Below are 144179 nucleotides of genomic sequence, written 5' to 3' on the forward strand. Positions count from 1 at the left end.
GTGACGAAACACGTGTCGGCTGATTTAATTTCTTGTTGCACTGATCGAGTTGAATTATAGTACTTTTTATATGAAACAATGGATGTCGACCTCCATCATTTCTGAGAATATGAACAGTGAATAATACGTTTGGTTCATCTATTGACCCTCATTACACTATATACGTGTACACAGGACTTTAAACAATTTCGGTTGTATGGGTTCGACCCACACTTTGGCAGGGGTTGTTTTTACCTTTGGGTTTGTTTCCCCTGACCGGTCTGCACCGTAGCCTCAATACACTGTTTTTGACTCATGTATGCACATGCTAGAGCGCCAATTCTTCCTGCACCTAATTCAAACCCATTACATTGACCTAAACTGTTTACAGTCACGCTCAGTAATTATCAGAAGTCAGGGAGGTAGTGTTCCCTATGAAAGGCAAGCATGTGTCACATCAGATCCTCTCCTCCCTGGCTCAATATCAGTTTTCAGTAGAAAGTGCAATACAGCAGCATCTCTGGCAATTAAGATAGTTTCTGGCAGTATCTTGTGTGATAATCTGGGACAAAGGACCGCTCCTGACAAATGCAGCCTTCTTATACTATATCTTATCAAAGATGTCAGCTATAACCAATGGGCATCAAGATGCTAGTCTTAGACGCATTCTCCGACACTTTCACATGTTCTTGGAAAGATAAATACAGACGATTACTGTGTCAAAGGCAGACGTGTTGATGATTCTGGAAAAATACACAAAAATGGAGTCTCGGACAGCTTAAGATGGAGTCAGGCCATATGGTCTTTACATCAATGAGGTATAGTGACTGATCCTATGAGTGCTAATACACATGGGCTTATCCTCCACTGCTAAAATGTTTTCCGCACGGTGGGTGAGGATGAAGATTGAGCATAGAAAAGAAAAAGTAGATAAACATGCAAAAAAAAAGGAAAAGAACATATGCAGCAATCCAAGGTTTCGGAGGGGGGGGGGGGGCTCTGCAAATGTGCATCTACAGTGCTAATTGCCATGAACAGATGCTTACCATGTTCAGTTTACGGAATGTATAGCTGTGTATATACATACTCTTCGTAGATTATAAAACAGTACTCCCTTTAGTGATGGCTAACCAGATGTTGCTGCAGAGGACAGAGTTTGTTGCACAGTTTGGCCAACCTCTGCTTGTTGCTGTACTAAAACGTCCACACAGTGGTATTTGGTGACGTGTGGAGTGGACCATGCAGCTGCCTTACAGGTCAGCTATGGGAATGTTGCCAAGGAAGGCTAGAGAGGTCTCTGGTCTGGGCGGGGCTAGCAGCTGCCTTTTAGACTTGGTGTAGCAAGTTTGGATACACTTGGCAAACCATCTGACTATATCCTCTTTGGACAGGGCATGTCCTGTGTGTGGTTTGCGGAAAGAGACAGAGTTGCAGTGTTTTACAAAAGGGCTTTGTTCTGTCAATGTAGCACATGAGAGCACATTTAACATCCAGAGTATGAGGGCCCTCTCTGCCACTGAGTTTGGCCGTAGGAACAAAATCAGTAACTCGTTGGTTTGATTAAGATGGAAAGGGGATATCACCTTTGGCAAAAACGTCATTAAGAACAAGGGCTCCTCCAAGGTAAGAGCTTGGAGCAAAAAGGAATGCAGCCTTCCAAGACAGGAACTGCAGAGGGCATGAGTGGGGGGTTCAATAATAAGGCTCATGAGTGGAGTAAGTACTATATTCAGGTTCTACAAGGGGGCTGGAGGTACACAGGGCGAGATATCTCTCGAGCCCTTCCATAAACATTTTCAAGACTGAGACTCTGAAGAAGGATGAGTGCTCTCCATTTTGTTAGTAAGCTGCAACTACAGCCAGTTAAAAGTGTAGGCAAGGCCCAATGTTTGAAGATGAAAAGTAGTAGATAAAGTTTTGCACCACTTGTTTGCACAGATTTATGTGCTTGGAAGGCAATAGTGGACAACCGTTTTCCCACTTGGCTGGATAGCAGCCTGTTTGGTGACTCTACAGACCTCTTTAAGGACAGACATCCATTCTGCAGGCAGATTAAGGTAACCAAACTCTTGGACCTCAGGAGCCAGATCACAAGTTGGAGCTGCCTAGAGTGTGGATGCCTGGTGGTGCTTTGCTTCTGCATGAGAAGATCAGGCAGGCTGGGCAGTATCCCATGGGGAACCACTGACAATTCTAGAAGGGTATGGAACCAGGATTAACAGGCCCACGAGGGAGCCACAGGGTGAAGGACGTTTGCGAAAAAAAGAACCATATGCAGGAGAGGGAGAGGCGGAAAAGCATAGACAAATATCCCTGAACAGTTTATCCATAGTGCATGGACCTGAGGGTGTGGAAACATGGAGGTAAAGCGTTGGCATTTTGGACAGTTGTGAAGAGATCTAGGTTTGATACCCCGGACGGAAGAAAAACTTGAAGGTGTAGTTCTGCAAAGTCATTGTTCACTCCTGGTAGGTACGCCACAGGCAGATGTATCCTGTAGTGAAGTACCCAACACTAAATGTTCTGCGCCAGCCCTGACAACTGCAGAGCGTGTGCCTCCGTTGCTGAAGGTAATACGTGCCTGTCTTGAAGTCTGTCTTGACGAGGACCACCTTGTGTTGAACCAGAGTTCTAACTAGTTGGCCAGCAGCTCCAAATAACTATTGTTGGGGCCCGGTTGGTGGAGCACCCAAACGCCCTGGGGTGGCATGGTGAGCTAAAGAATGATGGATTTAACCCAGGTCTCTCTTGACTGGGGAGAATGTTTTGATTTGTTCTGCCTTCCGTCCATCAATTGTGTCTTTTGCTTTCTCCCCCTAAGTGCGCCGGGTATGCCCAGGCGTGGGTCCCAGGCTAACTATGCCATTGGATTCAAGCTATCTTGGAGGATATGGGGTGAAACCCAAAAACCGGTCCTAGGATGCTTGTTTCCGGTCCAGGGAGGTCGGACTTGGCAGTTTGGGCTGGACTGTTCCCATGAGGCACAGGGTCAAGACTGATTTGCATATTGCCAGGTCTAAACTGGGGTGGCATGGTGAGCAGAAGGATGATGGATTTAGCCCAGATCTCTCGACTGGGGGTGAATGTTTTGATTTGTTCTGCATTCCGTCTATCAATTGTGTGTCTTTTGCTGAAGTAATATGATGCACATGTCCACTCGCACCCCCAACCCATAGGGGAAATGTCCATAGTTGTGTACCTGGGTTTAAAAAGGCCTGGCCCCGCAACAGGTTGATCCTATCCACCATTACAGAGTGAGGGGGGGCAAGCCTGAATCAACACTAGATCCTCCCATTGACCCTCCATCCGTGATCAATGTTCTGCAAGTCACTCTTGCACAGTGTGTAGTGCTGCATGGAGGGGGCAGGTGGGTGAGAAAGTATGACAATACAAGAGGCCACGGCAGCCCATTACTGTTCTGACCGGTAAGTGGCGATCAGACTGAAAGAGGCTGTAACAGTTGGAAAGCTTGGGCCCACACTTGTCTCGGGTAAGCTTTCCCGGTGACTCATATAGAATTGTTTCCAAGAAGGGCTGGACCTGGAGGAGTTGAAGGTAGGTAACCGACTGTACTAACAAGGAAGCCTGGAATGTGTAGAAGGTCTGTGGTGGTTGGAGGGTGGGAGAGACACTTGCCTGTTTGAGCTCTTGATCTGCCAGGTGTCCAAATAAGGGAATACGTGAATGCCTCTTTTCTCAGATGAGCAACTACTACTGCAAGGCATTTCGTAAGTACCCTGGTGGCTGTAGTGACCCTGAAGGTCAGCATATTGAACTGAGAATGCTGTCACTTACTATGAACCACAGGTAGCGGCAGTGAACAGGGTGAATGAATATGTGGAAGTATGTGTGCTTCATAGCGAGAGCGGTCATGAAGTCATCTTGCAGCGGTTGGATGACATCTTGTAGATCAACCACATGGAAGTGTGCTGACAAGATGTACTCATTGACAGGTCTGAGGTTGCATTTAGACATGAGGGTCCCATCTTATTTGGGTAGGAGGAGGTTTAGGGAGTCCTGTGCAGTGCTAGTTTAGCAGCACAGGTTCTATTGCTCCTTTGAGAAGGAGCAGCTGAACCTCACAGAAGCGGCCGCTCCTCACGCTGCTCCCCTGCTCTACCTGGTATCGTAGCGCTACCGCCAAACTGCTGCCTGCCACCTCGCCTTACTACCACTACTGATACTGCCAGATCGTGTACAACATTATAACGTAGCGCTAGATTGCCTGACTGTTTAATTAATTGCCAAGCATATTTATTACGTAGTGCGAGACTGCCAAAGTGCACTGTAACTTTGTTTTCAATTGTGCTGTGCTGCCTGAAGTAATCTTTTTTGCCTGATTGTGCCGGTGCCACTGCCATTAGCATCGCGCTTTTAGTGATTGTGCCCCAATCCTGTATCGATTTTGGCTTGCTGCCATTTTGTTTTTGTTGTTGTTGTTGTGCCTCCCTGCCCGGATCTCCACCCCGCTCCTGCCTCCCAGCTGATCCTCCCTCCCACTGATACTATCAGCCCCGCTCTCCCGCTTGTTGCGCTGTGACCGCCCTGCTCACACCAGAAGCCGCCGCTCCTCGCGCTGCTCCCCTGCTCTACCTGGTATCGTAGCGCTACCGCCAAACTGCTGCCTGCCACCTCGCCTTACTACCACTACTGATACTGCCAGATCGTGTACAACATTATAACGTAGCGCTAGATTGCCTGACTGTTTAATTAATTGCCAAGCATATTTATTACGTAGTGCGAGACTGCCAAAGTGCGCTTTAACTTTGTTTTCAATTGTGCTGTGCTGCCTGAAGTAATCTTTTTTGCCTGATTGTGCCGGTGCCACTGCCATTAGCATCGCGCTTTTAGTGATTGTGCCCCAATCCTGTATCGATTTTGGCTTGCTGCCATTTTGTTTTTGTTGTTGTTGTTGTGCCTCCCTGCCCGGATCTCCACCCCGCTCCCGCCTCCCAGCTGATCCTCCCTCCCACTGATACTATCAGCCCCGCTCTCCCGCTTGTTGCGCTGTGACCGCCCTGCTCACACCAGAAGCCGCCGCTCCTCGCGCTGCTCCCCTGCTCTACCTGGTATCGTAGCGCTACCGCCAAACTGCTGCCTGCCACCTCGCCTTACTACCACTACTGATACTGCCAGATCGTGTACAACATTATAACGTAGCGCTAGATTGCCTGACTGTTTAATTAATTGCCAAGCATATTTATTACGTAGCGCGAGACTGCCAAAGTGCGCTTTAACTTTGTTTTCAATTGTGCTGTGCTGCCTGAAGTAATCTTTTTTGCCTGATTGTGCCGGTGCCACTGCCATTAGCATCGCGCTTTTAGTGATTGTGCCCCAATCCTGTATCGATTTTGGCTTGCTGCCATTTTGTTTTTGTTGTTGTTGTTGTGCCTCCCTGCCCGGATCTCCACCCCTCTCCCGCCTCCCAGCTGATCCTCCCTCGACCCCGCCCCCTCCACTATCCACTTATGACAGATGCTTTTGCGCGCAGCGGACGCGCCCCATGCGCGCCGAAGGTGCGCCAAAGGTAAGCCCGTCTACGCCCGTCCGCGCCCAGCACCAGACCCCCTGGCCCCCGCAATACCCAATTCGCCCGCATAACGTACGACGATCCACAGACACGCCATCCACCTTTGGAATCTACTAGACACCATCTCCCCGGACGTCGCCTTCCTAACAGAAACATGGATGAACCCCTCATCAGCCCCAGACATCACCATTGCCATCCCGGAAGGCTACAAGATCATCCGTAAGGGCCGCATCAAACAAACAGGAGGAGGAATCGCGATCGTCCATAAAACCTCCATCCGCATCTCAACCAGCTCAGACGCCAACCTTACCAGCGCCGAACACCTTCACTTCCAGATCCACACCGACCCCAAGACCACACTCGGAGGCACCCTCCTCTACCGGCCTCCAGGACCCCGTGCACAATTCAGTGACGACATCACTGACTTATCACCCCACACGCCCTCCCCTCCGAGGAATTCATTCTATTGGGAGACCTCAATTTTCACCTGGACAAGAGCAATGACAGCAACACCACCACCCTTCTGGACAATCTCGCTAACCTCGGACTCAAACAACTTGTCAACACCCCCACCCACAATGCAGGTCACACACTTGACCCTATCTTCTCCTCCAGCAAACATATTTCCTTCAGTCACACCACAGCTCTCCATTGGACGGACCACAGCTGCGTTCACTTTACCTACAAAAAAACCACAACCCACAACCATCCTCAACCTACTCTGCGAAGAAATTGGAACAAAATCACCATCGACCAGATCTCCTCATCGCTTCTTCAAAACTTCCCTACCCACTCCTCAAACCCCAACCAAGCAGCCATTAACCTCACCCAATGGCTAACCCACAGCGCCGACAACCTAGCACCGTTGAAAAAACGTCAAATCAGACTAGGCAGCAAAAACGCCTCCTGGTTTAACGATGATCTTAAGAAATCCAAGAAACTCTGTCGCTCCCTCGAAAAGGCATGGAAAAAAGACCCAACCACCAGCACCAGGGACGCCTTCAAAGACGCCACCCGCATACACCACCAACTAATCCGATCTGCCAAGAAAGCCGCATTCAAAGACCGACTAGATAACAACGCACACAACAGCAAGGAATTATTCAACATCGTCAAAGAATTCACCAACCCCTCAGCCAATTCCAACGACATCACCCCCTCTCAAGCCCTTTGCGACTCCCTAGCTTCATTCTTCCACAACAAAATCGCAGACATCCACAACAGCTTCGACAACTAACCCGGAGACCAACCCATCCAACCTTCTGCATTACCTTCACCCCCCCCTGAACATCCTTAATAACTGGAACCCAATCTCCACTGAGGACACCATCCACCTGATGAACTCCATCCACTCAGGATCCCCTACAGACCCATGCCCTCACCACATCTTCAACAAAGCAGACTCCATCATAGCACCACACCTCAGAGAAGTCATCAACTGCTCCCTCAACTCCGCCATCTTCCCGGAAAGCTGGAAACACGCAGAACTCAGCGCCCTTCTGAAAAAACCCACAGCTGACCCCACCGAACTCAAAAACTACCGCCCCATCTCGCTCCTTCCATTCCCGGCCAAAGTCATCGAGAAAGCTGTCAATAATCAGCTCGCCGCCTTCCTTGAAACCAACAAATCCCTCGACTCCTCACAGTCCGGCTTCCGAGCCAAACACAGCACTGAGACCGCCCTCATCGCAGCAACAGACGACATTCGAACTCTACTGGACAATGGAGACACAGTCGCCCTCATCCTCCTCGACCTCTCCGCAGCCTTCGACACAGTCTGTCATAGCACACTACTACAACGCCTCAGAAACATCGGAGTGCAAGGAAAAGCATTGGAATGGATCACCTCGTTCCTCACCGATAGCACTCAAAGAGTCCGCCTCCCTCCATTCAAATCAGAGGCCTCTGGAGTCATTTGCGGCGTACCACAAGGATCTTCATTAATCCCCACCCTCTTCAACGTATACATGAGCCCCCTCGCGGCCATCGCACGCCAACACAACCTCAACATCATCTCCTACGCGGATGACACTCAACTGATCCTTTCACTCACCAATGACCCGAACACAGCCAAAACCAACCTACATGAAGGAATGAAAAAAGTAGCCGAGTGGATGAACCACAGCCGTCTGAAACTGAACTCAGACAAAACAGAAGTCCTTATCTTAGGTACCTCCCCATCCGCCTGGGATGACTCTTGGTGGCCAGAAGCCCTTGGAAAAGCATCCATCCCGACGGACCACGCACGAAACCTGGGCGTCATCCTGGACTCCTCGCTCTCTATGAACAGACAGGTCAGCGCCGTTTCGTCATCTTGCTTCAACATTCTTTGCATGCTCAAAAAAACATTTCGCTGGTTCCCCACCGAAACTAGAAAAACGGTCACCCACGCACTGGTCACGAGCCGCCTGGACTACGGAAACACCCTTTACGCCGGTACCACCGCAAAACTCCAAAAGAAACTCCAACGCATCCAGAACGCATCAGCCAGACTCATACTTGACATCCCGCGTAAAGACCACATCTCTGGTCACCTGAAAAACCTCCACTGGCTCCCCGTCAATAAGAGGATTACATTTCCCCTCCTAACCCACGCACACAAAGCACTTTACGAACTTGGACCCGAATGCCTCAATTCACGACTTTCCTTCTACACCCCTTCCCGCCAGCTACGATCCTCCAACCAAGCCCTTGCTACTGTACCTCGCATCAACAAAACCACCATGGGAGGAAGATCCTTCTCCTACCTGGCAGCTAAAACCTGGAACTCACTCCCCACTCACCTTCGTCTCACTCAGAACCACCTGGCATTCAGAAAGCAACTTAAAACTTGGATATTCGACAAGTAATTCCTCACCCTTCCTCTAGCGCCTGGAGACCCTCTCGGTATGTAGCGCGCTATATAAATCATTTGACTTTGACCAAGCCGCCCCAGGACACACCCATGGATCCTTCACCTGCCACACCTGCAAGTTCGACTGCATCAGGACCCGCACCAAATACACTAATTCCAAGCAGAGCTCCGACAACAACCACCTAAAGTGCATCCTGCTCAACACCCGCTCGGTCCACAGACACTCCATTGAACTTTGGAACCTACGCGACACCACATCGCTGAACATCGCCTTCCTTACAGAAACCTGGATGAACGCCTCATCAGCGCCCGACATCACCATAGCCATCCCGGACGGCTACAAAATCATTCGAAAGGACCGCAACAACCAAACGGGAGGAGGCATAGCCATCGTCCATAAGAACACCATCCGCATCACGACCAGTCCGACGATCACCTCGCTACCGCCGAACACCTTCACTTTCAGATCCACACCGACCCCAAGACCACACTCAGAGGCACCCTCATCTACAGACCTCCAGGACCCCGCACACAATTCAGCGAAGACATCACTGACTTTATCAGCCCACACGCCCTTCACTCCGAAAACTACATCCTACTGGGAGACCTCAACTTCCACCTGGAAAAGAATAACGACAGCAACACCACCACCCTTCTGGACAACCTGGCCAATCTCGGACTCAAACAACTTGTTGACACCCCCACCCACCTTGCCGGACACACGCTCGACCCACTCTTCACCTCCAGCAAACACATCTCCTTCGATCACACCACAGCTCTCCATTGGACGGACCACAGCTGCATTCACTTCAACTACAAAAAGACCACGGCCCACAACCCCCCACAACCTATCCCCCGAAGAAATTGGAACAAAATCACCACCGCCCAGCTCTCCTCTTCCCTTCACCTAAACCCTCCTGCCAAATCATCAGACCCAAACCAAGCAGCCACCAACCTCACACAATGGATTACCCTCAGCGCCGACGGACTAGCACCCTTGAAAAACCATCAAATCAAGCAAGGTAGCAAAAAAGCCCCTTGGTTCAACGATGACCGTAAGAAATCCAAGAAGCTCTGCCGCACCCTCGAGAAAACCTGGAGAAAAAACCCAATCACTGACAACCTGGCCACCTTCAAGAATGCCACCCGCAAACACCACCAACTGATCCGTTCCACCAAGAAATCAGCACTCAAAGATCGTCTTGACAACGCCCAAAACAGCAAGGAACTATTCAACATCGTAAAAGATTTCACCAACCCCACCGCCGGCACCAACGACATCACTCCCTCCCAAGACCTCTGCGACTCTTTATCCTCATTCTTCCACAACAAAATCGTCGACATACATAACAGCTTTGAAAACCAGTCCGAAGACCAGTCAACTCCACCCACCTCCGAACCAAAACAGCACTCCAACAACCTTTGCGCCTGGAACCCAATCACTACTTAAGACACCATCCGCCTGATGAACTCCATCCACTCAGGATCGCCAACCGACCCATGCCCCCACCACATTTTCAACAAAGCAGACTCCATCATCGCACCCCATCTCCGCGATATCATCAACTGTTCCTTCAACTCCGCTACCTTCCCGGAAATCTGGAAACATGCCAAACTCAGCGCCCTTCTGAAGAAACCCACAGCAGACCCCACCGAACTTAAGAACTACCACCCCATCTCCCTCCTCCCATTCCCTGCCAAAGTCATCGAGAAAGCCGTCAACAATCAGCTCGCCGCCTTCCTTGAATGCAACAATTCCCTCGACCCCTCACAGTCCGGCTTCCGAGCCAAACATAGCACCGAAACCGCCCTAATCGCAGCTACAGACGACATCCGAACGCTACTGGACAACAGAGAAACAGCTGCCCTTATCCTACTTGACCTCTCCACCGCCTTCAACACTGTCTGTCATAACACCCTTATACAACGCCTCAGCAAGGTCGGAATACAAGGAAAAGCTTTGGACTGGATCATCTCATTCCTCGCCGGAAGAACCCAGAAGTCCGCCTCCCCCCATTTAAATCAGAGGCCACCAAAGTCATCTGCGGCGTACCACAAGGATCATCACTCAGTCCCACCCTCTTCAACGTCTACATGAGTCCCCTCGCATCCATCGCGCGACAACACAACCTCAACATCATCTCCTACGCAGACGACACCCAGCTGATCCTCTCCCTCACCAAAGACCCAAACACAGCCAAAACCAATCTACACGAAGGAATGAAAGAAGTAGCCGAATGGATGAAGAACAGCCGTTTAAAACTTAACTCGGACAAAACGGAAGTCCTCATCTTAGGATCATCCCCCTCTGCCTGGGACGACTCATGGTGGCCACCGTCCCTGGGTACAGCACCCATACCTAGAGATCACGCACGTAACCTGGGCTTCATCCTGGACATCTTCCGTTGGATCCCCACCGAAACTAGAAAGACGGTCACCCACGCACTGGTCACAAGCCGACTGGATTACAGAAATACCCTTTACGCCGGAACCACAGCCAAACTACAGAAAAAACTCCAACGCATCCAAAACGTCTCAGCCAGACTCATACTGGACGTCCCCCGTCAAGCTCACATTTCCGGTCACCTGAAAGACCTCCACTGGCTCCCCGTCAACAAGAGAATAACGTTCCGTCTCCTCACCCACGCACACAAGGCCCTCTACGACCTAGGACCCGAATGCCTCAACACACGACTGTCCTTCTGTAGTCATCCCACAGGTCGTCCCTTCTCTCGGGGTCATAGGGTGCCTCGTAGTTTACATGGTGCGAGGAGCTGTGCCCTCCATAAGAGGAATGTGATGAACCATCTGCAGAAGGTGGCATATATGGTAGTGGCACCGGAAAGGAAGGGGGGGGGTGTAGGAGGCTCTGTAAGGAACGAGCTGGGAGTGGGCTAGTGCCCCGTGCTGACGCTTTCTATTCTTGAGAGGTGTAAGATCCAAGGTAAGCTGCTCTTGGAAAGTCAGTTTCATCTTTTTTGGGAACATTGTCTTGCCCCTTTGGTGGCAGCTTTACAGAGATCTTCTCAGTCAGTGGATGGATGAAGGGTCTCTTGACTTGTATCAAGCTCTTCCTGGAGATGCTGGAGTATTGGCTGCTCCAAATGCGTGGAGCTTGCCAACGATGGAGGTGTCAGCACATAATGACTATGTCAAAGGGCACTTTTTACTTCTCAGCACAGAGATGGATTTCAGTCCCGGTTGGTTTTCTGAGCCAGCTTTGATGGAGCGGTCATTGTTGAGGATGGCCCAGGCTTATAAGACTGCTTTGACACTGGTGGAGGAAGCAGTATTGGCTCTGAGGCCTTTTGTTGGTGCCAACCAAGGACCACAGGTAATGGTGGATTGGGAACCTGTTGCTGGGTTTCTGGGCTCGATGCCTGACCCCCAGTGGGGCAGTGCTCAGCCTTTGCATGGTGACTGTGTGCGACCAGAGGGTGGGGGGGTTGTACACCGGATGGCTTCAAGACTTGCTTCTCCTCCGTATCTTGCTGCTCCTCTGTGTCCGATTCTGACTGAGAGCTAGCTTTGGGGCTGAACCACAGAGGCTGTGCTGTGAATGCGCCTGCCTCCAGCTCCTCCTCAACATCCTATCTCTCAGGAGTGTCATCTTTTTGATGTTGAATTTTTCAGCATGCAATGCTCAGACCACACCGCACCGGAGAGTATTTTTGGAGCAAAAGTTGAGGGAGGAAGGATAGGTGACCTCATCATGGCCCGGGTGAGACCAAGGTTGCAGACCTGATGGTTGTCAGTCCAAGGACACTTGAGTGACACGGGGGGCGTATTGAAAGGGTATCCTTACCATCACTGTCTGATCATTGTTGATGAGAAGAATCGAAGATGAAGCACAAAGTCTCACAAGTAGCAGGGTGCAGAGGAGAGGTGCTGACAGATACCCGGTCATCAAAGCCTGATGGATGATGAAACCACGAGAGCACAACTGTTGAAAGTATTTTCCAAAGTCAGACAAATACGAGGCATCGACCCAGAGTTCAATAGTAACACATCCGAACCAGAGGGTGGAAAAAAAGATCTAACAATGGACTTGATGGCCATATGCATTAACAGTCATTGAAGTCAAGACTCGAAAGATTTCTTCAAAGAAACACAAGTTACACATGTGCCAACCTTTGATTCCTCCGATGGCATTGGTGAAACATACTTACTATGACCGACCAATCTTCCAGATAAGAATACACGACTGGACTTACATCATAACTGTTTTGCTACCCCTGAAAACACCTCAATGAAAACCCTTGGAGCAGGCAATGCCAAAAGATATAACGTTTGATAATATGATCCCTCCACGACAACCCTGAGAAAGGTTCTATGTGCCAAGGCCATCGGGATGTGAAAGTACAAATCTTTGAGTTCCATCATTGCCAAGTAATAGTCTACCTCTAGTGGTGTCACCGTCTGGAGGGTCTTTTTTTTTTTATATATGTGTATTTATAAATCTGTTAACTAGGTGCAGATTTAGTACAGGCTTCACAGTCCAGTCTTGTTTCGAAGTTAGAAAATACACAGGCCATAGTCCTGCATTTTTCTTCTGATGCAGGGTTTCTTTTATGTATTTCAAAAGGAGTTCCTTCACTTTGTGTAATAACACTTGAATGCCATCAATTATGTAGTGCTGTGTATTAATTTTATTTGGGTGGAGCTTTTAGAAATTTGATACAATATCCATATGTTTCCACATTTTACTCCAACATATGTGTCGTTATGAACAGCTATTTGAGTAGGTGGTTCTTATTTGTGCTTCCGACCGGTGTTCCGTGGGTGGAGTGCTACAGGGTTTAATTTTGAGTTTGGCAGATACAGTTCTCCACCACAAATGTGGTAAAGTACCCTGTCGCCAAACAGATGGTCCGTCACTCTAGTTTGATTCAGACGGACAGTCATGTTTCCAACAGCAGTGGCCTCATTGGCCCTGCCATCTGAAACCGTACACTGGAGGTCCAACACAGCTGGGCATTGGTGTAGTTTGAGTCAGCCAGGGAAACTCTACCCAACCGAAACTGGGGAAAAAAAAAAGGTAAGGAAAAAATGACCCCACACCGCTCCGTGGTTGTCAGTTTTAAAGAAACACAAAAATAAAAAATAACTAACTCCCATGGAAGCCTGGTGGCCACTGGCCATATTTTCTGTATCTTCAGAGGAGCTGCCATGACGGTGGCTCCTTTGAAGGCACAAAATAATGGAACTGAAGGCCAGCAGCGATCTCTTAATACAACGGCAGGTATAGCAGCCAAGGTTATAGAGGAAAAATCTTAGTCACCTAACAAAGCGGTCCGCCCACCGAAGTATAAAGCAGGCAGTCTTTTACTGCTTGGGCAGGAACCTCTTAAGGTTTATCATCATTCCTTGCCTCTCCCTCAAAGATCATATTTGGAGGACTTGTATTGTCGATGCCCTTGTGGTTAAAAAGTACTGCCTCTGGTTTGAGCATTGTATGGGTGCGCGTCTTGTCCAAGTCTTATTAATGAAAACTTCTCCAAAAGCAACTTCTAACTTGAAGGGCTCCCATATCCCTACTGTCTCATATGTGATCTTCATTTGCTCAACAGATTGATGCACCGCTGTACCAAATAACTGTTTCATGTGAAAGGTGTACTTTGGCTTTATATCCTGAAATATTAACCCACGTGTCTGCGCAGGACTGTCCGTTTTGTTAGTGCTTGGATAGCAATATTTGCAGGATCTTGGGCTGATTGGAGGTATGCGTTTGCGATGGCATTTCCTTACTCTACTACTCAAACAAATGATGGCCGGAATACTGAATGAATCATACATTCAGCCCCAGTAAAGAGATCTGGGTTAAAGCCAATTATTCGTTTTGCATTTGTCAGCCCGAGTGGGATGGGTATGCACAGATGTGGGTCCTGTGCTCTTCATGCCACTGGAGTCATGCTATCCGGGCTGAAAGCCCGAAATTGGTCCTAGGATGCTGGTTTCCAGTCCAGGGAGGACCTGGCTCGGCAGTTCGGGCTGGACTGTTCCCATTGGGCGCAGGCTCAGGGCAGATTTGCATATGGCAGGGTCCAAACTGGAATGGCATGGTGAGCAAAAAACACAATGGATTTAGGCCCAGATCTCTGTACTGTGGTGAATGTATGACATTGTTCTGCATTCTGTCCATCAATTGTTCTTTTTGCATTGCCTTACCCTACTACAAAATGTGCCCCATTTTGAAATGCTTGATCTAATCTTCTAGTCCTTCCTATTGTGGATGGCCATTTTTGTTTAATCAGCAATTTGAGTTGGCCATACACCATTGTGTTGCCACTGCCCCGCCCCCTCAATCTTTTTACCCAGTGACTCTAGATGCTTACCCTCTTTATCTGGTAGTGGGAATTGGATAGTCAATTTCTTCATCATTGAAGTTTTGATTAGAATGGAGGAGGGTTCACATATGCTCTAACATGCTGTGGATCCTAAAGTTGAACTTCATATTTTTTCTCTACTTTGGGCACGACCACTCTTGAAAAAGCCGGTTAAATTACCCCATCACTTTTGTTGCAAACAGGTCAGCTTCTTTTTTTAATCTAGCTATACAGTAATAACACCAGATAGTGAAGGTCTAGAGTACACTTCCCCTTCATCCTGGGGTGAATACCTGCGCTTTTCAGTATTTATTTTTCTCGAATACTATGTGTCATCTCTTCTTCATCACTCTAGTATGTCATGCAAGTTATCTCGTATATATCCTCCCTCCTTTCTTACTACACTTTCGGAGATTTAGGGGTTTTATCCTAACCTTTTCTGTTTTAATTGTTCACTTTCATAATGCTTAGCCCTTGGGGTGATATTTGAGGCGACAGTCTCTTAAAATAATTGTTTCTCATTAATAAGATCAGCTTTCTTAACTTGGTTTCGGTTTCCTGACCTCAACAACTTTCAGTGGCTTTTAGCCCTGACTGGCTTCAAAGTATCAGGTCTTACATTCGAGGTCGACAACCTCTTTCCACTTGCTAACTCCATCTACATAGTTTAGGGTGATGCCTTTCTGCTCTTCTCTTCCACCAGCTTTTGTCTTGGACCCAGAAGAGTGGGATTTCTCAACCTACTCGCTCATCATTTGATGTTATAATCTACAATCCCCCCCTTCAATTGCATGTTAAATACAGCCAACCCCAACAAAGGGCGGGGGCAAAAAAACTCTAAAATGGAGGTCACATATTGGAGCAGTGTGGGCTTGCAGTCAGCATCATAAGGAGTCCCTCTGACTCCCCCTGTGTTGACGCCCTAAAAGCTTTGGAAACAGACCGGCTTCTGGACCCAACCAACAGCTGGTAGAATAATGCACAACATGTGAATCTGGAAAGATCTGTCATAAGATGGTGCCATGTGGATGGATGGATGCTGTGACTAAGTTGATAACTAAGATGTGGCCCGATAGATATGCCACTTAGGTAGGATTTCCAAAAATACCACTGAACCTCGGTTCCAACCAGTGGATGGCAAAATAATGAAAAACAAGCTGTAAAACCTTTACTATTTAAAAGAAGTCTGTATCCAATGCAGACAGCATAACAAGGTTTCCTGTGACCTCATAAACCTTGGTTAACCTGACCAGCATCGAGAGATATACTGGTTGCTCGTAAATATTTCCCATTCATGTTTTGAAAACTCAACTTTTTTTTTAACCCTAATTTGTGGAAGAATTTAAGAAATAAATGATGTCATCAAACCCCTTCCCAAGCATATTAAAGTCCAAGTCATAGAAGCACCTTTCAAAGCGATCTTTATTAAAAATGCAACTATAATTTAAAATTCATAACAAAACACTCAAGCTTCTAGGTTAGATTTCATAACACAGCTCAGTCAAACAGGGTCCATTCTTCATCCAGTGGCTTCAGCGCAGGAACTTTCCGCCACAGCTCACAAAAGATATTTAGTACAGTGGCTAACTTCCTCCGCTGTCTATTTCATTGGACAAGTCTATTCTGAACAATCAAAACATCCTTTTAACAGTTCTTGAGGAGTGAGACAGATTTTCTAGTACCCCTCTTAGGCACAGCCTTAAATGTTTGAGCCAACTGGAGGACTTCTAGAAATGCCGGGCAACCAGTAATTATTTAATTTCCTGCCTTGTTTACACAAAGAGAAGCAAACAAAGGAATTGGTCTTCCTACATCACTACCCAGCAGTTAAGGCAGTCAAATGCTGTATGTGTAGGGGAGGAAAAAAAACTCAGCTTCTTAGGTCACTGTGGGGAACCACTGAAGTTTTGTGCAAGGAGGTTAAAACTATTCATCCACTTCAACAATTCACAGGCAAATGTCGTGGGGTAAAGTGCCTTCAGTAAACTTTATCCTTCCATAGAAAAGGAGCAGGCCACATATGTGACCAAGTACAAGAAGTAGGGGAGATAGCTTCAGAATGATCAATGTAGATATACAATTTGGGGTGGGTGGAGTCTCATAACTGCTCTTGTGGACTTGAATGAGAATTCCCTGAAAGAGGAAGACTCAATGCTAGAGGGTTTTTGCCCTAAAGATAGGGGTGACATTAAAAAGAATATGGCTTTAAACTACCTGCGTTTCTCTCTTCACTCCAACTCCCTGGGAGGTACCATAGATCTTAGAGACTCTGAGAAAATCTTCTCCTTTACTACAACCACTAAAATTAAAACACTTACTTTTTGGTAGGTCCCACTCTTTTGCAACTAGCTTCCAAATATTATGGTCCTCATTACAACTGGACAACCTGAAATATACCCAGTGTTGTACAGCAGACAGTCCCTCCCCTCACATCAAAGGGGTAACCTGGCAGACGCTGCTTGGATGTCGCTTTGTGCACCCACCGCCACAGCCCATGATGGGTTTACCAATTACTCAAAATTAACCGGTGTCAAGCAGGAACACATCTGCCACTCCCCCACCACCAATCCCAAGAGGGTCCCAATTAGAGTTTAAGTAGTCTGCTCTCATTTTGTAACCCATATTGCAAGGGAGAGCTCATACAACCATAAGGAATCCAGCTCACCTTCCGGTGACAATTTTTTGTTGTTGCTCTAGACAGTTAATGGGATCAACTTCTTTGATGATCAGTACCTTGACAGCCTTATGATTGACGGAGCAGAGCAATCACAGTCCCATCAAGCTACGATCACGTACCATCATGCACAGCTGCCAAGAGGAGGAGGAAAAGGTTGAAATGCAAGAAAAATGCTCAGTAAAGCAAAGCGGTTTCAAGTGCAGGATGGGCAAGTGGGTGGAGAGAGGAAAAAGGGGGAGTCGTGGTAAAGGAGGAAGGGTTAATGGAAAGTTTCAACTTCAACCACTGTCCAGTCGCCCTGAGGCGAAGCAATGTCCTCCGGGGAAAAACTTGTGACAGACGTGATGCTGGCTCGGGACTCGTCCAGTGGTGACAGCAACTCCGTCCACTTGCCGAGCTCAACTTCACTCATTACGCCTTTACTCGGAATTTCGCCACTACCACCCGCTGTGAATAGCAGCGTCCGACTGATCAACTGCTGCACAACATTTGCCTGAAGACTTCCAAGGTTCATCTCTGTCAATGCTGAGTTCTCCTGCTTTTGGGCATTAATGATCGGCTCCGCTTGTAGCAACCCCGTCTCGGCAGGTGGGTCCACTTCGTAGATTGTAGAAAGGATTTCTGGTGGGCCAAGCCCCTGTGCCCGGAGGAAGGGCTCCGGAGGGGTTCTGCCGACACCTGGAACAGGGCACAGCACTATTGGTTGGGACAGCCATCCTCACAAGACAAGGATGAACATGTACACAAGAACAGAGGAGTGAAAGTGGGTAGGTAAAAGGAACAAGGGACTGCAAGCCATCACAAGCACAGACAAGAACAGAAAGACAAGGGGGGTTAGGAGCAAGAAGGGAGTGGGAAGTCAACCAGGGCTGCCAACCGGCCCACGTTGACCCATTCCAGAAGATTATGCCAAGAAATAATGCATTATTCTTCCCATTAAACTGTCATAAATATTTAAGTTTTCGGCCCGATAAATGAGTCTACAAAAGTTTTTACCTCTGGAGTAAACATAGGCTAAATCAACCCATAAACAGGCTAGAGTTTCACAACCGGAATGGCAACACTGCCTGGTTGGCAACCCCCAGAGTGAGCAGCAGAGGAACCCACCAAATTTACAAACCCAACATGACAGTAGTTCTTAAACCCTAGATGTGTCCCATGCCTAATCGTTAGTTTATAAACCTTTGTTGAAGGGTTGATGGTGGGTCCTAACAATGATGGATTGAGTTTTGAAGCTGTAAGTATCCTGGCTAATCATCACATATTTTGCTTTTATGTGGGCCCTGGCGTCAGTCCTCATCTGAGGCTGGTGTTCTTTTAATACAGAAGCAAACACGCCTGCAGCAAGGAAACACTCACCAACCCTGTGTCTGTACAGGTAAGAACGCCAGCCTAGTATTTCGCAAAGGAAAGCTAGCTACACATTCTGCAACCTAGATGTTCTCCTAGAAGCAAGCTCGCCCTTCTGGGGTTGGACCCGTTCCCAGTTATGCCTACCATAAACCGTAATCGAGCACCTGTTACAACCATGACAATGTTCTACAGAGATAAGTGGAAAAGGGATGCTGCAGTCTTCCAATTTTTTTTAAAGCAGAGGTGTCCAACACAGATCCATGATGGCCAGGTATAAGCCACCCTTTCCGGATCCACATGGGATCAATTTACCTCCAATGATTCTTATTGGAGGTCCGCCACAGAGTTTATAGTATCCTGAAAAAGTGATCAGAATCCTGGACTAAGTGGACATTCTAGATCAAAAGGATGCTCCCTTTAAAACGTGCATCCATCAACTATTGCTTGCAGAGGTTTTGGAATGAAAACTTTGATAAATCACTGAGGACGTTGGTGGTGGTGGTGGTGGGGGGGGGGGGAATATTATCTATGACAGGATTAATTTCTACTCAGCGTTTCGTAGAAGTGTTGATCACTTCTTTATATATCAGAATTTGACTCAAGCGAGTGATTGTTTAACAGGAGAACACATTTAAATTCAGTCTCCATAAGTTGGCTCCTTCTTGGGAGACCAAGAGCGTCAGAGCACTGGCCAGCCTCCCATGTTGAACGGAACTGGAGACCATGGGATCTTTGAAGACTGCGCCCCCCGCCGCCCCCCTCAATATCAAAGCAGAGAATGGAAGCCTCTCCAGGACAATCTTAACCTGCCTACAGTGCAAAAACTCAGCTTTCAACTCCAAAGATTTATCTGTGATGAAGGCAGCGCAAAGGGGGCACTCCCGGAGGACTTGACTTTGCGGTACACCATCAATAGGGCATCATCCTAAAAAGCGGCATGGCCATTGTCACAATGCAAACACCAAAGAGGGAAGGGATGTAAAAGGTGGATGCTGAATAAGTAGAGCTGAACTTGCTCTACTGCCCCAGATTTTCGGTGACCATTGCAACATCAGGAAGACTTCCAGCAGACTTGAAGCTTTAGGGAAGTGCAAAAGAGCAGAAAATTGAGACTACATTTTTTATACTGTTTTTTTTCTCCCCTAGCACTACATGGGAGGCACCCTCACTCAGATGTATGCTCTATGTATGCAATGACGCAAGACAGAATGGATTTTCTTCAATAATCCAGATAGACGTTATGTCGGCTTACAAGGCCGAATGCTTGATACATGTAATAATTCTTCATAAATATTCCTGCAAGAAGAGCCTACTTTTGATAAACGCTGAGTGGTACTAATGATTACTTGGTCTCTTTTAGTGATATAAATGCAGAGTTATGACACTGGATCTTTACTGTTATAACCTTACCATGGACATTTTGGACAGGTTGTTGTAGAAAGACTGCAATTGAAGACAATTTGTAGTTTTATGAGACTACAGACCTACTAAAAGAGAATGAACAGCAGTTTTCAGGGATATAAAAAGTGATGCAAAAATAAAAAACACGTTATGGTATCTTCTAGATGAGAATGAAGTTAATGCTTTATGTCTCCATGCTCTTGAATTCATTTCTTTATCAGAGCAAATTTTACACAAACTGAATTTTAAACATATTTAATAAAATGAGGACCAACGTTTGCCTGTATGTGTGAAGCGTAAAAAACAAAAAAGCGAAAGAAGCGCAGCAGTAATGAATGAAAAAGCCTCTGTTACAAGGGAAGATTATGGCACATTTCTCATCCGAGATAGCCCACAACAAGCCAATTCCACAAAGGTCGGTAGGAATTATCTAGCTGGGCTTGGAGTAGGATTAAAGACCAAGATTAACTCAGGCAGTTGAGCAGGCACTCTTGATAGAGGACAGAATGGGTAGGCACCATATCTGAAAGTAACTTTCATTAAGACTTTGAGGTTGATTTATTCCCTCCCCTTTCGCGATGGTCTTTTTTGCGGCATGGAGCACCATACTGTTCCAGTAGACGCAAAAAACTACATTTTCTGAGTGTTAAGTATCTGAGATCAGACCATAGTCCAACTTTGTCTTGGCGGGTGTAACAAGCAAACAAGGCTTGGACATTTACCGATGGCTCATTGCTGGGGGCGGCTGACAAACTAAAGGCTGAACGTTGGCACGGTTGTAAGGTAAGGCATGTAGTTCTATCAAGTGAAAGTAGGATGGAATGTGATTTTTTTAGGTTTAAGATCTTTAAAGAAGATCTGCAGGGTGGAGCACCTTAGACTCATCCTTGGCCCTGTCAGAAGCTGGACAATGTCTGGCAAACAAGATATAAATATGAGTGGAATAGACAGCGAGATGTTTTGTGGATGTTAACTGCTCAGGGAAAAAACTGGGGTAGGATGTGGGCAGAGCAATCTGAACCTTCAAACTCCCAGTAGCAACTCTCCATGAAGCTTTCCCTGTAACCACGCCCGGGCATGTATCCCTTTCCCGAACGACCAAAGGTTGAGGGAACAAAACAAAAGAATAAATAAATAAAAAGGATGTGGGGGTGGCTTAATAGTGCTTTCTCTGCCCCATCCCCAGAACAAAATCCATGTCGGAGGTCAAACAAAAACAAGGATGCATTTTTATTGAAGACTAAAATTTCCCAAAGGACATGGTATAATACAACCAGGGAACTGCTCACTGGATGTGGTTAGTGTTAATGGGCGGACATGATCAACGATGCAAACTTTAAAAAACACTTGGCGCTCAAACTAAGGGGCGCCGGCTGGTGTCTGCAGATAGGGAATGGAGAGGGTAAATGTGTGTGGGAGGCTGGGGTGTTTGGCTCAGAGAACACCACTTCACATACATTCAAAGGCTGCATCACACCTGCGGCTTGAAAGGCCCATCAGTAATGCAGTTTCTTCTGGGTAGCGCCTGGACTGACTTACAAAGATAGCAATCCACGGGATTCCACGTGCCACTCTTGCTTGAGGGACACAAGAGCAACACTGGATGCCCTGAAGGCAGACAATTTGGGTATGAAGATTATCGGTGGCAACAGTCAGTGCTAGGGGGCCCTCTTTTTATCCCATGGTGTTATTACCCAATGTTCCCACAAGATGTCTGCCTTGTGGTCCAGTCCATGTAAAATTGGCTAATGTTAAGTCCACTCGCAGACAGCACGGCAAGGTGGATCTCTGCATTTCTCCTTCCTAGTGGAAACTCCAATACTTAATTTAGAAGACCTTTAAAATGGGTTTCAAAGCCGCGAAGGATGCTGCTTCCCCTGAGCCCCACGTTAACGTTCTTTAGGATTTGGCACTCACAACCAATCCACAAATTTGTAGGGACACCCCTATACGTTACCTGATGCCATGTTATCTGTCCCTACACCCGTGGTGGCACTGTACGACTGTCCTGCTATGTGCATGTCAGCAGTCGGCATCAACAAGTCACACTCCAGATCCTTCTGTCCATACGTGGCTAGTGGCATGGGTTGTGCCACCCACTGGGGCTCCTCACTGGACTGCTCGATGTATTCCTGCATGTTTTCCACATGCTCTCCGTGTGATGGAATTTGCTCCAGCTGCTGACCCCAACCAATGGATTCACTCCCCAAGAACTCTTGTTTCCACCCTGCAGGTTCAGGTGGCAAGGCATGATGGTGAGGAGCATCCTCATCCTCAGATGGAGTCCGATGATATTCTTCCTTACTAAGGGCGAAGGTGTCTAAAGAAAATCCTATATCTCTCTGAGGCCCAACTGGGAACTGATCACGACTTCCTTCCAGCACATGCTCCTCACTATCTAGCGAGGAGACGCCTGGGCTTTTGCCACAGCTATCTGTCGAGTGCAGGTGGAAGGCACCGTCAAAAACGTCGTATGAACCTGCAGAATTGGTAGATGCAGGAGTCTCGGTGCCAGCATCACCAGAGCCTAGTTCTTCCGACTCCTCCACAGAATGAAACAGTGAGGGCTTGCAGGGCGGAGAAGGCAAGGAGACAAGAGGTTTGCTCTTATCCAACTCTACGCTAGGATGGACTAGTTTTTCGAAGGCTGGGTACTTAGTGGACCCATTGAGAGAGAGGTCTCCATCAATTTCTGCCTCCGAGTGCTCCTCTGATGAGACTGTGGGTTCAGTACGAGGGTCCCCCAAGACCTCATCTGCCGGCAGGGTTTCTGCCTCATCGTCCCCCTTCTCCATGTGGATTCCCAAGTCTTGGTCTGCAGGTAGATCATCCAGGGGACTGAATGGCTGTTGTGTCTGGGCAAACGCTAGGTCAACAGTGCCACCCAGCTTGTCCTCAGATTTGGACTCCACGCCCGAGCTGCTGTCATAGTCTCGAAGTTCTTCGGGGGTGCTCGTTTCGCTGCTGCTTTTTCCAGCCAGATCTGGCCCACTTAATGTGCTAGATTTAGAGGAAACCTTTTCTGGCGACTGTTCTGGCAATGCTTCCCGCGATTTTGGGGATGACGGAGACTGCACATTTCCTTCATATGGAGAGGGTGGGTTCCCATTTGATTCAAAAGAGACCTCTGAAGCATCGAGAGGAAGATTGTGGGGCTTGTGGACCATGTCCTCACTTTCATGCTTTAAGACAGGAATTGTGCATTCAGGGACATCATGATTTTGTAAATGACCCTCCTCTATTTCGACACTCTTTACATGAGGAGGAACAGCATCTGGAGGTGTGCTGGGCATGGTGAGCTCTTCCACCTTCACCACACCAGCCTTTTCTACAGGGAAAGTGGACTCTGGCGAGCCAATACTGATGTACTCTGCATCCCCGTAAGACTGTGGACCTTCATACATTGAAGAAACCTCGACAGACAAATCTGGGCAAACAGGACTGACTAAAGTAGTGCTGTGTTCCAAAGAAGAGCTGGTGAATGTTTCTGATCCCCCACATTCCGTATGCTGCTCTACCGTTCTTTGGCCAAGCAAGTCTGGGTGATGGTATTCAGAAGGCTGAGCTCCAGGAAACCCATCAGAGGGTCCGCCAAAGATGGCATGAGGTCCTCCCTCTATTGCTTCCATACTTTTGTTACATTCGTTATCTAAATGTTCCTCATAGCTATCGGACACCAATAAATCACCGCTCTCCTGTGTCTGATTTGAAGATACGAGATGGCAGTCATTTATGGATTCATCTATAAAATCATTATGGAACGGTGCTAGAGAGGTCGTCACAGTTCCCACAAATACAACCTCTGCAGTGTTTTCGTCTAAAGGCTCCATTTCTGGGAAACTACTGTCAGAAAAACCTCTCTCTTCAGAGGAACTTTGCAAGTAATCTATCTTTTGCGCGCTTTCAGTTTCTCTCCCATCTGAAAACTCTTCTTTGGTTATGGCATCATGAAGGGGCATAGATGTTTCCTCCAAAGAGCAATACTCATCCATTGTTCGCTTTGAAGCCTTTGCTTCCACTTCGTTGACGATCATGTGATCATCAAAGTCGGCAAGTACTGTAGAACACTCTATGGAAGGTTCTTCGTCCATAACATCTTGACTAGGGTTTGCCTCATGTATATGTACTTTGTCTCTGGGAATCAACTCTGGAGCTTGATGTTCAACTCCGCCATTCTCAGTTATTGTCTCTTCAGAACCATCTGACATCTCATTTAATAGTGCAGACCCTTGAGAATTTTCTAGCACAGCGAGACAGTCTGGTTCTTCGAAATCCAACTCACACTCGGTTGGTTGTTCATGACAGACATCAGTTTCTTCTACTTTCATCACCTCTGCCTCGGATTGCAGCATGGGTTTTTCTTCCTCTGAAGACCCGGTGTCATCTGTCTGCGGGTCTTTTGCCTCTAGAGGTGACACTATTGTGCTTTTGATGTCATCACATGGGTCTCTGCAGATAAGGCGTTCATCCTGCACGTGTTCAGCCCAATCCAAGGGTAGACCGTGTCCTTCACCGAGTTTCTCCACTTCTTCTAATGCTGGCACCACGGCTGAAACACGCGGTGAAGTCTTCTCTACAGCAACATAATCATCTAAGATGGGCGGACTCAGGTCAGCCTCGGTACTTTCCCTTAACTGATCATAGAAGTCAACGGCCGCCTCTTCGGCTTCTTTTGGCAACATGGGTACAACACATGGTGGCGCATCCTCGACTGCAATAGAAGGTGAGAATGAAGAGGAAATCCCTACAGTACTTTCAGCATGGTCAATGAGCAAGTCCTCTTCTGCATTGGCCAACATCGTTTCAGCACATGGTGGGCCCTCCTCTTCTACAACAGAGGACAGAGAAACCGGTGCATTAAAGTCTGACTCTGCAGTCCTCTCTGAAGTGTCCAAAGAGTGACCATGGTCATTGGGATGGTCGTGTTCATGGTAAGGCACCTTCGGTTCAGCATGTGGTGGACTTTCATCTACAACAATGGGCGGCACCAAGACTGGTGCATTCAGGTCCGACTCTGCTGCGTTTTCAAATGAATCATTCCCAGAAATGTCACATTCGGCTTTTAATAACTTTGCCGCAACACATGGAGAAGTCTCCTCTACCTCAACTGCTGATGCGATAGGGGAGGCATTTTGGTCTGCCTTTGTGGTACTTTCAAGGAAGGGAGGATGGCCATCACACGGAATCTCTTCTGTTTCAGGCAACTTAATTTCAGCCCCGGGCCCTCTCTCATCCATCACAGCAGAGGGCGCAGAGATAGCATCGAGACTACTTTCAACAGAGTAAGAATTCTCAGCACTAGCAATCTGTCCTAGTTCAGGCAGCTGAGATTCAGCACATGCTGCAGTTTCATTTGCTTCCAAAGAGAGATCTGGGAAGCATGACTGAGTTGGTAACATCTGGGGAGGCAGCTCTTCAAGCAGTGAAGGACCCTTCCCTGCGGACAAAGGTTCTTGATGGTTTTCTCGAAAGTTTTGTTGTGATTGTGAGTCGATCAGGAGTTGTTCTTCTGCCTCAATAACCAGATCGTTGACATCATTTACTGGTTTTGTGTGCTCAGTCGGGGTGGTTATCTGTGCATCTGTTACTTCCTCTGTTAGGCCATGCACTAAAGTGCCATCCTCCGCTGCGGAATAGGCTGGTATTTTGTTGGGTGGAGAATGGTTTTCCAAGTCAGATGAGAGAGTGGCACCAGACTCTTGGATTTGGCAGGTGTCTGCTTTTGCTTGGGCACCACCAAGCGGCGATGCATCTACTGATGGAGTAAATGGGCTCTCCTCTAGTGCGCTCTCTAAACCAGCCGGGCTGGTCACTGACACTTTCTCCACCACTTTGTCCTCTGTCAGCAGCTTGGTCGCATCCTCAGCAGCCGGTGAATCAAGGCTCTGAGCCTTTCTCCTAGGCACTGCAACAGGCTCCAGGGAGTAGACCGGCTCCTTCTTTGATGTGGCTTTCCCAGGGGCAGGCTTGGTAGACCTCTTGGGCGTGGTGGACGATGCCTTCTGTGTAGCCACTTGCTTGGTGGGGGATGCTGCGCTCCCCGGTTTGGCTGCAGGAGTCTTGGGTGCTGGTGATCCTGTGTTCAGAGGCTGCCTTGTCCGATCTGCTTTCGGAGTGGTGCTCGTCACCGGCCCCTTTGTCTTCACATCAGTCTTGGTCTCTGCTGCAGGCTTTGAGGTTTTAGCAGGCACAGCCTTTACAGGGGTGGCAGACTTCTTGGCCACTGAGGTAGCAGGGGAGCTCTTGTTGGGTGTGGAAACTTTACTAACATCTAAAAGGCAAAGGAAACAACAGTTAGGAACATGATCTATTGCACTGAAAAAAAAATACTTACTGCTATTAATACAGCCCCATTTTTCTTTCAATGAAACACGGACAGCTCTGTGTGTGCATAATTTGTCAAAACTAAAAAAATATAGGTGTTGGGGCTGGAAGCTTCTCTTAGAATCCTGCTTCCCAAACCTGGGGTTATGAAATATCAAGGCTGCCACCCCCATGGTAATCTCCCACCACTGTAAAGTTCTTGTCTCTTTTTCTCATTTCTTTTAGTACTAATATCCTATTTTCTATTTCTTGACTCATTGTTCCATTTTCAGTTTTTCTCCTGGCTCTGAAAAAAAGTCTGATGGTAGGACCAGGACAGGTGCTGAACACCTGCAACCACTGGCACAAATTCAGCACTGGGTAGCCAATATAAGAAGAGAGCGCTCAGTATCCATCCTAACATTCGAGGAAAGGTGTAACTGCTCAAGGTGTGACATGCTGAACTATGGGCTTCCTTCTGGACTCTGGGTCCAGGTTATCGTGCGGGGACCCCATTTCCTGTCTCCAAATAGCCTAGAAGTATTAGAATCAGTTGCACCTTCACATACTGAGAAAGTGAAGTTAAACGCACATGCGGGATGTTGCACGAAAACTTTTGGAATCTTAAGAATTCACCACCGGGGGCCCACATGTTGGGGAAATGTCTGGACTGAAAGGTATTATAATCCTCTTTTGAATAAATAATGCTAGGTAAAGTGGCAACTACTTTTTACTTCGCAGCCAGCTACACGGCTTCGGGAAGAAAGCAGGCTTGCAAAAAAAAAAAAAGCACAAGCAAGCGTAGGGCTAACTGAAGGAGGCAAGACTTCGGCCAGCTCCGGTACCCATGGTGGACCACTTACAAATGTTTTTACTACAACCGATTGCGGCCTGTGGATTTTTAAAGCAAAGACTAAACCGGTCTAAGGTAGAGTAGGTTAAACTCACGGTTAAGCACAAATACTATTTCTTGAAGCGAGGCGATCCGGTTGAACAAAAAGCACCAATCGCCATTAGGAGCTGTTTTATCTATCATAACACTAAATGTTCATAAACCTAAAAAAACAGTGCCAGCCGGTAGAAACCATTAGTACAAGGTGAAGTATCCTCTTCCCCCAGGGCAGTGGGGTAATTCCCACCCAAATTGCTTCCCCCTCCCCATTCGCCCGTACTATTTTCCCTCCATAGTAATCACCCTCCTACCTTTCTTGGTTGCATCGAGCTTGGGTCTCTCTGGCGTCGCTGCCGTGGTCTGGGCACCAGATGGCGCTGCAGGCTTCGGTTTAGCAGCAGGCGGCTTGTCCTTAGCGAGTCCTTTGCCTGCGCTCGGAGGGGTGGCGGTGCGGGTGGAAGCGGCTGCTGCTGCAGTAGACGAGGCCGGCCTGGAAGCAAGGGCGAGAAAGACAGATGAAGCAAGCTGTGCGCTCGCCAAAGACACCACCACCAACGTACTTTTCTGGAGAATGTGCGGAAACAGAAAAATAAGAGGGGGCATTACACAATGTACAGCCTAGGAAGGATGAAACCCCGAGTCGGTCCTACCTGATGCCAACTTGGGTCGGGCGCAGATAAGCAGCAAGCGCCAACTCCTTAGTTTTGATGGTAACTTTATTTGAGTTCAGGAAACATCTCAAAACATGGCTTTTTAGAAACTAGTCTCTCTCTACAGTAAGATGTCCATAGCGCTTAGACACCTACGGGTAACGCTATAAAAATTACTACAACTTACAAATTGTTATAACATAACTACCCTAACGTCATACCGATGTGCAGCAGTGCAGAGCGGACTCGGCACTTTCCTTTTCAATGTTTTAATTCCCCTTTCATCGTTCCACCCTGAACACATATGGCAAATTTATTTAAGCGCTGTTTATGGCAAGTTTTCACAATTCAAAACTTATTTTGAAGCTGCTACTCAGAGTGAAGGCGGCCGTGCGAGGTACCAGCCGCGGTGTGACGTCACAATGCAAAGCAGCACCGGATCCGGCACAGCCAATAACGTCACCGAGGCGTCGCAAACAGGAAGACATTGGGGATACTGTGTGGGCAGGGAGGTGCGGCGGGCCTCGGAGAGAGGGCCTTGTGCTTCTCTTCAGGGGATTGTCGGTGGGCTGCGGGCGCACCAAATAAAAACCGTCAGACTCTGGGCCCCGCAAAGGGTCTGTCTTCAGGTAGTGTCTTCAGGGGCGGATTGGCACTGCGGGCACGGGCCGAAGGGTCGGGGTCTCAGTGCACTCTGTGGGCCGTTTTTTTGTACGATGATCAGCTGTGGCCTCTCGTTGACCCCCTGCCCTCCCAAGCAATCATGCTGATGGTGGGCTGTGGAGGGGTGATTGTGTGCCAGAATCGGCCTCCCAGGGGGCCAGGTGTAGCTCAGGCCTATGAGCCATTCTCACCTCACCCACCTGGGGCCCACGCAGCCCAGAAACAGTGCTTGCATTAGTCCTCACTATGGGGGCCAGGTGATGTGGGGAGCTCGCACCATCTTCACCTTAGCCTCCCCCCACCCCCATGGATGGCCCAGAAGCTGTGTTTTTGCTTTAGCCCCTCTCCTGCCACGCCATTGTCCTGAGGCAGTGAAGGGCTGAGTAATTTATAAATAGCTGGGCCCTCGCTGTTTTTCAGACGCTCCTACGCGCAAGGGTTGGGGAATAATTTTTTTGTGAGAAATGGGCCTCGCTGTTTTCAGATGGTTCTGCGCTGGAAGGCTGGTAATAACTTGGTAATAGAAAGGGGCCTGGCTGTTTTTCAGGTGCTCAGCTTGTGATGGACATTGTTATCTTGGCCCTGTGTCCTTCCCAAAAACAATATCCTTCCACTTACATTCCTTGTGTGTTTCATGAAAGGGCACACCCGCTAATGTGGGTCACGCCCGCAAATGTGGGCCACTGTTTTCGTCAGTGCCTGGGCCAAATTGTGATCCCAATCAGACCTTGTGTCTGGTGACCTACAAGTGAAACCGAATCACTTCCGCAGAAAACAGTAGCTATGACTCAGAGGGAGCGTGCTCCCTGCCCCACCAATGAGTCCCAGCGTCCCTGTCGCACAAGCCACACAAACAGGATAGGTCGGGTGACAGCCGGCATCTCGGTTCTACTGATACAATCCCGTTAAACTCCCACCTGGCATATCTCCAGTAAATTTGGCATGTTTTCCCAGAGGGTCGACTGAACAGGGAACAACATTTTAATGTGGTACAGGACAAAGTTAGCAGCCTTGGAAGAAACAAATGTACTTTCAGATAAATACCATGTAAAAATTCCATTTAACCCCTTCCCTGCTGGCCCGTTTCCGCCGCTGTGCGGTAAACAAAGGAACAGGGGCGGGCCATGACAAACCCCAGCCGTCATCAGCACACGAGCACCGTAGTGCATGACGGCTGGGGTTCGTCATCAGCATGGAAGGGGTTAATTCATTTCTGTGTCACACTGTGGCTGGCAGACAGCGCGGTTGTCTGCTTTGCTAAAAACATCTTGGGGACATTCTGAAAGCTTCCCTGGGAATGCATTCCACCCACTGCTTGCCATTATCTTTGTGGTTTGTAACTCACATTTGCTGGCTTTCTACTTTATGCGCAATATATTTTATGCTGTCCAGCTCCCTGGCTCTCTCTAGCAAAGAGCATTCACCATTTACTGCATCCTTTTGAGTGCTCCCTTTCTGTAAGCAGACCTTTAAATCTTGTTCTTATCTTGTCACATTTGCTGTGCATTTAAAAACAGAGGTCAAAGGGCACGCTCGGTCTTCCTAGAGACCTTAGAGTTTTCTTTTCCTTGTCTGACTTCAAAGTGAGAGGATTTATGTGACAATCTTGCGGTGAAAGGCTCTTTTCTAGCACACAAACTGTGCAGACATTTCAGAATATATCAGAATTAAGAAAGCACAACTAAAGCAAATGTTTTGTTACTCAAGGGTGGTGGAAACAAATATTTTAATACAATTAAAACACTAGATGACCTTTTCACACATTATCGTTTGTGCGCTGTATACTATTGAAGCAAAACTGATGAGGGTACGAGTAGAGGGCCTATTATTAAGTAAGTCTTTATGGGTCACTTATACCTATGAATAAACTATGACCTTTACAAAAATAACGGAGGTGGTTGTTAAAGACAGGGGAAAGTTTCTAGATTAATTAACTGCAGTAAGTCTAGGATATAAATTACAGGCTCCTTTCCTTCACCTACGCCAGGTGGGTTGAATTCATTGCTTAGTTTGTGCCGGTGTATTCCGGTGCGGATGACTGGCACTTATTTCTGAACACAGTACTTTGATAGTCTACCACGTGGTGCTGCTGTCTGATTTTATAAATGCGCCCTACAACAGAAATACATAAATTAATGCATAAAAAAAAAAAGCTCATACGGCTATTTTTACAGTTTTGGGTGACCTGGAATAGTCCAATCTACAATATGTGTGTCAGTGTGATGGTTAGTGGGTAGCACGAGTACTGGCCTTTGGCATCGCTTTCAGGGGCAGTGGGTGGTGCAACCTGCAGTGGCTTCCTGAACAATAACTAGGGCCCTAGAACTTACCTTAAAAAAATAAAATAATGTTTTAACAAAAAAGTATTGTGAAATACAAAAGGGGTCCTCTGCATGCGGGTAGCTTGCCAAGAGCCGTGAAAATAAACAAAGTAATGTAATGTAATAGGTTTTTGTATAGCGCTACTATCACCCTACGGGTATCCTGGCGCTCAGACAAACACGGAACAACTGTACCTGCGGCTCAAGTGATAACAGATTGACTAACTTTTAGGAAACAATAGGGTTTTCAAACCCTTTCTAAAATCCATCAAGGAATCACCTAACCTAAGATAAAGTGGCAGCCCATTCCATAGTTGTGCAGCTGCTACACTGACGGCTCTACCCCCCCATTCTGGATCGTTTAAATCTGGGAACCGATATTAAGCCTGTGTTAGCAGACCGTAAGTGTCTGGAAGGCTCATACCAGTTGAATTTATCCTGCAGGGGTAATGGTCCATATCCATGAACCGCTCTGAAAACAATGCATAATGACTTGAAGCTTATCCGCTCTTTTATTGGCAACCAATGGAGATCCCTCAGTGCCATAGTTGTGGAGGAGCTCCATGACCTAGTCAGAGCCACCTTAGCTGCTGCCGACTGCACTCGTTGCAACCCCTGGATGATATACTGGGGAGCCCCCAGATATAGGGAGTTGCAATAATCCAGCCTGCTTAGCACTATGCTCCTCACTACCAATGCTCGGGAATCATCTGGCAGTAGAGGGAGAGTCTTTCGCAGCATGCGGATTAGAACAAAACAGACTTGAGTTAGCTTGGGACACCATTTGGAGGTCGGCGTCCATTAGTACTCCGAGGTTTCATACGGTATTAGTCTGGCTTAGAGAGTCTTCCTCTGGAGGGAGCCTGAACTCAGTCGGGGGTGCTTTGGAATTTTTGCAGCTGAGCAGTACATCACCTCAGTTTTCCCCCCATTAAGTTGAAGGGAGTTACCTCTGAGCCAGCCAGCCGTTTTCCGCATACACTCCTGGAAAACTTCAAGCGATGTTACAGTAAGCACTGGTTGAAAGTTTTAGAGTTTATTAATGTTCTAGCAGTGTCAGCCTTCACCAAGGTCATTCAGTCACAACTGACACAATCCTCCTGTTTATGAAAAGAACGCATTTCGCTATTGCACATTTACACAAACAGAACTAAGTATTGTGTAGTATCGCAGGATAACTGAGGCCACTTCCGCTTTACTAAAAAAGTAGCTTTCCAGAGTATTCTAACACTAATTTTATTTAACAGATTTAGTACAAAGGTCCTGCTTCAGAAATCTTGCCTCAAGGTCTCTATGTATGGGGCTGGTTGTAGGGCACAGAGAAGCAATAGGAGTCGCATTGTGTTTGTACGCGGAGTGAAGTGAATCAGTCCTTACTCTCACTCTTTATGCTTGTATCTGAAAGGCACTGGTAAAATCCAGAAGTCTTCTTCACTCTAAGGAAAAGCTAGAAACTTAACATGTGTCAGAAAATATACCAAAAGGTAGTGAGTGACAAGAGCCCCTTTATGCTGCAAGCCACACTTGTAAAAGGACAGAATGTAAACAGGCGCCTGTAGAATGCTCATTCTCCATACAGTCTGAAATTCCTTTCATACAGACCTGAATTTTTTTTAACAAGCTTTGGTTAAAACCGTAGGTATGACATTGGCTGTCAGCCTTTAGACTTTTTCAATGTTTGTTTTGACATGGTTTTTCTAAAGCATTAATCTTGTGGGAGCTGCTGGGCCCATATATCTCTCACCAAATTTGACAAAACTAGATTACTCCAAAAGTGTCCTTTTTGGGCCAGATGTATCAAGATGCACTTTTGCGATTCTCAAATAGCGATTTTTAACGAATCGCTATTTGAGAATTGCAAAATGGTATGTATGTAGAAATTCGCAATTGTTTAGCGATTTCTTAAAATTCCTTAAGTGCGATTAGCAAATTGCTAATCGCAATTAGTGAATAATTTCCCATTCATTTCTATGGGTCAGGAATGAATGTGAAATTATTCTCAATTTGCGATTTGCAATTTGCGAATCGCAAATTGAGAATAATTTCAAGGGTGCAAGGGGGTCCAAAGGACACCCTGTTGCACCCCTGGAATAAGCATGGGTGCACATGTGGTGCACATACATGCCCCAAGGGCATGTATGTGCATCACATGGCACTTTGAAAAATGCAAAAATGGGCATTTTTCAAGAAATTCGCAAATTACCACCAACTTGAAGTTGGTGGTAATTTGCGATTCCTTAGGGACAATTAGCAATTATTTTTGCATCATACATTGCAATTAAGGAATCGCAAATTTGCGATTCCTTATTTTGCACTGAAATTTCCTACATACATACCATTTTGCTCAAATTAGTTCGCAAACGCGAACCCATTTGAGCTTCATACATCTGGCCCTATATGATTTGGTATAATTCTCGTCAGTCATTTTAGAGACATTAAGGTTACATTTTTATAAATATCTGTTGCTCCTGTACTCCCACGAGAAAGAACCACCAAAAGTAATTTTGATTGGTCAGGCTGTGGGAACGCCGGATGCGTTTGGCATCCGCAAAATTAAGACAAATGTTTTGTTTACTATTACAGGACTTGGTTACAGATGTGTTGTCTGTTTAGGTCTCCATTTTGTAGTTTTTAACTTCCATTTTCTGTCATTTAACCTCTAAATTAGCAGAACCAAATAAAAAAGCAATTCTAGCATATGCCGATTCACAGGACCATGCGAATAGGTATTGTGTGTCTAGTGACGTGCGATTGCCAATGCATATTCAGGATCAGGATCTACGAAAATTGGGATCTGGTGTCCTGAAGAAAGCCTGGGTCTCACTTAAGTGTTGGTTTATAGGTTGAAGCATGTCAACACTTACAGACGCAGGTATACTAACTAATCTTGTGTGTCCCTCTAGTTTTTAATCATACCTTACATCTACCCATATTAAAGGACAGTCCTGGGGTGTAGCTAAATGTATTTTTATATAGTCTACATCCTGTTCCCACTATTATCCACCTTCTCACAAGAACTCCTCTTCATCATGAGGAGTCCATTCACCATTGAGGGATCTTTGGAAAAGGAAGTGTGGCCATTGATGAAGCATGACACCCAGGTGAGGTGTAGGCCACACCTATACATTTTTTAATTGTCTGGTACCTTGGGTGTTCTATACATTTTTGGAGATGTAGTATTGCAGACCCTATATTGAAGGGATATTCTCACCTAATGGGCAGGTTTGCACTAATTTTTGTCACCATTTTGCTTTCGTTTTGTTACATATTTCTTATTTGAAAGCACGTAACCTCAGGTACTAGATATAAGCAACAGGAACCGAACATGCCTGTATCTAAAGAACCCACCCGCTTCCATACCTGGTCGCAGGCGCGTTTCTCGTCGGAGCCGGCCTAGCAGTCCCGGGGCGCTCCAGCTTTACTGGAGCAGTTTTCACAGTCGCCGGAGCGGCTGGCTTTGACCCTTAAAAACAAAAGAAAATCACATGTCAATCACTGAACTTTTAAGGAGGGGCAGCGAGCATAGTTTGGGATCCCAAAAGCTATATAGGATAAGTGAATAGAATTCATTGTCCCGGAGTAGAAGCATCACTAGTGACGCATACTGGAATACACCCAAAATGACAAGAGAATTGCGCACACCAAGGCTGTTCCACTACTCGAAGACACTAATAAAAATATATTAGAATAGATGCTTTTTTTTAAATGCGCAAAAAGAGGGTGTTCCACCATTAAGAGGTAGAGATAACTACAGAATGTGTAGAAAACTGAACCAAATTACTTACCTGTAACAAGAGCGTGGTAAACTAATCTAGTGTCATACGCGACATAATCACAGCAGATAGTGGTTGGGCTCGGAATCGGATCTTCTTTATCAAATTAATGTAAAATTGTTGGGTGTTGACCACAGATGCAGAGAGTTTGACACCCTTGGCCAGAATCTAAGGCACACCGACACAAAATGCATTAGTGGGACACACTTGTTAGCAGGGAGGATACCGGATACGCATGTATATTTGGGAGTCTTACAGGGTGCCGAACAGTGTGTTCTGATCCACTTTGGGTGCTAAAATTGTTGCAAAATCTAGGCAACAGCTGGAGTCCGGCCGGAAGCGAGGCGAGGCATGACCTCAATGCTGCATTCCTGGTTTGAGTGGCCTTGCATAGTGCGAGCGCTAGTAAAACCCCTTCCAAGCAGCTCCATGGTTAAGAGTTTCATGAAGGGCAGGAGGTCGGCACTGTCCTCAGGTTTGGTTTCAAAGTTCCCAAGAGTTAAACCAAAGCTCAATTCAAAGGCTCTAGGCTAAGATGCAGGGGTGTGTGGGAGGGGGGCAGGGGGAGAACGACTGCACATAGAATGTCCTGTCCTTCCTTGGGGGACATGAATATGTAATAATGCATGGAACGGAGTTATAGCCTTGAGGGGACATGGGTATGCAATAAAAGCCTCGAAGGACAGTGCCCAGCAGGGCTGTTCTACACCTAGGGAAAAATACACGAAATAATGTATAGAAAACAGCACTGAGCTGTGCAATGTGCTTCCCGTAGAGGACACCAATATAGATTAACCCATAGAAGACCCTGTGCATCGTGAGGCTCTTAACCTACAGGGGAACGCATACGGAATAGCCCATGCTTAACTTGAGCCGGTGGTTGCAAGTGAGGCCCACCTGCACTCTTTTAGGGACCAGGAATTGTACCAGGATAAGAAATGGGTAACGTACTGACACTCAATAATGCATCATACCTAAAAACGTCTTTGTCGGAGCAGAATACATTACATGTTAGGTACTTTAATATAAATAATACACGGGATTCTGCAATCGTGATAAAAAATAAAATAAAAAAACTGGTCTCTAATTTCTTTAGAATAGGTGAGGTGTGAGCCACCCAGCTGCCTATCACAAAGAAATGAAGTTGGAACTCGACTGTAATAATTTATTACAGCTGAATTCTGACATCACAATGCCTGCTGCCAGAGCCAGCAGCTGAGGGAAAAGGCAGGTCAGGTCACGAAGCATATTTAAAGCAGCTGTTTAAGGAACAAGACGCTGCTTTCCTTTCTTCTGCTCTTTTTCTAGCTGTATAGTGCCAAGCAGAAAGAAGATATTTATGGCAGCATGTTTGTTTTGTTTACACCTTAGCTAATTGTATAAGAGCTAGAATCTTTCTGCATGTTTCTACACGTTCAGAGCTATTGCAGCTTTTATTTTTGAAACCAATTCGAATAGCTCTTCGACACGAATATCTAACAGTTTTTTTAATGGGTTTAATTCTGCACGATTCTATTTTTATCCTTTGTGTTTGAAAACATGCGCTCTCTTTCATATGAAAGCACTATGCACCAAGAATTTAACACCCAGATTCATGAAGAACACATTTTGCGATTCCTTAATATCGAAATTTACCGATTCGCTATTAAGGAATGGCAAAATGCTATTCATCAAGAAATCACTCAAGAAATAGCGATTTCTAATTATTCCTTAATTGCGACTCGCAAATTGCGGGTCGCAATTAAGGAATATCTACCCATTCATTCCTATGGGCCTCAAGGCCCATAGGATTAAATGGGAAGGCACTCAAAATTTGCTAATCGCAAATAGCGATTCGCTAAATGAAATTGAGATTTCAAGGGTGCAGGGGTGTCCAAAGGACACCCTGTAGCACCCCTGAAATGTGAATTTACACTGATGTTGTGCACACACATGTCCTTTGGACGTGTGTGTGCACAACATGCAACTTGGAAAAATGCATTTAAATGCATTTTTCTAAGTTTGCTATTTACCACTAGGTTTGACTTCGTGGTAAATAGCGCTCCTAAATTGTGAATTCACAATTTTTAAATGTTTCATGAATAGCATTTAAGGAATCTCTAATAGAGATTCCTTAAATGCGAATCCTCGCAAATTTGCGAATTCTTTATTTAGCGATTTTTGCATTTGGGATGATGAATCCCAAATGCAAAAATTGCACTCGCAAAGGGCCAGATTCTCAGAATCTGGCCCTTTTGCGAGCGCATTTCGCTTGATGAATCTGGCTGTAAGTGCTCTGTGGGAAAGGTGATGGTGTGACCATGCATTATAAGGTGGATTACGATATCCTTATAACGTACGGCAGGGGATACTTTATCCCATATAGTAGAGGTTTATTTTCATGCAGTTACAATGAAAATATGCTTATTTTATTAAGCAATAGTGTTTTTTAAATACAGAAGTAAATGCCGGACTGCTCTGTGTCTCCAGGTAGTGAAACAATAGTACATATATAAATATGTCCAGGAGGAGGAGTTTTGGTGATCACATGCTTGCAGTGTTCTGCAATGGTCTATAAAAGCTAGGCTGAACAAAAAAAGTGAACAATGCAATCTGCATTCTGCAAGGTGCAGCCAACAATGAGCCACAATTGCAATAACTAAGTTCCTCGAGCTTTGGTCCCCTTTCACGAAACAAAGGGCAAGGATGAAGCGGAGTGTGTTTTGATACTTGATCTAAATGCAGTGTCAGGTTTAAAGACCAATTGGCTGTTGAGAGTGAAATCTAACTGGATGCAATCGATATCTCCACAATTGTGGGAAATCATTTGCATGCCTGTTAATTAAATATCGTTTTTGAAAAACTTTTTTGTGCAATAAATTTAGCTGGACTTCATTGTGCCTTGTGTATTTAGGATTTAATTGGGATTCCTATACAAATGGTGGAATATGGTGATGGCAAATAACTTTGCTGCCTTCCAATTTGAAGCTAGGTGTAGGAGTATACTCAGTCTTAAGAAGGAACTAATATAGACCCAGAAGAATGGAGAGTACTCCGCTCCCAAACAATGACTTCTGACGCTGTTTGGGGGTACGATGAGCACACCCCAAGAGGACAAGGCTACACAACTGGAGGGGGGGGGGGGGAACAATCACTTACTCCAAAGAGGTCAGATTTAAAGACCTGAACACTCTGGCATGATTTCTCAAAAGATATGCAAATTTAAACATTGTAATAATGTTTCTTTTTAAAAAGCAAAATGTGAAAAAAAACATGGAGGTTTGCAAATAGTACAAAGACATAATAAGGACTGCTGGGCAACAGTAGCAAAAGATGAGGACACTTCAGCTGCACGTCCGAGAGATATCTGGCAGTCATTAAAAGATTACTTATGAACTCACACCTTGGAGATTAAGTTCCCTATACAGATGCACAAGTTACTACTTGTGTAACGATATATCTGTAAGAGACATTAGTTAGTGATAGAGTCCTTAACATCCCCAGGCGTCGGTGGATCTGGAAAGTTTTGCTAGCAGTACTCCTCCGCGTCAGTAGGTGGCATCGAGTGGCTCCGCGTCAGTCGCTGGCGTCGTATGCGCAGATATGACGTCACGGATACTACTTAGGCGCCACCTATGCTCGCTGACGTCAGTTCTGTACACGACTTTCCACGCCAGGAACGCAGAGCCATGCAAGAAACGGGCCACTAGTGCCATAAAACTAGGGCCCTGAAAGAGATGTCCTTAACTCTTAATCAGTTTGCATAACGGGGAGGATCGGTGGGGCGGTAAGGAATCTATCACTAGCTAATGTCTCTAACAGATATATTGTTACACAAGTAGTAACTTGTGCATCTGAAACAGACACGTTAGTGATATATTCCTTACCTTAGAATAGACACCCCAGCAATACCAACCCCGGTTGTGGGTCTGCGAACAAGATTACACAAGAAAGTCACGGAGAATTGAACAGCCAAAAAAGCGGTCTCTCCGGACTGGACTGTCAAGGCAGTAATGCTTGGTAAACATGTGCAGCGAGGCCCACATAGCTGCCTCACAAGTGTCCTGCAAGGGAACGCCAGGTCCCAAGGCAGATGTTGCTGCAGTTGCCCTGGTGGAATGGGCACCCCGTCCCAGTGGGGGCTCCTTTCTTAGCCAACAAATAACAGGCCTTGATGCAGAGAACGACCCACCGGGAGATGGTCCGTTTGTGCACGGCCCGACCTTTTTTGGCACCCACGTAGCCAACAAAGAGCTGGCCATCCACCCGGAACTGTTGCGTGTGGCTCAGGTAGAAGGAGAGCGCACCTTTTGGGTCCAGACAGCGGAGCAGCTCTTCCTCTTTGGAAGGATGCGGAGGCGGGAAGAAGGTGGGCAAAGTGATGGTCTGTCCGATGTGGCAGGGCGTGACAACCTTTGGCAAGAAAGAAGGACGGGTCCTCAGAACCACTTTGTCCGGATGAACAGAAAGGAAAGGAGGTTTAGAAGAAAGAGCCTGGAGCTCACTCACTCTTCTGGCAGAGCTGATAACTACCAGGAAAGCCATCTTGAGAGAGAGAAGACGCAAAGGACAGTTATGAAGGGGGTCGAAGGGAGCGCACATCAGATATGTCAAGACAAGGTTTAAGTCTCATTGAGGCATGATGAACGGCACAGGAGGAAACGTGTGCGTATTGCCTTTCAGAAAACAGTTAACAACCGGGGACTTAAAAGAGAAGGCTGATCTGGAAGCAGTAGAAAGGCAGAGATGGCCGAAAGAGAACCTTTGAGAGTGCCCAGAGCAGAGCCCTGCTGGGCCAAAGAAAGAAGGAACAGAAGGCTTCGGAAAGTGGGGCAGAAAGTGGAATCCACAGACTTTGCTGTGCACCATGCCACAAATCTGTTCCACCTGCAGACGTATATCGTCTTAGTGGAGGGACGCCTGGCTGCCAGAATGGCATCACATACTTCGGGAGGAAGATTGAAAGCTGTCAACTGTCGCGGCTCAATCTCCACACATGGAGGTGAGGCTGGGCAGGTTCGGGTGGAGGACCGTCCTTTGCTACTGCCTCAGAAGATCCTCCCGAAGAGGCAGTCTGATCAGGGGACCGATCGCCATGCTGAGTAGCTCAGGATACCAGTATTTGTGCCCAATCCGGAGCCACAAGAATGACTTGGGGCCCAGTCGCACCGAATCTTCTTCAGCACTCTGGGCAGAAGTGGTATAGGTGGAAAGGCGTACAATAGACCGCAACTCCACTTGCGACGAAAAGCGCCACAGAGCGAATGCCGCCTTGGAAACTCCAACGCGAGGAACTGATGACATTGCGCGTTCTCTTCAGTGGCGAATAGATCTAACCAAGCCTCTCCCCACTGCAGAAAGAGACCTTTCGCCACGTCCGAGGTCAGACGCCATTCGTGATTCATCAAGCACCATCGGTTGAGTTTGTCCGCCCTGGCGTTCAGAGAACCTGCCAGGTGTCGAACCACCAGGGAAATGCCTTGATGTTCCAGCCAGAGCCTCCTAACATAGGGTCCAGGACCCCACCCCGCCCTGTTAATTGCAGTACCACGTGGCAGTTGTGTTGTCCGTGAACACCTCCACCACACTTCCCCGGTCAGAGGGAAGGAATGCCTTCAGTGCAAGTCAGATCGCCCGAAGCTCCAAAAGGTTGATGTGGAGTCGGGACACGGCCAGAGACCAGAGGCCTCTGATCCCCGCCTCTCCCAAGTGGCCACCCCATCCCAGGAGGGACGCATCCGTCACCACTGTGTGCTCCGGTTGGGAGAGGGATCTGCCATTGACCCAATCACGATTTGTAAGCCACCCCTGCAATTGTTGTGCAGTGCCCTTCGAGATCTGGACATGATCGGACAGGTTGCCCTGATGCTGGGCCCACTGGAACTTCAGGTCCCACTGCAGATCCTGCATATGCCATCTGACATGTTGCACCAGCAGGATGCAAGAGGCCATCAGGCCCAATAGGCGAAGGGTCATCCTGAACCGAAATCCGGGCTAGAGGATGAAAGATCGGAATCATAGCCTGAATATCCCGGACTCGCTGTTCGGGAAGATAAACCAGAAACTGCGTCAAATCCAGAACCGCTTCGATGAAGGGGAGCTTCTGAGAAAGACTCCGGTGCGACTTCGGCCCGTTGATGGAAAACACCAGCAAATGCAGGAGGTCGGCCGTAGTCTGGAGATGGGCGACAACTGCCTGGGGCGAGCCCGCCTTCAACAACCAGTCGTCGAGGTAGGGGAAGACAGACACCCCTGACATGCGCAGATGAGCTGCGACCACTGCCATCACTTTCGTGAACATCCGAGGGGTGCTGGCAAGGCTGAAGGGGAGCACGGCAAACTGAAAATGCTCCTGGCCTACCGTGAACTGCAGGTAACGCCGGTGGGCCTGCAGGACGGGGATGTGAAAATAGGCATCCTGCAAGTCCAACTCTACCATCCAGTCTCCAGGGTCAAGGGTAGCCAAGACCTGAGCCACAGTCAACATCTTGAACTTCTCCTTCCGGAGGAAGTGATTGACGTTCCTGAAGTCCAAGATGGGGGCAAGCCCCCATTGTCCTTCTTGGGGACCAGAAAGTAGTGGGAATAACAACCACACCCTACTTCTGGCCCAGGAATGCGCTCAATGGCCCCCTTGGACAAGAGGGCCGTGACTTCGTGCTTGAGAAGTGCGAAGTGATCCCCCGACATGTGGTGGAACTGGGGTGACATGACATGGTTTGTGGGGGGGTGGGAGTAACCTGTCCGGGCAAGTCACAGCACCCACCTGTCGGAAGTGACAGAACGCCAATGGGGAAGGTGATGACGAATCCTGCCACCCACTGGTGTGGGGTGTGCCCCGAAGCTCAGACTAGGAACACTTTGAGGTGGATGTCACAGGGCAGAGGTGGACTGACCCTCATGCCGCCCCCGGGGCCTCCACGGCCACGCTGAGTTTGGTTCTGCACAGGCGTGAGACCAAACGAGCGGGCAGCGCCGCCCCTTCCCTGGCCACGAAAGGAGTGAAAAGTAGACGTGACTGGGCGCGTGGCGGAAAGGCCTAAGGACTTGGCTGTAGCTAGAGAGTCCTTAAAACACTCCAGCGCACTGTCGGCCTTATCACCAAACAGGCGAGTGCCATCGAAGGACATGTCCATGAGCGAGCTCTGGACATCCAGGGAGAACCCGGTAGATCTCAACCAGGCGTGACAACGAAGTGGCACAGTCGTGGAAATTGCCCTACTCAGAGAGTCAGAGAGCCACAACGAATGGCGAATTTCGCCGCATCCTTACCCTCGGCAACAGCCTGAGAGAGCACAGCCTGGACCTCTTCAGGACACTGAGGCAACACCTCAGCAACGGTATCCCACACCGCGTGGGAATAGCAGCCCAATAGACATGTGGTGTTCACCGAACGCAGCCCTAAGCTGGCCGACTAGAACCGATCGCCGAACTGCTCCAGCTTCTTAGAGTCCTTATCGGGCGTAGCTGTGGGATAGGCACTCTGGGACGTCGAAGCTTGTATGACCAGGCTCTCAAGCGTAGGATGAGTGGTCAGAAAGGCAGGATCACCTGGTGCCGAGCAATGACGCCTGGCGACGTTCTTATCCACAGGCGCCCCCGTGGCCAGCCGCGACTAAGTGCCTAACAAGACATCAGTGAGGGCATCATTAAACAGCAGCAGTAGCTCCGATGAAGTGGACGCCGACTGGAGCACTTCAGTGAGATTAGGTTTCAGGGCCACCGTAGGGAGATCAAGGTTAAGGACCTCAGCTGCCCGACGGAGCACCACTGTATACGAGGCACCTTCCCCCATAGTGGACGGGGGAGCAGCAAACCCCGGGTCAGAGGAGACAACTAGGCCGCCGGCCTTTTCCAAGTCGTCCGCCCAATCCTGCTCGGAGTCGCAGTGATGAGCAAGAGGATCCTCAGACCACTCCCAGTCGTCCTCAGCCTCCGCCAAGTGTGGCGCAGACCGCGGCAGTGGGGCAGGGACCGGGGGAGGAACACGCGAGTCGGGACAGGCACCGGCCGGGGCCAACCTGGAGCCATGTCCCAATTCGGATTCCAGGCGGGGACAAAACAGTCCAGGAACCGGGGCAGAGGCGGAACAACCACTGTGGCGCCACAGGGGGAGCCAAGGGTGGGGCCGGGGCCGGAGCCAGCAGCGTAGGACCTCTTGGCACTGGAGCCAACGGAGCAGGTTCCTGCGACATCAGGGCCGGAGTCGCAGACGGCCCAGCAGGATCCTGACAGGTTACTGCGTGGCCCAAAGGCGCACCGGCAGGAGCCCGAGGCCTAAACAGGTTGTCTATGGTAGCAAGAAACTCTTGCACCTGTGCTGGAGTCGCCGACGGACCTGGGTAAGGCGGGTAGGCTGTGGAACTCCCGGGCTCCTTTGCAGGCTAAGAACCCCTGTCCCACTAATTCGCATCAGAGGACAGACGGGGGGACGTCTGAGAGCGACAACTTTTCTTCGATATCTTTTTGTGTCATCTCTTACCCGAATCTGAGGGTGAAGACTTGGTGCCCAAGGGGAGGTGATGGTGGCCCCACGAGCACTCATGACAACGGCCCCTGGAACGCAAGCGGCACTGGGACGAGTGCCAAACTTCAAGCAACTTTCGGCGCCGCTCCCTCAATGCCTTCGAGGCCATGGCACGACAGTCCAGACGGGATCGGGAGTCGTGATCGTGCTCCAGGCAGTAGAGACCGATGTCGTGGGGCTCCGCCACCGACATATTGCGACGGCAGGCCCCATAAGACTTAAAAGCAGGCATCCATACACACCAGAGATGACCAACAAGAGACCAAAGTCCCAAAAAAAGATAGTCAAAAAGTGACTAGGGTACGTGCTCTAACCAGATATGCGCTTACTGGCGCGGAAAAAGAAAACTGACGTCAGCGTGCATGAGTGGCGCCTAAGTAGTCTCCGTGACATCTATACGACGCCAGCGATGGACTGAGCCGCACGACGCCACCTACTGACGCGCAGGGGTACTGCTAACAAAACTTTCTGGATCCAGTCTGATGCCTGGGGATATTCTAAGGTAAGGAATCTATCACTAACGTGTCTCTTTCAGATGCTGAACCGTAGACAGTACCACTGCAGGGCAAGGGCGGGGAAGTTCAAACACATACTGTCCCCTACCAAGGTCGATGTACAAATACTGGTTGGAAATGGGGTGGGGGGACAACACATGCATGCAAGGCCGACCTGCACTTATCGGGTGGGGTGATCCCTGATGGGAGAAATGTGTGCAGGGCTGGTAGCGTCCAACATGAGGTAAGCTCATGGCTAAAGGAGGCTGTACACGTGTTATGGACCAATAGCTGGCACACTGTTGAAGCATAATGTATAAACAAATTGTTCAATGCTTATGTTACAAAAGTACTCTACATAATTTTTTGTTATATTGGGTTTAATTTGTTTTTGTCCGCTGCAACGACTTGAGAATATTTGCGACATCTCTTGATCGACGTAATGCTGTACTCGTGCACATTGCAGAAAATTCAATAAATCCCCCTAAAAAAAAGGGATACACTTGAAGATTAAAGTGGGCAAAGAGTATTGCTAAAGGGCACACCCTGTTCCTAGATATATCTGGGCTCACTGGGAGGGGACAACACCTTCAGCTTTGGCCATTCCCAATGAGCACGCATCAAAGGAAGTTGGCACACAGCAGGGCTGTAATATTACCAATATTAGCTCCTTATACAAGGCCAACATACTTAGAAGTCTCATTCAAAAGGAAGAAAAGATTAAACATACGTCATTCGACATGGTAGATGGGAGGAAGATGCCAGAAATGTACCTGCAGGCTGTTTTGTAGTGGTGGTCGTTGGCTTCCCACTAGACGTCCGAGCTGGTTTAGATTGAGTCTGGTCTCCATTCTTCACACCCATCGTCTTCTCCGCTTTCTTCCCATTGGTCAAGAGGCCTTCACCAGTGGGCTTTGAGACAGGTGCCTTTTTCACAGCTGTGCCAGATGGTGCAGGGTTTCCCACCCGAGGCTTGGGCGCTGCATTGGGTAGCTTCTTGTCAGGCCCCTCTACCTTCTTCAAAACTCCATTGCCCAGTGGTTTAGCAGTGCTAGGCCTAGAGTTGGGCAGCGGCTTCTTCTCTGCACCCTTCACCTGGTTCTGCAGGGAGTTCTTGGTGGGCAGTACTTTTGCTGTTGATGCCTTGACTTTGGTGGGTTTTCCCGTTCCGTTCTCTGTAGCAGGGGCTTTGGTTTGACTTTCTCCGTCAGTGGGATGGTGGGAAGGCTCAGCAGCCTCCATCTTGTTTCAGTCACTGGCTGCTTGCTGGATTTCAGAGAAAAGGCGATCAGTTGCAGACCCGGGTCGTTGGTTATCTGCAGCAAAGAGGAGAAAAAGAACCAAGATTATCAAAAGATGCTACAGGTCTCAGTGATCAGGTCAAGGGTTGGAGTTAGAGGGACAATTTAGGGAAATGATGACCGTGGGGATGGGCGGGAGGTTAAAATATACAAGCGGTCTAGAGGGAAGGGGAAGACAGACTAGGGGAGATGGGTGAAGAATATGTGGGCCAGAAAGGGTGGATGCCAACTGGAAGGCTAGGATGAACAGCTGGACCAGAGGTAAGCAAATGGTCAAGGGGAGGTGGCCTAAGGCTGTCTTAAGGACTAGGAAAGGGTGGACAGAAAAGAGACAGGAAGAAACAGGCACAATGGGGAAGGAGAGGAATAGGAAGACATGGGGGTGGAAGAGGAGAGTGACAAAGGATGGGGTGTGCGATTGGCAAGAGAATGGTGCAACTACAAGAGGATTGGATGGGCGGAAGAAGACAAGCGAGTTTCAGGGATAGAGGGGAGAATACATATGGGGATGGAGGAGAGGTCCCCCTTCCTCCAAAAGGAGGAGGAGATCTCAGCTGTGAACTAAAGAGGACGCCGGAGCATTCCAAACCCCAGCCACCCAGGAGGCGATGGCCATACCCTCTTGACTGAAAAGGACAGGGAAAAGGTTAGTCTGGAGAGCACGAATCATACAATAGGTTGTATTACAGGGGTTTTATGTAGCGCGCCGTTCACCATTTTCATGGCGTGTACACTGGAGCTTGGGGAATGCAGCTGTGGGCTTTTTTCAGGGAACAATCTCTGTGAGAAACTTTACCCAATGCCCCCTGCTATTAGTGAATGTGTGGGTGAGGCATTTTACATGATTTGGGTTGTGACCTCTGTGTTGCGCCATGCGTGGCGTTGGTCACAGTCCAGAAGAGTAGGGTGTATGCATACTAGATATGCCATAAACTGTCTATGTAGGATGGCTATTAGTGGGGGGGGGGGGGCATGGAGGGTGGTTCTTTTGCCTCCCCAAACCCCTCCACTTACACCCCAGTCATTTATGCTGTTTTTGTAGTAACTAGTTGAGTTTCGAAGTGGTGTGCAGGCAGAGAGACCTTGGCACAAACTGGATATTGGGCCTCAGTTTCAGTTGGAGGGAGCAGGCAGTTGGCTTCTTTCCCCACTGTGCTCTTAATTCCCACAGAGAGATGTCCTCATTCACCTTGACTAGGGAGGAAGAGGATTAAATGTAGCTGTGAGGTTCTAGGCAGGCTTGGGCAAAATTGAAATAGCACTGCGTGATTCGTGTAATTTCGCATTACACTAGTATATGAAATTTCCTGAAATTACACCACTGTGTAATTCCGTTCTTTTGCAGTAAACATTCACTGTGAACGCGCCGTTGCTGGTGGAAATTTACTGCAAAACACACCGGATCAAGAGAACACAAGCGGCTATTATTCGCATGCTTTGTTTAAATGTGTCCTCAAGCCAAAAAATTACGCAAAGACGCATTGTCCGCTAAAATATAGTGCAAAATGACAGATTTGCAGTTTGTGTAATTTTGCCATACATTTCACAGTCCTGGGTTCTGCATTTTGCCCAAAGTCACTCATGCAGCATCCCACAGGGTCTCAGTTGAACCACTGACTGGTTGCGTTATCTTGTGCATGTACACCCGGCTCCTGGAAACTGAGGAAAGCTGCTCTAAAAGGAGCTCCTTCAGTAGAGGCGTGAGGCACGGGCGGAGGTATCGATCTTGGATGGATCCGCAAGCCACCGGAGATCTTTCCTTCAGACACCTCAAGGATGTAGGACACAGGACCCAGCCCTGGGCTAAAGGGTCAGCGCCCGAGCAGGGAGGTAACACCATCTAGGAGCATTATGGATCGATTTTAATCAAGAACATGTCAGGCAGCAGCTCGAGCCGCCTTGTGTTTTATGGCCACAAGACCCTGCCTCGACCAATCCCTGGATCTGTCCAAATGGCCCTGGGGGAGGGGAGACATTCGCCATGAATCACCGGCCAGCAGATTTTCAGGGATAAAACACTTGCCACCGCAAACGTGTCGCCTGTGCTTTTTCAATACATAAAGGCTGAAGAACAAGCGGCCCATCCCATGGCAGAACCCTGCAAACATTACTTAGCGGAAATGAACTGCTTCATACGGATACCCTTTTACTATTACGCCCGGCTTACAGGCTACATAAACAAACGATGTACACAATCTCTCTCTCAAAATATTCATCCTACTCTCCAGATTACCTGATCCCCTGAAGCGCCCTGTGCTCATTAGGACTGACGCATTAGCCCCTGGATTAACAAAGAAATGCCTCTTCAGCAAACCTCATCTGATGGATTTTGGATTAGAGGTGCAGGTATTTCTTTTCTGGCAAGTTTGCCTTTCCTTCTTCCACGAAATGTTCATGTTTTCTGGTTTATTTTAGCCCATGCTAAGTTTTTCTAAATATATCGAGGTAATGTTCCCTCCTAGCGAGCACAGTCAAGCTGGAAAATGTATGCAGAATTTCTCTGGCAATTTACCTTTCGCTCAACAAGGGAGAAAACACAAGGAGCCTCATTACAGTTGCCTCCCAAATCCCATGTGGCCACGTCAGGCCTGACAAATATACCCCCGAGTGGGGTGTTTACAGGATGCACATATACGAGATTTTCAGCTTGGAATGAGACAACGTGCTATTCCAGATTATGTGCATGTTCTGCCTCTTTCCAAGCAGTTTTTTCTTTCACACTAGTGCAAAGTAAAAGAAGCATTTATAATAACCTATTATTGCAAAACTCCGAATATTTAGGCATTTTGGACGCATGCATGAGTACGCCCAAAACAGGTCAATTGCGCGCCAATTGCAATGAGGCTCTACTTAGTGCCAGTCTTAAATCTAGGAGGCCAAAATCCATGCTAGATTTTCAGCATAACACCAATTATGAAAATAGGGTTTTAACCCTATCCCATTTTCCTATCATTCCTTTTTGATTTGTAAATTGCTCCTGATTTTATACCTGTATTTGTATAATTACAAACGGTCTCTCTTTTTTAACCGGTTATTATTCACTGCTGTTGATAGTCACAGGAACAAAAGTCTGCAACAAACTATTTTATACTCCTGTAAAGTGCTCTGATACTTCTTGTCCAGCCAGCGCTATATAAAACCTCTAAAATAAATCAATTTAAAAAAAATTATACATACATACATACATGCCCAGGCGTGGGTCCCTTGCTCACTACGCCACTGGAGTCAAGCTATCCTGGCTGAAGACGGCTGATCGCCAGAAACCGGTCCTAGGATGCTTGATTCCGGTCCAGGGAAGACATGGCTTGGCAGTTCGGGCTGGACTGTTCCCATGAGGCACAGGGCCAAGACTGATTTGCATATGGCCATGTCTGAACTGGGGTGGTTTGGTGAGCAAAATAACGATGGATTAAACCCAGATCTGTGACTGGGGGTGAATGTTTTGCCATTGTGCAACATTCCATCCATCATCTTGTGTGTTTTGCTGAATACCCTGCTGCATTTTGTCACAAGGCTCCCTCCGTGCCAGCACCAGGCCCCTCCATGGCAGTATCTGGAGTGTAAGAACAGTGTGCCCTATATGCCAGCGCCATTAGCCCAGTCACCAGCTCCCCTCCATCCCCATGCTAGCACCAACCAGGAAAAGGCTGGGTCCTAGATCACAGATCTAATGTCCACTGGGTTTACCAGACAGCAGCCAATCACTATGCAGTTACTAGTCAACTATAATCGTTCACAGCTCTAGTTGCAAAGCCTAACTAAACTGAATACATTTTTTATCCCGGCAGTCAGTGTACAGCAACCGTGAGGGTGTACACAGCAACTCAATTGCATTTCTGTGCTGCTGAGCAAAGTGCTACCTTCAAAGATGGCTGCACATCCAAACATGCTGGAACAAGGACTGCCAGAGAAGATGACCAACGAGAGAGAGGGATGAAAATGTAAACACCCATCACCACATCCCAAAAAGGTTTGCAGTGGAGTGTGGGAATCGGGGGAAACCTACCTCTCCGACTCCAGAGTCGGGGCTATGACGCAATCCAGGGCCCTACGGACGGAGCATGCCAGGGGAGAGATTTACTTGATTATATGAGGCGGGCCCTTCCGCCCTCCAAAGACAAACGTAATTTTGGAAATATTACAGTTGCAGCACACACAGGAAATATTACAGGCTCTAAAACATGCAAGAGGTATTAGTGGTCTTGTACACGAGGACCAGTAGGGAGGTTACAGGCCATGTACGTGTAGAGATGTACAGAAATCACATGTCATGTACACAAAGAGCATTTAAATCTTGCACACTGAGAGCAGAGGGGACATCACAATTCCTGCACGTCCTGACTCGAGAGCACCGCAGGTGTTGTGCACGTTGAGAGGTAGGGAACATTATACGTCTTGTGCACGTAGACCTTTTGGGGAGATTACAAGCCTGCACGCGTAGAATTGTAAGAGGGTGAGAACAGGAGGCATACGACATTGTAGGACATGCACACAATCTGATATAGGTCATGGGCACGCAGGGGACAGTGCAGGTCTTGACAGAGCAGGAGGGGGCATTACAGGTGCAGGCTTTATACATGGAGTCAGTAGAGGTTTTGCACATACAAAATGTTGCCACGTTTTCTGGTTGCGGCAACGCCTGGTTTCATTTCGTACTCCCAGTATTTTCTAGTGCATGTGTACGGTCTTTCAGACGTTTTTGTGGGCGCAGTCAAAGACCTTGGTAGAGAGAAGACATTTTTTCAAATCCTGGGTTCCTTAGCTAAGCACCGTAGTTGGTCTATCCTTACGTACCCCATTTCCCTAGTATACCTTTCTATACCTGTGACCACAGCCATGCTCTAAGGTGCCTCAGATCTTAACCCCAAGTCATGCCCATGCGAGTGGCGCAGTCGGAAGCTTCAGACTACCCATGCTCGGGGTAAACACATACATCTTTCCTCTTGTGGGCCCACTGCGGGTTCTCTGCCAGTTTACCCCTAGGATGACGACACTCCGACCCATCCAATGAGCCGCGTCCACCTAAGGAGAAATCATACAGCTACATCCAAAAGTCCCAACCCTCTCGAGGCGAGGGTTGGAAGTTGGTTAGGGTTACACAGCTTCCAGATTGGAATTCTCCTGCTAGGGCCAGGACACATTCTCTACCCAGTCTTGCACACTGCTCAGTAAAACGAAACCACAAACCACTTCTGCACTGCAGCACTGGTACAGACCATCTCTGACAATCATTGATACTGGCACCCCTATAAACAAACGCCAATGGAAGCCATTCTACATTGAGCTACCAGGGTGATTGAAGGAGCTAGAAAATGTCAACACTTTTCTCCTGGACTGAAGGATCTGCTGGGAGCAACCACTGAAAAGCCTGGATAATTTATCTTTAAAGCCAAAAAAAAATCTGATCCGACGACGCAACTATATAACAAGGTCTACTCTCTGCTGGTGAACCAGAGTTGCTTGGAGGATTTTCTACAATTTTCTGGGGAAAAAAAAAGAAGAAAGAAAATGTATATCTCTCCTGTTTAGATTTTACCTGTTTTGTTCAAACCTCCAATCAATTTCAGATATTTCGTTAACTTCTTGTGCCTTTCTACCCTCTACACCATATGGTCATTATCTTTGTCCCTAACCCTCTCATTCCTATTTTGGCCTTCAGCTGTAACTCTTTCCTCACCTAGCTATTTGCCCACGTTTACTTGCTTTAGTCCCACCTTGAGCACTTACCCCTTTAAGCCTCTGACCTGCTCTCCTCCAAATTCCCCCATAGCCTCCTTTTTTCTAGTATTTGGCATTGTCATTTTTGAGGGGTTTTGCAAACAAATGTGAGGTTAGAAGAACAATCACAGAGCTTGCGAATATTCACAATAAAAACAAGTGCTTGCCAGGGCTTACTTTGAGAGTAGGTTGCCTTTGGGGGCGACGCCACTTATTTTTGGGGACCGGCACTTATTTTTCCGCATCAGATATTTAAAGAGGGCAAGAAAGAGAAATACATAAATTGGAAAGATGGAGAAAGAGAAAGACTGAAAAACCTTCACAAAGGGAGAAAGCAGGAAGCTACAAGAGTGAGATTTTACTGTAATGTGGTTTTGTGAAGCGCACGATTACCCAGTGGTTTCTTCGCACTCTCTCTTATCAGATGAATAGGGGACAGCCGAGAAGAAAATAGGGGCCTAGATGTGAAACCACCTTGTTATCGGCTCTTTCCTCAAAACAGAATAGGGGGGCCTAGATATTAAAACAGCCATGTTTTCAACTCTTTCCTAAAACTAGTCAGATATGGGGCACAGCGTAGGGAATAGGACAGCTCGCCCCAGGCCTTGGCTGTACAGGTGAAAGCTTCTTCCACCCCAATTAGATTTCTTGAATTGGAGGACTATTGGGGTTATGGCACCCAAAGAACGAAGTTTCTGTTGGGTACATACCAAGCAAACTTATGTCTACGATAAAGGGGCTGGGGGTGTCTTGAAGTAGATTAGAGAGGCATGAAGTGGATTCAAGACTACCAGCCTTGGTATTCTGCACACCAACTGTTAGTTGCTCCGGTTGCAGGCTTGTGTGTAGAACCTCGGACACCGGCACTCATTCTTTTTTCAAACTAAGCACTGGTGTTTGCTCATCTGGCCTTGTTGGATGTGTTCAGTCAGATATTTTACTTAGCCAGCTTAGACTTATTCAGTGTTGTCCATTTTCTAGTTTCTCTTGAGCATGAAGGAATGTCTTCATTGGGCTAGTGAAGTACAGGGGTTAGATCCAGCTCAAGTGTAGATCTCCACTTTGCCAGTTTTTGTTTTGGACAGAGAGTAGCAGTGGACAGCGTTAGCTGCATGTTCTGGACGAGTTAGACTTCTCGTGAAAACCAGCTCTTTCCTATTTATTCACATGATCTCTGGTATCTAGGACCATTAAAGACCATGCTGAATTCATTTTTGGTGTGGAGTGTTTTTGAGAGTTCCGAGGGCCATTTTGAGATTTTGGCAACTAAGCACAATCTGTATTGTTGCCCATGTCTTGGCGTAGAGAGGCACGTTGAGGAGCAAAACATGGAGAACCAGCAAGAGCACGAGTCGGCTATGGCAGAGCATGAGAGTTTGTCTGACCATATTCACTCCACTCTTTCCTCCTCCAGTATGAATAGTCCCAAGCTGAAGGCAATAGCTTTTAACCTGTTCAAGGTCTCAGTTCAACTTTGTGCATTGGTTAGCTGAAAGGGGCTGGAACACATCATGGACTTGATGGACAAGACGAGAGTTAATGCCAGGTATCGTAACTGTAGGGAAAGTCCAACACAGCTTGACCTAACACATGTTGCTGTAACAACTTGCGTTGTAAATGTAATGCGTGGTTCAACGCATTTGTTATTCCGCCTGCTTTGTAAAGGCAACGCATTGTTTGGCAGTCGTATTTGCAGTCTCCCCTCTCTGGGGATCAAGACCCAGAAGAAATAGGGTTAAAAAAAACTAATGCTTTCTGATCCAATTTCGAGATACCATTTCACCTTTGTCCCTTGCTTCTGCTAGCGAGCCAGTGATGTTCTCCATAATTTTAATCTAGCTCCTTTTATGTGGATTTTGTTATTTTACTCCCTAAGATTCCGGATCCTTCCACGGATCTCGGATCGTTTGAAGATACCCTTGAATTCCAAACCTCATTGTCAGCTACAAATGTACAACCGCTCCCTACCTAGACTGTGCAAGATGAAAATGTGGTACCAGGCACATGCTTCAACAAGCAATCTCCAGAAACTCTTAATCACCACAGCTAGGTAGGTGGGCAGGGGAAGCGGCGCCAACTCCACGCAAGCTCCCCGCTGTGAAGCAACCTGCCCACGCACAAACTACCTGCAACCTCACCGTCTCAGGGAAGCCATGGAAACCAAGGACAGTCACATCCCAGATACATCACATCCCAGATACAAAAACGAAGCCAGAAGAAGAAAGCCGAACAGACAAGCCTAGAGATGTTGTCAAGGGCATACAGTGGCATATCTTATACGTACGCACTGAATATCCATACCCAGTCTTCCTGTGGCATGCTGCCCGCTTTTTCCAGATTCACATTTCCTCTTCATCAGCCCTTCTGTTCTTTCTCCTTCCCCCTGGATTTTTTTACTCCCTCCTGTAGACACAGATACTTTCCACCCTGCTCTCCGCTAGCCCATTGGGCTCACCCTATGTGCCACTCTCCCCAGGAACCCACCCACTCCTACACCTGCCAGCTCATGGGACTCCAGGGAGTGAACTGAAAGCGGGTCTGTGGTGATTAGGAAGTGACGCAGCCTTCATTTCCATTCTTCATTAACACAAGAAAAGGTCTAACAAAGGGACCTGGCAGCGCCAGGAAATCACCATGGAGGAATCCGACTGAAACAAAACAGGAAGTGGCAAACGTGGCATGACCCCTGGGCGCGGGAGGAAAAGGATACAGAGGAACACAGTGGTACTGTGGGAGGCTTAGAAAAGAGAACAGCTTCTGAAAAACAGAGCTGCAAGGAATTGGGATACAAACACTTTGAATCAAATATTCCAACAGAATGTAACAAAATCAGAGCTAGTTGGTGCTTTAAATGGGAAAACGCAAGTGCTTGCTGGTCCTCACTATCGCGGGTTACCCGTGTGTAACTGGGACGCGCTGGTAATTTGCCATTACTGTAACGTCAGGTCACACCTCTCAAATGAAAGAGGTGCAGGGACTCCATTTTTGACAGCACTAGCCCATACAAACCACTGCAGCCATTCTTCATGGTTTGTTAGAACAGAAAGTACACACACATCCTCTACTGCCAGATCGTACAAGTGAGGAGCCCAGAGCTCTGACTGTACCCCAGAACCAAGGTCTCGGAGTTGAGCCCTCAGAGAGGAGGCATGTATATATATGACCACTTCTCTACATCTCACAAGGGCACTCAAATACAATGCCCTTCCCGGCAGATCTCTCCCTTGTTCTTCTCTCCAAGCACACCAGCTCAGGACCAAAACTACAAACAAAATGTCAGGTTGGACGAAGAAGAGCAGTAACCAGCTAAATAGACTATGATCATAGAAGGGCAGGGCTGCTCCGAGAGGCCAGCTTACCGAAGACCATAAACTGAGCATCTCTCACGCCTCATCTGCCACCACAATGTGAAAAGCGGTGTTCCTAAACACGATAACCGCACCTCGGTGGTCATCTCGCATGGCATGGAATCATGAAACAAACGCAACACACATGCAGCCACACACCTTACATGTCTCAGCTTGCTGCCCAGGTAGGAAAGCGCTTGAGTGCCCCACACAGATGCAGTAAGCACTATATAAATCCTAAATACAATACAATACAATGTATAGAGACTTCACACCGCTCTCGCCCTTAAAGTCTTTTAGAGAGAAGGCCATGCGCATGAATACAAGCGGATTATTCCACCAGCCCTTAATCTACAAAGGTCAGGAGAGAAGCAATTATATAGAGCCTCTTCTACCAGACTGCTATCCTCGAGTCTGTGCTGGGGGGTGATATCAGCCTCATAGAAATAGCATCCCTCCCTTGCAGTTTGAGGGGTGGGGTGGGGCAGGCCACATGAAAAACTCAACACCCACACCTCATGCCTTATGAAAACCTGAAGCGTCCTAAATACATTTAATACCCTACATAGACCTGAGCTCAAGAAACGTAGAACCCTAAAAGGCTTCCAAGCCATGTACAGCGCGTAAATGGTGCTGGTTACTACAGAACCTACAAGCAGCATGCAAACCAGTCATACATTTATATTCAGCTGTAAAGAGCCCTGAAGCCACGTGCAATCCTTGTGTCCTCAGAATGCGTACAGCCCTGAAAGGCCCTAAAGGACGAGGTACAGATGTAGCGGTTCAGAGACGTTATCAAAACCCACAGCAGTAGATTCTGTAGAGCAGGAGTGAGTCCAAGCAGCCTCAACCAATGAGAGCCATCCATGACCACCCATCCTGGCAAAGTTCCACCCAATGACCACTCTTCCCAAGGATCCTACAGAAACGGGAGGGCAGTGGTCACAACCAAGTTACAGATTTGCCAATAGGGTTCGTTGCCTTTTACGTGCCTCCAGATATGTTGCAATGAAAGTAATGCCATTTCTTCTGTTTTCCCAGATGTTTTAGATGCTTCTTGAGGTTTCAAATGTTTTGCCCTTATTCTAGAAACGCGTGGTCTATCAGCTGCATGGCTTGCTTGAGGCAAAGAACTGCTTGGCCCCCATCCAGCAGAGTTCGGCCCAGACATGACAGTGAATGCACTCTGTTGTGCAGCAGAGACAATGTACTACAGATAGGACTGGGAAACATCCTGTATTTATAGTCATCGGCTTTTCCATAGCCTTCAATAGAGAGGCCCATTGTATTATGCTGGAAACAGTGATGTCAGATGTCCATGGTGGCGATCTCTTAGCAATGATTTGAATGAGGACACAATAACGTCATGGTGACCTGTCTTGTGCCTCAGAACCGGATTAACTTGTGGGGTCCCCCGTGGGCCTCTACTTTCACCCATCATCTAAAAAGCTGAAATAACGCCATTTTTACATCTGAAAACCTACCAAGCCAGCATGCAATCTTATCCAGATAATGCAATGCTCTGAAAGAGGAATCCTTATGTGGCGAGGACTGATCTCCCCTCTCCCTTCCAGCAATGCCAGGAAGGCGCCTGGGTTTGAAAGCTACGCGCCCAAGTCCAGCTCAAAACAAGGGACCACTGAAACCATCCCTTGGGACCAGAAGAGGAGGAGATACCTTAAGTAAGGCCAATTCCACCTCGAACAGCGGTTGGTTTGGTTTGACCTATCGGTGCACAATTCATATGTTATGGTATTGGTAAATCACCTACTCTGCCCATAACTTTATCCAAAGCATATACAATCTGAAGACACTGACCAATATGTTGTAAGAGGTTTCGATTTTAAAGCCAAGCCTACCACTGAGGTGCATGATCGGAATAAGGATGGAAAACGGGAACAGCCATTACGGAGTTGTTACAACAGTTGGCTTTTTTTTATATGGATCGTTTGTTTCTGTGCAGCTAGACTGGGACAACTACACCGTGCAGCAGAGCATGTTTTTGATAGAATGCACCCTCTGAATGGAAACCCCTTTGTCTCACTTATGTCACTGGCGCCAAGGAAGATGGTAGGGATGTATGACGTTACAACGCATACTTTTACCTCGCATACCTTTACAACGCGGTATTTACAACGAATACCGTTACAACGCATAGCGCTTCGAGGTGCTGGATAGTGGTAAGTATAATTTTCTATTCCAACTCCAGTCCCCGTGGACAATAGGGAAGGTGTTGGATAGAAAATTCAACTTATTCCCTATCCTAGAGTGCCCCCCAGCGCAATGTGTTGTAATGGTATGCGTGGTAGTGCCTGCGTTGTAATGGTAGTGCGTTGTAAAAACTTCGTTGCATACCGATGGTAGAGTCTAACAGACGCTATGGACCTGCCTTCCTATGCCCACATGCTTAGATGAAAGGGAGCTGGGCTGGGTGTCTGGGACCACTCAGGAGGGGTCAGTGAGAAGAGTCCCCTTAATCTCTACCGGCTATTGAGAACCCTCAGGGCCCACACAGGTTAGCCAGGTGTGGTGAAAACCTCTTTCCGATGAGTCTGGGGCTCCTCCTGCGGGTCCTATGAATAGCCGACGAGCCAACAGGGCAGTGCCAAGGCCTTCTCCGCGCTTTACAATGCGGGCGGAGGGTCAATGTGTACCCAGTCTTTCGCTGCTGGAAGGATGAGTAAATACTGTTACCAAGGAACTAGGGCTTGGAATTCAATGGCATGGTAGATCAGTTTTACGAATCTGCAATATTTGTTTCACCACAGATAAAGGCCTGGATACATGAACACTATATGGGCAGGGCTCACCAGGGACAACTGCTGTGGCGGTAAATATAGCTGTCTGACTGCAGGAACTCCCTCACTTTATACTCAAAGCTTGTGCTCCCGTCCGACCCTCAAAAGTGTACCTTCCAGAGCGGGTGTCTCTAACCTCTTGAGTAACAGGGGCGACTGTGTTCAATGAAAATCATCCTGAGCTACTAATATTAGTGTTGTAATAGTGACGTCAGAGATTACCTTAGTGGCCACCATGTGCACGATTACCATCAGCGGTGACCTCGATGCATCATGCATGGCTGCCAGCATAAATTTAAAAAAAATGCTTGGTCAATGTAGAATGCTTCTACAATGGTAATACAGAACTGCTATTCATGCAGTGCCCCTGTGCCCAAGGCAATCTAACCAGTAATGGGTCTCCCCTACACCACCATTTTTCCCCACTCAAATATCAGCTGTCAGAGTACTGTGGAAATTCAACCATCTTTCTCCAAACATCCGCTAATCAGTTAAAAAATACTCTCATTTTCATCTCATAAACACGATTTTTAATTTTGCTGTACATAAATACATTTAACTAAGCAATAACCTCTAATTTAGTAGGTTGGGTTGCATACAGGAGATCTACTTCCAGGTAGTTGGAGAGCTAACAGTGGCTCACAATTTACTCCGAGAAGCAAGTTCTGGAGAGAAGCTACGGGTAGAGACCACACTAAGCTTTAACCATCAACTGGGAGCTCTCTTGGGAAGTTAAACAAACTCCCCACAGAGGGGAACTCTCCAGAAAGGTTAGACATAGAACTCCACTCAAAGGTGAGCCCTCCGAAGAGGAACTATATGAAACAGAGTATATTGTGCACTAAACAGATGTTCACATATCCCAGAGGTATATGGACGAAAGCCTAGAAGGGGTTTCCGAGGTGCACTTGTGAAGTGCAAGACTTTAACTATATTTACAAAAAACATTGTGCCTCCAGGACCCTGCTTGCTCAAGTCCAGACCTCTACCCTCAGGAGTGTCAACTCATGGTGGTGCGATGGCTTTGACTGAAGGCAGAAGGTACAGGATGCAAATTTTGGAAGCATGAGAGCGCCTAGACCAGGGGTCTCCAACCTCTACTGCAATAAGAGCTACTTATGTTCAATAAAAGTCGCCCAAGGTAATAACAAATATTGTTGTTGAATGAATAACCACATCAGACAAGAAAACCTTAGTGGACACCTTTTGCAAGATTACCAGTAGCAAGGACCTTAGTGCATCAGACAGATTTTCAAAAAAATACCTCATCATGGGTAACAGCCGTAGCTGCAATGCCCAAATTATGTATGTAATCGTTTTAGCAATATTTCTTCCCAATGAAACATAATCTATCCTTGAAATAACAGCACTGAATATTTTTAGGAAGTTCAAGTATTTTCTACGAATATCGGCTTAGGATTTCTGAAATGGCACACATTTTCAAAGAATGCACACATATCAGTTAAACCAAGCAACAGCTTCTCATTTAATAGGCTGGGCTGCACAAACAGGAGCTACTTACTGGTAGCGGGAGAGCTCACGAGCTACTGGTTGGAGAAGGCTGGTCTACACTAAAGAAACAAAGTAAAGGAGGCATCACAAGGGTAACTTCTCTATTCATAAACCCTGGCTCATTGCGGTTCCCAGACTGGGTGGATTCTGCGACGGTTCTAGGTATTGCGCAGAGTCCTGCCTATCAAGGCACAGGATACTGCATTGCAAAATATAGCACTGTGTTACAGCACTGTGCACTGTATTGTAGTATCGTTACTTTACTGGAAGATAGTCCAGCCTATTAGAGGGCAAAACAGTAAGTACACGGCAGCAAATTACTACTGACTGCAGCACAATATGTTCCAGAGCTGCCTATGTAGCGCTTCTCAATATAAAGCAGAGTAATTCAGCTTAATGGGGCACTGTCGTACATAAGGCAGCACAGTGTACTGTTTTACAATACGGTCCTCTATATTGTAGGCGATTCTCCATTCCACTGCCGTCCCGAGTACTGAAACGCAGCAGAACACAGAACAGGTTTGTCGCAGCTCAATACTAGATACAGCACATTGCAGTGCAGCAGCGCACTTTAGTCCTACATACTGCAGAGCTGCATGATGTACTGAAGCACAGTATCATACAAAGAAGCAGCATATATCAATCTGTTATACTGTACTGCAGAGCTGTAGGATGTTTTGCAGCAACTGCATCGCAGCATATGGACGCTTGCATGCTACGAGTGCAGTCCTGCACACTGCACAACAGCATAGCGTATTGCATCAAAACAAGTGGCAATTAACAATACTATACACACTCCAGCATAGTACGGTTTAGCAATACAGCAGATTGTACTGCAAGACAGTCTTATACACTGTAGTGCGGTGTGCAGCAGTACAACCCTGCGTCTCATAGCACAGTGCAGTGAATTGTATTGCGTTGAGATTCTGCATGGTACAGTGCATTAGGTTACGGTGCAGTTTCCCTTGCTGAAACAGTCTAGAACATTGAAGCATTGGGCCCTACAACAGTTTATATGTATATGTATTCCTTTTTGCAGGCCTCCATGCCTCTGGCGAGGCCGCAGCGGTGGTATGCAACTCCACAGGAATGCCTTGGATGGGAATTTTTTCTGCAAATACCGTCGGTGTGGGCGACGGGAAGGGTCTAAAGATAGCTTATTATTACTGCGTTATTCTGAGCAAGGGGAGCATTTGGTTCCAGAACACGAGGCCGGCATTTTCCTCACTGAGGGATGCAAAGGGGCAGGGGTTCAGGCCCAAGTCTCCTCACCCTTGGCCTTTCTGTCCGGTACGGACACCCTGCGTATAGGGGGTGAATGGGCTACGGCATGGTGGGGGTGGGAGAGGGGAAGGGTATTCCCAGTGCAGTTCTCTTTTAATTAAGCAATAACGCCCGTTTACAGCCCGCAGAGCCCGGTCACCTGTGCCACAGTGGAGGGTGCCCAGGCGGGAGAACGCCTGAAAGGGGATTTCTGAAGTCAGGCTTCTTGTGGCGCAGTTACAAAGACAACAATTTACGCCTAGAACTGGGGAACGGGCGGACGGGGAATTCCAGGGCGCTTCTCCCTTGCAGCAGTCCTAAAATAAATGCTTCCAAGAACAGAGGCGGGGCGTGGCGGACTCCTGGGCACTTCAGCTCCGCGTCATACCGATACTGTGCAGGGTAGTGTGTGCAGCACTGCAGAGTATACTCCCACCGCCAGGTCCCCACATACTCAGCCTATACATCATGCACCCTAGTGGCAGGACTGGGAATTGCACCTGCGCTTCTGCACTGCTGGCAGGAAGTATGGGGGTGTAAACCCTACATGGCATGCTCGCTTTTCCTGTGCTGGGCGCAGCCTCACCAATTCCCTGGTTTACCCAACCTCACTCCCATTCTGCCCCACCTCCCATTAGCGTGGATAAGCTCCTTCAGCATCCTCCACCGAATTGTTTGGAGGAGACTCTGGCCCAATTTTCGTTGTGGATTTAATTTGTTTTCCACTCCCCCCTCTTCCTTCAGCTTGGGTTTCTCACATCTCAGTGCTCTGAATGTAGTGCCATCGGTTGCATACATCCTCCCAGTCTCATAACTGTTGAGCGGTCACCAGGTGCATGACCGTACCCTGTGTTGTGCCTATGGCACAAAGTACTTCAGTGGCTTATTGCGTGCACTAATGCAGCCGCATCTCCTGGCTCCATTCTCCCCTCTTCAAGGTCTCCTCACGAGGTCTAGGATAGCAAACATAATACACGTACCAGTGAGTATGACGTGTTGGACCCTACCAAAACGTGTATCAGGACCATTTCACCTCCGTTGGAGAACCACGGAATCTGTGCACTGACGGAGGTCTCGCCTCTCCATCAAAACCAACGCTTGTTATCAAGCCAAAGTTCCACAAACAAGCCTATAAAGTCCTTCGCCAACAAACAGCAAGCACATGACATTTCTAACTGGTCTCAGAGTAACCCTTAAGTGTGTTGTGGTGATAGCGGCTTCCTTAAAGGGCAAGGTATTGTCTGCCCACATGACTCAAGCAGCAAAGTATCTTGCGCCCTACAGCTTCACGAGGTCCCAGCCGAGAGGTCTCAAGGCGAATCAATGCGAGACAGACTACACCTCAGGCGCAAGCTGAACACTTCACTTCCTCACTCGGAAACGATGTTCAAGAAGAATATATTTCTACTTGGGAAATGATCGGTTGAACCACAACGGCTGGTGTTTGAGAACCTCCACAGCATCATCACGAGCAGCGAGTTGTGTCTTCATTCACCAGCAGGAATGACTGAGGCGTTTCAACCTGAAGCTAAAAGCCCAGGACAAAGTCATTGATTTGTTATTTGTTTATGCCAAACATTTCTTCATTACACTACCACTCTATAATTGGCATGGTCATGGCCACACCACTGGGCGTCTTTCAAGTGGTATTGGCCAGTTAGCAAGCTGGTTTCCAATAGGTAAAAGCTTTCTTATCTCAAGGTCTAGGCCTCTGTTCGCCTCAAGACCATGTAAATGTAAATTGTAAATAGATACTTTTATAGAGCACTACTCACCCACAAGGGTCTCAAGGCGTTTGTACGAATACCGCTGTGGAACCCATCCTGGCTTTCCCTGTGAGGCATCCACTCCTGGGCACCTCCAAGGTGGAGGCCAGGCATCCTTAGCGTTGTGGGGGCCGTTGTGGAGATTAAGCGAGCTATTGCCCAGAGTTGCAGAGTGAGACTCCGTGACTGGAATAGGCACTGAGGAGAGAATTATCAGGTCCGTGGAATTTTTGAGTCCATAGGACAGACTCCTGTTCCTCAGGGTCACCAACCCATTTCAAAACAAGGAATTTCTTGTGAATGATCAAGTCTATCGCCAAGGCATCAGCAGGTACGATGTCCCAGTGACTTACCTCAGCTCTATGATCTTCCCTGGATCAATCTCAGGATGTTCCAAGCTACATCCAGCAAGCAGGGAGAAGGCTTTCCGCCAATATCACTAGGGGACCCAATGCAAACAGATGACTGGGTCACTCAGTGGTACTTGCAGCTGGTCTGGAAAGCCTCTCCAGGTAACTTGAGTGTACCTCTAATAACGAGACACCTCAGGACCAACTGCAGAAGCTCACTGTAGCTTTTTCGAGCAACTGAGTAGGACGCACCATTGCAAAGATGGAAGGGACATCACTCCCACAGCTTCCTTATAATGGGGAAAGTCAGAGGGCTTAGTCCCGTCCTGGACCTTTATGCTCGCTAGAGGTTTCTCGTCTGCAGAAGCAAGGAGGACTTCGACCAAAAGCAAAAAGCTAAAGTACTCTTCTGCTGGTGCATTATGCAGCCTACTCCAGCCGGTTCTCTTTTTCCACCAAGCAGACGGAGCAGCAGTTGAGGACGCTGGCATCTAACAAATGCAAAATAGTGCCACAGCCTGGCAACAGATCGACTGTAAGAATGCAAATAGAGAGTCCAACGTGGATACAGATGGCAGCATGCAAATACATACCACAACCCGGAGATTTAGGACATGCGTGCAAACAAAGCAGCTCAAACTGGAGGCCAATAGCACGCAGGTAAAGAGACACAACCTGGTTACAGATCAGGGTTCCAAAACTATACCACAATCTAGAAGCAGATCTCATCTATTGAAAACTATAGTGCAATCTAAAGATCTAATGCACATGTACAGAAGTGCACAGCAATTGAAAAAACAGTCCCGGGTATTCAAAGATATAATCCATTTGGAGATGGATCATGTATATATATATATATATATATATATATATATATATATATATATATATTATATATTATATATATCCAACCGAGGAGACTGACAACATCTTTCAAAGCAGAATAGTTTGGTGACCGATTACATTCAGGCAAGAGACAGCTGGTATGCAAGGGAGAACAGACCCCTACCACGCGACAGATGGAATGTATGCCAACCATACCACAACCGAGAGACAGAGGACTAGTTTGCAATAAAACGATCAGCCTGGAAACAGATCATACTCACTTGGGGCAGGTGCTGCTGCCCATATCAGTTCAGGTTATTCATGATCACGGTGCAGGTAGAGCGGACTCCAGAACAGGGACCGCTGTGGACAAGCGTGAACGTTAGGTATGGTATGTCTGTACATATGGCTTTGTGCATGGTTGTGTTTGTGGCTATGCACTGGAGACTGTGCACTTGGCATCTCTTTGTACAGAAGACCCAGAGTGAAGTGAGCAGAGTTTTGCTCCACAAGAACTATCCTCTCAAAAGAATGGCCGGACCTGTTCTAGCACGGCTCTCGTGGGCTTAGACAGCTAGCTGCGGACTCACTGGAACAGTGACAACTAAAGGCTAGCATCTTGCATATTGTTATCGCAGCCTAGGCCCAGCTACCCTACTATTGCAGAGCACCCAAAACCACCTTTTAGCAACCCAATGACAGCCTGTCCATTGAACCCTTAATCCCTCTCCTCCCACAAGCCCAAATTCTACAGGGAAGAGAGCGACTTACAGTCCCCAGCTGCCACCCTCCAACTCTCTGGGCTGCTTATCAACAGGGCGGTGGATTGGCTGCCTAGGCCCGTAGGTAAATTTAGTTTACTGGAGGATTACGGGAAAGAATATCAGATCTACTGTAGGACAAGGAAACAAAGGGTAGAGAGGCGCACTGGTACAGGCTACACCGGGACAGAGCTTCATCAATGAACAACATCAGGTAATCAAACACAGTACAAGCCAAGAGACAGGGAAGAAATACCGAGGCTGACAGGCCTCCTTTAGAACCTTCACCATGAATAATCCACGCTAGATGATACACAGAAGGTCCTTGAACACTGCACTGGGAAGACTCAACATGTAACCACCTAGGAAGCGGGACCCGCAGCCCCTGATCCAGGTTAGTCAGAGAGCCTGAAACCCAAACCCACTGCGAGCTACCCAAGCCGAAACAACCCACCACACACAATCCAACTGGCTGTTATTTTGGGGTCTTCTAGAGTGCATGGCTAGCCAAACACGGGCTTCCCATTGTTAACAAGAGACCTGAGGGACGACAAACTAAATCAAGCGAACAGGCGCGTTTTCAGTCTTAAAGCTGAGAAGATTGTGATTAGCTCTTCGGCATAGCGGAAATGAGTTTCAAAGCCTGGGTGCCAGGTAAGCAAAGGAACGCCCTTCGAGAAGAAATTGGGTGATTGGTTAGGTTGGAAAGACCCGCCAAATCTAATAGAACATGTCTGACGATTACCTACCACTCATGGCATTAGTGAAAACGGTGTTATACAAATACCTAGTAAAACATACATACATATACACAAGAATAATCAATATGGAACCGTATTTTAGATATGCCAAAAAAAATAAGACCTGTTTGGAGAGTGCGCTCATGTATTGAAACCTATACCCCAAACTGTAGGTTCAGCACATCCATGCAATAACTGTCCATCTGTGGCGAGGGCAGAGGACATAGAAAAAAGTCTCTGTGCGTGCTTGTGAAAGGGCTGCTTGGGTTCAGCAATCTTTGCTCAGGGTCTAGCAACTAGGCCTCTTTCATGAGCAAAGTGTCAAGGACGTGGTATCCTCGTCCACTGAAAATGAATTCTCCTTCTGGCCTTGGCCCAGTCCATTCCCTGGGAAAGGCTCGAGCCTACAGCGGAAGATCGGCACTGCTCGAAGAATGCAGGATATTTGACTCGACTACGCCCTAGACCCGAGCACGCATTTTTAGACTCCAGACTCTACAGGCAAACATTCTGTGCACTGCTAGTAACAATGATCGGTAAAGAGGAGATAAAAAACATAACCGAAGCCATGTGGGGACAAACCCGAGAGGCACACAGGCAATCAGACAAAGGGTAGACGAACAAACAAAAGCAAAGTCCAATAGGACGCAGCGCGGAGCCGGGCTGGCCAGATGCATGAATTGTGATTTTTAATCCCATGCTTATTGTGAAAGCGAAAATGCAAGTCCCAGAATGCAAAGCGCTGTTGATATAAAGGCCTCCGCTGGCTTCTGGAGCCACTTGGCAGCTGTTCAGATGATGTGCGCAGCAGGCGACAGAGGGGCTGAGCCCTCGGTGTGGGGAAACACTAGTGAGGACACACTAAACATGCCCCAGTACTCCTGAGGCGTGGCACAGAGCGGAGCAGCCCTCACGGGGACAGAGCAGTGACTGGAATGCTGACAGGTAGCAGGGCAGAGCCACAAGATTGACAGCCAAATCCACGAGGGAGGGCGAAACCTGCAACGTACATTTAGTTTCCTTGTTTATTTATTTACTTAATGCAGTTTTATGTGGCGCGGATTTACCCAAAGGTGTCAGAGCGCTTTACAACAGAACCAAGGATGTTACATAAGGAGATTTACACACTAGCAAATACAATCTGGATATTTAAAAAAGTAAATAAGAGGTGGCAAAATTAGGTTAATACAGGTATAGCATACATATGCCAAGCCGCCGTGAGGTTCTCGAGAAAGGGACCGAATTATTCCTGAAGGGTCTTTGGAAGAGAAGAAATTTAGTTTGTTTCTTAGAAAGGAACACACCCGTGTACTCTATCCGGACTACCTATGAAATAGAAACGGAGGGGGATTTTCGTGCCCCCTAGAGGCAAACACAACCTGCAAACTAGGAAACAGTGGGGTGTTGGGAGCTGGGCTCGGGTGCAATCCACTGCCATCAGAAGAACTATGCCTTGAGCTGGGAATGGCTGCCTATAGAAGTTGCTAGGCACTGGTTTCCAGGGCTGGTCACCCAGACACAAATATGTAGACCGGCTTTATACGCTATCAAACATCGTTCAGGATACCAAATATTGGGACATATTAGAGAAGGCTTCAGCCAAACCATTCTCAAACGCACAATTTTTTTTAAAGGTTCCGGACCCTCTTGACAACCCTACTCCTCCCTGCGATAGGGTCTTTTTTTATTTTATTTGTTTTAACATTGTTGTTTCAGCCCCTAATAAAGTTGATGTTTCCTTTGATATATAAATCACTCATAACTCTTAAATAATTGTTGTTGTAAAAGATGTTTACTACCAGTTATTTCAGCAGCGGCACATGGGAATTCTCGAGTAATCCACACAAAACATTCATCAGATCCAACTTATGGCCACCTAAAATGGAGGTCAGTAGACATACACCCCATTGTCCAGTGGTTGAAGTCTTTGCACTCCTTTCATCTCACCCTGTTCTTGGTCTACAACATGATCAACATGGCTGTCACCAGAACTACTAGACGTCTACCAAGGTCCTCGCCTACGAGATCAGCAAAATGTTTTTGTAAACTTACAAACTCACTTTAACCCCTTGCCTGCTGATGACGGAACCGCTCCGTCATCAGCTGCGGTGGCGCTGTGCTGATGACGGAGCGGTTCCGTCATGGTCCACTCGGAGCGCCTGCGCGGCGCGAATTCCGCGCCTGCGCTGAGCGTTCCATTGAGCGGGGCGGGCCATGACGGAACCGCTCCGTCATAAGCACAGCGCAACCGACGCTGGTGACGGAGCGGTTCCGTCACCAGCATGCGGCCGCCCCGCCCCCTTAGCACTGCGGCGGAATAGCCGCCGCAGTGAAGGGGTTAAGCAATACTATTTGTTGTCTATGCTCTGTTCGCCTTGCGTCTCACTGCGAGCGGTAACCCTCCCACCAGAAAGGATTAGGGAGACAGTCCGACCAAGTGCAAACACCATCCATAACCAAAATTCAGATTTCTACTCCCTACCTTTAGACAAGATTTCAACTTTTGCTGAACCACTCCAGATGTATGTGGGTTTTCATGGAATCACTGATACAGTTAAGCTGCATCAATGGCCAGAAAAGCCACCAGCCATTACCACTAGTGGAGTTCACCAATGACAGCATTTAAGAGAAAAAAAGTGCAGATAGCACTCTGGATGTATCTCCTTGTTGTACATGACCACTAAAGTGTGTGTGTCAGTAAGCAGCAGTGTTGTGTAATCAAGAAGCACATGAGCAACATATCCCCCACAAAACACCGCTATCATTCCACTCAAATTCAATTCTGAATTATTGGGTCACGTCAGCAATTTGTTGTAAAAGCAGCACACTTCTGCAATATAGAAATAATCCATTGCAAAAAGCTACCTTGGAGCTCACCAAGTTGGCTCCCAATACAACTATTTGATATTCCCTGCTCAGCATTGTGCACAGTCACAACTGTTGCTCAGCATCATGTTTATTTATGCCCATTGCAACGTCAAATTACACAGAATGGTCCTGGATTTGCAGGTTCTAATTCCGCTATGAACAGGAGAGCGCTTCCCGCTCGGCTGCGCCATGGCGAAAGCTCCAAAATAGATGCCTTCAGCAAGTCCCTGGTCATGTTGTGCTTTCCAGCGGTAAACGTGTTGTGTATGAATTATGTTCCCCTTTTCCACATGCAAGTGAGGCGTGGCTCAATAATGCAGATGTTCAACTCTCTGTTGGAACATATACTACAATGTTCATATGCAACTGGACTGAGACAGCAACTCCTGAAATCCTTGCCAGCTTATTAAAGGAATACGATGGATTTGTTACACATCAGGGGTGACCGGATACACAAAAGTGGAGACGTTTATTTCATGCTCTGGCAATGCGGGGACACCCCACTCCTTTCAGGCTTGGGTTCAATCACAGAAAAAGTGAATTCTGGGAATACCAGAACTGATAACACTGCAACAAACATGTCAACATTAGAGAAAGCTGGGTGATCATACTTTAGGACAGTAAGGAATATACACTGTGCTCTTAGAAGCAGCGAGGGCTTCAAGAATGTAGGGGACAGAGTGTGCCAAAGAAGCGGGAGCGATCAGGAGCAGCTGGAGAGGAAGAGTGAGTCACGGGAGTATTGGGAAACAGATGGATGTGGAAACTGGGCGTGGAGTACAGTAGCCGCAGCCAATGGGGCTCACAGAAGAATGGGGAGTGGGCGTATTCTAATGGGGCTTCAGAAAGGATGAGGGGAGGAGTTAATGCTGACCAGGAACCTTAGCCGCTAGGACTAGAGAAGATTAGACTGTAAAGTGGTGCTGAACTGAAGCCATCTACCAAACAGGGCCAGAAGAGGCCAAGAAGGGAGGAGAAAGTGAGATCACAGCCAAGGGATTGAAGTAGAAAGCAATTAGAAAGTGCTGTAATCAAGATGACTGGGGGAAAGTAGTGCTGCACTGAATCCTCTGCCAATGGGGCAAGAGAAGCATCAGGAGGAGTAGTGCTGTACTGCTGTGTTACACCCTCAGTCCGGGGCGAGGAGAGTGCTGTACGGATGCTGCAGCTAGTGGGTTGTAGGTCTTGTAATCACACACAGAAATATTGTGCTACATAAAATATATAGCAAAAATATCAATAACTAAAACCATGCAGAAGTATGTATTGCGAGTATTGATTTACTATATCCTCCACATCTCAGTCTATTTAAAAAGCGTACATTCAAGTAAATAGTCACAGTAGATCTATGTGGAGTCAAGTATAGTAAACCCATACTTAACTATGTGCACATCGACCAGGTCGATATTTTGGTCACCGATATTCTTGATAAGATACTGGGGCAGCACAATATTCTGGTACCATAGAGGCCACATCCTGGAGAAGACTAGGAGAGGACCAAGAGCTGCACGAAGCAGGTGGATATACAGAAAATGAGAAAGAAGCTGGCACTCAGTGCAAAGTCCCTCAGTGCCTCACTTTTATGGTTTTAAATTGTGTACTCCCACGCCGGGAATATCCTCAGGTAGTTAGGTGGACTTTGGAGCTCTAGTAAACGACCTGCTGTACTCCCATTGACTTGGATCCGATTTCATCTGCTCCAACAAGAGCAGAACTGAAGTGGGAGCATCGGGAAACAAGCATTTACAAATGCAATAGGACTCGTATTTACGTGAGCCCTATTGCATTGTAAACAAAAATGCGGTCGTTCAAGAAAGCACGAACAGGAGTGGGCGGGATGGGGTGAGCAGAGAACTTACGGACTGCGGTATGGAACAGGGGAGGCAGGGAAACAAGAGTTTTAAAAGTAAAGGGGCCAAGAGCTATGTAAGGAGAAAAATGACGACATGGTCGTCAGGAGGTGGGATCAAATTGCCGAAATCCAATCAGATTGCAGCATTTAGGATTTCGGCCAATCAAGAAGATAGGCGGAAAGTGGGCGGAGCTTCCCCACTATACTGTATACAGCATCTCAACGAGACGCCGCATTCGCTGCCTAGCCGAAACCTAAAAAGCAAAAAAAAAAACATCACCAACCTTGCCAGAGAATCATAGATACCGCTTATTACACAGTCATTAAGTACATCAGAATAAGGTAAAATGATTCCTTGACCTTTCGAAAGGGAAAGCCTACAGCATATTCGGTTATAATCAGCCAATAGTTGAAGGATTTGACTCAGTTTTTTGAAAGCTGATTGAGAAGCAGAATGAAGGGAGGTATGAGTGAGATGGGAAACACCACTATTACACGAATGAACACCCAGGCAGTTAATAATGGTATATGTAAAGATGTTGGGGGCGAGGGTTAAAAGGTCTCGGGTTTAGAAGTCACAGAAATACCCGCCCTCGTTTTTTTTCCTTCTCCTGTTTTGTATTTCAGTAAAACAAGCAGTAGACCAAGTGAGTGACACCACAAAAGCTGAGCGGAAGGCAAGGCCAGGACAGTGAAACCCTTTCTGCGAACCAACAGTCCCAATTCCAGCAGCGATCGGGTTCATTCACCTCTGGAAAGAAGTAAATGCCACACTTCGTGCTTAAACTGAGCTGGTGGCTGCAGGTGGAGCCCACCGACACTCATGTTTGAGGACCTGGACTTATTTTTCATTGTCGGACTTTGATCCAGAAAAAGAGAGACAAGGAGGAAAGTAGGTGGAATTCAAATATGGGTAAACTGGCGAAGAGAAAGCAGGGATGAAAAAACCAGCAAGAGTGACAAAGGGACGGGGACTGTAGGGTGGTGGTTAAAATAAGCATGAGGTGGAATTAAGGGTGGAATTAAGGGTGGGCAGCCTTGGTATAGGACTAACACAACGTTCTGGAGCACCGGAGGGGGCCTTTCCGAGAAAATCTTTGGGCCCCGAGGTGAGTTCAATATGTCCATCTACCAGAGTCACAAAAGCTGTGCATGCCTAGCACATGCTACAGAACCAGTCTACATGCTGCTCCTTCATGCAGGACCCAGTGCACCAGGTTAACTCTCGTAGGCGGCCACCCACACACAGTGCACCAGGTTAACCTCTCGTAGGCGGCCAACCACACACGGTGCACCAGGTTAACTCTCGTAGGCGGCCACCCACACACAGTGCACCAGGTTAACCTCTCGTAGGCGGCCAACCACACGGTGCACCAGGTTAACTCTCGTAGGCGGCCAACCACACACGGTGCACCAGGTTAACCCTTGCAGGCGGCGAGCCACAAGCGGTGCAACAAGCAATCTCCCTTATATTCATTTTGGAAACTGAAAGCTCATGCTAGGTCCCACTTGTTTGAAGGAGAGGTACTGCAGCTTCTGGCAGCCAGAGTACTTGTCCACCATAGTGCGATAAAGAAACACAAGTCATTGCTCAAATGCTTTTCAAGAGCTCGACTCCTGGTCTACAGTTTGGCCAATGAGTGTCATAGGTCTTTCCCCATGCACACCCAGCCATGGTTGTTAGTACATGGTAAACCGTCTCAAAACTCAGCAACAGCGGGATCCCAGGCCATATCGGTGAAGAGCTAGTGGGCGGCCGTATCTTGCTGTGCACAGAGATATGAATTTGCATGTTCAGCCAATATCAACTTCATCAGAACACATGCAAGATAAGAGGCAGGCAATGAAGTACACACGCAGAGCGCTCTGGAGGACCAGGCCCCACGTCAGGTTCTCTGGATGTACAAACCCGAGCAGCAGGACATGCCTCAGAGACGAGAGTTGCAAGGGCGGTTTCTTGCTCATGAAGACCAGAGTACTTCTGTTCATGTGGCCACACTCCAGGGTAGAGTGTAGCTCACGCTTCACAGTCTGTGGGGTGCAACAGCTATGCCATGCACACTCATGGAGATGCTAGGTCGCCTATGAGCCAGACTCTAGCGTGTGCATGCACTTGGAAGCTATAGCTGCAAGTCACGCCATTCACTAACAGACACAGGTTATAAATACCTCATGCACTTACAGGGATCTACCTACACTCAAGCCAAGGGCATGCAGCACTGTGCGTACTTACCTCATCCTGTTAGGGAAGAGGACACCACACTGCATTCACACACACACACAACCACAAACGTGCTTTCCCAATGCCCAACAATGATTTCCACACTCAAGTGATGACACAAACCACTGAAATGGTTAGCCAATGCGGGGTTGACTGGCAGTCCATTGCCTTCACGGATCACGGATGCATTCATAGCTTCATAACTGATTATGCATGTCACCACCTATGAATAGTCTGTTGGTGCATTTCTCCACAGGGTGCCTCGCTTGCGCCATCTTGCCTCCTTCCTATGAGCTCCAGGGTAGTACCCAGCACCGGCTGCAGACTCCCACTTCACCTTAGGGCTTCTTGCTTAGGCTTTTGAAAGTCTCCTTGACTCCTTCCTGCTTCTCAAGAACAAGGATTGGAGGCACCCATGGCTCCTATTTGATGGGTGGCATGCCTGGCAAACGGCAGACCCGTGCTTGCTGGATTCAGTGGGCGACGCATTCCCATTTCGTCCCCAGTGCCAGCTTCCTGCACGGTTGGTAACTTGTACATATGTTATCATCAGGCCCCCTGTCCAAGGAGCAGATTTTTTAGCAGAGTGGGTTCCTGTCTCAAGAGCTCAGACACAAGCATCTCTCACCAGATGTGAAATGTGTACTAAAGGGATAATCCACAGCCTACACATAGCTCCTTTTATGGAGCTGCAGGTCAGAAAGTGTGTGCGCTCTGCGTCCTCACTTCCTGGAGTTTCTGGCACAGACACAGAGTAAACCCTAGCTGTTCCTCCAGAGCTGCTTTAGTGACCGAATGTCTTCAGAGACACAAATAGAATATCTTTTATACATATCAAACAGAACCAGTGCGCAAGTCAACAGGGGATATTCAAAAAGAAAAACCCAGACATTCTGTGTTGATTACAATAATATCTCACGTTTAACACAGACTGTTAAAACATAGGCAAAACAGATTTTCCCATATGTGTTGAAAGTCTTAAAAATACATTATTTGCTCCATTAGCAGAACGCACCAATATTCAAATTCCAGAAAGACTTCTTAAGCAGATGCTCCAACTTATCAATGAGATGATCAACCCAGTGCCATTTCACTGGCAAATCTGGATTTGTTACACTGGACAATGGAAACATTTTTTTAATTGTTTTTTATTTTTAAAACAGGCGCATAAATGCCTTAACACATTGAACCAAAATGTATGAGGAAGAGTGCTCTCAGACACGCAGGCTGGTTAGTTGATGGTGGGGCCAAGTCCCCAAAGTCTCATCTTAGAACCTTGCTTTAAATTAGTCGACTATACTCAACAGTGGTTCCACATTTTCCATTTTGTAGTTCCACAGACAACAAGCAGGCATTGATGGTATTAAGGCAAATTTAAGTGGATCGGCCTTGACGACATTCAAACAACCTTGATCCTCCCCATTCTCCTGAAGTACAACATTGGAGACAAAGCTATACAGCTGAGACACTGTAAGAATAGGCAGTAGTCCAGGAAAGTGAAATCAACTAGACAGTCGCCCTTCTCGTTTACAGCCCTCAAGTACACAGTGGAACTTTTGCACCACCTATCCAGAATATGGCATCGGGAATGCTGTTCGCCATCTGTCAGTGCGCTGTGGTCCAGATGTTAGAGCTCAATCATGCATTTCAGCAGAGGACCAGAATGCATTCAGTATATGATTAAACAGAGGTTGTGCAACCTGAATAGAACCAAACTGTACTTGAGAGAGCCGACACCAAAACACTCCTCCACAAGCACAGACCCATCACCTGATTACATTTTTTTAAATTAACCAGTTGGATAGTTTTGCTGACGATGTTCTAAGCAAAATGGATAGCTGCACTTCATGTCAAAGTGATTAAGAGTGTGTGCTATGTCATCTGTTCTCATTCTGGGGGCCCTTCTACTCCTAACTACTGAAGGGAGTTGAAGGGATCCTACCTTACTCGAACTACTACAATGCTGTCTACACAAGACGTTTACCAAATATGTTGCAAAGCCAACTGCACCAGATTGCAAGAAGGTATTTCAATCTGCAAATTCGAGACCGTGTAAACCCAGCTCTGAAAGCGTTCCCATTTTGTTTACAAGCATACAGCGTCTGTTGGCCTGCTGTTAATTTGTTCAAATAAATCAGGAGTATCTGAACCATCTCCCTCCCTGTCCGGTCTACCCATAAGTGGTCTTTAAAAATTGTTAAAACTACCAGTGGACTCCTTGTTGGACCATACTTGTTCTATGCCTCTTTATTGCACTTGCTGAGTCATCATCAGAATGTTGTACTATTGGTTGCCAAGCTGAAGACCATTGTATACAATACTAAGTAGGAATGAGGTCGAAACATCAACTAATTAGATGTTTGGACGGATCATTTACTTAATGTTGAACTTGTGGTCTTAAACCATCAGGCTGTTCACATAAAAGGTATATATAAGCTAAACAAAACATTTAAATGCATTGATCACTCATTTGTTTGCCCCGTATGTTGAACCTTAATTATTGCAGTTACCTGACACATTTAGTAACACCCACCATGACAGAGTATTCAGCATGTCACTTTTTTGACAAAATGTTTGTTTTCTTGACAAAATCCTTGAAACTTCTGGCCAAAGTCCTGTTCTCTCATTTCACAATAGTTATTAAGCTAAGACAGATCCATTTCTTAGGTGCACCTGGGTCAGACATATTTTTGCAGTCCTTTCATTATTTAGATATTAGGTTATGTGAATTCCCTGGAACCATTGATTCCGATTACATAAAGTAATATCCACTGGCTCCAAGTAAAGCCTAGGATCAATAGAAAAACACTTTAGTACCATTCACATAGCTAGTGAGGCAAACACTGTAGGCATCTTACTGCAACCCCATCATTCTCCCAGGAACCAATGAGATGCCACCTGAAACCAGACATCAGGAGTATCCTACAAAGAACCGAAACATGGGAGTCGGTCCCGGTGTGATCAGGGTCCCAGATTCTCCCACACGACTATGTACCAATGGGTAATCAGAGTGCACGCGCTCCAGATGCCTGAAGTGGACCTCTTCAGGCTGGTCCGTGACCGAGTCTTGGGACTCTTAAGGGAATTAATATCTAAAGAAGAACATTGATCGGAACCACACAAGAGTTGTTTGGGAATGTATTACATTACAGGCAGCGCTTCACACAAGGGCACTTGGAAGCCAGGGGCTGATCTGAAAGGAGCCCAACCATTCAGAGAGAAAGAAGGTTGATGTTAAAATAAAATGAAGCAAATTGGTCAATAGAGCAGCAAGTTGATTATTTTCTAAGAGAGATGGGACTGGTACAGGATACAGGGTGAACGACAGATGCAGAGGAAGGAGGGGAGAGCAGAGGGCTGAAGAGGAAGAAATAGACCATCTGGGCTCGAGCAATTTCATCGACCCACGTGTAACTCCCATGTAATGTTTCGAACTAATTACACAGGGTCAATATACGCTGGTCAATGGACGGACTCCTCACATCTATCACTTCCCGCATCCCAAGTCATTTCCGCCCTCCACGCCCCCGAACTAAAACAAACTGTTTTTCAACCGAGGACGTTTGTTTATCTCAGCGCAATGAAGGAAAACAGCTACTGCTTACGGCTGTGGCTTCACACGAGAACCGTTCTCTGTTTCTAGCGCTCCAGCCCCATGGGACTTGGCGGGTGGAAATCACCGGATGCGAGAGGGGGCGGGGGACGGGCGATAAATTGTTCAGTCCATTAACCCTTGCGCATTAGCGCAATGTTCCCTACAGGCCGCCAACGTGGCCCGAGGCTGGGGCGGTGTCGAATACCCCTCGTGCAGAGAGGCCCCCCAGCTGCTGCCCACTTGCAGATCTGTCAGCCAGATCCATCTGTGCCTGGCTGGTACCAGAGAAGGCACGCGCATGAGCGGATGCCACGGTTCACTGGTACTAATGCACACAAGCACATACTGGGAGCCGAAGAGGCAACCACCAGTGTCAGCGGTTACTACACCGGGCAAACACATGGCTTACCACCACTCACACCAAGAATTACAGCAGGCAAGCACATACTGGGAGCCGAAGAGGCAACCACCAGTGTCAGCGGTTACTACACCGGGCAAACACATGGCTTACCACCACTCTCACCAAGAATTACAGCAAGCAAGCACCTACTGGGAGCCGAAGAGGCAACCACCAGTGTCAGCGGTTACTACACCGGGCAAACACATGACTTACCACCACTCACACCAAGAATTACAGCAAGCAAGCACATACTGGGAGCCGAAGAGGCAACCACCAGTGTCAGCGGTTACTACACCGGGCAAACACATGGCTTACCACCACTCTCACCAAGAATTACAGCAAGCAAGCACCTACTGGGAGCCGAAGAGGCAACCACCAGTGTCAGCGGTTACTACACCGGGCAAACACATGACTTACCACCACTCACACCAAGAATTACAGCAAGCAAGCACATACTGGGAGCCGAAGAGGCAACCACCAGTGTCAGCGGTTACTACACCGGGGAAACACATGGCTTACCACCACTCACACCAAGAATTACAGCAGGCAAGCACATACGGGGAGCCAAAGAGGCAACCACCAGTGTCAGCGGTTACTACACCGGGCAAACACATGGCTTACCACCACTCTCACCAAGAATTACAGCAGGCAAGCACATACTGGGAGCCGAAGAGGCAACCACCAGTGTCAGCGGTTACTACACCGGGCAAACACATGGCTTACCACCACTCACACCAAGAATTACAGCAGGCAAGCACATACTGGGAGCCGAAGAGGCAACCACCAGTGTCAGCGGTTACTACACCGGGCAAACACATGGCTTACCACCACTCACACCAAGAATTACAGCAGGCAAGCACATACTGGGAGCCGAAGAGGCAACCACCAGTGTCAGCGGTTACTACACCGGGCAAACACATGGCTTACCACCACTCACACCAAGAATTACAGCAGGCAAGCACATACTGGGAGCCGAAGAGGTAACCACCAGTGTCAGTGGTTACTACAGCAAACACATGGCTTACCACCACTCACACCAAGAATTACAACAGGCAAGCACATACTGGGAGCCGAAGAGGCAAACACCAGTGTGAGCGGTTACTACACCGGGGAAACACACGGCTTCCCACCACTCAACGGTACAAAATGGGGTGGTGATGGACGGAGCATCTAAATCAAACACTCACAGCCAGTCAAAAGATCTGGGTTTAATCCATCACCGTTCTTTAGCCCACTCTGCCACCCCAGTTCAGACATGGCTATATGCAAATCAGTCTGACCCTGTGCCTCATGGGAACAGTCCAGCCCGAACTGCCAAGCCATGTCTTCCCTGGACCGGAAACAAGCTTCCGAGGACCGGTTTCTGGCATTCCAGCCGTCTTCAGCCCGGCTTGCTTGAATCCAGTGGCAAAGTGAGCAAGGGACTCACGTCTGCGCATACCTTGCCACACTTATGGCGGCCAAAAGCGGTACAAAAAGGGGGTGGTGATGGACGGAGCATCTAAATCAATCAAACACTCACACCCAGTCAAAAGATATGGGTTCTCAAAGCAACAATTACAGCAGGCAAGAGCATACTGGGAGATGCAGACACAATGCATGACCACCACTTTCTCTGTTACTGCAGTAGGCAAGCACATGGCCTTACCACACCACCAATCATACCAGGAATTACAGCAAGCAAAGATATACTGGGAGCTGCAGACGCAATGCACGACCACCACTGTTGGCTGTTGTTGCAGTGGGCAAACACATGGTTTACCACCATTCATACAAGGAATCGACAGGAAAATGCTTACTAGGAAACAAAGAGGCAATGCAGTACCACTGTTTGAGTTTACAGCAGCAGGCAAACGCACGACTAACCGCCACTTAAACCAGGAATATCAGCAGACAAGTGCATGCTGGGAGCTGAAGAGGCAATGCATTATCTTGACACCATCTGAGATATAGGAGTGCATCGCAATCATGGAGTAGAGCATATTTAAAGTATTAGTGTATAGAACATGATTAATAAAAAGGTCTATGTAACATTTATATATTAATGTGACTGGAGAAGTTAACAAAAATGTCAATTGAGAGGATACTAAATTAGAATGCGTAAGTGTGAACTAATGTTTACACCTTTATACATGTAACAAGAGTTATTTTCATGCAGGTACATTGAGAATTACATCTTTGTAATTCTTTACACTTTACATATGTATTAAAAAAACTGCATTTATTATGTGTGTAGAAATGTGCACGTGTTCTGTAACCCTGTGCACTATTAAAGTTGACGAGAGTGGGCCTTGAGAAACCAGTTCAGTTCATGCTTAGAGTCCGACATGTAATTTGCATTTGTCCTAAAATGCAGAATGAGTTTGTTTATCCATTAGTTAGCATAGAAGGGTTTCGTTTTCTTTAGATAGCAAGGCATGAGAAGATTAAGTTGGCAAGGTGAAGCGCGGTAGAGCAAGGAAGCAAGGTGCAAGTGTCCAGTTGTGCCAGAGCCATCTACTCTGAATGCAATGGATATTTTATGCTGGACCTAGTGAGGGACAGGAGAGTCATCTTAGGATTTCACAAACAGCAGATCTATGCTTCTGTGGCTTTGTGCAACCCGACTCATTGTTAAGGTGCCTTCTACTGAAGACTCCGAAGACACCTTTCGGATTTCACCTTTACCAAATGCTTCTTAGTTTAGGGTTGCCATTTAAGGGTAGAGTAGGGAAAGATAGTTTGCTCATGGTTACTTTGGAGAATCATCTGATGCAAAGTAATACTCTATTCTTTTACTATATCACAACGCAGTAACAATCCAACAACCAGCTGCCTCTCCTAACGAGGACTGTAGGCTCGCCTCACCCTGAGCAGTGCTTCGCTGCCTTTTTGTTAAGGTTTGTGCCACACAAATACCTCCTACACACATACAGACTATTCCAGGTGGCAAGCACATACTTGGCAACAAAACTGGCACAAAGCTGCCACCACGATAGATATTATAGCAGCCAGGTGCATCTTGGGGCAGAGGACGCAATGAGCGGTCACTGCTGTATCACAGTACACAGAGGGTATCGTTTAACCGAGTTGAGTGGTATCAACAGCACGCCTCAGAGGTTTGTAGCTGGGTTAACTATTAGCAGATATTACAGCAGGCAAGGTCATACTAGGAGGGGGGGGGGGGGGGGGGGGGGGGGGAAGAAGCAATGAGTTGGCACGCCTAATGGCTAGTATTACAGGAGGCATATGTATGCCGGGCAACGAAAGCAGCACAGGGTGTCACGGCTCTTAATAATGGAAGGATGAGTGTCAAGATTGCTATTCCTTTGCTGCCAACACTGCCTCGTCTCCTCACAGGAAGATGAACAGTTCTCATTAGGAGAGGATAAGCTAAGGGCCCATGGTGCCTCTGGGAAATAACAAGTGTGGCCTGCTACAAAGGGCATGGGAGGCAAGTTACAGCTCCATGGAGACAGCTTGTCATAAGCTTTCAGAAAGTGCTGGGGATACCTTGCTGCCAATCTCCTCGTATAGTTTAAGCACCAGTGGCAGTGCCCCACAATAATTCAAGCAAACTCAAACACTTTACAGAATTTCACAACAGGAGAGTGGCGTGCTTTGAAAACAGTTTTACTACATTAAAAAGTATAACTTTTAATCGCAATCTCATTGAACAGACAGTGCCTCTTTGTAAAGTGACAAATGGAAAAAGAACAGTTGATGGACAGAATGCAGAATAGGATACATTCACCCCAGTACAGATATCTGGGCCTAAATCCATCGTTTTTTTTGCTCACCATGCCATTCCAGTTTGGACCCAGCCATATGCAAATCAGTCTTGACCCTGTGCCCAATGGGAACAGTCCAGGCCGAACTGCCAAGCCAGGTCCTCTTTATAACGTGAAGCACTACGGGGGTCCCAGGGGAGGCAAACAAAATGTCCACCCCTGGGGTTCTTCAGGAAACTGGCAAAGTCCAGACCCCTATGGTGCTCTCATTGGTTGGTTAGGCTTGGGGTGGAATCCTTTGCCCTTTTGATTACCCCGGTCAGCAGATGTGGTCCTGGAGGTAGGCAGTGTTAGGCTTTTGTCCTTCATTAGGCCGTTTCAATAGGGCCTGGTATTGCTGAAACCCTGCCCCATAACATGAAATGACCCCAAGTCTTGTCCCAGAGTATCAAGCATTGAACCTACGAGGGAGATCATGACTGGTCAACCTGTGAGGTCCCCTCTCTAAGGGGAGGGGGCCCCACCCTTCTTGGATCCCAATCGGAGTAATCTTGCGCAAGGGGCCCACCTGCCTGACAGATTACCTTCCTTCGGCCCCCCAACACCCTAATTATCCCCCTAAAGGCCTGTGCTGCTAGCCTGGCACCTATGTAGGCCATAAGAGCCCGTTGGGAGTGTACACTCCCACACGGCCCACACACTCTAGCCGACTTGCTTCAAATTCCCCATGGACAGCCTGTTGTGACTGCTGTCCCCGCTTATCCCAAGTAAAAGGATGCCTTCTATGGACTGGAAGCGCCCCACCAATGAGGAACTCACCCGCAATCCTAGGACACAACAATAAATACAACAAAACACCGACACCACTACAAAAAAAAAAAAGAGGTTAATACATAAATAGCCAATAACAAACCCTTCAACTTAAATCACGGAAGCTAAAAGAGAAGATTATGCAACCTGAAACAGAAGAAAATTAACACACACGTAACCGCTGTCTAAGGGGATGGTGGGCAGGACAAAACTAAATTGATTTTAAAAAAAAGGGTATAGTGGCTTGCAGCAGCAAGTCGCAGGCAATAAAAGCACTATCTAAGCTGAAGAGGATGAAGTTTGAGGAAGCCACTAGTGACACAAATTTGAATAGACAAAATGTGCAGAACACCATTCCTGGCAGCGTTGATTGCCATACAGGCATTTTTAAGGGCAGACAGAGGTTTGGCAGGGGTGAGGGACGAGTCAGCATGATGTACCACAAGCACGGCATTCCAGTGCACCACAAGGAAGATGGGTGTGGATAAATGACAATATAGAGAAAGAACAAGAACAATTTTTTCAAGGCTGGTCAGGGTCCAGGACCACAGATTCCGCAGGTTGAGGCAACCTGAAGGGCATCAGAGGAAGGACACCGCAGAAGGTAATCAGCTGTGGTGAAACTACTAAGCCAGGTTAAAAGTGACCTGTGATAAACGGCACGATGAGTGAAAGTGGTTCTGGGCAACCATTCCGAAAACGAGAGGTGGAAATACTGCACCGGCGCTGAATCAATGTAAGACCAAGATCAATTGGTAGTCTTTTGATGGAAGAGTAGGGGACAGAGAGAATCCTGGTGTGAGTGGTTATGATGAGGATAAAGCGATGGAATGCGAGCTGGAATATGAACAGAATGATTAAGAGCTAGAGGAAGGGAACATTCTGCTCTGAAAAAGCCAGGGTTACTTAGTTGAAGCAAAATGGGACAGGGAGGAGGTGGAGGACACTAAGGTTTCTCGCACTAGTGATGCATTTTAGCGGGGAGTAGCATCAACCCCAGAAGTCGAGCAAGAAAGACCCTGGAAGCAGTCCAAGGGGAGAGGCAAGGGTAGGAGAAAAATCACAAGATGGGACACAGCTTGGAATAGGTGAGAAGAAGTGGGGGGGGGAGGGGGAGTAGCTGGGATAGGGGGAAGTCAAGGAAGCTGCTTTAGTGGATAAAGAGGTGGGGACCAACACAGAAGGAGTAGGCACTGATACCAGCAAAGTGGAAGTAAGTACAAAAGAGGTCACAGGTAAAGACAGCAATAAAAAAAAAGTGATGAGGGTAAGAGTAATGGTTAAAAGAGGAGGTGGAGGGAATCAAACAAGAGAACCCGCCCTACAAAATAAATAAATAGAACCAGGAGACAATCAAAAAGAATTGCTGGAGGTTTTAAAAGATTATGCCATTGGGGCACATTTATCCAATATGAGAAAAGACAAAATTTGGAAAGGGGAATTTATGGATGTATCACAGTTGATCCACAGAGAACTGCAATCAAAGAAGGGTCCAGGGTGGAAGCGTGAGAGCTGGCCAAGAGACCGCATGGACCCATGACAATTGACGTCAGTGTTCCTCATTTATGCCAGCCTCCATTGAGACAAATTCCCAGGACAGATCAGTATCAAGCTTCAAATATGGATACCATTCAGAAAGCACATATGAATTTTTGGGGATTTGCATGGTTGCATAATGAGGAATTCGGGAGGATGATGGTTTTAAAACCAGGCAAATCATGGGGAGAGGTTGACAACGAACTATGGGTTTAATGGATGTATCCCCAAAGACCACCTCCCAAAGTGCATACAGAAAGCGGTCTAGCAGTGCCATACTGGCCTTTTCAGGGGCACCCCACCTCGGGAGGGGTGGAGAACTGGGACAGGTGTCAGAATACAAAACTAGGGGCATGCTGGAGCCTCAAAGGTTATTGCCCTAAGAACCAATGCAAATACAAGCAAGAGTGTGTAAAACGTGGGGCAGATGTGCGGTATTACAATGTTTCGCGGAGCAGGCACATTTCAGTGGCAGGGGGAACAAGGGATTTTACTCGTTATAATGGAGATCCTGAATGCGTAGCTTTTGTTTTATCCCAATCGAGACGAAGTGTTGATTTTGAAATGGGGGTTTGAGACAGGTTTTTGGCTTGGTTATCAGGGTCAGAAGATTTGCGGAAAACCTGAAGTCTAAGCAACACCCTTAAGTAGTGGGTCAAAAACTAGAGAAGGGATTTAAGGAAGGAAGGGCTAATTCAGTAATGGCAGTTGCCAGACTGGATGGTTTCCCCATTGTGAATTGGGAATGCATACTTGTGAATTCAGGTTCATTCATTATTTATATCCTGTCCTGAAGGGTCATCGGTTACCGATTTCTTCACCCGGGAGGATACAGCAATTCAATTTGCCTGTTTAGATGTGGCCCTAGCTTTGGTACGCAAGGGGGGGGGGGGGTGTCTTGGTGCAGAGTTAGCAAAATGAGATACTGTTTGAGCTTTTTGCTTTCTTCCTGTTCACCCCAGCGAGGTTTCTCTATTGGGCATTCAGTTTGAGAATCGGTTGTATGTGGATAAAGTACTACCCATGAGCTGCACTTTTTTTGCAGATTTGAAACCTTCAGTACATTCCTACAACGATGTTTAATGCTACATTAGAAATTTGGAGGATTTAAGCGTTTTTGTTAACGTTCTTTCATTCTAGGTTGTGTGGAGGGACCTGTCCTGGTGGCATTTTCCATTTGAATTGTGGGTCATTCATCATTAAATTGGGAAACTGAGCAAGTAGAGAAGCGGCCTGGTGTGTTTTGGTGAAATACAATTTGAATTGAATGAAGAGGTACGAGGGTCAATTGCTTCCCTCTCTGTCAAATCTAATATTGGTAAGACCGTGTCCAGATGTTTTGGTTGTGCATGTAGGAGAAAAGGAATTGGTGCAATCATTGGATTTGGGATTACTACAGGAAATTAAGAAGGATTTGGACTTGATAGGGAGGTGGTGGTCGGACACTCATGTTTCCTGGACAGCATTAGTCCCAAGAAGGTCTGGCACTTGGTAGTAAAATATTATGCAAATGAGAAAGCAAATAGGATGATGGTGAATAGAGAGATGCAGTGTATTTGTAAGGAGAGGGGAGTGGGTTGGATAGAACAAAGACATTAAAAAACAAGACATTAAAAAGGAGGATTTTATGTTCTTTAGGTAGGATGGGGTTCACCTATTTTAATGTGGATTGAAGTATACTAATTGGAAGTCGGGGAAAGGTTAGCCATGGCATTCGCAAAGAAAAGATGGTGCTGAAAGGCTGTTATGGCTACAGCCAAGTATTGACTGTGTTGGCTCGCCCACATTGAAGATTGCTGGCTGTTGTGGCAAGAGCCATAATGATGGTTAACGACTTAACTGCTTTGAACGTTCCGCGCCAGTGTGGAACGTTCTAAAAAAAATGGGCGGGCCGCAGCGGCCAACGGACGTATCGTAGTGCTTGCGACGGCTGTTGCCCGACACCTGCAGCGAACGGGTTAATAACAGATATTGAAAGACAAAATGCACGGGGGAGGCAGGAAAACTCCTAGTTACGGTTTTTTCCTGGTGGCAGATGCAGCGGCGCATATGACATGCCAGAAGGGTTGGGGGACTTGCAGGGTGGTCATGGCAGAGGGAATACAGGGGAGTGATGGTTGGGTTGATTGTGAAGGACAGTGAATGGAAGGAAAATGGATGGCGAGGAATGAATCTTTGGACAATGGCTTGGGGACGGTTTATTGTGGGGGGTATGGGGAGGAGGGTGTGGGGGGGGGTCAGGAAAATGATTGTATTAGTGAGCCGGAGTTTGAAAAAAAATATTTGTAATGTTAAAAGTTCAGTCTGCATGCCTGTCCTAATAAAGCAGCCTTTTGCGCTCACTTTGGACTGGTTATTGTGCGCCTTCTCGCCCAAAGCACGCTTTGCCTTCTCTGTATTATTTAACTCGCCGTCAATACAGGTACGAGCAAACCACTTCCTGAGGACGGTTAGCCGCTGTCATTTTAAAACTGCGCGTGTCAACCCATGCACCGGAAACAACAGATAACGGTTTTCAAAGCTCATTAACTCGTGTCTGTGGCTTATCTTGAAAACTGCTTGTGGGCATAATCCGAGCCATTTATTGCATCCAGCAAATCAACCCAAGTCGTCCCCTGAAGAGCTCTGTGCAAGTGGTTCACCCACCAATTTTTAGGGGCCAGCTCTGAAGAGGCAGTAATGTAATCTCTCAGTACTTCAGAGTCATTCTAACCTGGAGCAATATTTCTCTACAACAGAAAATTATGTACCCCGAATAACACGCTGCAACTGCTCTTATATATGCGCCTGGTGACGTGTCCGCCTAGGAGTGGCCTCTTTTTGCCAATCAGGAGTCTGCTCATTCACCCCTGGGTGAGCCATTCAAAGCCTTGGTATTACTCACATTGTGGGGTACATAGTATGAGGCGGCAACCCGCCATTGCTTTAGAGTCGGTGGCCTGCTTCACTCTAGGGGAAGAGACGTGTGCACAGCTGCCTGTCAAAGTGACGTCATGCACCTTACGTCATTCACTTCATATCAGGGCGGCACAGAGGTGGAATTCCGCCTCTGGGGACAAACCACTGATTCGGAGGGGAGGATTCTTCACCACAGGCAGAACAAAGAACGCTTTGTGAAACTAGCAGTAGTTGGACGCCCCTCCCCAACACACACACACTTAGGAACGGTTGCCCCAAGCACAGAGGGCTCGAGGTCAGGATGGGCACCCTGTTAAAGATTCACTTCAGCAGCGGCCTGGTCATCAGGGGTGCTGCCCTATCAGCTGTATCATAGTTAAACAACCTGGCACAGGTGGCCCCAAGTAGATACACGACTTACAAAGCATCGCAAGCGGACGAGCAGCTGCTGAGGGGGTGCTGCGTCAACATCTGGATGCAACCCTGGAGCAAAATATTCCCCTCAGCCAAGGGAAAAGTGAGAAAAAAATATATTAGGAGCACAGGTTTCCACTTGCCAGAGGACGGAAGACTAACAAGCCAGGAAACTGAGGTGAGACGCCTCCGCCACGCGCCCGACACCTCATTACGTGGCATCTCGAGGCCTTCCTCGTGCTGGGTGCTCTGAGCAAAGCCACGCGCGCGGCCAGCCCCTGGAAAGGAGAGGGGAATAGTTACCCGGGGTGACCTTCTCTACACACCAGGACTTGAGAACCAGTCACTCTTCACTGCAGTACTATCAGGAGCCGCAGGCCTCCTGGGGACGGCTCTAAACATGGTGGGGCCTGAGAAAGCACGACCCCTCCTCCCCGGTCGTCAATTCAATGCTTACATTGAATTCTCTAATTACATTTATTCTCCACCTTTATTAGGTTTGACAGCACAAGAAACCGTTATGTGCTCGCACCTAACAACTCAGTTTATTAGTGCCCCAAGTTGTGTTGAGGCCCACCGTCCCCTCGAGTCCAGGCACAGAGCCAACGGATCAGCCGAGCCGGTGCAAGGGGTTGTAATAAGGTGCATGGCCAGGCAATGTTTAAATATATTTTTTACGTGTAATTGGTCATTGTATTGCATTCAACTCCAGACAGCCATCGGTTCCGAGACAGGAAATGGAAGTAATAAACTAGAATAGATGGTGAACACTGGCACTCCCATGAAGGAGTGTCAAGGCTTCACGTGTTGTGACTGGGTGTGAAACAACTTTACCAAACCTAAGCTGGGCATAGGGACAGAAAGAAGCAGAGAAGATAATCACACATTGGGTCACGGATAACGCTTGACTTAAATATATAGAAGTGGTTTGGGCCCTGTTAGGTTTCAGAACCCGGCAGTGACCTACATTCACGTCATTAACTTTACAGGCACAAACACCGATAGATTTGCCAAAAAGGACTGCAAACACCCATATGTAATCCATGTCACTTATGCCGACCCGATTTACATTTAACGATTTAAATCTTGCATTCTCAAAGATCATTTCCAGATGTTGCATTTCTGTAGGTTTGTTCACGCATTAAGGGCACTGCATATTAGGAAGTAAGGCATCTCCCAGTGTCGGGCTGGGTTCAGGTTATGGGTGGGTGTTTAGGATTGCACACAATTGAGATCTCATTAGTTGCCGCAGAAGGCAGTGCACATTTCTGACAGTGGATCATAATTGTGGTCACACCACATTTTGACCTAGTCCTAGGCCGCTGGCTGCAGAGTGCACACAGCGATGGTAACATGCGCCAACTATACCTGTGGGGGGGAAGTATGTGAAGGAGGTTTGCAGCAGTTAATATGGACAGCACCGAAGGAAATGAAAATGCAGGGCTTACTAGTGGGTGGGTGAGTTGTGCATGGGATGGATAGTGAAGTGGAGGAGAAGAAAAGAAATATGCGTAGAAGGAAAGTAGTAGGATGTACTGAAGAGGAACAAGAGGAGGTGCGAGACATGCAGATGGAGGACTGCAGAAACATGTGGTGGGGGATATAAGGGTCTTAAACAGTGAGATTGCAAACCAAAATGGTGTGAAGAGGTGAACATGAGTGATTGAGACCCTCCGAAGAGCGCACCCGCCAGGCACAGACCTAGTAATGTTTAATTTACAGACTCCTATTTTCAGAGTTGAAACATTTTCAATTCTAATCATTCAGTTCAAAATTATTATTTGATGCTGCCAACATGCACATTTGTTTCAGGAGCTAGTTCCATGGTGTGTTATACATGTCTTGATGACAACAGAAAAGTCAGAGAGGGAACAACTTAGGCACGCCATATGAAGCACAGGATTTTCGTTGACATATTTTAAGCCATCAATTATGTTGGCCATGCCTCTTGGAAGGTGTTCTAGTTATGCTTATTTAAGCACACCCTTTTAAAGACCTCCCACCCTTTTCATCCCACTGAAAGTACATTCACTTGGGGGTGGTGCACTTCAACACAAGCTACCCTGAGCCAGCTGACTGAGAACCACACAAGATGATTCCCTGAGCTTGTTTGAGCGCTGGAAGATGGCCCCTACCACAGATTAACTGAACACTGTTCAAATATTAGGCAACATATTCTGAGAAGCCGCACATTCAGAAAAACAAATACATCTGAATAGGACATTGCCGGAGTCAAGTGGGGAAGTTAAAATTACCAAGGCAAGCGTGCATGCCACAATAAACAAGGACTAGTGTGATGCAAAGCATTCCTGACCACATTTTGAACATGCAATTATAGAACATGAGCAATGCTTCAAGTTGGATGAAAAAGGTGGGGAGTTGCTATAAGTGGTGTGGCCAAAGAAGTGGAACTAATTATCTTTTCCAAGAGACGCTGTCAACTCAAACTAAAATCCTGTGCTGCGTGGTGTGCCACCTGACCAAAATTAGGGAGCATCACAGTGACCTTTCTGTTACCGCATCCAGAACGTACCACACAACAACCAACATGTGCCTAAAACAATCCAGTCCTATTGGCTTAGTCAATCTATGAGCTTAATGATTAACAATAATGATTTAGTTGTGAATAATTAGAATTGAAAAGGTTTCAACCCTGAAAAATGTGAGACTGAATTAAACACTAGTAGGGTCTGTGGAAGGGGCCAGTAGGGTCTGTGGTCACTGGAGGATCTTAGACACCCCCTTTCCCCCCTTCACACCAGTTCCCTCTGTAGTCTGTTAAACACGTATGCCCCTTTCCTCCTCACCTCTTTCTGAAACCTTCCATGTGCACACCTCACTTTCCCACAGTTACAATGGCCATATATGCACCGTTGCTCTGGCACTTCTGCAGAGGACAGGAACTGGGCGCGTATGTAGTCTGCACACTTAGGACTCACTGGCAGGTACTGTGAGAAATGTGCAGTTTTCAGCTTCAACTTTGGAGCTGTCAATCCCGTACCATCAACACCCACCAACCCACAGTCTAAACGCAGCCACACACCTGGAAGTGATCTAGTTCAAAGTATGCACTATACTAAGTTGCATTAAAGCCTAGAGAATCATCTTGAAAAAAAAGTCTTTAGGAATGCAAGCTGATGTAAAACATGTGAAATATATACCAGGCCTGCATCGCTGACATGGATTGCCTTAAGGGTTTTTACAGTCATTGTTGGGAAATCGATTCGTGTTGTCAGTAATGTTAAGGACTTGAACATCGAGACCAGTTTTAAAGTTTATTTTTATGGACCCGCCCCACTAAAAGCTCTAGTCATATGTTCATGTTTTATGCCGACTCCTGGAAGTGTGCGCCTTTGTGCTATTTCACTGTCTCGCGCGCCACAGTGACGTAAAATTCATAGGTTTGACTTGCGCATGCGCACCCCAAGGCAGCCAGAGTCTCCTGTGGAGACATATGCGTTGTGTCAGAAAACCGAAGGCGCAGCTGCAGTGTTTCTTCGATCCGGAGATTAAATGTACTCCTTATAATAAATGTGCTCCCGCTTTAAAACAGTTTCGATAATCGTTCGATGCTCCCAATGCTTTCCCTACTTTTGACTGCTGTCCCAAAATTAACTGACGTGCTACATTATTCATCCGAGTGCTACGCTGGGCCTTAAAGAGTAGATTCGGCCTTCTGGCGAAAGGAAAATGTCTTTTCAACCGGGTAGAGATTTCTGCTGTTACGTTTTGGGCGGATCGTGCGGTTGGTTACCAGCACAAGGCAGTCCGGATGGTTCTCCAATTTTTTATTTTTTTCCAAAAAGCTTATGGGTTTTTGCCATCAGCACTAGTGACCAGTCCGATGCCGACACAGTGCTGAAAATATACAATGACCTCATTTACATGGCTTTAAAAAAAAAAAAAAAAAAAAAATTTACAAGCAGCTCTCATTCTGACATAATTAACCTCTTCCGGAGCAGCGCAGACAATGACTACTGAAAGACTACACGTTGAGCGAGAGCAAAGACTCTTTCGATGTCGACCCCGCCCCCTTATCCTGCTCTTGGCTCACATAACAACTCTGTTGGCAGGAAGGCCGCACCCTCTGCCCTTGAAAGAAAATCCTCTCCTAGTACTAACGCACCCACTTCCTTCACATCACTAACTGTCGGAACCCTAGAGTATGTATGGTGTGTGGACTGAAGACAGCATACATTGTAAACTGGCCTAGCTGCCCCTGCGAGTATCTCCTGCAGGCGTGGCATGTTTTACCTGCTGAATAGAATAGTAACAACCTATAATCTAGACGACATTTTCAGGTCTGCTCTATATGTATGTTGAAGGATTAGTAATCGTGTCTGCAAGAACTACTGTTACTAATTCTTTAAAATGCACTCAGCGTGAACTTTGACTCCAAGACCAATATGGGAGACAAGTTTGGGAGATGATGTGGCCTAACAACTAGAACAGTGGACCTTGGAGCTGGGGAACCGGGTTCAAGTCTCGGCGGGGACGCTCAACATCCTGTGATCCCGGGTAATATCCACGTGCCTAAAAAAAATGAATGGGTCAGTCTGTAACGCAACTGGTGCTCATGTAAAGTGCTCCGATACCTTCGGGTCTAGTTTGCGCTTTATAAAACTGAAAAAATATATATATATAGCTCTCTCACCACATGCTATCGACTCCCTGGTGTGCTATTCTGTACTCTATAAAAACACTTGCATTGCATCAAGCACTATGTCACATCTCAAAATTACATAAAATCATGCAAAGGCAGTTAGCTCTGCCCTTTATGGAGCAGAGCTATGGGGATTTGACAACATTGATGAGATCTGCAGATCAGAGTAAACGTTCTTGAGGGATCTGGTGATGCTACCTCTGAATGTCCCATTAACTCCCTTGTTGTATGACATGGGTAGGCGTTCATTCAGCGATATTGCTAAATTGCGCCCACAGTTCTTTTGGGCCCGCCTTAGGCGGACTCCTGAACTCACAAAATATGCCACAGCACTTACTGAGGTAATGAGTTTTGATGTCAACCGTGGGGGTAATTGGATCACTAATGTCAGGAAACTGATGACAGCTCTCAGCCTTATGTAATCCTGGGGTAACCAACCCCCCCCCTATCATGTCCATGCTGAGAAGACACCATATCCCAGTTTTGTCTTATGATAATTTTCACTTATACAATTTTTTTTTTTTTTAAAGGATCAACTGATGCTTTTATGATATTGGTTATCAAACTAAAGCAATTTAACTTGACAAAATCATCACACATTAAATCGTTACCTCATAGATGCATTTTATGTAGAAACCAATCATTTTTGTTTTCCTCACCACATTAGGGGTTTTCAAGTTTTACTTAGGACTTAAAAAGCATGCTAGGCCTACTGTCTTTTCCAATGCTTGGTTTTCTATATCAACATTTCAGGGGATGGTCTCAAAATTAGTTCTCCATCACACAAGGGTTTGTTACCTGTGATGACTTTGTTTAACCAGTTATTTCCTGTTGGAAAACTCAAATGTGTGCCAGTCCTACAGCCCTCCAGGTTATATCCTTGATGGGTAAGACTAGTAGTCTTAGTGGCCACTGCTTTTAACAGATCTTTTGGCAAACGCTAGTCGACATCAGAGCCGAAGGCTTTCCCTTCACAGAGACAAAGTCACTGTGCGCACTGATCCAGCCTTTATTCAACCTGTGATTTCCAAATGAAGCAATAGATCTTGCTTTTTGGGGTTTCTCATAGGATGCAAATCAGACCTGGATCACAAAATTCTCCACATTGCATGCATGAAGCCAGCTCCTAGTCTTCACACTCATTGCGCTAGGGCGTTGAGTAGGTCTTTCCGGATTGTGACCTTTCAGTAAGATACCCCAGGCAAGAAGGCTTTCATGACTTCCACTGCTTGCTAAACTGCTTTGCGTCACTCGCTTCTACACCATCCAAGAGGAGCCTGTGCTCATTCCACCAGATTGGAGGCAGCATCTTTAGCTTTCCAGGAACATATACCCCACAAGGCCCTCCATAAAAATAGTAGGGTGAGGGCTACCCCCCCCCTCACTCCCTTATTACTCAACGCTGCTACTGCTAGTTTCAGAGAAGATACCCGGTCTGATCAACTTGGTCTACACAACCGGGTTTTCCTATAGCCTGACAGGTGCCTTTGCTGCACTGTCTTCAATCCATCTCATGCTTACAAACAGAGCTCAACAGAAGGGTGGGTATGTGTGTCCTGTTGAGGGTTCAACACTGAAACAAAGGCACACTCTATGGGCAGGCCAAACGGAGGCTGAAGATTGTGTGCATTGCAAGCTGGTCCCGCTCATTTCTTGAAATGAAATGAAAAATTGCACTTGTATAGCGCATAACCACCCGGAGGCCTCGCAGCGCTTTAGACTGATTACTATGTCGGGCTACCGGGTAACTTAGTACGCTTTTGTGAACAAGTAAGCTTTTAGATCTCTCCTAAATGACATTCCGTTGTTATTTTTTCTGAGGGTTAGATAGTGGATAGGACGGGTGCTGTTGGGAGTCAGATTACAGAATTTGAGATCTCTGGCATCTATTTATTACTATTGAACGAGTTTTGTATAGCGCAAACTTGACCCAAAAGGTATCAGAGACCTTTACAGAGTTAGCACAAAAGAGTAAATAAAAACACATAGTAGTGGTAATAATCAATGGGATATGTAAATGAAGAAGCAGTAGTTACCAGAGTTACTTAAAGAATAAATAAAAACAGATAGTAACAATATATAAAAGAAGTATACATTAGACCGTAGGATATGTGAACACTATAGTTCTGAGCCAGTTGAGGCACAGTACCCCCCCCCCCCTCCCCTACCCCCCAGTTAGAGCACTTATTTATTTATTTATTTATTCAGAGTTTTATATAGCGCGAACAAGATCTTTACAGATATCAGAGCGCTTCACAGAAATAAGGGTGGGGATAGCAAGAAGGTGACGCAACATAATATTGGGTGCAATATAAAATTCAGTAGCATGATCGGATGGCAGTCATGTTCTAATAAAAGATCAATAAACAATCATAAAGAGTAAATAAAAAATACATAGTAATGGTATAAAAGAGTTAATGAAATACAGCGGGATATGTAAATGAAATAGCAGAAATTTCCCAAGTTACATAAAATGTAAATAAAACATAGTACCAATATATAAATTAAGTTTACAATAGACAGAAGTACAAGTGAACGCTATAGTTCAGAGGTAGTTGTGGTAGGGAGTTACAAGGGTTGGAGGTAGAGGCACAGTTTTTCACCCGAGGTAGTGATGCTCAAATTTACGTGGGGGGTGTGGGGTTGGGGGCATCAGGCCAAACAGAAGCTTTAGTATAGTGGGCATTTAGGTATTAATTGCGAAGCGCAGAGGTTCAGGTTTCTTCCTGAAATGAGGCAATGAGTTAATTATTTTAGGTTTGATATAACGCGAACGCTACCCATTCGGGTGACCGTGTATAAAGAGACAAGAGAACGAGGACACGAAGGAAAAAGATGAACGTAGATAAGAGTACAACATATAGTATGCGTTCTAAAGGTTAGCTGGGAAAGAAGAGTACAAAACAAACAAAATACATGTGAAAGTGGCAGACGGGTAGATCGAAGCAACTAGAGTAGCCTAGATCCATGGCTAAAACATGTTTCGGTGTGACAAGAGGAAGTCAAGATCAGTTTTTTCATGCAAGGTTTTAGGAGTACAGTGGAAGGGGGCTTTTGAAGATAGCAGGGCAATTTAAGGATTTAAGCTGTAGAAAGCAATCTGAGGATTTAAGCTATAAAAAGAAACCATTATACATAGTGCTCCATATCTGGGGCAGACCGCTTAAAATATGCATGTTTGAGTGTACACATCACAAACATTAAGAGTCTAGCCTGCCGAGTGCCACCCTAGGACTGGCCTTTTAACCCCTTGCGTGCTGGTGACGGCTCCCGTCCGTCATGGCACACAGTACTCGTGTGCAGATGACGGCAGGGAGCCGTCACGACCACGCCCGCGATCGGAATGTGCCGCACAGGAGCGGAATTCCGGCCGCGGGCAAGGGGTTAAACATAATATGGAGTGTGCCAACCTTGGTACAGGGTCTGTTCGTGGCACAATGCCAAAGTATAGTTTATAAACCTTTCATGAAATGGGGTCATATTTTACAATCATCACTTCCTGGCTATAAGGCCTACTTCAGATACCGACTAATCAAATGTACTCCTTTCACCCTCCCGAAGTAAATTCTCGAAACCGCTCCAGCGCCTATCATCCTCTTGGACCCCAGGGAAAAGATTTTGTTCTCCCATTAGAAAATAGATTCAGTTCCCTGAATACTGTAGATTGACTAACCCCATCACCCACCCACGAGAGTGATCGAATTACACCTGGCCAAGGCTCCAATTGGGCAACGAAGGGAACCCATCTGCGGCGCCCTCTGATTGGGACAGTCGTTTGTGTGTGGAGGTCAGAAACGACGTAATCTCGTTCCGCTCCCCGATCCTCCACACATAGTGACGACGGCCCTATTGAGTCGGAGCCCCCAAATAGTGTGAACGGTTCCCCTTCAGCTCTCACAGCACCACAAGAGGAGTCATCCACCTTTAGGCTCACTTCATGGAACCTAGCTGGGATCAATTCCAAACTGGACCGCCCGGAGTGGGGGAACTTAATAGACCAGTATGATCTGTGCATATTCCAAGAGACCTGGGCTCTGGTCGCCCCCCCACAGAGCGGGTTTTGTAACCTTCAGTACATCGGCCCATTGGGGGTTAAGGGGTAGACCCTATGAGGGACACTGTATTTGGGTGGCTACCCACCTGGGCTGCTCTGTGAAGGTGTTAGATACCCATTCTCCCGATATTCTTTCCATTCTCCCTAACTTTCCAGACGGCCAAAAGGTGGCAGTAGTCAACGTCTATCTACACCCTTCACCAATGACAGATGCCCTATCAGTCCTAAACCAACTAGAAGAACTTCTCTTACTGTTTCCCGCCTCGTCACACAAAATCATAGGGAGCGACTTCAACTGCCATTTCGAACCCGTAGGAGGCATTACATCTGTCACTCAAGAGGAGGATACAGCGTGGTCCATTCCAGACTGTTCCATGTACACAACAAAGGGCTGGACCTCGCTTGTTCTAAAATTAAACAGTTCAACTATCTCACACTCCCTTAGAGCCTGCAATGGAAGATTCCCCACATATTCCCCTGGCAAAGCAACTTTTAATAGACCAGGAAAAAGCACCACAATTCATTATATAATGGTCAATCTTGAATTCTGGTCAAACATTAGGGCTTTAGCTGTCATTCCTAGGGTAGACAGTGATCACAATCTTCTTTCATTAGATCTAAAGCACCCATTAGGCTCGATCCCTAATCCCCGTAGTGATAAGGGCCAAAACCTAATTCTAACTGGTGGAGGCAGAAGAATTAGATGGGGAAATTTTGTGCAATCACACGACAAGGTAGCAGAAATGTACCATCAAGTTGCAAACACCCTAGAGAGAGTACTTCCTCTTTCGGTGGATAAATTAGACACTGTCCACCTAAATGCCCTAAATAACATCCACTTAGAGCTCATTGACAAAATGGCTACCTTCTTTTGTTCTACTGTCACCAAGAAGGATCGGCCTCCTCATTCAAACAAATTGTATAGCTCAACGTGTAGACAGCCAAAACCTTTGCTTCTAAGGGAGGTTAAAAAAGGTTCCACTGAATCAATTTGACTAGCCAGATCCCACTACCAGAACATTATCGAAAAGGCTAAATTAGACTGGGAGGAAGACAAATGGGCCGACATTAAATCAGCATTGGACAACAGTGACTATAGGGTCTTTTGGAACTTGGTAAAATCTGGCAAGGCCGATGGCCCTTAAGCCATAGCCCGGAATGTAAGTGAAGAGGCTTGGGTCCTGCACTACAAAAACGTATACTCCCAAACTAATGGTTCTCCTCTAGAGGTCCTCATTCGCCCCCTAGTCGAGCTCCCAGAGAGTAAAGATCTTAAATACCCGGTCTTGGGGGTTCCCATATGCACCATGCTAGAAGTCCGAGCCGCCCTGAGGTCTCTACTGTCAGGAAAAGCGCTGGGCCTGGATAGGATCCCGGGCGACCGGTTCCTTATCGAGCAGAAGGTATGGGCCCCATACATCTGGGTGCTATTTAACGCCATCTTCCAGGGCATGGATGTCCCGCACACCTGGCTTGGAGCAGAAATTATTCCCATCTTTAAAAAGGGCTCCCCCTTGATCCGGTGAATTACCGACGGATTAGCCTTATTGATATCTTGCAAAAACTGTTTGCCCGAATACTACTCTGTAGGCTACAGTTATTGACACAGGATCACAAGATTCTTACCCCCCTGCAGGCGGGGTTTAGGGCCAAGGTCTCTACCGCGGACCAACTTTTTAGATTACAGCTAATCCACTGGAAATTGGTGATCAAGGGGGGAGGTAGTTTGTACCTGATCTTCGTAGACCTTCGATCGGCGTTTGATCTGGTACAAAGAGATAAGCTCTGGGCCATACTGCAAGAAATGGGCATTCCACACTATCTATGCCAAATGATACAACGTCTGCACTATGGCAACTACGCCAGGGTCTTCTACGGAAAAAAGGGAGAGCTTTCGGCTCCTTTTAGAGTCGAAAAGGGGGTCAGGCAGGGGTGCGTCCTGGCCCCCACACTCTTCTCCCTTTTTCTTAATGGCCTGGTAGACCATCTTTTAGGATCAATGGACTTCGACTCCCCTCGCCTGGAAGACAGTCTTGTACCAGCCCTAATGTTCGCTGATGATACGCTACTCTATCCAAATCATCTATGGGTATACAGCATACATTGGAAGCATTTTGTAACTTCTGCTCACTTAGGAACCTGGATTTTAACCTCGCCAAAACAAAATACATGGTTTACAACGCAAGAACGACAAACTGTCCCCATCTCCATTTGAACGGTCTGGCCCTGGGAAGAACATCCACATTTGACTACTTGGGGGATCACCCTGAACGACCTAATGGACTGGCGGTCTCATGTGGCCAAAGCCAATCTTAAACTTGCACACTTATCTGGGGGTAGCCTAAAGGTACACAATGATTGCCCCCCAAAAAATGTTAAGTCCCCCACTTGAAATATGCAAGGCCCAAGCAAGGGGAGGAGCGCTGTACGGAGTAGAACTTTGGGGCCACGCTAATGTAACCACCTTGGAAGCGACCGAGAACGGTTTCTTGAGACGCTTATTACGTCTCCCCAAGAGTACTCCCCTACTCCCACTGCGTCTAGATGTTGGCCTGACCCCAATCAGGGATACAATAATTGACCGCCCCTTACTCTATTGGAGACGTCTCTGGAGTACCCCTGAGCTTAATCATTATAGGGAGGAACTGAAGGACTTCCTAATTTCCCAGGGTGCAGGGAAGATTCCTTGGCTTATGCACATCAAACATTTATGCCACTCTTTGGGAAGGGCTGAGTTGTGGTTTACCCCAGAACAGACATGTCCCCGTATCTCCAAAAATTCTCTCGCATTAGCACTCAAAGAACATCATCTTGACACTACACTTCGGAACAGTGACATAGGGGTGCTAAGCTCAAGATTTCTGGAGGTCAAGTGCACATATCGTTTTGAAAAATTTTTGGACAACATCCACCCCCCCCTTGCAAAAAAACGTTATGTGCAATTTAGACACGAAACACTACCGGTAAGGGATTTCACAAATAAGTGGGCAGGTGCAAATTCCACACTTAAGGGCTGCCCTGGCTGTTCTGCTAGTGTAGAATCTGACTTACATGTTTTACTCTTCTGCCCCTCCTATGCCAATGCAAGAGCCAAATGGATCATCCAACTCTGCAAAAATGTAGGCATCTGAAATTACCAGGAAGCGTACCGTATTCTAAGATACGACTCCTCCCCCTTGATGGTATTCGCGACTTCCAGATTCTTATTCTATATGTGGTGTCAAAGAAGGGCCAAGCTCAAGGCGCTTGATTCTGTTCACAACGCCTAGGTGGTTTTCATTCTTACAAAAAAAAAAAAAAATTATTGGAGGGGGCCGGCTAGTGATCAGATTTATAAATCCAGTTTTCTTGTTTGTATCTAATGCTTTCATCCAAGAACCCGAATTGCTTGTGACCGACTTTTATCATTTTATTAACTATTTTAAAGGATTGTTATTACTCCGTCATTCCTTAACACTATGTTATAATGCTTATTTTTAGCTTTCTATGTCAGACAATCGTACTGTCGTTTTACCTTTGTACTGCTTTTATGGTCCATGGCCGAAATAAAGTTTGACTGACTGACTATCATCACTTCCTGGATATAAGGCCCTACTTCAGATACGGACTAATCAAATGTACTCCTAGTCGCACACCTGAGCAGCATCTTTCCTTTTCAAATGTGTCTTGCATTCGTCAATTTACCACCCAAAGATTCATCTTTAAGGGCCAGATGCTTCAAGGCACGTCAGCATTGTCAAATGCCTCAATTTTAGATTTGAGGAACCAAATGTAGCCATCGAAACAGGAGTTCTCCCTGCAAAGTAAGAGAAGAAATGCGAAGTTTCAGACTACTTTGCTAGCAGCCAAATCGTGGGTTCAATCCAATCTGCAAGACACTGGGCCAGCTGGGAACGAGAACTCTTTTCCACAGGCCCTGGGAGGCAGAGATCTGCATGCTCAGCTCTCATCCACCACAGGCATGAGAGGAATCTTGGATAATAGGGGAATTCTGCCAGGACTCCCAATCTGGAAATAAAAGCAATGAAAATAGACTCTCCTAGAAGAGGAGGGCTGGCATCAAAGCCCATAACTCTTTAGCCTTAGGTGGCAGCAGGTAAATCACTACAGGCCACACCACGACATCATCAGCCTAAAGTATCCAACACCGGTTGTTTTGTCCAGGTAAAAACATATTATCCAACTGTAATTTTCAGGCAAAGTCTGGAGAAGAATTGTAGCTGGGGAGCGGACAAAACTTAGCGAATACAGAGGTTTGCTTTGGGAGGTGGGCCTGCAGAATTTAGCTTCAGGGAGCACCAAAACAATGTCACAAATTGGCTCAGCAGAATAGGGGTGCATCGACTCAGGCAACGTATTTGGCCCAGAACCCTTCAAGTTCCGAACCTCAAATTTTGGTGGGATTAATGACCTCCTTGACGAGAACTGGAAGTTAGTTGGAGGACGCTCCTGGGGAAATCTTCGCAAATTGCTTTATTTAAGCAATTTGAAACATGAAGCTGCCAATGGGTTTTTTCTGAGTGGCACATTCTGTGCCTAGGCGGTAGTGGCACAGAATGTGTGTGGTGGCACAGTAGTGTCTTATTGAGAGGGTGGGAATCGGGGGTGGGGGGGGGCAAGAAGATTAGATGACTTCCATAATACTTCAAATGCTCCAAATATACAGTCAGAATGTAAACACACTGCATTCAACAGAAGTGTTGACTTTATGGAGGGTTAGAGATGTACTAAAGCAGGTTACAAGTTTTATTCATTAAGATAGCCGTGTCAATGACCTTCAAGAAAGAGACACTCATCCTAGCTTCCAGCACTTCGGGCTGGTGATCCTGTTACAACAATGATTGGGTGATGCCACTTAGATGAAAGGATAATAAGGACACCATCTAGGGAAAAGCCAATCCCTTCAGGTGGGACACAGCCCTCTTTTTAGCTCCATCTGCACTAGGCCAAATCTGGCATGGTTTCTTACTTCTACAGCAAGCTTAGATGAACGTGGAGGGAGCAGGTGTAGCATGGAAACGGATCCCATGCTTTGTAGGCCTCAGATTTAGAAGACACGTGGCCTCTCTAGCTATTCTCTGTGTTCTTTAGTAAATTACTGTCCCTATTGCCCTCTGAGTGATCTGACCTGCCTGGGTAGTTAGTCTGTGGTCTTCCAGGAGCAGCAACCTGAAAGGAAACTGGGCCGCTTGGCTGATGGAGGCTTTTCCCGACACATCGACAATCGCAGGTTAAACTCTTTGGAAGAGAATGTAACAGAAGTGGTAATACTGGTCAGGGCGCCTTTCTTGGCGTTTCACTCCACAATGTCTTTTTTCCATCAGCTTCCAGACTGCATCTGAGAGCGGTAAAGTTGTCCGGGCAATCGCGTGGTCTTGTCCTAAAGAGTAACATGGTGCGAATTCAAGTGAAGACAACCCGATATTCACATACAACACACAGAATATCAAGGGACTTCGATTCCTAGCTTGTGTTGGAAGGCAATGGCCACTTCTGTATTTATTTGTCCACAAAAAGGTGCGTGCCATCTACCACACAACGAAATTTTTTAGCATAAGACTTCTGCTGTGGCGAGATATCACAAATGAGAGGTCAGCCGAGATCTTATTCATCAAAGTGTCGTCATGTGGAATTTCACACAGCTAGACCTGTGTGTCTACAAAATGTCAGCGCATGGTATCATGAAAGCCTGCCATACACTAGTGTCATACCCATCACTGCAATAAACCAATTCCTCGGTCTTTCCATTGGCAGTATCGGCCTGAAATGGCTCAGAGCTACGATGACCCTCTGGCTCCATTCAGGCAGTGGCAAAATGTGGCTCCGAGACCATAAACCGTTAAGGCAATACTTCTAGTTGCAATGGGAACAGACCCTTCTGCAACTAAACTCTAGTGTTTTGGCTTCTGGGGTCCACCATACGAGTCCACTAGGTGGCCACCGAAGGACATGAGATGGCATTTCACAAAAGACTCCTGGCCTCCTAGTGAGGCACTTCCTGTTGGCCCTCACTCAAAAAAATGCAATTCCTTTTAGGCTTGGGGGCGGGCTATTCTTCAAAATCAAAAAGATGCAATGGCCAGTATAGCAACAGACAGTTTAATGCAAAGAACACACCCAGGCCCCTCATTTTTAAATGCCAGTGATGAAGGGGTTTCTCCAAAACTGTTGTATATTTCTTGGAACCAAAGAATGTGGTTTCTCAATATTGACTTTACATATCAACCTGCAACAAAAACGCATGGAAGATATCTACTTACACAATACTGCCAAGGCAAGTACTCTCCAACATGTATGCTTACCTTACAGTATTGTGCAAGTCGATATTCTGCTGTATATATTGTAGCAGGCGGATATTTTTGGATTAAGTATTTTGACACAACCATATGAAGACATGACAATGATTATGCATGGCCTGTTTTCCACACTTTCTTTGGAATATTAAGCATTATTCATGGTGGCAGTGATAGCCTTTAAAGTTCCTATATTGCTTTGCCATTTAGCTTTTTTTTCCCCACTCGGTCTCATTTGTAACTGTTGCCTTTGTTTTCCTCCAAATTGCTGTGGGACTATGTTGTGCCATGACATCACCCAAGCATGTAATCCCACTGGCTGATAACCAGTGATCTGCAGGACAAACAAATGCATGAGTAAGAACCTCGCCTTAGAAATGATCACATACCCAAGTTGCCTCATGGGAGCGAGATATTAGATTTCACACCATGACAAGTAGCTTTTGTGTGGCCATTAATACTGGAAGACCTCGTTAAACTTAATCTCTGCCCACACAAGATTGTCTTTTACTCGCTTTCAAAAAAGATACATTTTTAGAGTGCTTCTGTGCTGAAAGTAGTGCCTAATGTCCACATTAGTAAAGCATTTTCTTTGCCTTTTTTCTTCCTCGTGCCCGCTGCTCCATCTTAAAGCTTTGAAGATAATGCTAACATGGTCCTTGGGTGCTTCCTGAAGGGGACCAAGAGCTTCAGGACAAACCAAGCCATTTAGTGTTAGAAGCAGGAGAGGTGACATGAAGCAAGGAATATTCGAAGAGAAAAACTGAGGAATAACAGCATTACTGGTTCGACGGCCTCGCTCCGCCAGCCGATATTGCTGCAGTTGCCCCTAAATCTAGGTAAGTTTAACACTGGCAATTTCAATGGCAGCATCTCATGGCCAATTCACGTCCCCTTCTCCTCCATGCTCTTCCAACATTCTGTAAAGCACTTATGTTGAAATCTGGCCACGCGCTACCTCTTTGATGTTGTAATTAATGTGTACTGAGGATACACCCAAAATCCAACCCAATCACTTGAGTTACACAGTGATGGCGAATTCCATCAGAACGTAACAAACCCATGTCAGAGAGGCAAGTTACTTAACTGTAGAAATTACTTCCTGCAAGGCACCTGTAATATTTGGTTTAAGCACCAGCTCCTTCCAAATTAGAGAATAAAGATGGCCGCCATGGGCTGCACGGTTATAATCCACTTGACAACCGGGCCTCATTTCCTTACTGAACAAAATATTCTGCTGAAACCTAGTAAAATTACAGCCACAGTGTCCTTCCTTGCCACCCTGCTTCAGCCACAGTCCCTGAAGGGCAGCTGAAGATCGAGACACCCCACTGCGCACTCCCAGTACACTCCCAACAGAAGAAACAATCCAGCCCACTCTTAGCAATAGAGAAATTTGGCCAAAGCTATCAAACCTGTTGCCATAATCTACAGTCCAAAGAGCAAACCAACATAAAGGAGGTGTCCCTCAGTCAATGATGAACCATAAAAATCACATTAATGTCTAGGCCAGGACTGTCAGCAGCGTCCAAGCACCCTTGGAAGCTTCAAGAGGGAGAGACAGGCCAGGTCTGGAGGGTGCCTGTGAAGGATATAGAGTTATCCAGCTACTACAATGTGGTCCCAGAAGGCTCAATGTCCTGCCCCAGTCTTGAATAATGAAGGACCACCCCATGCAATCCGGGTTGCTCGGACAAGACACGGTGGCTAGAGTTGCTACATCCCCACTGAGGACCAGTCACGGCAACACCCAGAGCAGCGCGTGCCAAGGGTCTGCTCGGTGGGGTACAGAGGCACAAGATAACCCTGCAGAACTGCTGTCCTCCTAATAGGGCCTCTCGGCTAAGACACCAGCCTCGAGCTGCTGAACCCCCACCCATAGATGAGTTAAGTGGAGTAGAGAGTAAGAAAAGACCCCTGGGGTGCCGAGCATGAACCTCGTGCAGGGCCTCTGGGGGTCGTGTGGTTCCCCACAACACTCCCTCCGACGGGCAGGGCTTTCTACAGAGTCCCACAGTAATACCCAGGGCAACGGTGCGCGCGCATCGAGTCGGCACAGTCACCCCCAGGGACCCACCCATGCCAACCAACACTCAGAGCAGCAAACGCCATGGATACCCCGACCCCGAGTGGGTACTGCGGTGGTAGGGATCCCGTGGGTACCAACAACAGAGAAACCAAGGAAACTGCGGTCTGGACCACAAGGTCCCGAGTGTTCATCCTGTGCCGCAGCACGACAGACAATAACTTAAGACCCACACAGACTGGGGGAGGGAGGGAGGCGCGGGCCGGCCACACCCTGGGGCAGGATGGCGGACCCGAGGCACTCAGCGGAGCCCTTCCGAGCGGGATCACGGAGCAGAGAAATGAGGTTATACTGCAATATGTAGAAATAACTTCTAAAAATCTCATTTGCGACAGACAATGCCGGCAGTCCTCTCGAGACGGAGGAGAGCGGCAGAAGCACACGGCGTTGGTTTCACTGGCATACCGTGGTGCAAGCTTGCTTCACAATCAGATGAAGTCCAATATAAACCCCCAACTCACTGGATATATAAATGTGCAGCACAAGCGGCAGCAGTGCAACATTCCCTTCAGACGGAGACATGGCACCGCGCAGTGTGAAGCAGCGCAAGCTTCCCCCACACGCAGCAGTTGTGGGCTATACCCCGCATGGAACAGAAGCAACAGCAGAGCAAGTTAACTCCTCGGTCAAGGAAAGGAAGCAGAACATGGAAACTACACGAAGCAGCCGTGTAAACGTGTACAGAAATGTACAGAGCGGCCAAATGTGCAAGCTTCCCCTGCACTGCAGGCAGTAGGAGTGTCACATTTCCCCACACAGCCCCAGTAAAGAAAGCTTCACTCATACCCTCCACAGCAGCAGCGCATGCTTCCCTGGAGTCAGTGCAGTGCTCCCCTCACACGCCGCACTGTAGTCACTGCACATGCCGGGCTCGGCGCATGCCGCTGTCTTACCTCCCGCTGACACACAGTAGAGGTGGGTGCCGGCACTGCTCTGGGTGGGGGTTGGCGCCGGCTTTCGGGCGAGGAGCTGCCGACTCTGGGTGGCTGCGCCCCAGGGCTCTCGGGTGGGCTGCAGGCCGGCGATGGGACACCCGGGTGGGGTCTGGGATCCGCGGCCTCCTTTGTCCGCTCCGCGCCGCTCCCTTCCTGCTCGCACTGGGTGTGTGATCCTCAGACACCGAGACACAAAAGGGGCGGCGGCTGGGCCGGCAGCATCAATTCCCGCGGCAGCCAATAGGCGTGCGCCGCTTCGGGAGGCATGATGTCACCCCGTCCCGGGGTGGGCCAGGGGAGGAGTATTGTTTCTGGTCCCCACCTCCCCTTCCAGGGAAGCAGCTGGTGGGTCGCTGCAGCGCCGGGTCTCGAGGGGCCCTGGGGTGCTGGCAGTTAACCATTCACTGCCGCCTGCATGCCCCTCCGGCTGGACAGCGACCTTTCACGGACCCTCACCCCCGATCCCATCTGTGCTACCCTACTGGGCACTCTTGCCGACTCCCTCGAACTTATCTTTGCAGCATGCCACCTCCTGTCAGAACCAAATATCAACCCAAAACGCCACTGGAACACCCACCTAACAATGGTGTATGTTGTCAGATTCCACTGATCTCCTACTGCCCATGATGAAGCATTACTCTGACCCCCACCCCCTCACCCCTCTCATAAATATATGACGCATTCGCTCCCGCTCAGTATGTTCCCTCTTTTAATAACACTTTTTTTGTTGCGGTTTTATATAGCGCGAACTTGACCCGAAGGTATTGGCGCGCTTTACATGAGCAGCAGTTACGCAGTTACGTTACCCAAGGACACGTTCATTTTTTTCGTAGGCGCGGGAAGATTAATGGATTTGCCCAGAATCACAGGGTGTTGATCCCACGTGGAGGCTCGAACCTGGTTCCCCATCTCCAAAAACGGCAGCTCAAGCCGTTAGGCCACATTCTCTCTTAATCAATTGTGCACACCCCCTCCTTCTGTAGCAGAAGCCCCCCACTTTAAAATATAATCGTGTGGTTCATGAACTCATCCTATTGTAGAAGTTCCTGCCCAGCTATAACCCATTAACCCATGCTTCTGATGCCCCTCGTGCTGTAGTAACCCCACCCTCAAACGTCGTCATTAATCTATGCTGCATGCCCCCTCGTGCTGCAGAACTGCAAACCCACACTCCAATATCCCCCATGAATCTATGCTGCTTGCCCCCGCCCATGTGCGGGCGAAGCTCCCCACCCCTCCCCATTTTCCCCACATAAAGGATAAAGTAGTTCTTTTCTGTTTGTCACGCTTGTCTTGGAGCACCCCTGCCGCCGAGTGAAAGACCCCTTTCATGGATGGTTTCTTTTCACTGGCCTTGCTCATTCCCCCCCACCCCCACCCCCGCCTGGTCACCGCCTAGCCCCCCCTGCTCCATCTCCTATTCTTCATGGAGGTGCTGAAAGCAGGCAGCGAGCCGACACCAATTTACTGCTTTCTCTTCCCCGCTGCCTCATACTAACAAGCCCCTAAGAGGGAGAAGCGCGTCTGTGATTGTTGGCCGCCTTTGAAAGCTGTTCGTCCTTGCCTGGGAGACCTGTATCTCGTTTTATTTATTTATTTCCAGTTTTTTTATGCAGTACAGATATTATCTAAGCGGTTGCAAGGGTACTTACTGTACAGCAAGGGGCGAAGAGAGCAGTTTTAGAAAGACCGGGTTACTCGAGGATAACATTATCTCATAATTTTACATTTCGCAAAGTACAAAAAGTACAGAGTTATGTTTGTGTGAACATGCTATCAGATGCAGAGGGGTGACTTCAGCTGCCGTTCAGTAAAGGACAAGGGAGGGAGTGTTGTCTTTGAAAGAAGAACAAGGGGGGTCCGTCTTATTTCAAATGGGATGATGTTCAATATATGAAGTTCAAAACCGGATAATGTTAGGGCTTTATTGCAAGGCTTAAAGTCAAGAATTATTATGTTGCAAATCTCTGTGTGTTTCCATAAAATACCATGTTTTTCCCTTATATAGTGAGGGGTGTTACATTTTACTGCTTTTTAAGTGATGCACATTGGTGGGAAATGATATTCTGTTGGGCAGGAAAAATATGTCCCAAGATGGAACAGTGCAAGAGCTTCACAGACCACCTTGAAAGGTCCTTTAAAGCGACTCTGCTCTAAAGGTGGACGAGTCAATGGATTAACAGGGAGAGCCGAGCCAAAGATGAGGTTAGCAAATTCAAAAAAAGTGTATTTAAATCACTGAAATATTTCACCTTAGTACATTAGATCATATTTCTGCATTGAGAAGTATTTATTAAAAGTGGCACGTTTTAAACATGAACTGAGAAACCTTCCTGCCTCCACCTGATGACAATGCTATTAGTGTATGTTAGGCCTGTCAGTCTTAGAGTGGTCTTCCCCCAAATGTTTTGCCTACTTATCTCCAATGTTTGTTGGCATTTTGCTTCTGTTGGATTTAGGACTTTGCAAAAAGTTCAGTTGGGTGAAAAACAATTCCTTTTATACCATGACAATTAAATACAAACATATCAGGTCATTATAGATTAATCCGTTTAGAATATTGCAGTGAATGCAACCCGGAGTTGGCTCCAGGTTGTATTCTCTGCAATATTCTAAACAGATTAATCCAAAGTATTCTTGGTCTCCACAACTTTTGAAGACAGAATGTTTCGTGTTTGCTACTGACTGATATCTAAAGTGATCGGTTCCCCACAGAGGTTTACCCTGACTGTGTTTGGGGCTAGAGACTGGTTATCATGATGACAAATGCATCTATGATGACCTGATATATTTCTTACTCTGAACTCCATCAAGTATTGGAGGAGCTCCCATTTCTGATTTATCACGACTTGGCTGTCTCAGCATGGTTCATTTTATCCTGAAGAAGACTCTATGTGATGCCCTTTTAGTAACACAGATACCAGGATCGAAACGTCGACGTACTATCTACTCATGTCTTAGTCACTGTAACCTTGAATAGTTGATATGGGGGGTTACTTTTGAACTTTATAATTGGCAGAGATCCTTCATTGTTTTGTTATTATGTTATGTTCGTCAGTCTATCATTGTCACATCATATATCACTATATGTCACATCAGTCACAGATAAACTATTTGTTTTTGTTCATGTTGTGTATGACAGCCATACTTACTAAATGAAATATACTTATAACTTGAAGTATCACTGTGGTGTGTCCAGCTTTATATTCACACTATCAAAAAGAAATGTCTTTTCATTTAATTGTCATGGTATAAAAGGAATTGTTTTTCACCCAACTGAACTTTTTGTAGACAAGATCAACAATACCCAGGTTCTGAGGGACACAGGGTTATCCCTTTGACTTTATTAGGACTTAGGACTTTGTCCACTTTACCACTGCTAAACAATGCTAATGCGCTTGTGCTCTAAACATGGTTTAATTGGCATATACCTAAGTGGCATACTTCATTTACTTGTAAGTCTCTTGTAGAGTGGTATACCATATATGCAGGGCCTGTAAATTAAATGGTACCAGTGGGCCTGCAGCATGTATTCTGTCACCCACCTATGTTGCACCCTAAAACTTGTCCCATGTCTGCCATTATAGCCTGAATGCAGTGTCACACTGCCACACTGACTTGGCATTTAAACCCCTTTGCCAAGACTTAAACTCCCCTTTTATTACATATGTCACCCCTAAGGGTAGACCCTAGGTAGCCTATAGGGCAGAGTGCTGTGAAATTAAAATGTTGGACATGTACTTTTAAGTTTTACATGTTCTAGCTGTGAATATCTCCCAAATTCATTTTTCACTACTGTGAGGCCTACCTCTCCCACGCAATAACATTGGGGATTCCTTATTACATTTAATAAGCTGTAATTCCTAATTGAGAGGAGGTAGATACCTCATGTTTGGTACCTATAGAATTGTAATGATACACCCTCTATAATAGTAGAGTCGGATTTTCATTTACATTTTGAAAATGCCCCTTTAAGAAAGTTGGAAATTTCCTGACTATAGTCCTTTGTGCCTGCAGCTTGTCTTGGGTCAAATGACTGGGAGTAGCTTACAGTTAGACTTTGTGAATTCCTCCCAAATAGTCTCACAATAAAGGGATTGGGTGTGCCTCAATGGTCCATCACTGGCAGTATGGAGGGGGTGGATCTAAGCACAGTTCCCCTTACACCTGAACAGACTGTGTCCTGTCTCCACTCAAAAAGCTTAACAACCCTGTATCGTTGCTGCAGCCAGCTTGGAGCCAGGGCAGGGGAATCAGGAAATTCCATACACTTCAAATAACCTTTCCAGAAGCTTCTCCCACCTTCCAGGAGAAGGGCACCAGTGTACAAAAATAGGACCTTCAAACCCACTCTTCAGTTCACTACTGAACCTGCGAAAGGACTCTCAAAGGAATGCCTGCTGCTGTAAGTCACACAAGGGGGGCTTGAGGAGATTTAAGAACCAGCGGGCACCGACTCCCCACTCAATAATATTATCACAACAAAGGTGCCCGGGTCCATTTAGCTAGGGGGGTTATTCAGCGGAGAGCTGAGTGCACTTTTACGCGCAACATGGGATTCCCTTTTTAGGACGGTTCCCCTCACACACCAGGGGTGTAATGCTTCATCATAGGGGTGCCTCCTCACGTGAGAGACCTAGTCTCTATGCGGGCTACAACCCCCTCACTGCGAGGAAGGAGCTCAGGGTTCTTTTATTGCGAAGTTAGCAGGTGTACTAACACCCTATGTGAGCCTGGTGTGTTATGAAAACATGCAGTGCTATAATGTGAGTGATTTAAAACTAACTACTGGGTTAGCTCTGCTGCAACTTTAATTCCGCTACCCAGAGTTAGGATTAAAAACAGAATCTTGCTGATAACACAGGTGCCGACATTAGAGGTTTCTGTGTTGTATCAGGACTAACATGTTTCTGCCTATAGACCTATAAAAAGTGTCATGGCCTTCTTCAGGGTCAATGATATAGCTATCTGCAAAATAGAAACGTGTGAGCTACATGAAAACAAAAGTCAAAAAACATGTGCAACAAATAATGGTGTAATACAGAACCAGTGAGTTTAGCTTGTTCAGTATGTTCAATGCACAACCAATTTTGGTTGTGCAGTTCACCAACTCTGTCCCGGCTTATTAGCCAAAAGGTACATGCGCCAAAACCGCAGATGGAGGGATCTGGAACATCACGGCGCTCGTCCAGGGCCTGCTGCTGTAAACTGCTGGGCACTCTGCCAGGCTGCTGCTATATGCGGAAAGGACTGCTTTGCTGCCTGGAGTCTGCCTTGAACCCCCAGAGCACCCCTGATATTGATCCCTGCATCTCCACCTGAACTCAGGACTAGAAGAAGTGATTCCAGGGGCTAGTTTGCTGACCTCCTGTTCAGAGCCACACGGACATAAAAGGCTCCCTCCATCTTTAACGTGCACCTGGACCCAGTCTTGAGTGAATCCTGTACCCTGAAGAGGTGTCCCATCAGTACTGGACCCTTAGTTGTGGTGCTAAAGGTGCCCAAATGACCAATTTCTACAACTGAAAACATAGAAAAAATTTGGCTTAAAAGTGCTCTGAGAATCAGGAGAAGACCGGGACCAGCCTGCTCACCTATCTACCCAAGGTGCATCGGTGGTTGGGTTGACTTTGCAGCTTCTCTCGCTACGTTCTTCACTGAGGCTACTCCATTTCTCCGGTCTTTTGCCAAATAGGTATTCTACCTCGTGAAACGGTCTTCAGATACAGTCTTCTGCCTCGTCCTGCTGGATATTTTTGACTTACATTTCGGTGGCTAAGTCCGAAGGTAAACATTTTCACCGCAGCTTCGCTCCACAGCCATCTAAGGACAACGCTCACACCTCAGACACTCCTGCAGCCTTGCCCCGCTGAACCTCTACCTTCTCAGTCATTATTTTTCAATAATTTTTCTAAGTCTGAAGGTAAGAGCTGACCAAGCCCAATCCACTTCTTGTATCCCGAATCACGCTCCATCGCGGTCAGCCTTATCTTTTTACTTTGACCCAGTCTAGTTTGACCAGATGTCCGCTGGTTGGTGCTTTGTTCTTTTTGGTGCACGCTTTCACTAAAAACATTAAAAATCCATAACTCCAGATCTACTGATTGGAGTTTTGTCAATTTGGTGTCAAATGATATATCAAAACATACTCAATTTTTCTAAATTGGTTTGGGATTTTTCATGTGTTGTGTTTTTACTTTATTATGTTTGTGTGCTGTATAAATTACTTTACACTTTGCTTTTAATTTAAGCCTGACTGCTACTTTTGTTCCAAGCTACCCAGGGTTAAGCATAGGTTAATTTAATGACTTTCTGTGGTTCACCCTGCAAGGGATTGGCACTGTTGCTTGACCAGGGCTCACACCCCAGTCAACCAACAACCAAATTTCTCACACTGTATTAAGAGGCAAATCAGTTGTCATTTGTACCCCGTATGTGGCCTAGATTCTTATAATAGATGAAGCAGAATTATAGGCTATTAAATCAACCGCCAGAAAAGATTTTGTACAGCACACATTCCGAAACCATATATTTGAAAATGCTCTAATATATGATAACAAACAAAATGGAGGCTTACTGAAATAAAGCATTTATCTAGGATCACACAATTTGATCAAGCAGGGAGGTTGGGATTGATCCCAGATTTTATAGTTTCATATTGTGCAGTTCCTACATTTAATGAGTATCTCTTTCTGACATCAAAGGTTGGGGAGAGGAGTTGGCCTAACGGCTAGGGCGCTCGACCTCGAATCTGGGGAACCGGGTTCGAGTCTTGGCAATGATGCTAAGCATCCTTTGATTCTGGGCAAATCACTTAATCTCCCTGTGCCTAACAAAAATTAATGTATCCTCACGTAACATAATTGTTGCTATGTAAAGTGCTCTGATACCCGGTACCTGATCAAGTTCGCGCTATATAAAACTCTGTAAAAAAAGGTTAATATTTTCTCAATAATTCTTCGAAGATGAGATCAGAGTGGGTGACAGGCAGAATCTAGGTTTTATTTTGGGCAGTTTTGCATAGTGTGAACCTTGCCCAAGGGCAGGAAAGTGCTTCACCTCAGACACAGACTACGTTAAAAGTTTTTTTCCGCCACAGGGTGATAACAAGATGCTTAACTAAGGCCAGGATTCAAACCTGCTTCCCCATACTATATAACTTGTATCAAACAAGGGTTCCCTGTTTGGACATTTAGAAGTAAACCCCTAGGTCAGGGAAAAACACAATGGAGAAAACAACCTAGGCGGTAACAGTGGATTGCCCACACAATGGTGGTAGGACAGAAACTAGGACTGAACAGCTTCCAGTTAAAAACGTATTTTTATTAAACAATTTATTTTATAATTCATAAGGCATAAACAATAACATGTACATCAATTGAAAAACAGACAAGAAATTTAATAAAAAAACATTTATAAAGTTATAAAACCATTTCTAATAAACTTATGAATTTACAAAGTAATCGTGGGTTGAATAAAACAATATTTATGAATTCTTTAACAGTGAGTTGTAAGTTGTGTGTCGACGCGCGTTTCGGCGACCAGCGCCTTTCTCAAGACAGAATTCAATTTTCTGATTAAAAAAACGTATGATGCCGTCGCCTCCACAGAGTTTTTTTAGCTGTATGTACTGATTTCGTGTTGGAATCAACATTAAGCGAAAGATAAAAAGTGGTTTCAGTTTGGGGCGTTTGATAACGTTTCGATTAAGACAGCTTTAATGATCAAGGGCTGTGAATGAGGCCGTAATAAGGCTTCAACGAAGACGGGCCGGACTCTGTGTAGTATCTATTTTTTCAAAGCAATCCTTATATCAAAGCCGTGATAAGGCTTCAAAAGAGACTGGCCAGACTCTACAGAGTGTCGAGGATTTTAACACCGAGTCAGAACCTTTGGTATTATCGGCTCTAGCGCGTCGAGGCAAGCAGATGTCTTGAACGAATTCCCGTTGTTACCTCCTAGGTTGTTTTCTCCATTGTGTCCCCATACTATATAGTCAGCAGCTGTTGCCGATGGGACACGTCCCCTATCATAAAAGCTTGGCTTGTTTTCAGCTTGAGGTTCCAAGAGAACTTAGAGCTGAGCCAGAGGCATGCATCTGACTTGAGCTTTCAGTAACTCGGGCATCTTTACTCTGCACATGGTGTAGGTCTCCTTGCTGTGCCTTCAACTGGATATATGGAAGTTAGAAGGTGGCCACTCATACTCCATGCTTATATTTTGCACACTCGCGGTCTCTGCTAGGGCCTTACTGTGAAGTGGAAGTTGAACAGCCACGGCCGGCAGTGGGAGTACCTGCAGGGCGGTGACGTGTGGGGGGGGGGGGGAGTGGCAGGGTGGGAGGTAGTAATGTATGGATTACAGAGTTTTACAGGTAAGTACACATTTAAATAAATAAAACTAATTTTGTTGCGCACACTGCATCGCATTTGAGGATGCAGTGCACTCAACGAAATTCGTTTTATTTATTTAAATGTTTACTTACCTGGGAAGCTCCGTAATCTATACATTACTACCCCCCCACCCTGCCCCTCCCCTTCCCCACGTCATTGCCCTGCAGGTACTCCCACTGCCGGCCACGGCTGAAGTTGAAGTATGTGTCTAGTCAATCAGAAGCTATTTCTTCTGCTTGAGCAGGGTGTGATCCATTAGCAAGTGTGTTACTGAGTGTCCCAAAGAGTTCAGCGCAGTGTGGGACTGAGAGGGGTTGCGCTATTGGATATGTGTGTCAGCATGGTTCAGAACTGTAAGAACCATATCATGCAGTGTGCATGACTGTGCAGTGTGGTCCAGTAGAAGGTGTGCCTATAGGAGGGTATGAGAGCTTGTTGATGGACATTAGAAGTTACACTCATTGGGGTGCATGAGTATGGTGCAAGCCAGTGACAGTTCCTCATTTGAACATGCCTAAAAGCCTGGCACCTGCCAGTACTGGCTGTGCATGCATGAGTTTAGTGTGGACCAGTCACCAGGGTCTTGAACAGCTCTAAGTGTATACAATTGCATTTATCTGTCATGGAAAACTGATGGAATACCCTTCCAGGAGCTTATCTCTGCTCCAAAATAATTCACAACGCTGAATCACTTGGCTTTGTACCAGATAGTAAACCCAATCGACATGCACACATACAAATGCAGTGATGAAAGGAGCTATTAACTAAAACATATAACATCTATCAAAGTGGTGTATCTCTTGATGATCTAACAGACCTCCCAAGTATTAGCTATCTTTGCCTACTTTTCAAACTGTGCTGCTTACAGCATCCTCAATGCAGTGTAGTGTTGATAACAAACGCCAGTTTGATCACGTTGTGTTCTTTGCTTATCAAACTCAAGTAACTCCTTCAAGAGTGCTGTGTGCTCAGATCCGCATGCATCACTTGTGAGGCATTCAGCTTAAATACTTCACACTAACAGATAAAGAAATTAACCTTATGAAATCGTAGGCATCTTTAAAGCAACCCCCCAAGCTGGATAGAGAAGCTAAATGCTGCAGCAATACGTTCAAGTAGCAGCTCCTCCTCCCCAATGGCGGAGGAGCATCGCCTAACTGAGTATGACAAATACGACAATAAAATAATTTTAATGTCATTTTATTTTTCACTGGCTGCAGAATGTAGGGCGGGCCCAGGCAATCCTGCCGACACTAGTGAGGGACTGGGAGAAGGAGCGGAGTGTAAGGGAGTCAGAGGGGGATACCTATGCGACCTGGGCACTGCTTACAAAGGGACACATGTAAATAACTGGCACAACACACTTTAGTTACTGATGTGGACTGGAAGCCACGAGCAGCCTCCGTCCGTTTATTTATAGCCCTCTGGCCACGCCTGGCCAGAAGGTGTTACATTGTGTGTGGGTGCTTCTGGGTCTCAGCCGAGACCCGCGAAACACTAGAGCATCACATCCCTTCCCAACTTGGTATTTTAACTCAAATATATTTAACAGTCAACATGCAAAGTCTGCCAGCCTTTGGCTCGGCCGGGGGTTCAGCCTGAGGTTGTGATAACTCCGCTCTCTGGCTATCAAGAGCTCAGGTTCTCCTCTTGCCGGAGAGGATGGTGTGCTGGCAGGATCACTTACCGCAGTTTGGCCACTTGCATCCTCAGACTGATCAGCAGCTCCAACGGTCGACTCATCACCCGCCACAGGGGTTTCAGACACGGATGGGATGCGCTTGAACCACAATATATTCCTGGTTACTTCTTCTCCATTCCGCTGTACCGTCACGGCAGTTCCCTTCATTGTTTTGATTGTCCATGGCTCTACTTCATATGGGGTACGGAATTTTCCTCCAGGCCTTCGCGCTCGGATCAGCACGGCATCTCCAGGGGCTAGCTCCCTTTCTCGTGCCCGCCTTCTCCGGCTCGCCCTATCGTTGGTCTTTCTTCTCCTCTATTGGGTGGCTGTGGTATATACGGTTCCGGCATCCAGTTCTCCGCCATAGGTAACAGGTCTCGTCGTGGTCCCGCAAACATCAATGACCACGGGGACCTTTGGGTGGTGCTGTGAGGTGTGCTCCGATACTCCCTCAGGAAGTGTTGGAGGGCTCCTTCCGGGTCTGCGCCATCTACCATGGCTATCCTCAGGGTCTTATTGACAGTCCTCATAAATCTTTCAGCCTCGCCATTAGCCTGAGGCCACTGAGGTGTAACCGGATGGTGTTTTACCCCTAGGTTTTGTAGGAATTCTTTAAATTCGCTTCCTTGAAACGGTGGCCCATTGTCCGTCTTAATCATTTGGGGAATGCCAAACATTGCAAAGGTCTTACTGAGGATCGGCTGCACATTTGCAAAACTGGTGGATGGCGCCACTTCAACCACTGGGTATTTGGTGTAACTGTCTATCAGTACCACTGTCACTCTTCCATCAGGAAAACTGCCAAAATCCAAACTGACCCAGGTCCAGGGTGATGGAGAAGGTTCTTCTGTAATAACGGGTGCTGGTGTATCCGGCAAACTGGTTAGCTGGCATGCCCGGTAGTTTCGTACGACATTGTCAACCTTTTCTTCCATGCTGGGAAACCACAACTTTTCTCTCATTCTGGCCTTCATCCTTCTCGTTCCTTGATGCCCCTCATGGGCCAGCATGGTCGCTTGGTCTTGAAGAGTCACCCGAATCCCTACTCGGGATCCTCGAAGTATGAGACCATTGTTCGGCCTGCTGAGTTCATTGTGTACTTTCCAGAACTGTGCTAATCGCCCACGGTCTGCCCATTCCATCCACTGACGTTGCGCAGAAAGTTCTCCCATGATCCCGCTTCTATCGATTCTCTGACTCTTTTCACCACTGCGTCATTAACATACTGGGCCACAATGTCGTCTGCCGCTAGTGCTTGGGGACAAGACAGCTGGGACACCATATTCACAAACTCTTCTGTTTGCACTTCCTGATCTAGCGCCACATTTTCTTCTACCGGTGGATGTCGTGACAAGAAATCTGCTGGGTTCTTTGCCCCTGGTCTGTATGCTAGATCCATTTGGTAAGGCTGGATCTGGATGGCCCATCTTTCAATCCGAGGCGGCGGATGTGGTGCTGTGCCTTTAAACAGGGGTATCAACGGCTGATGATCCGTAACCATCCGGAATGGATGACCAGTGATATATAGGTGAAAATGATTGCAGGCCCATTTCACCGCTAACGCTTCTCTCTCTATCTGCGAATACCTCGCTTCCGTCGCTGTAAGGGCCTTGCTTGCGAATGCTAGGGGAACCCACACTCCTGGCTCCGCCTCCTGTGTTAGCAGCGCGCCTAGACCAACAGGCTGGCATATACCAATATCTCTGTCTGTCTTGCCGTGTCGAAATAGGCCATCGTCGTACCATCCAATAATGCTGCTTTCACTTTGTCGAACGCATTGGCTTCAGTCTTGGACCACTTCCAGTGATTTTCCTTTTTTGTCAGGTTCCACAGTGGCTCTGCGATGGTGGCGAGCTGAGGGATGAAACGGGCACAGTACTGTGCCATGCCCATGAAGCTTCTTACTTCTGATGCTGTTGTTGGGGCTGGAGCACACTTGATGGCTGACGACTTTTGGAGGTCCACTTTGACTCCCTCTGAGTCAAAAACATACCCAAAGAATTCTATGGACTGCTTAAAGAACTGGCACTTCTCTTTGTGGAGTGTGACTCCAAATTCCGCCAGCCTCCGAAGCGTAGCTTTCAGCCTTCGATGGTGTTCTTCACTGGTCTTCGCGTGGATGAGTATGTCATCACTGACATTTAGCACTCCGTGCAACCCTGACAAGATCTCCTTAATTGTGTTTTGAAATATTTCTGCGGCTGAGGTTATACCAAAATTTAGTCTCTTATACCTTCTCAGGCCCAAGTGCGTTGAAAACGTCGTGATGTAGCGACTTTCTTCAGCCAACTTTAGCTGATGGTAGCCCGCATTCAGATCTAATTTGGAAGACCATTGGGCTCCAATCAGGTCCGTCAATATATCATCTACAGTGGGCATGAGATGTCTCTCTCTTTTGATCGCTTTGTTGGGCATCCGCATATCAATACAGATCCGTATTTTGCCTGGCTGTCGGGGCTTCTCGGCGATTACCATCGGAGAGACCCATGGTGTCGGCCCCGTTACCTTATCTATTACTCCTTGCTCTTCTAGTTTCATCAGCTCTTGCTCGACTGCCGATCGGAGGTGGAACGGAATTCTCTGATGCCTCAGTGCTATGGGCTGTACAGCCTTATCGATGTGTAGCTTGACTGGTGGTCTTTTGATGGTTCCCAGACCTTGAAATAGCGACGGAAACATCTGAAGAATTTCCTCCGTGTGCAGCGCTTTGACTGCATTTACAAAAGCAATTAGCTTGAGATCTTCAGTTGTGTGACTTCCTACCAGCAAATCTGCCTCTTTGTCAATCACATGGAACATGGTCGTCACCTCCTGATCTTCTGCTTTGACTTGCACAGTCATTTTCCCCCGCAGGGGTAACGGTGTTTTGCTACCGTACGTTAGAATACGAACTTTAGAAGGTACCAGTTGCGGTCTTGGTCTCAGTGCCTTATAGCGCTGAATGCCCATCACATTGATCGTGGCTCCCGTGTCTATAACTCCAGTCACTGTCGATCCATCAATTTGAATTTGACACTTCGGTTGCGGTCTTCGCCTTCTCTTGAGCTCACTCGTGAACGAAACGTAGTAGCACTCCTCTTCGTCCTTGGTTGATGAATCATCTAGCCGCTGTTGATAGCGGGACTGTGCTTTGCCTCCTCTTGAAGGTTGTGCGTCATCTAAGGCAAGTTGCCTGATTGCTTTGGTCGTTGTCCTCCTTCCTGCTGTCCATTGTCCTCGAAGACTTCCTCGAGCACCGCCCCTGCAGACACTAGCAAAATGGTTTTGTCCTCCGCATTTGGCGCATGCCTTGCCACGTGCTAGGCAGCCATCTTGACTATGTTCTTCATATCCGCAGTAACCACATGGTGCACGGCGCTGCGTTCTGGTCGGCCATCTTCCTCGTCCTCCTCGGCCACTGCTATGTACTGCATCTACTCTTTCAGTTTTTACTGTGACTCCAGTGTTTGCTGTCGGATTGAGGGCGGCTTCCATCGCCGTGGCTCGCGCATCTGACAACTCATGTGATCTGGCCAATATCAGTATTTTACCTAATGTGATTCGGGGTTGTCTCAATATCAGTGTCCTTAGATGTTTATTTCTGCACCCTTGAATCAATTGCACCGTAACCTCTTTCGTTTGGTCATCGTCCGGGCATGTGTTTATTAACTCCCTTAGGCGCGCATGGAAGGCATCCATTGTCTCTCCTTCCCTTTGTCTTGACTGCCTGAATTTAAACCGCTCAAAATGGGGATTCAATTGTGGGTCAAAGTGTGCATTTAATGCTCGTACCGCAGCATCGTAGTCCGTCGCTGCTCCAGTGTCCGACAGGTGTGCGAATAATTTGTAGAGCTCATCACCACCAAAATGTAATAGCAGAGACCTTTTCACCTCGTTGTCCTTTTCTCTTGTTGCAGTAATGTAGTTGTTCAACCGGCCCAGCCACACTGTCCATCTTGGTGCCGCTGTCCCCGGGTCAATCAGCTCACTAAATGGCGGTATTGGATGAATTTGTGAGTGTGGCGACTGCTGTACTGCGGGCCCCACTATCGGCGCTGGGGCTGCTGCCTGCTGTGCCCCTCCTGCATCTGCATTGTTTGGAGGGTTCGACATTGTTATTATTGTTTAATCTGTCGTGTGTTGGAATCTTCTTCCACCTCTCACTTGCTGGTGCCAATGCTTATTTCCTGTCCTATTCTGTGTTCTGGCTCCTCAACTCTTCCCCACTGCCTTGCTCACTGCCACCACGAATCTGGGTCCCTTATTGTGTGCTGGCCACTGCTCATTTATATGCATATATTTTCCAGTTGCTCGTGTTACTTCTATTTCTAATCCTGTCTCCAGTTCTGTATTTGCCAGTGCTTGTTTGCCCTTCCGCTCGGCTGCACTATTCCTCTTGCACGCAGCCGGCCCATTCAGCACATTCTGGGGCTCTTCTCCACCCCTCGCTCGTTTCTCTGCCTCCGCGCTGCAGGGAGGCCGCTTCGCGCGTCTCTGACACTGGGGCTGGCCTCGCACTCCACTGCGCATGCGCGCACCTTGCCTCGTATTAGCCGGGCCTCTTCGGCGCTCGGCCTGTTCCTTGCTGCGTCCTCTCCCGTTCTGGGCCTCACGTTTGCCGGTCCCTCACGCAGCCTTCCTCACGCTGCTTACCGGCTTCCAATGATGCGATGGCTTCCGCTGAGATGGTCGGCAGCTTCACTCCCTTGTCGGCTCTCGCGCAGACCGGCGGCCACGTTGCAGACGGCCCCGGTAAGGCTCTCCCACTCATCCTTCGGGGCTCACGATGGACGTCCCAACCTTCGTCGCCAGTGTAAGGGAGTCGGAGGGGGATACCTATGCGACCTGGGCAATGCTTACAAAGGGACACATGTAAATAACTGGCACAACACACTTTAGTTACTGATGTGGACCGGAAGCCACGAGCAGCCTCCGTCCGTTTATTTATAGCCCTCTGGCCACGCCTGGCCAGAAGGTGTTACATTGTATGTGGGTGCTTCCGGGTCTCAGCCGAGACCCGCGAAACACTAGAGCGTCACACGGAGGACACTTGTAAGTGTGCATGTCTTAGGCCAGCCTAACAGAAATGCTAACTTAGAATTTCTCCACCCGGCTATATAGTACAGCTTGATGGAGAAATCGCTCAGGTTCCCAGTCCCTTCGTGAGCGCCTAACCAGGACAGCATGAGAGCAGTGTCTGGATTGGGTGGGGAGTCTGTGCTGGCCCAGAATTTCAAGAAGAGGAGCACTCAGGCATCGGGCAGACAAAGCGGCAGTGGGAGAAGCAGGTAAGTGTGTTTTTAAAAAAAAATCACCCCAGCGCTGCACCACCATTTTATTTTTGCAGCAGCTGTTCCTGCATTCAAGCTTATTCTCGGGCGTCACTCCCAAAATCTGGAATTATATATCCACTGAGATAAGGCATGACCCATTCTTCACAACTTTTGAATCTGACTAAAAATGCACCCGCTACTGACCCAACTCTACACACCCAAACTTTTACCTATCTTTCATGAACACCTAACTACTGGCTGATCCTCCAGTCCCTAGAAGATCATACATTAGTAACCACCAGTTAAATGGCCACAAGCCTCCCCATTCCACTCCTGGCACCCATGCCCAGCGCTGCTAGATCCCCATGCCAGTGAAACCTTGGCTTTTCTCCATCCATAAAATATTGTTTTCGAGTCATTCATAACCATAAGATATCCCAGGTTCCGAATAGACTGTCCCAGATTTTAATCATTGCTCCTTGCAGATTTCCGTAAAATTAGAGCATGTCCTGGTTTTCAGAAAGGATCGACTGAAGACGGAGGAAGGGAAGTTTTCATGTGTTCAAGAAAAGGATAAGTTAGCACCAGACCTTATCAGAAAGCAATTTAATCAACACAGGTGATATCACGTGGAAGAGTTGGATTAAATTACTCTGTGCCTCACTATTTGTGTGTTTCTATGTTGGTGAGCGCATCAATTAGGTCACTCGATGCTCCTCGGTTGATGCAAAACTGTAGTCCTTCTTTGATGTTTGTGGAGTGTCCGAGTTCCTGGATGTCAAAAGCTGGTCACCTTACCTAGCCACTATGCATGTATACTGATGTAAGAAACGCCGTTCATCAGTCATTTTCCCCTCTCCCTCTCACTGACTATACCAAATGTATAATGTACATATTAATGTATATCCAAATTGTAATACCTGAATGATGTATTGGTCACGTCCCCTCCTCCTTCGAGGATAGGAACATGTTTAGACTTCTCAAGTTGCCTTTGTAATGTATAAATGTATGTAAAAGTGCTAAGGAAATCTCTTTGGCTAATATTAGCAACAAAACCCTCACAGAAATACGTAAATCAACAGAGATTCCTTCCGCTTTTGTGGTTCATAACTTCATAAAACTCTTCAGCCACAAGCAGTTGTTCTCTTCAGCTTCCCTCTCGCCTGTTGTGTTTTTCACAAACACAGTTCCCATGCCTGCGGAATGCGCTGCGGCGCAGAATGCATTTGTGGCTGGCCTACTCCGCTTTTTTTTTCGAAACTTACGGCTGTTTATCCTGTCTGGGACAGCCTCCTTCTGGCTGGGCCTTCGGGAGGAAGTGGTTCAGTCTCACAGCCCAGGCGGCTACTGGAAACCGTCCTCTCACTCCTGGGCCAGGCATGGAAGGAAGTGGATCACTCTCTGAGCAAAGGCAACCATTCCTAGAGGCGGCTCCGCCGCTAAGGTGGAGGAGCATCGCCCCACTGCTTTGTGGCAATGAAATTAAGGAAAAATAAAATGATAACTACTCACGTTATCATTTTATTTTGTCCTTATGTGCGGCAGCTTTGCGGGGCGGTGCTGCTCTCTCGACAGGAGCAGGGGGAGTGGTGAGCACACTGTAAGTGTGAATGACTGTTTGGCCGGCCCTCTTGGTCTGGCCAAACAGTGATGCGCACTTTGCATGTTCTCCACGCAGGCTACATTACAGCCTGCGTAGAGAACACGCCCAAGCTCCCAGCCAGCATCTGAGCGCCAAACCACGGTGCTCAGACCTATCACAACAGCGTTGTTATTGGCTGACTGGGAGCCTGGGCGTGCTTCCTGTTCTGGCCAGAGCGAGGAACGACGACAGACATGGTGAGAAGGTAAGTTGTTTTCTTTTTTTTTAAAGTTACACCCGCTTCCCCCGCATCTGCCCCCCCAACCCCGATCCGAGCCGGCCGCTGCTGCTTAAACCACTCTCCCATTTCTAGGCCAGGCCAGAGGGGAAGAGGCTTTTTGCCACAACACAGGCAACAGAGCCTGCTCCTCTGCACCAAGCCGGGGAGGAAGCTCTCATTCACACAGGCAACGTACTCCTCCACAATGGTGTGCGCCTCATAAATATCTAATCAACAATATTGATGGAACAGAATATCGAAAATAAAATATCAATAGGTAAATCTTGATTTCCTATACCTAACTCTACATACATGTACTTGCAATGTCCATATATCTTCAAGGCACATACATGTGGAGTTAGAATTAGTAAATCTATATTTCCCTATATGCACCTACATTTCTGTATTTTGTCCTCAATATAGTATGCCAGGATATTGTTGGTGTCGATATTCAGTAGTACAATCATCCATAATGCCTTGGGAGGAAGAGGCCGTTCTCACCGTGCGTGCAGGTAGGCTTCCCCTCAGCAGTGCCTAGGAAGCAAGTGGCTCGTTTTCCACGGCAAAGACGTCCAACCTGCTCCAAGACCAGGGCCGGACTGGCTACCGGGCAGTTTGGAATGCTGCAGGGCTGGGGCCTGATTTCGTTCATGGAGACCTGCGTGTGCTAAACGAAATTCGTTTTGCTTTAATTATTTCGAAGCACACGCAGGCCTCCATGAACGAAATCAGCCCCCACTGCAGTAAAATCAGCCCCCAGCTCGGCAGCATTCCAAACTGCCCGGTAGTCAGTCCGGCCCTGTCCAAGACCATGCCAGGTGAGGAAGAGATCTGTATTACACAGCACAGGCAGCCATTGGTAACTCGGCCTCTCATTCCTGACCAGAAATCGCCCCTCTCTGCTGACCACTCCGCCTCACCAGATATCTGGGATCGATGATTCTTCTGACTAAAAACTGTTCATCGTCATCTACTGATCCAGCAATTGACAAAGCCACCAAGTCTTATTTGTGGCACTTTTTGTCAGTTCTGGGTTCTTAGCAGTAGTCCTCTGCCTGCGTGGACTTGTAGATGGATGAGGTCGTCAGGAGGGCCTGGCCCCTTATTATGTAATGGGTGCACTCTCCATATTTGCACCACGGCCCTCCTTTAAGCTGGGGCTGTTTTATGCATAGTGCCCTGGGGGCAGACTGGGCGTGTGCACACACTTTGTTTGGCCCAAGGGTATTATGGTATCAGAAAACGGGCCACAGATGCTTGTGTGCCCATTTCTGTAATAATGATAGCGCTGCATGTCTGAACTGGGGTGGCGGAGTGAGCTAAAGAATAATGATGGATTAAACCCAGCACAGTTGACTGGGGTGAGTGTTTGATTTGCTCAAACGCTCCGCCCATCATCCCCTTTGGTTTTGCACATGTAGCGCCAGCACTATCTTGAGTGGGCGTTCCCTTATTTACATGGGGGCGTGGCTCCTGTAAATGAGTGAATCATTTTGACTGTGTCCATGCCCTATTACGGACAAAGTCTCAGAGGCAAAGAGGCCCTTAAGAGATGCACTGATAGTTCATCACAAAAGATGGCTCACTATCCATGCGCCCCCTGACGACCGTCCTCTGGAGGGGGCAAACTGAGTCCTATGGACCCCCCCAGACATCCCTGCACCCTCCTGCATGGGATCTCTGTCCCCTCTATAAAGTACAGGGGGTTGCCCCTGGCATTGTGAAACACAGAGTTTTGATGCAAGAGACACAGCGGCTCTTCCGCAGTGGTCATTGGGGACAAGTTGTGAAACAACCTACCTCAGTCTCTACAGGCTTTCTTTAATTGAGCAGTTGAAGGTCTTGCTTTTCACCCATGATTTTACTTTTGCTTCCCTTTATTATGATATCTTTGACCTGTTAGAGGGTTGGTATCTGAAGGTTAGGATTTAATAGTGCCTTGAGGCTCTTCTCTGAGTAAGTGTTGCACTCTACAAGGTCACCTTTTCATTTCATTTCAGTGGCTTTCAAGCAGTCGTTCAATCTTTCACTGAATACGCTGCACCGAGGGCAGCCGCCAGTCTGCTGCTGAGCAGCACATTCATGATAATAGGGCGCACTACCCGGTGTGCACTAAGTGCACCTTTTGAAGAATAAGCTGTGGTGCAAACTGGCACAGTGCACCCTATATATAATATCGGCCCTGATGTTCATTTGAAAAGGCAGCACAAGTGCCAAGGGTCTTGTCAGTCGGTGATGTCGAATCCATCACTGAATACGTCAATCGAGACTGCGTCAGTGCTGCATTCAGTTCAGAAACCCAACTGATACAAATAGAAGAGGTTGCTAAGGTTACTGTGGGGTTGCAGTTGGTTTGTAAGTGTTTCTCCTGAGACTCTGCCAAGGAATCAAAAGTGGGTGATGGGGTGGTGGTACAGAAAGTTCCACCTTCAGAAAACGTGACTTCTCCCTTCCAATATGTCTACCTTCAACTACGAATGCAGAGCATTTTAAGGCTTTTTCGCCCATCTCTTGACAATGATTTTGTATTTTTGATAGTTTAGAAGGTCATTGGATGGTGAAAAACAAATCAAGCCTATGATTTGATTTGATATATACATTTAAGCCATCTCCAAAACTCAAGGCCTGCCCACCTTTGACAAGTTATCTGTCCATCTAGTCCACCCTCACCTCTGCCTCTCTCCCATTCTGAATCTGAATGAGGGCACACATTACCCAAGGCCTGGCAGGGTAAAGCCAAGCTCCTTGTCAACAAATGGCACAGGAGCATTGACACACCCCAAACAAGGCTTGAAGTATCAACCCCCTTACCTCATGAAAAACCTACCTACAGCAATGCCCAAGACACTTGGGCTTGTGCGGGCCGACCAACACGTCCCCGCAGGGGACACACATAAGAGGGCGGCCCCCTTAGTGCCACAAGATGGCACACATGGCAGCCCAGTGTTTCACGACCCCTGTTAGGGTCCTCCTCGTCACTTCCGGCCGGGGTGGGGCGGGGAGAGGTATATATTCCTCCCCGCCCACCTGGCGGCCTCTTTGTCCCCTCACCCTGTCGCCGTTTGAATGCCCTCTGGTCGCTCGTCCAGAGGCCTGGTCTGGCGTCAGGGTGCTGTTTTTCCTCCGGTCGCCGGGTGGTTTCTCTTGCGGTTAGTCGTCCCCTATCGGGGATGGGTTTTATTTCATCCCCGTTTTTGGGCGAGGGGACAGTGGGGTGCAGAGGCCACGTCGCGGGTCGCGTGCGCTAAGCCCCTGCCTTGCACCCCGGGAGGTTCTCTGGTGCACAGCCGCTGTAATATGGGGTCACATGAGTTAATGAGGTCTGTTTCCTCTGAGAGGCCGTGAATGGAGGGATGTTGCATGCCGCTTGTCTGGAGATCTGGGGAGCATGCGCAATGCCCCTGCACCCCCAATTGAGGTCCCCAGGTCTGCGGTCCCGGGAGTAATTTGAGGCATGTGGGACCACTGGAGGTTAAGAATTACAGCTTCTGGCATAGCTTAGGGAGGGGGTGATTGCGAGACTGCTGCCCTTCTTGGCTCTTCTGCACGTGCGAGAGGAGCACAGGCAGGCTGTTTTGGTGGTTGTGGATGGGAATAGTTTGGATGCTTACGGTTCTCGCGTCATTTATTTGGTTGTAGTGCCACAAATCTGTGTTAAGTGGTTTATATTTGAGTATTGTCAGTAAGGGTACAATAAACCCCCCCCCCCCATCGGATTCACGGCATTGCTAATTTTTGGGGGGTTTGCCTGTAAGAGGCAAATAGTCGCCGGTATCCCTAGGTAATTCGCATGCGTTCAGGGGGCAGGGCTGATGCGGTCATGGGTTGACCGAGGACGAGAGTCGGGGTAATCAGGGGTACCCTCTTCAGGAGCACAAAGGGTGCTGAGGCCTAATATCCCCAGGAAGTCTGTGCGTGGACCCTGGGGTGCGACGGCGCACAGTCTATCCTACAGGCAGTTGGAAACCTGTACAACCGGGGGTCGCTTCAACGCTCCACCCCTACACACCTTTGGATCGCCTGTAAGATAACCTACCATGTTGGCATATGTGTATGCTAATAAACCTGCAGCAATTTTCTCCCAACAAAAAGTTGTCTTGTCTGCTTATTTATGATACATGTATGTTGCTGCGGGAGGGCTGGTGAGTGGGCCGATATTGGCACTATGCGGGCCGACCGACACGTCCCCGCAGGGGACACACATAAGAGGAGGGCCCCTTAGTGCCACAAGATGGCACATAGGGCAGCCCAGTGTTTCAAGACCCCTGTTAGGGTCCTCCTCGTCACTTCCGGCCAGGGTGGGGCGGGGAGAGGTATATATTCCTCCCCCGCCCACCTGGCGGTCTCTTTGTCCCCTCACCCTGTCGCCGTTTCCCTCCCTACCGCGTACCCGGAGCTTTCAGGGTGGGGGGGAAATGTGTTCTAATCTTTTTATTTGTGTTGCAGGCGCAGTTACAGGGCGATCCAGAGGCGGAAAGGTACTCAGGGGTACCCTCTTCAGGAGCACAAAGGTTGCTGAGGCCTAATATCCCCAGGAAGTCTGTGTGGTGGATCCTGGGGTGCGATGGCGCCCCGTCTATCCTACGGGCAGTTGGAAACCTGTACAATGGGGGGTCCCTTGAACGCTCCGCCCCCCGTAGGGGGGGGCGTGAGCAAGAGGGTGGACCAATGGTTCACCGGAAGTGGGAGTGGCTATTCCCTCACCACAACCGCTAAGCAACGATTGGCTAAGGCCACGATGCAAGTTGGCCCATCAGGTGGTAGGCCGCGAGGGGCTGCTTGCCTTTGGATCGCCTGTAAGATAACCCACCATGTTGGCATATGTGTATGCTAATAAACCTGCAGCAATTTTCTCCCAACAAAAAGTTGTCTTGTCTGCTTATTTATGATACATGTATGTTGCTGCGGGAGGGCTGGTGAGTGGGCCGATATTGGCACTATGAGCACAATCTTTCACCAAGCCACCTTCCAACGTAGCGACCTCAGATGGATTATTTCACCAAATCCAATGATCTGAACTCGATTGCTTCACAAAGTGAACCCTCTGGAAAAGAGGTGAAGTCATGATGCAGCTGCTGTCCAAGGCTTGCCCAAACAAAGCATGTGGAAACTAATGTATTATTCTAGGGACACAAAACACAGCATGCGTGCCAGGACGCACAGGGCGGAGTTGCCTGTCGGTTTCTGACTCACATCAAACCAGTGTGTACTTTTTTTTTACCACATTTCTGAAGATGATTGTCAGGCCCTGGATAGTGTAAACTCCAACATGAGTGCCTTGATGGCTTCATAAAGTGAGATTTTCTTAAATCTACCAACTCTTTATCCTTGCCCAGAGAACTGCAGGGAGTGATCAATACTTAGAAACAAAGCGCATTAGAGAGAACAGTCGATACATGGGGAGCATAAAAATTAGAGATAAGTACGTAGGCTATTGATTTTACTCTGGGATTGTTTAAATAACAGCTTATTCAATTTTAAAGGGCTTCGTTAATTCTGCACGTTGCACTTTCTTTCTTCTTCGCTTCCCAACCACTCCTAGTCCCCGGACCGCCACGGCAGTTCCTGCCATGTGAGCGGAGGGATGGAGCTCCTCCACCCCCTGGCTACCCTACTTCCAGCAGGGGATTACTGCTGACTTTTTAGGAGCATGTGTGTGCTGACGCACGGCATTCAGTAAGCAGTCACCTAAGGGCTATTTTTATTATTTATCTGTTTTGTACTGTGCTTACGTGCTTTTATTTCTGGCTATTGATTTTAATCTGGGATTTTTTAAATAACAGCTTATTCAAATATTTTTTTTTTCAAAGACCTTTATTGAAAATCGTGCACGTCAGGTTACAATTTAAAAATAGTGCTGCAACACATGACAGAAGGAAATAAGAACATTGCATCGATTACAGCCTGCATGGAGACAATGATACAACGGCGGCACATCGTGGAATGAGAGGCACAGTAACTAAATGTGGCACATGGGAGGGCAGAAAGAGGCAACAAACGGGGCGGAATGGGGGTGTGGGGGCGGGGGGGGACAGCAGCGGGCAAGAGAAGGTGGGGGATACCTATGGACCAGCACCGGCGGCCGTCGCTGGCGGGGTGCCGTCGGGCAGTGCGGGACGTCGGGCAGTGCGGGAGAGGACGCAGAGGGGGAGGCTTTTCGGGAGAGGAGGTACGCAACAAGAGAGCCCCATATATCACGCAGCTGAGCAGCAGCCAGCGTTAGTTCCCAAAATTCTGAAAGGAGTGTCTGACATCGCGCAGCATCCTCGAGCCATGCACTCGCCTTGGGTGCGGGCCTCCGACCCCAATGTATAGCAACTCCTGGGCGTGAGAGAAGGAGAAGCATAGCCGTGAGACGGCGGGAGGCATCAGGGCATTGTCTCACTAAGCTGAGTAGGCAAGCCAGGGTATCTGGCAAAACAGGCGAGGAGATTATCTCTGTAATAATAATGCACACGTCGCACCAATATGTATAGACCAAGGGACACAGCCAAGCTAGATGAGAGAAGTCAGCCGCGGGAGTCAAGCACCTCAGACATCTATCACTAGGGACGAGCCTGAGCGGGGGAGCGGTACAGCCGGTGTAGGTATTTAAAATGGATAAGGCACAGGCGGTAGTTAGAAGACACGTGTTTAGTCCACTTACAGCAAGCAGTACAGCCAGTCCTCCCGGGAAAGATCAATGCCTAAGTCCTCGCTCCAGGCCATGCAGGCGTGATCAGCAGAGATGGAGGAGGCTGCTAGCGTGGTGGCATAGAGCCTAGAAACCAGTCTGTGAGGAGAGGGAGAAGTGTATGCCAGGTCGAGGGCAGCCATTGAAGGAGGGAGCTGTGGGAACATGGAATGCAAATCCCGACAGGACGCTCTAAGTTGGTAATATAGCAATGTATTCATAGGGCCAGACTCAGCCTGTAGCGAAAAGAAAGCGTTGTTGGGGTAGAGGTCAGATAGGGTGGTCAGACCCACGCCAGGCGGTCGTTTTGCCATTCTTGCTGTTTGCAGTGAGGGGAAGGCCGGGTGATATGCAACAGGCATGGCACTGGCGAAGAGCAAGCCCGACCCTGAATATTTGCAAAGACCGTCCCAAGCCCAGCACAGGGTCTCCACCGTGTCGATTTCTCCAGGCGTTGGCTTGGCAGGGGCGAAGATCGCAGTCTGCAGGGGCAAGGGGGAAGCAAGATAGGCCTAGACCGCCACGTGAGGTTGGAACGACATGGGATGTAGCCAGAAATGAAGAAAGCTGGCATGGGCACTGAGAGCATATAATTTAAAATCCGGGGTTCCCATCCTGCCGCACGTGAGGGGAAGCGTGAGGATGTCATACGCGACTCTGGGCTGATGTCCGACCCAAACAAGGGAGATGGTGAGGGAATGGAGAGTGCGGAAAAATTGGGCCCTGAGAGGGATGGGCAGATTCAGAAACAAATAAAAAAAATTCGGGAGCACTACCATCTTAGCGATGGCGATATGTCCCGCCATGGATAGGGGTAGGTGCCGCCAAAGGAGAATCTTGATCTCCAGCCAATCAACCGCCTGGCCAAAATTATCTCTCCAAAGTTCATCCACATTCCTGCTGAGCCAGACGCCCAGGTATCTGGTGGGCCCAATGCCCACACAAAAGGGTAGTCAGGGGTGAAGGGGATGGTGGCATCCGTCAAGGGAAATAGAATAGACTTGCTCCAATTAACCTGGACGCCGGATAGACCCCCCAAATCGCACCACTTCACAAACCATGGGACCGAGGTTTTCTTGCGGATGGCGGACATAGAGCGTGACATCATCCACGTACATTGAGACGACCACGGCTCGGGGCGCGAAGCCCTGGCCCCTCTCAGTGTGGTGTTGCCTGAGCCTGGCTGCAAGGGGCTCCATGGCCAAAGCATAGGCAAGAGTGGGCACCCCTGCCTAGTGCCCCTCGAGACTCAGATGGGCTCTGATATCTGAACATTGATCCGGAGTCGGGCGACCGGGAGGGCGTAGAGGAGATGAACTTTGCACAGAAAAACTGGGCTAAAGCCAAGGCGGGGAAGGAGATAAAAGAGAAAGGGCCACTCGAGAGTATGAAATGCCTTGGTGGCATCTAAAAGAGCGGCCACGGCCGGTAGAGCAGGGTTGATCTTATGAAGTACAGCAAAGATCGTGTGGAGGTTATGAGACGTTGTGCGCCTGGGGATAAATCTGGACTGATCAGGGCAAGCAATTAGGGGCATGAGGGGCAGAAGGCGGGAGGCTAGAAGCTTGGCAAAGATCTTATTGTTGGCATTAATAAGTGATAGGCAGAAGTTCAGGGGATTTGTCCGGTTTTAAAAGCAGCGTCAACAGGGCCTCACGAAGTGCGGGGGGAACATGGCCTGATTCGAAGGAGTCATTATAGATGGCGGCAAGATGCGGAATGAGGACGGTGCAAATGCTTTATAGAAAGAAGCGGGCAGACCGTCGGAGCCCGCCCCTTGTCCCCGGACAGACTATTAATGGCAGCTAGGATCTCTTCCTTAGAGAAGGGTTCATCAAGGTATTCCCGATGACCGTTGCTCTGCCAGGGGAGCTCAAGAGTATCGAAGTACTGGTCCAGGAGGTCACACGAAGGAGTAGGCCCCGCGGTATAAAGTTGAGCATAGAAGGTGGTGACTCGTGAAATGACCTCAGTGGGAGAGGTTGTGCATTCCGGACCCCCATCTTCCATTGCCATGATATAGCTTGAGTGCGCTTTTTAAACCCACCTTCTCCTCACCTGCCTCAGGGACCTTGCCCTCGTCCCTCCCTCCCGCGCAGCCGAGCTTGACGCTGCAGCGGCATCACTCCCACTCGCCTGCCGCCTTCAGCGGACGCGCCCCCGGCCACGCCCACTTTTGGCCACGCCCCCCTAGCCACGCCTTCTAGCCCCACTATTTAACATGTGCCTTCACCGTTCGCGCAGCGGACGGGCGCAGCGGGCGCGCCGTTTGCGCGCCGAAGGCGCGCCTAAGGCAAGCCCGTCTGCGCCCGTCCGCGACGGGCCGGGACCAGGGGCGACAGACCCTGCCCGTCCTCTAGTATACTCTTCCGCTCACTTGTCTTCTCTCTCTGCTTCTACCCCTCTCTCAGTGGGAGAGGTTGTGCATTCCGGACCCCCGTCTTCCATTGCCATGATATAGCTTGAGTGCGCTTTTTAAACCCACCTTCTCCTCACCTGCCTCAGGGACCTTGCCCTCGTCCCTCCCTCCCGCGCAGCCGAGCTTGACGCTGCAGCGGCATCACTCACACTCGCCTGCCGCCTTCAGCGGACGCGCCCCCGGTCACGCCCACTTTTGGCCACGCCCCCCTAGTCACGCCTTCTAGCCCCACTATTTAACATGTGCCTTCACCGTTCGCGCAGCGGACGGGCGCAGCGGGCGCGCTGTTTGCGCGCCGAAGGCGCGCCTAAGGCAACGGGCCGGGACCAGGGGCGACAGACCCTGCCCGTCCTCTAGTATACTCTTCCGCTCACTTGTCTTCTCTCTCTGCTTCTACCCCTCTCTCCCCTTCCACAGTTGAACACCTATCCTCGCATGGTCTCTATGTCCCCCCCCCCCTCTGGTCCAGTTTCACCCACCCCCCCTTCTTTAACTTCTTCTACGCCTCCCCTCACTTGTGCTCCCCCTGGTTACCCTGCTGCCTCTGCTTTCCTCCTTAACACTCGCTCTGCTGTAAAACACCAAACTGCTCTTTTTAACCTTTTGGATACTGCTTCCCCGGACTTCCTGTTCCTCACTGAGACCTGGCTCTCCTTGGATTCCCTTCCTGACCTCTTGGCTATCCTTCCTGGCACCCACTATGCCCTCCGTGCTGACCGCCCTGACGGAAAAACTGGTGGTGGAGTGGCCATGATAATCCGCCGCTCTCTACAATTCCAACTCCTGCCACATCCTAGTATCTCTGGTGTTGACTTTCTGGTGGCCCGTTCGCTTAACCTCCCGGTTCCCCTCACGGTGATCCTTCTGTATCGCCCTCCTCAAAACATGCCTTCATTTGTGTCCACCCTTCAGGACCTCCTGGCCACTCTGGCTGTAAATAACTCCTTGATACTTTTGCTCGGGGACTTTAATTTTTGGCCGGGCGATCCAAGGGAGGATTCCTCCTCTAAAGACTTCTCTGCCACCCTTCGTTGTCTTAACTTTCTGCCTCACGTCTCGGTGCCCACCCACTCTCATGGCCACACCTTGGACCAGATTTGGTCTCTACGTTGCAGTCCCTCGGTCGATTCAATCTCTCCTTGTGTTTGGTCAGACCATTTTCTGATCTCTTTTTCTATCCACCTATCTCAGCCCGAGAAAGCCCCCCTGCCCAAAAACATCTGGGCCCGGAGCTGGAATAAGACTGATCTTAATGATCTTTCTTCCTCTCTGTCCTCATCGGCTCCCACCCTGACCGATCTCTCTGTGGAGAATCAGGCGGCTGCCATTAACACCTGGCTTTCCTCGGCCTGTGACCAGGCTGCTCCGCTTAAAAAGATCAGATCAGCCCGCCCTCACGATGCTCACAAGTGGTTTACCAACAACCTCAGATGCCTGAAATTAGAGCTCAGGCGCTCTGAGCGCCGCTGGCGCCGTAACTACTGCCCCATCCTCCGTCTTAATTATAAGGCTCTTCTAAACAACTACAAATTGGCCATCTTAGCGGCCAAATCCAGTTATTTTTCGGAGCGCGTAGCCCGCTCGGCCAATAAATCTCGCGAGATTTTTTCACTGGTGCGCAGCCTTGCCACCTCCGATCGTGCCAGCCTTTCCCCTGTCCCTTCCCAATCTTTCTGTCATTCCCTTAATGATTATTTTATCAATAAAATAATCACCATTAAGGCTAACATTCCCATCGTGCCCCAACCCAATCTACCGGATCATTCTCTTTCTCCTTCCTCTGTTCTGGATCACTTTAAACCCATCTCACCTGAGCTCTTCCGTGACCTTCTTGTTAAAGTCAAGTCCGGCTCTCCGGCGGACTGCGCACCCGCTCGGATTCTTAGAACCTTATTCACCAGCTGCCCTACCCCTCCTTTAACTCTTCTTAATTCTTGCTTAGCTCTGGGTTCTCTCCCCTCTTCTTTTAAAACTGCCATTGTGATTCCTATCCTGAAGAAAGCTGGCCTGGACCCCTCTCTTCCATCTAACTTCAGGCCGATCTCCCTTCTTCCCTATCTTGGGAAGATTCTTGAGAGCTACGTGACATCTTGTCTCTCTAATTACATCGAGGAGAATAACATCCTGGCCTCTCACCAGGCCGGCTTTCGACCTGGCCACTCTACTGAGAGTGTGGTCCTTGCGGTCCTGGACGAATTAAAAGCGAAGGCCGACAGCAATCTCCCCCAGGCCTTAGTCCTCTTGGATCTGTCCGCTGCGTTTGATACGGTCGACCATGCCATTCTTCTCGACCGTGTCAGCGCAGCGGGCATCCAGGGCACTGCCCACTCCTGGATCGCGTCCTTCCTTCAGGGCAGATCACAGGCAGTCCACCTCTCTGATTTCTCTGCACCCCCCCTCCCGGTCACTTGTGGGGTACCCCAGGGCTCTTCTCTTTCCCCCCTTCTTTTCAATCTCTATATCCGTCCCCTCATTTCCTCTCTTCTTGAGCTGGGGGTCTCGGTGTACAACTACGCAGACGACCTCCAGCTCGTCTTTGACCTATCCTCTCCCACTCACTCTCTCCCCAAGCTCAGCTCTACTCTTGTCTTTATTTCTCAATGGATGAGCTTCAATCATTTGAAGCTCAATCCTGACAAGACTGAGCTTGTTCTCACTGGTGGTCCCTCCAATCCCTGGTCCTCCGCTCACTGGCCCCTTTCCTTTGGCCCTCCCCCCTCCCCAGTCTCGTCTGTCCGGACCTTGGGCATTAAGATCAATAATGATCTTTCTATGCACGCGCACATCAGTTCCGTTGTCTCCTCCTGCTTTCTTTCCCTCCGCCTCATTCGTAAAATTTCCCGGTTTTTTTCTGTTGACGCCCTCAAAGCCATCATTTCTGCCCTCATCACATCCCGCCTGGATTATGGTAATGGCCTATACGTAGGCATTCCCGCCTACGAAATTCGCCGGCTTCAGGCCATCCAGAACCAGGCGGCCCGTCTTGTTTTTCGTCTTCCTAAGTTTTCCCACATCACTCCCGCCCTCAAATCCCTCCACTGGCTCCCTGTTCATTTCAGGTCCCAGTTCAAACTTGCCTGTTTGGCTTTTCGGGCGCATGCTCGCTCCGCTCCTCTCTTCATCAATTCTTTAATCTCTTCTTATGCCCCACTCCGCTCTCTTCGTTCTTCTTCTCTCTCTCTTCTTCACGTTCCCCGCTTCCGCAAATCCCGCACCGGAGGCACCTGCTTCTCGGTGCGGGCCCCTCAGATCTGGAATACTCTCCCTCTCTCTATTCGCTCCATTCCTATCATTTCACACTTCCGTAAAGCTCTTAAAACTTTTCTTTTTCTTCAGGCTTTCCCTGGCTAATTCCTCTGGACTCCTTGGCAGATACGGTTGTGTTCCTCAGCGCCAGGAAGCCGCTTGGCCGCAGTGCGCTTTATAAGTTTCTTTTTCATTTCATTTCATTTCATTTCATAGGTGTCTGAAGACGGCTGATAGCCAGAAACCGGTCCTAGGATACTTGATTCCGGTCCAGGGAAGACATGGCTTGGCAGTTCAGGCTGGACTGTTCCCATAAGGCACAGGGCCAATACTGATTTGCATATGGCCATGTCTAAATTGGGGTGGCTTGGTGAGCAAAATAACGATGGATTAAACCCAGACCTGTGACTGAGGGTGAATGTTTTGCCATTGTGCAACATTCCGTCCATCATCTTGTGTGTTTTGCTGTTCACCCTATGTGGGAAGGGTATGCCCAGACGTGGGTCCCGTGCTCACTAAACCACTGGAGTCAAGTTATCCTGGCTGAAGACGGCTGATAGCCAGAAACCGGTCCTAGGATACTTGATTCCTGTCCAGGGAAGACATGGCTTGGCAGATCGGGCTGGACTGTTCCCATGAGGCACAGGGCCAAGTGTGATTTGAATATGGCCATGTCTGAACTGGGGTGGCTTGGTGAGCAAAATAACGATGGATTAAACCCAGTACTGTGACTGGGGGGGAATGTTTTGCCATTGTGCAACATTCCGTCCATCATCTTGTGTGTATTGCTGTTCACCCTATGTGGGAAGGGTATGCCCAGACGTGGGTCCCGTGCTCACTAAGCCACTGGAGTCAAGATCTCCTGGCTGAAGACAGCTGATAGCCAGAAACCGGTCCTAGGATGCTTTATTCCGGTCCAGGGAAGACATGGCTTGGCAGTTCGGGCTGGACTGTTCCCATGAGGCACAGGGCCAAGACTGATTTGCATATGGCCATGTCTTAACTGGGGCGGCTTGGTGAGCAAAATAACGATGGATTAAACCCAGATCTGTGACTGGGGGTGAATGTTTTGCCATTGTGCAACATTCCATTAATCATCTTGTGTGTTTTGCTGTTCACCCTATGTGGGAAGGGTATGCCCAGACATGGGTCCCGTGCTCACTAAGCCACTGGAGTCACGCTATCCTGGCTGCAGACGGCTGATAACCAGAAACCGGTCCTAAGATGCTTGATTCCGGTCCAGGGAAAACATGGCTTGGCAGTTCGGGCTGGACTGTTTCCATGAGGCACAGTGCCAAGACTGATTTGCATATGGCCATGTCTGAACTGGGGTGGCTTGGTGAGCAAAATAACGATGGATTAAACCCAGATCTGTGACTCGGGGTGAATGTTTTGCCATTGTGCAACATTCCGTCCATCATCTTGTGTGTTTTGCTGTAATATAGGAGGCAGCATGAGGTCTTCGTAAAAGATTGGACAGGGTCTTACCGGGGCAGTCACCCTCACCATAACGGCGCACTCTCGCCTCCCTCCCTAAAAATGAGAGCTCCCTGTCGGCTTCTTGTTCGAATTCAGAGAGTTTACCACTGAGCTGTGCAAGGGTGTCAGGGTGGGGACTGACCAAATGTTGAGAGTCAAGACCTTAATTTCTCCTTCCAGATTCTCCAGATTCTCAAGAGTGCCCCGGATGGAGCGCAGAACACCAGACTGTTTAGATAAGCATTCGCCCCAAACCACCACCTTGAAGCCCTCGCAAAGTGTGGAGGGGGAGTCCACAGAACCGGCATTAAGTTCAAAATAGTTCACTATTGCAGTTTGGATTTTGGCGAAAACACCGAGTCGCGGAGCAAACATCTGCTTCGCAGCATGCGGGGGGAGCAGACTGAGACTTACGGGTGCATGGTCCAAAAGGGTGTGTGCCATATGCTCAACGATATGACCCATGCATATGCATCGCGGGTGGTGATCCTAAGGTCCAAGCGTGACCAGCAGCCAGAAGTGCCTGCAACACAGGTGCCCTTGCGCATGTCTGGGTGAGAATGGCTCCAAGCATCCACAGAGAATTGTTGGCCAGGATAGAACGCAGAAGAGAAGTGGGGCGTGGGTGCGAAGGGCGGGACCCAGAGTGGTCTAGAGCTGCCGAGGGCGTAATCCCCACCAAGATTCACTACATGGTGGGGAAGGGTTGAGACCATCAAAATGATGATCACCCCTATGGTAAATTACACGCTCAACATGCTACCACTAACCAACACACCTGATTTCCACAAAAAACTTGACAAAATACTGAACACGTTTCTATGGAGAGGGAAGAAACCTAGAATCCGCCTTCAGAAACTCAGACTCCCCAAGGCTCTAGGAGGGCTGAACATAACAAACTTTAGAACCTTCCAAACAGCCTGCTTGGCAGCACAGGGTCTACACTGGATATCACCAAAGGGCGACTACACCCCAGCCTGGCTCTCCCTAGAGAGGAGACTACTAGGGGGAATGGAACCCGTGGCACTACTCACAGCGACAAAGCACCCCGCGATCAAACAGAACGCAATCCTTAGGAACACACGACTGGCCCTACTAAAATTCGACAAACTACTAAACATTAGCGTCAGACAAACTCAGCTAGAGTCGCTCTGGCACAACCCTAGAATCAAATATAGGGATAAATCACTGGATATGCACACGTGGTACCGGCACGGCATAACAACGGTGAGCCAGCTACAGGAGGAACGGACTCAGACAACAATACAATTTCGACACCATAGAGCTCTACAACTTCCTTAAAATAAGAGTAGCAATAGCCAAAGCCAATATAAACATGCTCACCCCATCAATAACACAATACGCTAACAGCCTGAACATCACAGGACACCAGGTAGCGCACATATACAAAGCCATGACCCCCAAAACCTCCAAAGTAAATAACAAAACTCTAAGCCAATGGGAAGAAGCGGCAGGGAGAGAGCTAAGCGAGAAGGAAAGGGCAAATCTATGGTCCTCCACATCAAGGAGGAAGGTGACAACGACCCTCGATCAGACAAAGTTCTGGTTAGTACACAGGGCCTACTGGACCCCAGCACATCTAGCAGCCATGGGTATTAGAGAGACTGACTCCTGCTGGAACTGCGACATGCAGAAAGGAGACCTGGCACACCTCCTTTTCCACTGCACCAAAACAAGGAAGTTCTGGAACTTCATAAACACTCTAATCAATGACGTAACAGGAGCCACACTGTCAATGGACTTTCACCACCTAATTCTGGGATACACCGACCCATCCATAACATCCGAAAATGACAGAGACCTGATTGACCTCCTGCTTACAGCAGCGGTCAAAACGGTGTTGAACAACTGGAAGGATACGGCAAAAGCCACTTTTAAAGCCTGGTTCAACTGGGTCATTTTCCTAAGAGGAGCCGACACCATAACGACCAACAGCCAAACGAACTCAGGGAAAAAGAGCGAGATATGGCGGTCACTAGACAACTACTTGTCCTCTCATAAGCCACCCTAAACACTCGGACCAGTCATCACTGCATAATCAAAACAAGCATCCTACTCAACAACATAATGCGCCTATGTCTCTCTCTACTCCTACACCTCTCTTCTTCTCATACTCTATCTCTTCACACCACCAGGGGGACAGAAGATAACCAGACAGGTTGCAAAGGGGCAAGGGGGAAAAAGGAAACGTGCAAGTCGGGCGAGAAGAAAACGTAACAAACTGAATAATGGACTACCAAGAGCTAAACTAATGTAAGCCAATCTGGCAATCTGGACATTGCTTGACCCCCCCCCGCCCCCCCCCCCCCCGGTGCTTCTTTCTTTACTTTTTCCCCCATGTGATTCACCCTGTACCATGTAAATATGCTTTTATTTTCAATAAAAATTACAGAAATAAATAATAAAAAAAAAAGGATAGACACCCGGCGGGAGTAGCTAGAGTTGAAGGAGGAGTGTCGGAAATGGAGCCTGGAGGCAGTTGCGGGGAGCAGATGAGTTTCCTGGAGGAAATTGATGTCGACTTTGTGACAAATGAGGTGTATGTGTACGAGGCGGGCCTTAAGATAATCGTTCAGGCCACGGACTTTCCAGGTCCAGAGTGTAGTTGCCGTCATGGAACTGTGCCAGGAAGGGGAATGCCGGATAGGGCCTCGTGCAACAAGGGAACCTGAGAAGTGTAAGATATGGTGTGCAGTACAAAGAGCAATGAATCAGACAGCACGGCACAAGATAGGTCTGAGAAGAAAAAGAAAGGAAAAAACAACAGGCCTCGAGGGAGAAGCAACAGGTCCCAAGGAACCCCTCCCACCACCCACACCAACCCCCCAATCAGATTGAGAGACCAACCCCACACACCCATGGAACCCTCAACTGGGAAGGGAAAAAGCAAAGTGAGAACAAAGGGGAATCATCCCATAGCGATATGGCTCAGTAAAGCGTACGTCCCTGCCACTAGGACAGTGTGGCCAAACCGTGGGTAAAGGCGGACTGCAGGAGAAGGGGATGGGGACCCAATATAACTCCTCAAAGTCCAGGACCAACTATGTAAGCAAACAGCCAATACAATGCAACACAAGTGTCAATGCTTCGTAAATAACGAGAGAGAAATACGGGTCAATGGGGTCCGGTACAAGAGTCTCAACAGCAGAACAGGGTAGCCGGGTCTAAGAACTGGGGAGCGTGAGGGCAGTCGCAGTGAGTCAGCATTGGACTAATGGAGTGACAGCAAGAACTAGGATCATGACGGGCAAGTTCGTGCCACGCAGCGCAGGAGATCCGAGTGCATGTGCAAGGGTTATTCTCCGTAATTGTCACTTAGATCGTTGGTTGCGGCCGACTGGGAGCAGGGGGGGTGGAGCGCTGTGATTTGTCCAGTTTTTTGGCGTAGGCCATCGCCGCTTTGGGTTCCAGAAAGGTGTGGACCTGCGAGCCATGTCTGACGCGCATTTTGGCCGGGTTCGCCAGGGAGTAGGATACGTCGTGTTTTTGCAAAAGACATTTGTCCGGGAGAAATTTGTGGCGGGCAGCCTGAACCGCCATTGTGTAATTAGGGTAGAAGGAGATCAAGTTCCCTTGATGACGGATTTCCCCTTTCTCCCTGGCGGCTCGATGGAACGCGTCCCGGTCAAGGAAATTTTGTCGTTTGGCAATGATAGGTCGAGTTGGAAGACTAGGAGCCTGCTGGGGTTCAGAAGAGCAGTGGGCTTGCTTGACGATGAATACCAGGGAAAGGACCTCCCCGAATAATTCTCGGAGCAGTTGTTCGACAAAATCTTCCATTTTGGCTTTGTTGGAGGATTCAGGCACTCCCGTGATACGGAGATTGCTTCTGCAGGAGCATGCCTCCAAATCCTCATTCTTACTTTAATCAGCTCCAAAAATGTGTCCATCTGTAAGAGTGCATGGTGGTCCCTGGCGGCGGCATCCTCGGTGTCAGACACCCTCGACTTGAGTTAAGCGTGCATCGTGAGAGTCCACTCGAGCCTTGGCAGTATCCAGGCGGGTAGAGAGATGGTCAAGCTGGGCGGCGATGCTGGTGACTGTAGATTTTACATCTAGCATGATAGCTTTGAGGTCATCTTTGCGGGTAGAGTTATTTTTGGGCTGGGTAGCGAGTTCGGCAGTGTCCATGACTGCCCCCTCTTGTTGCGACGATTTGCGCTGGTCAAAAGCTGTCTTCGGTTGCTTTGGATCAGTTCGCCCCATGGTCAAGCACCAGCGCGCCCCGCAGGTCAGGGAGCAGCGAAAGAGCGTATGTGGAAGCTGAGGCTACCAGGAGAGGATTGAGAGAGGGCACCAGTGGAGATGATGGCAGCCAGGTCCACAGGGCAGAGCAGGAGCAGGTGAGTTGTGACATGACCAACCAGGCCAACGAGGAGAGTCCCACTGCTATCCAGGAAGGGGAGCCCAGCGAGGAAGAGGCAGGCCATCCGGAGTGGCAGAGCTGGCTGGGGCAGGCGTGGCCGAGTGAGAGATGAGAGGCCTGGAGGAATGAGATGCGCCCAGGGGTGGGTTCCGAGCACCAGGCAGAGTGTGCTGAGACAAGTCCTTGCAAGGCAAGTGGCTCCTGAGTAATGGAGGCAATGACCTGGCTGGCAAGAGGAGGCCCCCTTCCCAACAGAGTTTTAGCCCTAATGAGCCCAGGGGAAGGCGGAGTAAAGGAGCAGAGTGCCAGCGATCCGCCGCGGAGCCAAGCCCGGCAAGGAGCCACCCAAACTGGAAGGGAATGCAGGTGGCAAAGCCGTGTCAGGGCGGAAAAGAGTTAACTCCTCGTAGTAGGCCGCGCCGGGCCATACAGGCAGCAGAGGAGGTGTGGGCCGCAGAAGCACATTAGTGGGCCGGCAGGAGGAGCAGGTGGGGCTTCTGATGTTAGCGGCCAGAACAAACAGCTGTGTGTACATGCCTGCGGGGCCACGGAACAGCGAGGAGTTGTGGGGGCTGTACCGCCCCCGTTGCAAGGCCCGGAGTGGGCTGGCTAAGGCAGCGGTGCCCAAAGGAGGAGAAAGGCGCCGCGTGGAGAGCCACCCCGGGCCGGCAGTGCGGCGCGCGCACCCCCTACCTGCCGCATGGCACCCACCCCAAAGGCGACTCACCAGATCCGGAGGAGCAGTGTGGAAGGGCAGCTCCGATGAGGGAATCCGGTCCGCTGGAAGCCGATCAGTCAAGAAGTCAGATCGAAGATGCCGCAGCAGCAGAGGCCGAGCTCCCCCAAAGCAACAGCCAGGAGGCCCCGCCGCCGCACCAGGCTCAAGCAGAAATCACGGCGTGTCGGCGTGGGCGGGGGCACAGGAAGGCAGCTACAGAAGCTCCGAGGTGAGATGAAGCTATGTGGCCCGGAGTTGAAAGGCAGCACCTTGGTAGTCTGCAGGATTTTTATGGATTATCGGCTTGGCCGGCATAACTCACTTAGAGTGCGGCCATCTTGCAGCCGGTCAAGCCACGCCCCAGCTCATTTAATTTTAAAGGGCTACCTTAATTCTGCACATTGCACTTTCTTTCTTCTTCGCTTCCCGATCGCTCCTAGTCCCCGGTCTGGAGGGACAGAGCTCCGCCCCCTGGCTGCCATATTTCCGGCAGAGCATTACTGCCGACTATTTAGGAGCATGTGCATGCGGAAGCACAGTGGGCACACCAAAGGCAAGCCCGTCTGCGCCTGTCCACGCCTGAACTGCACCTAGCTCCAGAACCCCTGCCAGTTTTGCCTCAGATTCTAGGGCTAGAACCTTCTTTTCTAGTAGACACTTCTGGATTTAAATAAGTAATATCCTAACTGCCACTGTTTTAATACAGCAGCTCTCTGTCAGGGGTCAGGGGGAATCTGCCCCTCCTGTGGATACCTGCTGCCCGGCTCTTTCGCCTTGATCAGGCCACCTGGTTCCAGCCAGAGACTATCTGGAATACAGGTTTTTAGTGGTATAATTTGAACATTAATCAATGCACGTTCACTTGTAAAACATGCACTGGAGGTAGCAGATATTATCGATTCTTATAAATCAGACATTCTATTTGTTTCAGAAACCTGGGCCTCTAACACTTCAATGCCTGAACTTCTTGCAACCTCACCTTCTGGATACTGGCTGCACAGGAAAGACCGTCCAATCAAAAGAGGAGGAGGACTGGCAGTCATTTTTTACTGGGACAAATGTAGTGCTAAATTTACTACTATACAGTCCGAGTGCTATCCAGGAAGAGGAGTCCAGTGAGGAAGCGGTAAGTCGTCCGGAGCGGCAGAGCTGGCTGGGGCAGGCGTGGCCGCAGCGTGCTCCCATGAGATCTTGGGGAGGTCAAGCAGACCGAGTGAAAGATGAGAGGCCTGGAGGAATGAGCTGCTCCGAAGGATGGGCTCCGAGCACCAGGCAGAGTGTGCTGAGGCAAGTCCTTGCAAGGCAAGTGGGTCCTGAGCAATGGAGGTGATGGCCGGCTGGCGAGAGGAGGCCCCCTTCCCAACAGAGCATTAGCCTCAATAAACCAGGGGGAAGGAGGAGTAAAGGAGCAGAGTGCCAGCGATCAGCAGCAGAGCTAGGCCCGGCGGGGGGTTAATCCAAACTGGGAGGGAATGCGGGCGGTAAGGCCGTGACAGGGCGGAAGAGAGTGCTCTCATCGTAGTAGGCCGTGCCGAGCCATGCAGGCAGCAGAGGAGGCACGGCCGTAGAAGCACATTAGCGGGCCGGCAGGGGGAGCAGGTGGTGGCTCTGGTGTCAGCGGCCAGGAGGAACAGCTGTGAGTACGCGCCCGCGGGGACGCTGAGCAGCGAGGAGTCGCGGGGGACGCACTCCCCCATTGCAAGGCCCCGAGCAGGCCGGCCGAGGCAGCGTCGCCAGGAGGAGAAAGGCGCCCGCCTGGTGAGCCGGCCCGGCGGTGTGGCGCGCGGGCCCTTACCCAGCTGCAGGGCACCCGCCCCAGAGGCGACTCACCGGATCAGGAGGAGCAGTGTGGCAGGGCAGCTCCGATGAGGGAATCCGGTCCGCTGGAAGCCGATCAGTCAGGGTGTCGGATCGAGGACGCCACAGCAGGTGAGGCCGAGCTTCCCCAAAGCGCCAGCCGGGAGGCCCAGCGGCTGCACCAGGCCCAACCAGAAATCATGGCGTGGACGGGGGCCCAGGAAAGCAGCTACAGAAGCTCCGAGGTAAGATGAACCTATGTGGCCCAGAGTCGAAAGGCAGCACCTTGGTAGTCTGTAGGATTTTTACGAAATATTGGCTTGGCCGGCAGAGCCCACTCAGAGTGCAGCCATCTTGTAGCCAGCCAAGCCACGCCCCAGAGTAGTCAATTTTAAGGGGCTACCTTAATTTCGCACATTGCACTTTCTTTCTTCTTCGCTTCCCGATTGCTCCTGGTCCCCGGTCCGGAGGGACAGAGCTCCACCCTCTGGCTACCATATTACTGGCAGGGCATTACTACAGACTATTTAGGAGCATGTGCGTGTGGAATAGCAGTGGGCACGCCAAAGGCAAGCCCGTCTGTGACCATCCACGCTTGAACCGCACCTAGCGCCAAAACCCCTGCCAGTTTTGCCTCAGATTCTAGGGCTAGAACCTTCTTTTCTAGTAGACACTTCACGATTTAAATAAGTATGATCCTAACTGCCACTGTTTTAATACAGTAGCTCTTTGTCAAGGGTCAGAGGGAATATGTCCCACCTGTGGCTTCCTGCTGCCCGGCTCTTTTGCCTTGATCAGCCCACCAGGTTCCAGCAAGAGACCATCTGGAATACAGGTTTTTACTGGTATAATTTGCATATTAATCAATGCACGTTCACTTGTAAAACATGTACTGGCGGTAGCAGATCTTATTGATTCTTATAAATCAGACATTCTATTTGTTTCAGAAACCAGGGCCTCTAACACTTTGATGCCTGAACTTCTTGCAGCCACACCTCCTGGGTACCGGCTGCACAGGAAAGACCGTCCAATCAAAAGAGGAGGAGGACTGGCAGTCGTTTACCGGGAGAAACTCAGTGCTAAATTTACTACTATACAGTCTGACTGTGAAGCACTGTCCTTCAAACTCGGGCACACAAACAATGACACATTTCAAGGCTCTCTCATTTATCGTCCTCCCGGTCCTAAAGCCGGCTTTTTAAATTTCATTAGCTCCTTGCTTGAGGCAGATATCTGCAATGCCACTTTTACGGTCCTCTGGGATTTCAATTTTTACTTGGAACCTACAGATGACAAGGATACAGTCTCATTAATAGAAATTATGGAGGCTTTTGATCTTAAACTCCTTAATACTGACCCCACGCATGGTGGGGGTCTTGCGCTTGTTGCGTTGTTCTCGAAGAATAATGATATTTCTAATCCTTCCATTGATCTGGTCAGATCACTCTGCTATCTTCTTTAAGATAAACTGTCCCACTACTTATACTGCCCTGAATCCAAAAGTTGATCAAAATCAGCTAGAACAATATCTGACTATCTCATGCTCCTGGTGGTGGACAATCTCGTACTCGCAACTGAGACCTATTCCACCTGGCTTAATTCTGCCTTGTCTAAAGTAGTTCAAATAAAAAAAGGTGACCTAAGTAAAAATCATCTGTCTGCTCCTTGGTTTTTCAGAGGCACTTAGACTCGAAAAACAAGGTTGCAGATGCCAAGAGAGGAGATGGAGAGCCCAATATGACTCCCACGAGAGAGACACCTACAAACGCTTGTTAATTAAATATACAGCCCTATTGGCCACAGAAAAGGCAGCCTAATTTTCTTCGCAAATTGAATCAAAAACTCAGCTAAAGACCTTTATCAAGTCATCAATAAACTCACAAAATAACTGGAGCACAAAAGGGAGGGGTTAGTCAGTCCTTTTGCAATGAGATTGCTTCACACTTCACGGGTAAAATCGACTCAATTTTTATCTCATTCAGATACTGTGGTAATCCTCCAATACTCGGTAGTCAAGATAAGGTGGACACCGCTTCTGATAAGCCCAAGGACGTAAAGTCACCCGCAGACAATGGCGGAAAATAACGCCTATTACATTCGGGCTAACGTTCTCTCCTCCATCTCTTAAGGAGTGTAAAGATGTTAACGAATCCATAATCACTCTTGAGGCAGAGATGAGTAGGGTTTTCGATATCATCGCCCTCATTAAAACAAAAACTATATATGAAAGATCCACCCCAGCACCCTGGTATTCTGATAGTTTGAAATTAGAGAAAGCGGCATGTAGAGTTAGAGAACGCAAATGGAGGAAAACAAAATCAATTGAAGATAGACTGGCCTACAATACATCTCGTAGGGCCTATCTTAGAAATTGTAATATAGCCAGACGATTACATCTAGCTTCACAAATTGATGAAGGCAAGGGCTCCTCTAAAGAACTATTTAGAGTTCTCAAGGAATTTACCACCCCTTGAGTTAGCAACTCTATATGCCCCCCTTCGCAAGAATTTTGCGAGGAGCTTGCCGTGTTTTTTACCAGCAAAATAGATAATATCTATAACTCTTTCATTTCAAACTCAGAGTGCATGGTAGAAGTTCCGGGCCAGACAAGCCTTGTCACTCTAAATTGGAGTATTTCGCCCCCATAACGAGGGAGAAAGTTCTCTCATCATTAAAAATAGCAAGTCAGGCTCTCAGGCTGATGTGGCTCCTCCTCATATCATGTCTGACCTGGGTGCGGAACTAGCTAACCCTATTAAGGAAATTTGTAATCTGTCCTTATCATCTGCCTCTTTCCCGCTAAAATGGAAAAAGGCATTTATCAAACCTCTGCCTAAGAAACCCTCGGCTGACCATGGGGACCTTCAAAACTACAGGCCCATTTCTCTACTGCCATTGTGCTAAAAAATTATGGAGTCTATGGTGAATCGTCAACTCTCAGATTATCTGGAACAGAATAACCTCCTTGACCCCTCACAGTCAGGCTTCTGTGCAGGTTTCAGCACAGAGTGCACTAGCTTAGGTGTCAGACACGATCAGGCTGCTGTTGGACGAAGGGACCCCCACCATGCTGGTTCTCTGGGATCTATCAGCAGCCTTCGACACCATCTCTCACAGGATCTTGTTAGATAAACTGAGGGAGATTGGTGTCATGGGGAGAACACTGGACTGGATACAGAGCTTTCTCTCTGAAAGATCTCAATGTGTACAACTGGGCACTTTGGTGTCCAGCACCACAATCGTGGATAAGGGAGTTCCTCAGGGCTCTATATTAAGCCCCACTTTGTTCAATATCTACGTGTCGTCTTTGGCCTCTGTTATTAAATCATGTGGTTTTCATACCATCTCTTATGCCGATGACACGCAGATCATTGTCCCTATAGAGAAGGACTCAGGAGAAACTAGAATTAGATTCAAATCATGTATGACTAAAATTGCAGTATGGATGAAAAAGAACTTCCTGCAATTAAATTCAAACAAAACCGAGATCCTACTGTTCGGGAAAGCCAAGCAGTTATGGACCAAGGATTGGTGGCCAGAAGAATTAGGAGAAGTTCCCTTACCTAAATCTTGGGCAAAACATTTGGGTGTATCAATCTTTATTTTATTTATTTATGGGATTTTTAATGCGCAACTAATACCCTAGGGTGTCTAGGCGCAATGAGATGCTCTAGGATACACAAAATTCAGGACAGGAACTTATTGATTAAATAGCCAAGTTTTCAGAGCCTTACGGAAGGCTGTTTTAATATACAAGGGGAGTGTGTTCCACAGTATGGGGGTCGCTACCAGGAAGCGTCTATCTCCCCATGTGGCCGTTCTTGTTCGGGG

The 144179-nt window shown here is 47.9% G+C and overlaps 1 protein-coding gene across 1 annotated transcript; it reads right to left on the minus strand.

The window, feature by feature from the left end:
- Nucleotides 1–16093: 16093 nt before the first annotated feature.
- LOC147748401 (uncharacterized) lies at nucleotides 16094–102638 on the minus strand. The gene is made up of 5 exons (XM_086961196.1): nucleotides 102397–102638; nucleotides 44496–45038; nucleotides 34310–34412; nucleotides 27627–27805; nucleotides 16094–26391 (listed from the first exon to the last, which is right to left on the minus strand). Exons 2-5 carry the CDS (start codon nucleotides 44962–44964, stop codon nucleotides 22067–22069), a joined length of 5076 nt encoding a protein of 1691 aa, XP_086817322.1. The 5' UTR covers nucleotides 44965–45038; nucleotides 102397–102638; the 3' UTR covers nucleotides 16094–22066.
- Nucleotides 102639–144179: the final 41541 nt, after the last annotated feature.

This window comes from Lissotriton vulgaris, chromosome 1_1, assembly GCF_964263255.1.
Source record: "Lissotriton vulgaris chromosome 1_1, aLisVul1.2, whole genome shotgun sequence".
In the NCBI taxonomy this organism is placed as follows: Eukaryota; Metazoa; Chordata; class Amphibia; order Caudata; family Salamandridae; genus Lissotriton; species Lissotriton vulgaris.

Excerpts from the sequence above, each read along its gene's own strand:
- LOC147748401 (XM_086961196.1), bottom strand. The coding sequence starts at position 44,964 with ATGGAGGCTGCTGAGCCTTCCCACCATCCCACTGACGGAGAAAGTCAA. Across the intron at positions 27,806-34,309 it reads AGAAACGCGCCTGCGACCAG|GCCGGCCTCGTCTACTGCAG; the intron begins GTATGGAAGCGG and ends CCTTGCTTCCAG. Across the intron at positions 26,392-27,626 it reads GCTCGATGCAACCAAGAAAG|ATGTTAGTAAAGTTTCCACA; the intron begins GTAGGAGGGTGA and ends TTTGCCTTTTAG.